Raw genomic sequence first — 139,878 nt, 5'->3', positions numbered from 1 at the left:
GTCTTTCATCTCCACTTTTTATTATATTATGGTATCTCTAAACAGTATTATAACCTGTTAGCACTATAGAAATGCAATAGAACCATTTGGTGTTGATTGTTGCAAGTGTTATAAAATACACATTACACACACAAAAAAAACAGGAATAGGTCCGTTGCTATATCTCATGACATGTTCATTTTACATAATACCTTTCATGCAGCAAACCTTAAGTCTTCACAAAAGTAGTATGCAATCGTACCTATATTACATACGAATGTATGTAATATTTTTCTTGTTTACAGTCTTTCTAGTATCAGCACTGTTGTCTGCTAAAATTTGCACAGTCCTTCTAGTACCAACGCTGTCGGCTGCTCAAGTGTACAATTTTTCAAGTGGCAACACTTTCGGCTGCTCAAGTTTGTACAGTCTTTGCAGTGCCAGAACTGTCGGCTGCTCAAGTGTACAGTATTTCCAGTGCAAGCACTGTCGGCTGCTCAAGTTAAATCTGTTTTGTCTTGCGAGTTGGACAAATCGAGTATACAATGTCGGTTATGAAATTAAATGCAAAATTTTACAAAAACGCCATAGGTAATTTGCAAATATAGCGTGAAATGTATCATCCACATTCAATGCATATAAAACGATTTTGGAACGTTCGTGTTTTGAAGAAAAAATATAATTCAATTGCATAAAAAATGAAGAGTAGGAAAAATAGCAAACTCAAAATTTTCCTAGGAATTATATCATGATAATATAAAAATTTCATAGCATAAATAAAAGGACGAAACAATTATTAAAGTCTGTCCTTTGAAAAAGGGCGGACAGTTCTTTGGGGTTTTTTGTATTAGACGGGTAATCCTGTGATGCGTGTATGTGGTCGTACTGTCACTTTCTTCCTTCTTAGCATGTCCTCGATGCGTGAATATGGTCGCACGGTCGAAAATCTCTAAAACATTAATCAAGAAATAACATCTTCCTGAGAGGTGTATATCGGCTATTTAACACCGGTTTGGAGTTTTGATATACACCTCTCAGGCCGATGTTATTTCGATTCTAACACGATTAAATAAGGAAAATCACTAATGTTATTTTTCAAGCGGAAATCACTTCCGGTGCCGATTTTCGTATAACGCTGTTCGATTTTCGCACCCTACTGTTGCGAAGATATAGAAATTATTTAACAAAAGAAATAATAAGAAAAAAACGTTATTTTATCAAGTTTTCAACAATAAAAACTTACTTACTTATTGTGTTTACATCAGTGCCCCATTTATCATTCTTGTATGTATGAAATAACGTCAGCTTGTTTATGAATGAGTTGTTTACTTAGGATGACGTCATTACGCTGCTTACGGATTGGCGCCGTTTTGGCAAAATATTTATTAACTGATATGGATCTAATATGTGGCGTTAGTGTATGTGAGCTATTATTTCGGTATTGTATGAAAAGAAAACATTATACGAACTGAAAATATAAATAAAAATGCTTTTTATTGTTGCTTTAAAAGGCTTTGTAAACTATATAATCGAGGGTGAAAACATAACAGCGCATATACAAGTAGTCCCTAACCGGTGTTTATTGGCAGTTTAACACCAGTTTTTTCCTTCTTTGTCTATAGTGACAAAATCACGTGAGTGTTAGAATGCCGTTTACAAAGCAATTCGACATGGAGGCGTGAGTTATAAAAGCCAAATAAGGGCTATGCAACTTTTAATGACACTTTATCCTCTAAAATAGGAGAAATGAAAAAAACGATTGCTTCGAACTTTGTAAATCCCTGATACAAATATCCTTTCCACTTAGAAATTTTACTCTTAACCATGACAAGTACGTCTAAAATATGTCTTTTACACACTTAATAAGGATGTTCAAAAGCCATTATAAGAATAAGGATAATTAAATTATAATCATGGCTTTGTATGTCCTAATTAGGAGTTTAGAAATGAAATCTTGATAATGTCTTTTTTTAAATTAAGAGTTACAAAGTTCAAATTGATATTTTATTTCTCCTTAGTAAGCTTCTTCAGCTCCTAGGAATTACGATTTTGAAACTTCTTATGGAAGGTTACAGAGTTCTTATTAGGGTATTTTTATTTCGTTATTAGTAGTCACGAAATACTAATTGGGCTATTATAACTGCTAATTAGGAGTTTATTTTAAAAGGACAAATTAAATGTTCTACAACGAAAGTAACTCATTAGGAGGATTCAATGTTATAGAACAGTCACTGAGGACCTTTTATGTGCAAAAAAGGTCCAAGGATAAATGGTCTACATATTTGAAGTTCACAAAAAAATTTGGATAAAGCTATACATGTTAAATCTAGGTACGTTTTGTGAAATCGAGATGGCTGCCAAATTATTGAAAAATGGCTCTTTTATCTGAACAATGTGTTCTTTTTAGTATTATTTTAGTAGAAGTGCTGTAAGAATTCCTCATCCAATTTAATTAATTTGCCAAATGCCAAATTTGGACATTCTGATTGGTCGAAAAAGCAGCAAGCGGGGGATAATATGAAAGATCACACTGATACTTATATTTAATCATTGATATATAGTTTGAGTATTAGATGAAATTCACGATGAATCATTCTTTTTATTGAATTATACATTTAACCCAGCATATAAACTGATTTTTATTATGTACAAAAAATCTTAGGACCCGCTTTTTAAAAGAGAAACTAAACAAATATTTTTCGTATAAATTTGAATTTTAAAAACAACCATCAATTCCAATAACAACACACGTCATCCCCATGTATGATTGATATCCACAATCTCACGCAGTGCGGGTCATCGTGGATACCAAACATGGTTGAGATACATTAACAACAAAAACATACAACACTAAAACACATATCACTCTTATGCATGTTTGATGTTCACACTCATAAGCAACGCGAATTCTTGCAAACAATCATACTTACATGGGAGATCTTAAACAATCAACAAAATAAACATGTAACAAAATATAAGAAATATAAACACTTTGCTTTTTATAAAGTTCTATAACACTGTATTATATTAATATTGTTTTGATTAACTGTATAATAAAAACTTTTTTCAATTAAACAAAATATATTTGAAATTTAATCAATGAGACGTGTGTATTTTTATAGATACAAATGAGAGGAACCGGGTTTACAATACATGTTAGTAACAAATTTAATGAAAGATAAAATTGTGTGTGTTTCTGTATTAAACAAATTGTATGATAAATTTTAATCACGTTTTATCTATAAATGTTTTTATACGAAACAGGTATGTTATTCACCTAAGTTACATTTAAAAAAATAAAAGTAATGACACATAGATAAAATGGAATGTTACGGGGAAAACCCGTATGAGACAGACCTAGCAAACGAAATAAATGAAAATACATAAAGTAAGAAAGTAATATTAAAGGCATGATACAAATACAAACTCGGCCTATTCGTCTCACACAGTTCAAAAAGACAAGGAAAACGTTACGCCGACGTTTAAATATCTATTCCATCAATCACGACAAAATGCGTAGCGAAGATTCCTTTTATACCAAGAAATAGAAAGAAAAAACAACAAAGGGAAGCTACTTATATGTATAAAAAACAGACATCATTGAATAGTTTTTCTCCCTTTCCAGAAGATGAGGTGAACGGCACATCACGACGATAACGGCCATCATTATGGAACGAAAAAGAAAACAACAAACAGCATCAAAATTATAATTTCAAATTAAGTTTTATCAGATAGAAGTCAATGAAACACATTCTATTGAAAGCCATTTCATTTTCGTTTAAACACACGAAACCAAATATTGAAAAAGTGAAGAGAATTAAAACGTTTTTCATCAAAGTATATTCTCTATCTTAGACAGGAATTTTTCAATGACAGTTCGGGCGTTTGAAAATAAAAAGTTTCGAAAAAAGAAATTCAAAAATGAAATCATTCATTTGGGCGTAGATCATTAACATATTCGTAGCTGCTAATTGATTTTACAGGTATGCTTAGGATGTTACCTTATTCGAATATGCGTTTCCTTTTATGCACAATCAAAACTTCAATTATAAAGAAAGGGAGTAAAAATATGATATAAACAATTTCTTTGGAATTTTCTCTTTTTTCAGCGTAATAATGCTAATAAACCTCGTCAAAATCCAAAAAGGATTAGAAATTGTCCAATATATTACAATCATTTTTTCCAGAAGAATCAAATCAGTGAAAAGTTAACATTTATTGCATTTTTTATATCTATATCTATATGCAAAATAAAGATCTTGTTTGCAACTTAGCGTTTGCAGCACAATGGAAGGGGGTGAGTGAGCTGTATGGAATATCATTTTATATTTTACCTTGTAACTATAAATCAGTGTATTATTTTTTTAAGTTTAACTTAGTAATATTCATTCAATTTATATTCATTTCAAATTATGTAGAATAGTTTTGACACTGTGAATCAGATCTTTGCGGTGAACTATTGCCAACTACTATCGTCACAAACCTAATTCAACTTTTGTTTATTTGACCGTAAAAAGAATACCAGTATTTACAAAATATATCACTACATTATATAAATATATAATACACGAGAACAATGTATAACCATGTAGGAGACATTATGTCTAAATTCTTTTATTTTCGCCGACTTTAGATAACAAATTGGCGAGTCTGTTTATACCAACATGCTTTATGTGCGTGAGGCATTTAACTTGAATGAAATAACTTAAATATTTCGAATGAAAATTGAAAGACTAGAGTTGAGAACAAAACTGTTAAAGACAATATTTATTGTCTACAACATCATTAAAAATAATATAAGGAAGCTAAATGATCATGCGATACTACATTTTAGCTGTGAATAAGATAACTTTTTTAACACTAAACATTTAAGCTGTTGTGTTAGTATTACAGTGATACAGATCTTTTTTAAAGCATATTTTCCTTGATTATATCTCACATTAAGTTATCACGAAACAAAAGAAAAATAACATAGAAAAAACTAAACTTGTTACAAAAGGAAATAAAACCGATCTTTTTTACAAGAGAGACACCTGGCTATGTTTTGTTTTTCTAAAAGCAAATAACTTTTGAACTATTCAAAACAGTGTACAAGTTAGACTTCGTGCTTCTTCTCTTACATTCAATATATGCACTTGATGTTATTTTCATAACTATAGTAAAGACAATAGTAGTACAATTAGCTTAAATATACCCTAAATCCTTAGTTTTAGCACAAAGCTATATTTGATATATAAGTCTTTGGCGATCTTTAAGCTGAGGTACGCCCCTAAGTTTTAAATATATAATTGTTTTTATTTTAAATGCTTTAAAGTATTTGTAGGACAATTAATCATATAAGTATTTTTTAAAAGAACATACATGCATATGGTGATCTAGAACACATTAATCTAAATATAAAATATTATTACCCTTCCAGATTTTTTCCGCCTTTTTGATTGGATATTGATCACCCGAAAGAAATTGATATAACCGAGCCAGACGGGTAATATACACACTAAATTTCCCCGTCGGGTACCCAACGTTGTAAACAACATGCGCGGAGGTGATGCGCGTACGGTTCGATTTTACGCGATGTAAATCCCGATTTAAAACCACTTTTTAACTGTCAAATGATAAATATTTACCAAAGTAGAGTAATGATACATATTACCATCAGTATCGAAAACAAATATGACCTTGTGAAAGCTTGATATTAATTACAAAAAAGTGCGTTCAATAGACTACTCCTTTTCTCTTGTTTACATTCGTTAGGTACGGGAAAAATACGTCATGTATTTATGTGACCTCATGTTGTGACGAAGAGGTACCCTAAAGGGAATCTTATTTCGACGTTTCATTTGAAACAGCAATGATTTTTTAAAAAATCGTCTAAACTCGGCAGGGGAAGGGTAATAAAATTATTATTTTGGTTTTGGAGTGATATATGTGGATATATTACCTGCCAAGATAAAATATCACCCTCGCCTAACGGCTCGGGTGATATAAAATCTTAACAGGTAATATATCCACATATATCACTCCAGAACCAAAATAACATATACTGTTTAAAATATATATCTGATTCAGTGTTCAATCTATGTGCATCTGTCAGAATTGCATTTTTCCGTGTACAAGATATAATAGTTAATGTAATTGTATTGTTTCATCTAATTGCAGATGCTGGTGTTATCTTCCATCATTATTTCTATGGCCTTTTCTGCATTGACAACAGGAGAACGTATTGTGAATAAAGAAGCGATGATGGATTTGATAGTTCAGTATTTCTCGGTGGGATGTAAATACTTAATACAAAGAGATATTTATAGATATTATAAGTGGCGGCATGGCCGAGTGGTTAACGCGTCGGACTAGTAATGTAATGATCGCTAGCCGCATGGGTTCAAACCCTGACAGGGGCAAGTCGTTGTTTCCTTGAGCAAGAAACTTTACACTCATTGCTCAGTACTGGTTGGTTCCAGGAACGGATTCGAAAGTGTGTTTATAAGCTAATAGCTTCCTACACAATCGAACTAAAATAAATTCTGTATAAACCAAAGAGATATTTGCAAGTCTTCTGTTGATTCATGGAATGAAAGTTAGTTATCGTCACTTAAATATCGTAAAGAGACTGAATTTACATAGGCGAACTGTAGAATCGAATAATGAAGATATTTTTCGTGCAATTCTTAGAGAACTATCTGGAATTGGTACATATTTAGGTTATAAAGAAATGTGGATAAGACTTAAACTTAAATATGGCCTGAATGCACATCAGTCAACAGTGATAAGATACAGGTAAAAAGCAGATCAAAATGGCATGGAAAGAAGAAAAAGCAAGCGTTCGGATACAAACTTCGTTTGGCACATCGATGGATACGATAAACTAAAACCTTTTTGTGTTTGCAATTCATGGGGCCGGATACAGTGGTAAAATTCGGTGGTTTGAAGTTGAAACCAGTAATAATGACAGGTTATTGCAAAGTAACTACTTGGACACCATAACCAGCTTAGGAGACTAGAATATACGGACGGCCATGCAGCGGACTGAAATAGAGAAATACAGAATCCCCAAAGAAAGCCCAAAGCCCAACACGACAAAATTGAAAATGTTGCAGGCTCGGTTTGATTTAGCCTGTTCATGGACGGTACTGGAAAGTGCAAGTTACCGTCCACGCCCCCTAGCACCGGCTTAAGCAGAATTCAACATTTAAACACGAAAAATGGTGAAAATTTGAATTTAGAGACATCCGCAGTTTTATCGTTCGAAAAAGCACGTCTAATCAACGGATCGAATCATTGTGGAGTATGCTTCGACGTCAATGCGTAGACTTCTTTTGTTCAAAGATATAATAGATACAGACTTATACAATGATGGAAATATTTTTCAAAGACAGTGTTTGCTTTATTGTATTCAATAATTGGAACAAACAGGGTTGCATTCCAGAGTTCATGAATTTGTTTGATCTGATTACTTCAAGCGAAGAGAAGTTTGGAGTTCAGAGGATGCTTTTAATCAGTATATGTATATTTCATCTGTAATAGAATAATTGTTCGTTACGTTGCTTGCATTGAACTTTTTTATTATTTATTAATTTCGGTTCATATTACATAATTAATTTTATTTTAACATTATAGGAAATTTGACTTCTGCGTCTTGCAAATTTATCTTTTTAATTAAGAAGCATAAAATGGTAGACGTAATTATTACCTGGTTTATTAGTTGTTATTTTCTTTAAAGTTGATTGGTCTACAATAGGCAAATTTTCCAGTAAGTCTTTCAATGTTGATATAGACAGCAAAATTAAAAAATGCAAGGGCCTGTTCTTGAACCGTAAAAGAAAATGCAAGTGTTTATGCCCCCGAAGGGCGACTTATTAAAATCGCATCGTCCCCGTCCGTCCGTCTGTGCGCTCCGCCTACATTCCTGTCCGGTCTGTAACTTTGTCTTACATTGAGGGATTTTGAAATAACTTGGCACAAATGTCTTCCACATCAAGACGATGTGTCGCGTCTAAGAATCACGGCCCTACCTTAAAGGTTAAGGTCACACTAACATTTTGAAATTTCGCATTATCACAATTAAAGTTAATAGGTACACACATTCGTGTCCGGACTGTAACTTTGCCATGCATAGAAGGATTTTAAAATAACTAGGCATGAATGTCTACCACATCAAGACGATGTTTGGCGTCCAAGAATAACACCCCTTTCTCAACGGTTAAAGTCACATTATGTAGTTTCACATTATCACAGTTAAAGTTAATTAGTACACACCCAATCGTGTCCGGAATGTAACTTTGTCATGCATCGAAGGATTTAAGAATGTCTACCGCATCAAGACGATGGGTCGCGTCCAAGAATCACGGCCCTACCTGTAAGGTCAATGTCACACTAACATTTTGAAGTTTCACTTTACCACAATTAATGTTTTAAGGTACACATATTAGTGTCTGGACTGTAAATTTGCAATGCATCTAAGGATTTTAAAATAAGTTAACCATAAATGTCTACGACATCAAGACGACATGTCGCGCCTAAGACCCATGTCCCTACCTTAAAGGTCAAGGTCACACTTATAGTATAATAGTTTGAAGGTACCCATTTTCTCGAGAAGAGTTTGCAGATAAACATTAAGTCCGACTGTAACTTTGCCATGCATGATGGGATTTTAAAATAACTTGGCACAAATGTCCACCACATCAGGAGGATATGATATTACTAAGGCTCATGTACGTTCTTGCGTCCCGTCCACACTTTCACAACAATCATGTTCAGACTGTAACTTTGTCATGTTTTGAGGGATTTTGACATAACTTGGGCACAAATGTCTATCACAAACGATGTGACGCGTCAAAGAACCAGATACCTTATTCAAAGGTCAAGGTCACACTTAAGTTTTGAAGGTCTGTGCTATCACAATTAGAGATTATAGGTAGAAAAAATTCGTATCCGGACAATAAGTTTGTCATGCATTGAAGAGTTTAAAAAATCTTGGCACAAATGTCTATCACATCAAGATGGCGTGTTGTGTGTAAGACAAATTTTCCTACCTCCAAGGTCAATGTCACTCTAATAGTTTGAAGGTACTTGTGCTCATAAGAAGATATTGAGCGTACACATTAGTTTCCAAACTGTATATTTCTCTTAATTACACAAATGGTTCAATTTTATTAGTCATGATAAAAACAACTTGTACAAGAGCCAGTGAAATATATTTTCCCCTTAATTCAACTGAAATTCATATATTTGCAAGCGATTTGTTTTTAAAGAATAAAAACATGTCTGTTAAGTCATCAGAATATGATATTTCTAATTGATATTTTTTCATATGATTTAATATTGACTGTGATTTTACTATAATTGTACGAACAATGATTGATAAGAACGAGTTGTACAAGTGTCAGTCTTCTTACAAAAGTAAGACAGTTTGCTAGGATAAACAACAAATTGTTCGAGGCGAAGCCGTAAAAAATTGTTTGTCTTAGTAAACCACCTTCCTCATGTCTGCAAACAGAGACTTTTGAAGAAAAAGAACCGACTTATAAGACGATTAAGTGTAAAGAAGAGATAAATTAATAAATACATTAACTGATAACTATATTTCAATCGGACAAAATGGACTTTCATTCATTAACAAACAATATTAAATGGATGCATTCAAAAGAGAGTCATATTTACTAAAATTGATTATGTCGATCAACATGTATTGCGTGAATCTTATATGGATAAATTTTGTGGACCTCTAAGTTGTTAAGTTTTCTTATTTACATTCTTAACACAATGGCCGTTGACGATTTCTATCTATTTTTCAGTGGTGGGGCCGGGGAACGACATTAAATGTCATATCATTGTTTTTTATCCTGATAGAATAACAGACGGTATACTAGTGTCAGCATCATCCAACGAACAATTGTTTCGTCTATAGTCAACAGTAGCTTTGTTCCTGGAAATGACCATCAAACTTATTATTCTATTTTCGATAAACTAAAACTCCTGAATTACGCTATCAAGCTCGCTACAAATTTCAATCCATTTCTATGGTGTCCTATGTTTGAGGCACCTATAATATCGCCTATCAAGTTTTTAGATTGACTAAATCTCTTGTAATTTGTCGACTAGAAGACTAGGTAGCGCTTTTTTAATGACCCAGGCGTCGGTGTAGACGTCACACTTTGGTAAAGTATTTGAGTGCAAGTTGGTATCTCTAAAACTACTAAGAGGAAGGATTGAAACGTATTTGGAAGCATAATTTGCTATATCCAAGACCCGTTACTCTAATATGGATCTTGAAAGAACTATGGCCCTATTTGACCTTAGAAAATTCCACATTATCCAGACTCTTGTTTTCCTACTAAGCACTAAGAATAGTCGAGTGCACTGCTCTTGTTAATAGATAAGTAGCTGTATAATACATTCTCTTAAAAAAACATTTATTGTAGTCACTGGTGCTGTAAACAGGAAACATGCGAGAATTAATGTTTATCATCGTGAATGTTTTTACATTTTGATTCTCACAAGGATTTAGTTAAGCATGCGACAAATTAAACGTTGAATGGCGCCAAAACTTTCATTTCATAAAGCAAAACTCTCGCTATTTTTATCTATAAAATACAGACGGGCGACACAAGACTTCCAGAGAAAACAATCTCAATAGATGTCATATAACTGACACAAAACAGGACACCATATAATACAGCTGCACTAAATCTACATGAAGGTAATAATTATTTACAGATGTAAGAAGACAATTTTTGAATAGTTCTGTTGAGGGTACTCGTAATTATATCTATTGTTAAACAAAATCTTGCTGGATGTAGATAAACAATATAAACAATTTTCGTGAAATTTACTTTAATTTGAACAAATCCTGAAAATAAAAACAAACATAACAAATTAAGGAACTAAAGAAGAAATACGGCTTGATGGTATAATCTCTCAAAATCTGTCATTTATTTTAATGCATGGTGATGAATAAATTAAGATTGTATGATCAAGTGTTTAAATCTATATTAGTTCAGGTTACATAGTACAGTTACCATGACCAAAATGACCCATCAAAAGTAAGACAAAACTAGAAATGTGTCTATAGGACACAGATGCCCTCATTGATCCAATGCTTCTAGATACAATTATATGCCTAGATACTACATTTCTCAAGTGCTGAATTTTCTCCAATGTATCTCTTTTATTTTGCTATAAAAATGACAAACCCAGTGATAAATGAACACTTCAATAGTTCAATTGTACAGGCATGAGCTAAAAGAAAGGATAAAAACAAAATGAACCAATAGAGAAAGGTAAAAGTTAATCAAAGACGCAAGTTTGTAAAAAGGAATTATTAAATATTAAGATAATGATTTCAGAAAATATAATTTGTAATAACAGAGTGAAGATAAAAATAGAAATACAGAATGGTTGATAAAAATCTGATGTATTACCTAGGTGCACGTGTTATCAACATTCCTGTACAGTTTTTTACTAGATCCAGGGCTTTTTGAGTTACATGCGGCACAGTTATCAAATTGGAAAATTTGACATAATTTAAGGACAATAACTCTAACAATTCTATATAAATCTACACGTGAAAGCTCAGTTGATTAGCTTAACGTGCTGATCAACATTCATGTGAAGTTTTTTATTTACTCTAACTCCACGCAATTACTCTAATAATTCCAAATTAATCCACATTTAAAACCCCGCATGCACAACAGTACACGCTGATCAACATTCCTGTGAAGTGTCTTGACTTAAGCTTTAGTACTTCAGATACCGGCGACACAAAAATTTTGGACGGACGGGCAGACAGCTGGACGAACAAGTGCAAATATAAATGCCCCCACTCTGAGAGGCATAATTAAAGGATGATCAACGAGGTATATATACAATGTTTGATTTACATCAACATTAAATAGAATCTTTGAACAAAATTGAAAAAAAAATCCATTTATTACAAGGGGTGTGTAAACAATTTGAAAAATTAAACAAAGCAGAGATATGGTTCTTGGTTACTGCAATTCCTCTGAGTGATCTTTACATCTTTTTTAGTTAAATTAAATTATTTCCACTCGGAATATGAGATGAATGGACAAGATGACAAGTATGTACACCCTATCTCTATAAGGAGTATAATATACATGTCTAAAACAAGTGTCTTTTGTCCTTTTCTAAATTCTAACTTTGTAAGTAATCAATAATTTTTAAAAGATAAGTATCTTGTACAATAGGATGTACTTTTGTACATGCGTCTATAATAAAGTATAATTTCTTTCATATTAAATCATTCATGTGACGTAATTAATATAAATCATATTAAAAATTTCCACTGAAGGTGAATCATACTCTCACACACCACTTTAACTATTTGAAAATGGAGTTTTCTGATGTCAAAATTTATCTAAATCTATATTTTATTGTGTTTTATCAGTGAGCCAATAATAATTACAATTAATTGCCTTGATAAAAAAGAGTATAATAACATGCCAAAAATAATTTTGGTAAAAACAAAAGGGCAGATAACTAAAAAAACAACAATCTTCTGACGCCAAATTGAATAAAAAGACCAAATAGACTTAAACTACCTATCAGGATTATAAAACTTAAAAAAACACAGTGCATCGTTACATTGCATTGATATTTCAAGTTCATGTTAATTTATCTACCGGTTCCTGAGACGGAATGATATTGGATAGGACATACAATAATAAACTTGTAGCAAGTCACATCAAATTTTTGAGAAAAAAAGATGACTGGACCTGAAAAAAGTCATTTATGAAGCAGGATCAACTTGAAAGTTATTCCTCAAAGAATGTTGTGTCCATGTGTATAGATAAATTCATTTATAGATAACTTAGCTATAGCCACTTACGTACAGCTTTTGTGATCTTTTCTACTCTATAAAATTCATAAAATTTTCTAACTAACTTTAACTGTCAGAGTTATGAAACTTTAAACGCATACGCACACACGCATACGCACGCACACACACATATGCATTGTAATTTTATATTGAAATGTCATTTTTGTCCAGGTTTTTTTTATAATTTCCATATACTAATTTCAAAGTTTATTGTCGATCACAGCAAAAAAGTGAGAGAATGTCAAGTCAAAGTTGGTTTGATCTTCATAAATGTTTTGTCCTAAAAGATGTTGAGTCTAAATATGAAGACAGTCCATTTATAAACTAGTGCTGCCACAGGAGTGACGAATACCCCACATGATCTCTTTGACACAGCCTATTTGGTAGTATAATTTAAAAATATTTTTAAATGAAAACATTTACTTCAAAGGTGACCTTTATTTTGCACAGAAATGGCATGGGTTCTGCACATTGCTTTATTAATGTAAACATTAAAATCAAGTTTAAAAAAATCTTCAGAATAAAAGGATTTCTACAGTAATTTTCTGATAATTGAACTTTGCGTTTACATTGAGCCTGGAAGGCCGTGACATAGCTTCTACCCATTGCAATGCATAGGTGTGATCCAAATTTTATGGAAACCCATGAAGGGGTAAAAGACTTTCAGAGCAAACACAAAATTGGGTGATATTTGACCTTTGACCTTTAAGGGTGACCTTGTACCAAAGTCAGCACAAAGTGGTATGAGTTTTGTATAGCACCTTATCAATTTGAGCATTTATGTGAAGGTTGAAGAAAATATTCTAATTGTAAAAGAAGTACTGAAGAGCATTAAACTTGTTTGATCTCAAATTGTTAACTTGACTTTGAACCAGCAGAATGGTGACATAAGTTCTCTCCGCTGCATGGACGTCGACATGTCCTTATCTGAAAAATATTTGTAGATTGCGTACATTGACATTTTCAGTTCCTCGATCACTCATTATTGTTGGATATGGTGTCCAAGTAGCATTTTGTAATAACCTGTGGATCATTATTACTTGTTGCAACTTCAAGACACAGAGTTTTGAGGCTTTATAACCAAACCATTTACCACTCCCAGACAGTTCTGCAAGAATGGCACGAAAAAATATCTTCATATTTCGATTCTACTGTTCGACTATGAAAAAATAGTTTCTTTATGATTACTTTTAAGTGACGATAACTAACTTTTATTCCATGAATCAACAGAAGACTTATAGCTTATATCTCTTTGTATTTATATCCCATCGAGAAATAATGAACTTCAAATCCATCATCGTTTCTTTATATACAATACGTTCTCCTATTGCCAATGCAGTCAACGCCATAGAAATAATGATGAAAGATAACACCAGCATCTGCAATTAGATGAAAAATTACAATTACCTACTATATTATATCTTGTACACGCAAATGCAATTCTGACAAACAGATGCGCAAATCGAACCCTGATGTATATTTTAAGAGTATTTTAAAATAAAAACGTTTTGTTTAGACCCCGGTGTACAATTCAGGATATAGCCAGATTTATGTTTTCTAGACCCCCATATATTTTCTTTTTAAACCAGCTAATATGAATAGTTTTCATACTAATACTTTTAACCGATTTATAATGAAAATAATAATATATTTTAAACTTATATATTAAGTAAAAGATCACTAACCATTTTTTCCACGCAACTTCTAAGCTATCCAATATGGCAACATCTGACGTCACGATCACGTGGATTATACCTTGAAGTTGAAATCGTGAAATCATGAAGCTGAAATCGTGAATTCGTGAAGTTGAAATCGTGAATTCATGAAGTTGAAATCGTGAATTCATGAAATTGAAGTCGTGAAGTTGAAATCATGAATTCATGAAGTTGAAATCGTGAATTCATGAAGTTGAAATCGTGAATTCACGAAGATGAATGCGTGAAGTTGAAATCGTAAATTCATGAAGTTGAAATCGTGAATTCTTGAAGTTGAAATCGTAAATTCGTGAAGTTGAAATCGTGAATTCATGAAGTTGAAATCGTAAATTCATGAAGTTGAAATCATAAATTCATGAAGCTGAAATCGTGAATTCATGAATTCCTTATGACGAAAACGTGAATTCACGAAGTTCAATATGTGAATTCATGAAAATGAAATCGGGAATTCATGAAGTCGAAATGACCCTACCGTCTTTCTTAAATAAGTAAGAAACTGTTCCGGGGCTATTACAAAAATAATATGAGTTTTTCTAGTTTACAATACAAATAGTAATCAACATAAATATCGTCATGTAGTAGTTTAAAACAAATATTTTTGAGAGCAGGATAAAAACGTTTTTAAAATTTAGTTGTAGGAATAGAATTTTACATTAAATCTTATAGTCTGTGTCTTCGATGTATATATAAAACATTTTAGGCGGGTAACTATTAAATACGGTGGCACAAAGGTGACATGTGTGTGTTTTTATCTATCTCGTGGCCACGAGATACTATGTCGCGGCCACGAGTTACTAGTCGTGGCCACGAGATACAGTACGCTCAGCGCGGCTTTTGCAAAACCCGCGTGTCCCCGCGGATGTGACTCATGGCGGACGAAAATTTGCTCAAATATTGTCGTGACCTCGCGGACAGAAAATTTTCACCACCGCGGACATAAATCTACAGCCGTAAGCGTTTCCCCAGCGGAACACAGTGGTTTATTGCGGGGTAGCGCAGTGGTCAATCTCCGTGGACCGCGGTGGTATTCATCGTGAAAACGATTGAATTTTACAAGTATTTTATGGAACTTGTAAATTTTATGAAAAACATTTAATAGTACAGTTAAGAATTTAAATTAGAGTCTACTAAAATAATTTATTTGCCTTTATTTTCCATTTCAGAATGTTTTTGGACGTCAATTTCAGAAATTGCAACAGCTAGCGTCCGGGGCTAGTCAAAAGTGATTGCAACCTGTATTTTTTCCCTGACCCCGATTATTTAAGTTAACGTAATAATGCATTTATTTCCGTGTGAATAGACATAAGTTTTGAAATGACAAGTTGTTCGGGCCCGTTTTGCTACCAAAAAAAAGTTATTTCACCAGGTATTTCGGTATTTTTCCAGTAAATCCGATCGTTCAATCAGTTACTGGTGTAAACATATTTTTTATACAAATGAGTATCCTTATTTACCGACAAGAACCGTCATATATTATGTCGTGGCCACGAGTTACTATGTCGTGGCCACGAGTTACTTAATCGTGGCCACGAGATTGCTAAGTCGTGGCCACGAGATACTATGTTGTGGCCACGAGTTACTATGCCGTGGCCTCGAGTTACTAAGTCGTGGCCACGAGTTACTAAGTCGTGGCCACTATATAGCTAAGTTGTGGCCACGAATTACTATGTCGTGGCCACGAGATAGCTAAGTCGTGGCCACGAGATACTATGTCGTGGCCACGAGTTACTAAGTCGTGGCCACGAGATAGCTTAGTCGTGGCCACGAGATAAATAACCAATCAGATTACACCATTTATGTGAATTTCCCTAATTTACTAGACATGTCCTATAGAACAAATATGCCCCTTCTTCACCAGCCTGTAAAAGTGCCATTTATACAACTTATTGACTTGTCAATAATTTTACATTTAGCGTCACTGTGACCCTGATTTTTGACCCAATGACCTCGAAATTATTAGATGTCATCTACTGATTAGGTGCAATGATCTGTCTGGGTTACATTAACCATGGCTTATCCTTTCTAAATTATTCATCAAATAAGGATTTTACCTTATAGGCCATTTACTGTCCATGGGCAATGTCCCTAACAAATAAAATAAACCAGGACTTATTCCTTCTCATGTTATCGTATTTAAACAAGGTTAAAAGGCCGTAGTACGTACAAACTGACCAATTTCGATCAGAAACTTGCCCAACAAAGAGCTATAGTCAAAATTAATGTCTGATTGGCATTGGAAGCTGACTTTTTAATATGATCTTAAAGACAAGTTCAAAGTGAATATCTTCCGTATTTTCAAAGATTATTGTTGCATGTAAAAGTAAGTTGTTAAGTTTAAAAAATTCATAATATATATAGTGTATTCTGATTGGTTAATTATCTCGTGGCCACGACATAGTATTTCGTGGCCACGACTTAGTATCTCGTGGCCACGACTAAGCTAATTCGCGGCCACGACTTAGTAACTCGCGGCCACGACATAGTATCTGTGGCCACGAGATAAATAAAAACACACACATGACACCTTTGTGCCACCATAAACTCAAAATCGTGAATCTTTTCAGCAAAAATCGTTTTAACACATGGTATAAAAAGGAAGGCAAGATTCACTATGCGGAAAATTATTTTCATGTTAAGATTAGTTAAATTTTCTTAATTGTAACCCAATCCAGTATTTTACAAAATGAAACCAAGGGGAAGATTTACAATGAACTATATATTGTATATGCTTTAAAATGAGAGAAAACTATTTCAATATTATATTAGTCACATTTCAGCCGCCGTCTTCGAAATGTAAATGTAATGTTTTTTTTTCTAGAAATAAGTACAAAAGAGGAATTCTAAATAAATTTAATAGAGGCTCTTTGAAATAAAATTACATTATGTTCAGGTATTATGTCTGATGTCATATAATAGTTTATTACAGTACTTTTACCTTTGAAAGAATAACTATTAGATGAAATATAATTAAGTTTCCTTGTAAATTTTGAAAACCTTTCAAGCCAAATAATATCTGTATCGATATTACAGCCAGAATGATAACCTAATAATTTACAGGTACGGACCCAAGAAATGCCAAAAGGATGATTAAATCGATTTTTCCATTTACCTAGGTATAACCGTTTCGATTTTCTATAGTAAATCTTTGACCCTCATATTTTTTTAAACAAGTTCACCTCGTGAAAGCAATTTTTCATAGATAAATTATCTGACAAAATGGTTGTGTTATCATCTGCAAATAAGGACATTTTAACTTCAAAACTACCACCGTGAAAGGGAGAAGGGATCAGATATATGGCTCTTCTGCGTGAAAATTATGTTCTTTTTGTACTTATTTTCGTAAAGTTGATTAAGAATTACACATCCAATTGAATTAATGGTTAAATAAACTCTATTGAGGGCGTTCATATCAAATTTGGATTGGTCAAAAAAGCAGCAAGAGGGGGATAATATGAAAAATCACACTGCGTGCTCATAGTACTTATCATCATATAAATAAAATGTATTGAATTTTAGTTACTCTTTTACGAAAAGGGAAGTAAATTAATATGATTCATTATAGTGTTATTTGTTTTGCAATTTTCTATTATGTGTTACACAAATACAATTTTGGTACATGTTTTGTTAGTCAAATAACCGATCCCTTCATCTGTAAAGATGAGATGTGATAACATGTAAAGTTAAGAATATTTTCAATTCTCAAAACATTTTATAAAGAATAGTTAAGGAGGTGTTTGAATTTTTTAGTACTGGTACAACGCATATAAAGTACTTCTCTTTAAACACTTAATGTAAGATACAAACAAATATAATTGGTTCCTTAACGTCATGTTTTGATAGAATAGTGTACATACGGGATAATTATTTGTTCTAAAAAATTAAGGATTGGGGTGTTTTATGTTGTTTTGAAATTGAATTGACGGAGGAAAATCGTTCATGCTAGCTTTAAGAACGTTTGATAACAAATAGGACATCTTTACTTCTTTTCCATAGTAACACATGATCATGCAGCTGTTTGGAATAGTAAAAGTTCTTCTTTTCAGTGTACATGTAATTCATTTGACGAGTTCAACAAAGGAATTTGATCGTTTAAAGTCAATGGTCAAACATTTAGAAAATAGACTTAATACCGAAGGTGAGTTCAGAGACGAAGATATTGCTGAAATTACAATTCGACTGGATGGCATCGATAAAGTGTTAAATGCGACCGTCGGGAAAAGACAGCCCGTTCCATCAGTGGCGGCGACAAAAGCTGGTGAGATTGATTTTAAAACAGTGGAAACATTGGAAGAGGATCTCACGAGACTCAGGACTGCGTTCGCCGAGGAAAAGTCTGAGGCTTTAAGGTTCCGACGGGAAATTCCAAAGATTGAAAAGAATTTGATATCTCTTAACGAAGATGTTGAAAATTATTGCAAAGTCGCTGTTAATAATACTGATCAACTATTAACAAACTTTGAGACGGTCAAACATGTGTCTGAAGAAAATTTAATAACGTTTGGAAATGACCGTAAAATGTTACAAAGTATGTCTGAACAGATTCAGCTAAACACCAAACAAATTAAAAACATTGAAACTCTAATAAATGATTTATATTCTAAAATGGAATACTTATTCTATCCTACCTCCTGTCGTTCGTTAACAGCTATGGGCAATGCAGGTAATGGAGTAAAACAATTACGACAAGGTTTTGAAGTTTACTGTGACCAACTTACAGACGGCGGGGGCTGGATAGTATTTCAAAGAAGACTGAATGGTAAAACAGATTTTTATCGTACCTGGGCTGAATATAAAAACGGCTTTGGTGATCTAAATGGTGAGTTCTGGCTTGGCAATGAACATTTGAGTTTACTGACATCAGATGGAGAACACGAACTTCGAATAGAGATTGAAGATTTTGAGGGAAACAGTGCATATGCTAAGTACAGTAAGTTCAAGATATATCCGGAAGAAGACAATTACAAACTGGAGGTGAGCGGATACAGTGGAACTGCTGGAGATTCTCTAGAATATCATAATGGAATGATTTTCTCAACGTATGATAGAGACCAGGATAAATGGTCGTCAAATTGCGCGAAATCTTTCCATGGTGCGTGGTGGTATAGGAATTGCCATCATTCAAATCTCAATGGACGGTATTATAACCAGCCTGGCAAATCAGATAGTACTGGAATTAACTGGTATCATTGGAAGAATAATCGATACAGTTTGAAAAAAGTCGAAATGAAATTCCGTTAACTTGTTAAACTAGGATATTGATTATCATCGTTATAAAACTGATAAAATAATAATTGTTGTTTTGCGTTATGTAAACTTTACAGAAACTTGGACGACGATAGCTGATGAAGGAATAGACACTGAACTATCCCAGACGAATCACTATCAGGTTGATTTATTCCTTAGTTCCGTTGATGCGAATGTTACCCGACATAAGATAGTGCCCTGTACTATGATTAATATTATATGTTATTTTTATTTTCATTCAAAATGATAATAAGGAAGACAAACTGTGACTTTTGAATAAATATTCTTATAAAATGTCTACAGCATTCTCTTTAAATTTGTAAAATGTTTACAATGTTCTGTACATATATCACTCGGTTAACATTGAACGCAATTACATTGACAGTACATGGAATGAATCAAACTCAAAGAATTGTCCAAAACAGAATTGAATAAATGCCGAAATATCCGATAAATGAAAAATGTTTGGCGGTCATTTAGTACAATAAAAATTTATGGGTCATAACGTTTATTAAATATTAAAGAAAAGAACTTCTATACATACAGATCAAAATGTCGCAATGTAAAATCAATGTTTACCGTTGATATCAATAACCAGATTCTATCTGACTAGAATTTTAGTATATTTACCGCATTATCAAATGCAAAATATCATTGATTACACTGGAACGCAATGTATTCGGTGCAAAGGATTTTTTTCATAATAGTTATTTAAAAGTATCTAAACATATTGAAAAGAAAAAAAGGCGTAAGATGTCGTTTACCTTTATAATTATTATTTGACATGTGTCTATGTACAGTAAAATAGTAATATATGATAACATCCACAAATGAGACCATCCAGCGATTAAGACCAGGAGAATAAGTGATAAAAATCTTTGTGCGCCTAACAATTCCAGACATTTTTCCAAAAGATATTATCGGGGCTATATTATGACATTATTCATTAAGTTAACTTACAAAAAGGTAAATAAAGAATAGTTATAAGTATATCCGCCCAATATGTTAATCCTTTAGCCATTTTAACTGCACTACTTTATGCTGACACGACCACGTGGTTAACACCGAAATATCTGCTCTATACGATTTGAGTATACATATAAAGTATATTTAGTTATTTATTTTAATGACTGAAATTACATTATGCAATCAGTCTTCCGTGTTTTGGTTGGGCGGGATTTAAAAGATTCAATCGCTAACTGACTGTTGGCCTTTTATTGGATACGCAATCTAGATAACATTTACGTGCTCGATAAATGTTACATACATGACATCTGTTGTTTTTTTTTACTGTGTTCTTAGATTTCATTTATTTAAGATGAGCGGTGGCCTAGTGTTTAACGACTGCTTATATTTGTACAGTCTTAACAGTGCAAACACTGCCGGCTACTCAAGTCTGTAATACTTTCCAGTGCAAGCATCGTCGGCTGCTCGAGTCTGTACAGTATTTCAAGTGTCAGCACTGTCGGCTGCACGAATCAGTACAGTAATTCAAGTGTCAGCACTGTCGGCTGCTCAAGTCTGTACAGTCTTTCTAGTGTCAGCACTGTCGGCTGCACAATTCTGTACAGTATTTCCAGTGCCAGCACTGTCGGCTGCCGAGTCTGTACAGTCTTTCCAGTGTCAGCATCGTCGGCTGTACAAATGAGTACATTATTTCCAGTGTCAGCACTGTCGGATGTACAAATCAGTACAGAAATTCCAGTGTCAGCACTTTCGGCTGCTCAACTCTGTACAGTCTTTCCAGTGTCAGCACTGTCGGCTGCTCAAAGTCTGTACAGTCTTTCTAGTGTAAGCACTGTCGGCTGCACAAGTCTGTACAGTCTTTCTAGTGCCAGCAATGTCGGCTGCATAAGTCAGTACAGTATTTCCAGTGTCAGCACTGTCGGCTGCATAAGTCTGTACAGTCTTTCTTGTGTTAGCACTGTCGGCTGCTCAAGTCTGTACAGTTTTTCCAGTGTCAGAATCGAACCGCGTATGCAATCTGCATGTTATTTTGTTTTGATTAATGCTTCCGAGGGATCACACTTTTTCCAGATTTGAACGAACTATTCCAAGATTGTTCATTACTCAAAATAAATAGTAAAATATAAACGAACAAAGTCTTTGAATGGATAACTATGATACATATCGGTTAACTGAAATGTTTTACAGTATGTACTACAGAAAAAGAGTGATAATGAATTTGGTTTTTGTACATATATGCATAAAATCACAACAAAAATTAAGCAGAGTCAAACGAAAAATCCCTGATGGTGAAGTAAATTATTTTGAGGATTAATGATATTACAATGTTAAAGTTAAAATTTGTCACTAAGAATGTAGTGAACAATGCAAATGTTTACTAAAAAAAACAAAAAATCAATTTCATTGATAAACTTTCATTTATGTGGCGATGTTTCTGTAGGATATACATGAAAGATCTGACGAAACATTCCCAAGGAATCAATTTCCATAAATCTTAAATCTAAGAAATTGAAAATGTTACGCAAAGTTGTTTTGAAAGACATTGGTTTACATACATATATAATTTGAGCCGCGTCACGACAAAACCAACATAATGGATTTGCAACCAGTATTGATCCAGACCAGTCTGCGCATCCAAGCAGTCTGATCAGAATCCATGCTGTTCGCTATCAGGTTCTCTACTTCTAATAGAGTTGGTAAGCGAACAGAATGGATCCTGATCAGACTGCCCGGATGCGAAGGCTGGTCTGGATCCATGTTGGTCGCAAACCCATTATGTTGGTTTTGTCGTGGCTCATTTCGATTTCTAAATTGTTTAATTCAAATTGTGTAGTACTAAAGTCACATCTCACAGAATAGAGGCGCCTTTGCTGTATTATTATATACTATGTAAAAACAGTCAATACTATAATACCAACATACCATCATGCCCTCCTCAGTAAATACAAATATATATACTTACAATGCAGATAAATATTTGGCTCTGGGTAATTTTTTCTCAAGGCTTTATACATGTAGTTATAAAGAGCCTTAACTCAAAACTAAACAAATAGTATTTGATGAAATTTATTATGAATCATTTTTATTTTGACTTATACATTTTACAAAGTACATCAACTGTTTTCCTTTTAAATATCTATTTTAAAGTACTCATTCATGCGTACTTGGAAATGATCATCATTCGTGCTGTATTTCATAATAATCTAATCAAATAATTGCTTAAGTTTTAAAAAGATGAAAAATTTTCCTTTATGATACCTTTTTTATAAAAAGAAAAAATTTTGATAACTCAAAAAATCTGGATGACATATGGCGAGAAAAAACATAAAAGATAAATCAAGCCGGACGTTGAATTTAGCCCTTCTGGCGAAATAATTTTTGTTTTCTACTAGTCCGATATATATGATTTTGTAATAACGTTCACTGTGAATAGTTGAAAATTATTTCTTATGTGCATCTATAGCATTAATATAGTTTTCAACTTAAGAAAATGTTACAAATGTTAAAAGTCTTACAAAGGCATACAGCAGGTTAAAAATTGTACAAGAGATTTAGTTTAAACTTTGAATTGTTTAGAATAGAACCGAAACATTTTAAGCTTAAGTTGGGAAATACGATGTCCGTACCCGAGTCTACCACTTGCATCATAAAAAGGCTTGAAGCTTTAAAAGTCAATTTGAGCCTTTAAAAGCTTTAAAAGTCAGTTTGCGACCAGCATGGATTCAGACCAGCCTGCGCATTCGCGCAGTCTGATCAGGATCCATGCTGTTCGCTTACCAACCCTATAACGCATAGAGAAACTGATAGCGAACAGAAGGGATCCTGATCAGACTGCGCGGATGCGCAGGCTGGTCTGGATCCATGCTGGTCGCAAATCCATTATGTTGGTTTTGTCATGACGCGGCTCATTTCACAAACTCAGACGGTTAAGGATTAGGCTTGCAAATATGTACAGTCTTTCCAGTGTCAGCATTGGCTGCTCAAGTTTCATCTATTTTTTTCTTTCACATACATACAAGTAGGACAAGTCGTTTATACAAAGTCAAGTAAGTGATTTAACGAAAAACTAAGTTACATTTAAAAATTAAAGTAATGGCCGAGAAGAAAATGGAATGTTACGGGAAAACCCGTATGAGACAGACCAAGCATAAGTGTGCAAACTCTCAAGCAAACGAAATAAATTTAAATACATAAAGTAAGAAAGTAATAATTATGAAAGACATGAGACAAACCGACAATAGCATACAATCTCGGCTTATTCGGCTCACACAATTCAAAAAGACAAGGAAAACGTTACGCCGACATTTGAATATCTCTTCCATCAATCACGACGAATGCGTAGCGAAGATTCCTTGTATTATACTAAGAAAGAGAAAGAAAAAACAAAAAGGGAAGTAACTTATATGTATAAAAACAGACATCATTGTATAGTTTTTCTCCCTTTCAAGAAGATGGGGTTCAATAGATGGGGTTAAAGGCACATCAAGACGATGACTACCATTATCCTGGAAAGAGAAAGAAAACAACAAACAGCAGCAAAATTATAATTTCAAATTAAGTATTCTCAGATAGAAGTCAATGAAACACGTTCTATTAAAAGAAATATCATTTTCGTTTAAAAACACGAAACCAAAAGTGTAGAGAATTTAAACGTTTTTCATCTGAGTATATTCTATATCTTAAATTAGACAGGAATTTGTCAATGACAGTCCTTTCGGAAACTTTCTAATTGTGATATTCAAGATTATTGCGAGCTGACCAAATTAGATATCTAGAAATTGATGAAATGACTAAACATGTGTATAATATCGTTATTTAATTTAGGTAAATCAAAAAATCTAAAAACTTTTTCACTGAATTTGATTTTATTTTCTCTAAGTGTTTAGTAAATATATAGTTATAGTATTAAGGGGTTTAAAGAAGGGTCATTCAATTTATATGTGAGAAAATGTATCTTTTCAGTAAGAAGTAAAATAGCTTTTAAACACATGTTATAAAGAGGAGGGCAAAATTCACTATGCGGAAAATTATTTTTATGTAAAGATTGGTTAAATTTTTCTTAATTGTAACCCAATCTAGTATTTTACAAAATGAAACTAAGGAGAAGATCTACAATGAACTGTATCTTGTATATATTTTAAAAGGAGTGAAAATCATTTTAATTTTATATTAGGCACATTTAAGCCGCCGTCTTCGAAAGGTAAATGTAATGTTTTTTCCAGAAATAGGAAACAGGAATTCCAAATAAACTTAAAAGAGGCTCTTTGAAATGAAATTGAATAATGTAATCTTTGACCCTGATTTAAAGAAATTCTTCAAAAATGACTGCCAAGATAGAGAGAAATAAAGAATCCCTAAAGCTTGAAAATATAAAATGTTTCTTTTTTCCCCAATTCAAAACCATGTTGTCATGCGGCGTTATACATTTTTCTTGTTATTTTCATCATTTTTTTGTTTTTATAAGCTTTAGTTACTTTAAGGCACTTCTTAGTAATTAATGGTGCTTTCGGTGTTCTACAGAACACATCTCCGGCTTCATTCGAAAATCCTTGACCAACTTGAAAAAAGAAAAATGGACCGTAAATCCCAAAACGTCTTATTAAAGAAAAGGGAAACCTGTATTTTACACATCCAGTGTTTATATCTTTGAAAATGATAGTCTTATCTATTATAGATAGTGTCATCTCCCCTTCCATAGCACACATCTTTTTTTCAGTTTGAAGGTTAGTTACGAAAGTAAGATGTGTTTATTTAATGAATTTTAATTATTTTATTTACTATTTCTTGTTATATTTCTTTGAAGATAATATAAAAATAAATACATGTGCTCATGTGGTAAAAGGTTAAAGCACGCGACTAGTCTTACAGAGTGGTGTATTATGAGATTTTCTGGCACCGGTACACAATAAAATCTCCTGTCTGATATGCAAGAAATATTTGCATTCATATCCCGCGAGCAGATGTTGAACAAATGCCAATTTGATGTTGTTTAAGATAGAAATAATTATTGTTTAGCTTAATATTGAATCAGTTTTTCCCTTTTTTAAAATATTGTTTTTCCCAAATAACACATAGTTACGAGTCATATAACAGATATAATGACGGCTCATTTTGTTTCTTTTCTATTTTCTTTTCCATTTCCCCCCTTTTAAGAAATTCTTTTAAAAAATTTTTGCAAATTTTTAAAAAAATTTTTTTAAAAGTTTTCCCATATCAAAAAAAGTGTCAAAATTTTTTTTCAAAAATATAACTTTTCATTTTCAAAATTTTTTTACATTTTTGTATAAAAGGTATACAAAGGTATATCAATATTTTATATACAACATACTCTTATTCACATAAAGAATAACGTAATTATAACATCTCATTGTAAACAAAAGAGGTCATGTGATACACAATTTATAGTTAAACTTTACAAATGTCAATTGAATGTTTTATAATATCTAATTATATATACACATGGAATCATATAATAAGTCTAGTATCATGATATTATAATATAACGTACTTCTCCCTTAAAACACATGATGTAAGATACAAAAAATTGAATTGGCTCCTTCTCAAATTTGTAGTTTTATCTTTATATTCAAGAACTTTTGAATAAGAATTTCCAGGTGTTGGTTTTGTTCTAAGAAAATATCAGCAATATACATTCTTCACAGAGAAACTTAACGTCATGTTTTGATATTAGGTGTACAAGCAGGATAATCATTTGTTCTAAAAGATTTAGTATAGGTGAATTTTGTATGGTTTGAAATTGAATTGACGAAGGAAAATCGTTCATGTATGTCAGCTTTAAGAATGTTTGATAATAAATAGGACATCTTTAATTCTTTTTCATAGTTACACATAATCATGCTGCTGTTTGGAATAGTAAAAGTTCTTCTTTTTAGTGTATATGTAATTCACCTGACGAGTTCAACTAAGGAATTTGATCGTCTAAAATCAATGGTCAAACATTTAGAAAATAGACTTAATACCGAAGGTGAGTTCAGAGACGAAGATATTGCTGAAATAACAATTCGACTGGATGGCATCGATAAAGTGTTAAATGCGACTAACAAAAAAAGACATCCCGTTCCATCAGCGGCGACAACAGCTGGTCAGATTGATTTTAAAACATTGGATACATTGGAAGAGGATTTCATGAGACTCAGAGTTGCGTTCACCGAGGAAAAGTCTGAGGCTGTAAGGGTCCGACGGGAAATTCCAAAGATTGAAAAGAAATTGTTTTTCCTTAACGAAGATGTTGAAAGTTATTGCAAAGTCGCTGTTAATAATACTGATCAATTATTAACCAACTTTGAGACGGTAAAACATGTGTCTGAAGACAATTTAATAACGTCTGAAAATGGCCTTAAAATTTTACAAAGTATGGCTGAACAGGTTCAACAAAACACCAAACAAAATGAAAACATCGCAACTTTCATAACATATTTACATTCGCATATGGAAGTTTTATTATATCCTACCTCATGTAAATCGTTAAGAGATATGAACATAATTGGAAATGGAATATACGAATTACGACAGGTGTCTCACGTGTACTGTGACCAAACAACAGACGGCGGGGGCTGGATAGTATTTCAAAGAAGACTGAATGGTAAAACAGATTTTTATCGAAACTGGACTGCGTATAAAAACGGCTTTGGTGACCTAGATGGTGAGTTCTGGATCGGAAATGATCATTTGAGTCTATTGACATCAGATGGAGAACACGAACTTCGAATAGAGATTGAAGATTTTGAGGGAAACAGTGCATATGCTAAGTATAGTAAGTTCAAGATATATCCGGAAGAAGACAATTACAAATTGAAGGTGAGTGGATACAGTGGAACTGCTGGAGATTCTCTTGAGTGGCATTATGGAATGATGTTCTCAACGTATGACAGAGACAATGACAGTGACTGGAGCAATTGTGCGGAAATTAATCATGGTGCGTGGTGGTATAAGGGTTGCCAATATTCTAATCTCAATGGGAAGTATTACAACCAGCCTGGCATAACAAATACTTCTGGAATCAACTGGTATCATTGGAAGAAAAAATACTACTGTTTAAAAGAAGTAGAAATGAAATTCCGTTAAATTATCACCTTAACGGTTATAAAAGTGATCAAATAATATATAGTTTTTCGATATGTAAACTTTAAAGGAACCTTCATGCAATTGCTAATGAAGGAATAGACACAGAAAAGTCGAATCACAATCAGGTCGATGTATTCCATAGATCTGTTGATGCGGATGTTACCCGACATAACATAGTGTCCTATATGTTTTGTTTCAAAGTAGTACAATTTGTGTGTGAAGATCTCACAGACTTTGATGCTAATATTATATGTTATTTCTATTTTCATTTCAGAATGATAATAAGGAAGACAAACTGTGACTTTTGAATAAATATCCTTATGAAATATCTACAGTACTTGCTTTAAACTTATAAAAATGTTACATTCTTCTGTTCATATATCACTCGGTAAACATTTTTTGTTTTGTGTTCTTGTGATAGCTCTGAAGATGTCCTAAAATTCTTATGATAACTTTTGTTACTGCCAGTGTGTTTCTTGCGCTAAATTACAGCAGTCGTAGGAAAAACGCCATTTTGTGGTGTTATTTTTTGTCCTCCTGATCCTTTTGGATAAATATTTCCAAAGATATTAGATTAGAAGACGTAAACCGGTGCCAGGGTGCATTCGAAATGTTGCTCTTTGTATAGATTTTGATAGACAGGCTCAAGCAAACTGTGTTTGCGATTTTAAATAAGGCAAAAATACATTACTTCATCAAGTTAAAGTTCTGTCAAATGTAAAAGAATAAAAAAGAGGCCATTATTGTTTGTTTGTTTGTTTGTTTGTTTCATTTTACGCCTTTTTCAACAGTATTTCAGTCATATAGGCGGGTAGTTTCCTAACCATCGTTCCTGGAGAGTTACACCAGTACTAGACTACCTTCCTCCGCGCTAAACTACCAAAGCATCTCCCGGGGATCGAACCCACGCCAGAGAGGTAACTGGATTAGAAGTCATCGACTCTAACCCCTCGACCACGGAGGCGGTAGGTCATTATACAATGTTGGGAACAATGCTGATTCTTTTGAAATCGTACACAGCTGCAATATTATATCAGACATGTCAAGCGCCATATTTCCATTTAGGTACATGGCCCTTAGTGAATAAAAACTCTTGAAGATTATTATTTATTTTGCGAGCCGATTATTCTGGCCCAGCATTGCCGTGTATTAATATCTTCATATTGAACGACATAAATAAGTGTGCATTTATCGTTATTATTAATTAGCCTTTCAATATCGGGCACGTTTTCACTTCAAATGTAAGGCTCAAATGAACACGACATTATGATCATAAAACAAGGCCATTGTGCAAACAGTACGGACTTTATGAGAAAACTCGGCTATTACATGTATGTGATTTGAGAATTTTATTGGCGGGGCTTCTGTGGCCGAGTGGTTAAGGTTGTTAACTTCAAACCACTTGCCCCTCACCGCCGTGGGTTCGCATCCCGACAGGGACTTTGGATTTGTCCGTGTGAGGGACCTATCCGGCAGCTTACGGAATGCCAGTTGTTCTACTCGGGTGCCCGTTCGTGCCTGAAATAATGCACGGAAGGGCACCTAAGGTCTTCCTTCAACAGTTAAGCTGGAACGTCGCCAAATGCCCTATACTATATTACTTATAACTTTTAATTACACCTTGATGATCCAAAATAGGAGAAATGAAAAAAATACTTTGTTACACCCTGTTACAAATGTATTTTCTTCTTAGAATTTAACTGCTAATTTGGACAAGTACGTCTAAGTTTGTCTTTTTAACACTTAATAAGGATGTTTAAAAGGCCTAGAATAAGAAGGAATAAAATTATAATCAGGACTTTGTATGTCCTAATTAGGCCTAAAATATGATAAACAAGATCAACAAGAAAAGGCCGCGATCAATGAACGCAACCCCCATATGACCCCACATAAAATAACAGTCAGTCATTTGACATGTTCTTTAACATTTCCAGTGTTCACTTTGACACTATTGTAAAATGCTAGCGCTTTAACCTGACCCACGCGGGTCAAGTTAGGAAACCACCATTTTATTCTTTATATGAAGAACGGTTTTGTTCCTTTGACTGTCTAATATATTCGTTTTGATGGCATTTACAGAAAAATGAATGAAAAATTCAAAACTTAAGAAATGAAAAATTTGCCTGTGTCTCCCTTTAATGCTTCCGAGGGATCACTTTGTTTCCAGAATTTTGGTTTGAAATGATATTTTGGCTGGATTTTTGCTATTTGATGAAATTCTAGTTGCATATTGAAGTGATAGCTTTTTTCGACGAAGTTGAAGCGATGGTTCCCCAGCTTTCGCATATAGACTTGCAGACTTGGTTTGATTCAGTCTCAGTCACGCCCCCTAGCCGGTGCTAGGGGGCGTGAGGGATGTTGCACTTTTACATTATCCATCATGGACAGACTCAATCAAACCGAGTCTGCACTTCTTATGTTATGTTGTTGTGATTAGCGCTTCCGAGGGATCACTTTGTTTCCAGAATTTTCTACAGGTGATGTGCGAAATGCACCTAAAGCTAACCGTAAACCCTGGTGATGTATGGTATCTAACATTTGAAGATATGATTTTCTTGCAGACCCATAAACAACAGAACCATAATCTAATTTTGATTGGATAAGACTTGTTGTGATTGATGCTTCCGAGGGATCATTTTGTTTCCAGAATTTTGTACTTCACAACAGCAGCCTAGTAAATGACCTTGGCCCTTACCACGCTAATTATCTTCATTGGATTTGTGTAATGGAACATTTTAACATAAGTACTCAATGAATAATGAACTGTGCAGACCATTATCAGACGACACAAATGTGGCGACTGTTTTTTCTCTACACCGGTCGCCTGGGTAAATATTGTAAATAACCTTTTTTGAAAATGAAGCAAAGCCTTTTCGTTGACAAGTTCACATTGATTTTCTTGTGTTCATAGAAATGATTCCTTGATGCTGTTTTTTTTTTATCTTTATAGGAAATGAACATGATGAGTTTCAAGTAAACATAGAACATTCAAAACTGACAAAGATGTGTGCTATTGAAGGGGAGATGATACTATCAATAATAGATAAGACTATCATTTTCAAAGATATAAACACAGGATGTGTAAAATACAGGTTTCCCTTTTCTTTAATAAGACGTTTCGGGATTTACGGTCCATGTTTCTTTTTCCAAGTTGGTCAAGGATATCAGAATGGAGCCGGGGATGTGTTCTGTAGAACTCCGAAAGCAAAACAAATTAATAAGAAGTGTCTTAAAGTTATTAAAGCTTATAAAACAAAAAGTAATGAAAATAACATGAAAAATGTATTACGCCGCATGACAACATGGTTTTGAATTGGGGGAAAAACAAATTATATTTTCAAGTTTGAATAGTCATTTTGAGAGTAATCATATAATTCATTATATCGAATTAGTAGCAAACAAAAGTGATGTCGTCAATAGTGTTTTATTCAACGTTGGACTTCAAGTAAAGTCTTTTCTCGCCATATGTCATCAAGGTGTACCACTGAGGCTTCATGTTATGTTGGTAAAAAGGAAGAGTTTTCATCTTTTTTACAAATTTAACAATTGTTTGATAAGATTATTATTAAACATAGCATGAATTAAAGGATGCCGATCTTTTACAAATACACATAAATGAGTACTTTAAAATAGATATTGAAAAGGATAACATATGTTATGCTGGATTAAATGTACATGTATATATAATTCAATAAAGAAATGATTCATAATGAATTTCATCAAATACTCAAACTATATATCAATGATTTAATATAATTACGCAGTGTAATTTATTATATTACCCCCGCTCCCTGCTTTTTCGACCAATCAGAATGTCCAAATTCGACAAGAACACCCTCAATAGAGATTATTTAACCATTTATTCAATTAGATGTGGAATTCTTACATCACCTATACTAAAATAAATACTAAAAAGAACATATTGTTTAGATGAAATGTGTAAGGGCATTTTTCAATAATTTGGCAGCCATCTTGATCTCGCAAAACGTACCTAGCTCTAACATGTTTATCCAAAAATTTTGTGAACTTCAAACATGCAGCTTTAAATTGATATACATGGTGTGCCATTTATCCTCGGAGTTTTTTTTTGTACACAAAAGGTCCTAAGGGACTATTCTATACCAGTTAGACACTGAATCCTCCTAATTATGATTACTTTCTTAGTATAATATTAAATGTGTTACCCTAAGTAGAAATTTGTAACATTCCATAAGAAGTAGTAATTTTTCTTAATTAGGAGAAATAAAATTTCAATTTGAACTTTTTAACTTTTAATTTTAAAAAGACATTATCAAAATTTCATATCTCAAAATAGATAAATAAAGAATCCCTAAAGAAAGCCCAACACGGCAAAATTGAAAACAGTTTCCACTCAATTACTTACGTTGTAATAAAATAGAGAGAAATAAGAATCCCTTAAGAAAGCCCAACACGGCAAAATTGAAAATGTTGCAGGCTCGGTTTGAACTGGAAAATGCAAGCTACCTTACACGCCACCTATCACCGGCTTAGGCAGAATTCAACATTTATCATGAAATTTAATTTAGAAATATCCGCAGATGTGTTCATATGGCGGTTATCATGGAACCTTCAATGTGACACGTAAGTGCCATTCCATGAAAAGCGGCATATGGTCCTCAAGTAAAAAAATGCATGTGCCCTAAACGAGAAACAATCGGCGGAACTAAATAAAATGGAATTTTGAAAGGGGATCTGTGGTTATGAAGCCTGCATATCACAGATATGACGTCAAAATACAAATTTAAAAAGCAGGCCACATATCCTAAGGGTGATTCAACAGTATTCAAGTGAGGAATACTGGAACCACCCAACAAGAAGGATGCCGAAAAGAAGAACTTAAATACCACAAGCACAACAATTATATCGTGCTGAACGATCTTTAAGGATCGGAAATATAACATCCCTGATTGAATGTACGGGGCGACTTTTTACGGCCTCCACACGGCACAAACAACGCTGATGTGGCGATAAAATAAAGATAAATAAGAATCCCTAAAGAAAGCCCAACACGGCAAAATAGAAAATGTTGCAGGCTCGGTTTGATTGAGCCTGTTCATGGACGGTACTGTCAAGTGCAAACTACCGTCCACGCCCCCAGCACAGGCTGAAGCAGAATTCAACATTTAACATGAACTGGTAAAATTTAGAATTTTGAAATATCCGCAGATGTGTTCATATGGCGGTTAATACATGTAAACCTACAGCTGTAAAATGTTATAGGATGAACAGCTATGTCCAGTGTTTCCATACGTCGTAACATTTTTACTTGCAAGACAACAACTTAATGGTGGTGCTTTAGAAACAGCCACTGGATATATATGAAGGTTCTTCAGCTATAAAGGAAGATTGCATTTTGAAGGAGGTAATACTTTATTTAATTCCCATGTCTTACAAATGCTTCAAAAACACTTTCAGACATATAATGCTCCGCTTAGCGATGCTCTTGTGATTTCTTGATATGTTGATTTCTACCATTCATGAAAAATACGATGAGCTGTGTTTCATTTAAAAATCTTGACACAAAATATAATTATACAGATGAGCTTAAAATATGATCAACAAAGAAAATTCTGGAAACAAAGTGATCCCTCGGAAGCACCGGCTTGAGCGGTACTGAATTCTCAACACTTAATAGTGCTAGCATCAATGATCCCGAAGGACCAGAAAAAATATAACAAAATTCTGGAAACAAAGTGATCCCTCGGAAGCATTAATCACAACAAAATAACATAAGAATTTCAGACTCGGTTTGATTGAGTCTGAACATGAGGGATAATTAGTAAGTGCAACATCCCACACGCCCCCTAGCACCGGCTCGAGCGGTACTCAATTCTCAACACTTTATAGTGTTGTCATCAATGATCCCGAGGGACCACAAAATATAACAACACTGCAGTGAAGTACGGGGCAACTTTTTACGGCTGCCACACGGCACATCATACCTGCTGTTATGAAGTACAAGATTCTTGATACAAAGTGATCCATCGTAAGCATGAATCACAACAAAATAACATAAGAATTGCAGACTCGAGCAGTACTCAATTCTCAACACTTTATAGTGTTGGCATCAATGATCCCGAAGGACCAGAAAATATAACAACACTGAAGTGAAGTACGAGGCAACTTTTTACGGCTGCTACACGGCACTTGACACCTGCTCATGATTTAGATCCCACTAACTTTTCTGGTCCAATATCTCTAACCGGTATGACAAAAGTAAGGTCCTGCTGAGTATTCAAAATATAAAAAATATCCAGTAAGACAAAACCCCTTTATTTCACATGTTCACTGGTGTTTTAAAGTCAATAGGATGTAATATTTATAACTCTAGAAAAACAATTACCTCCAGATGGTATTTGTGTCATGTCTAAATCGTTAATGACACTATCTACTTCCGTACTTCCAACCTTAACGGGGTCATACTTCTCGTGTCCTTCTATCATTTCGGCTGCAGATCCAATGTTTAGATCAACGTCAAACCCAACGTTTAAATCACTGCCAGACCCAATCTTTAATTCACCGACAGACCCAATGTTTAAATCACCGCCAGAACCAATCTTTAATTCACCGACAGACCAATTGTTTGAATCACCGTGACAGTTTTGAATCACAGTAGAAGAATTTGTTTTTGTTTTCAAGTGCTGCATTTCATTATAACTTCGAGGCAAATAATCGTATTCTAACTTGAAATGCCCTGATGCAACTCCATCTAAATCAATTTTCTCATAGTTATCTTTATTTTCAGGACGTGAACTTGCCTTTTTATGCTCAGTTCGGATGTCTTGGATTAAAGCATAATCACTTTCATCTACTTCACTAGTGTCTTTGTTCGCCGTTGCTTGTTCACAAGAGCCTTCTTCCAAAGAAAAATATGTATTGTATGTGATATCTTCAACATGGCGAAATGAATATTCACCTTTTTCATTTTTGTGTATTTCAAATAATCGTTCATCTGCTATTAGAATGTTATCGTCAATTTTAACATCTTTAGCATCGTCAAGAAATACAAGACGTTTTGAAAAAGTATTTGTTTTCAGAATCCAAAATTTGCCGACGTTCTTTAGACCGAAATTCTGATCTTCTTTTAATTGTTCCGGTTCATCGTTAGACGCCATAGTTCAGTACTTAATCTGTGGGGAAAAAAATGAAAATTAGCAATTTGAACGCTTGAAAAAAGAAAGCAGAATGCGCCAATGACACGAAGCAATCCCATCTTTTCGAAATGTTTCGTCAATTTTCGGATAAGAACCTATACACAGAACAGATACAGTATTTTGGTGTAACCTACACTAAGAAACTGAACATGTAAACAAATAGTAATTTAACGCTGGGAGTTGTTGAATATGTTAATAAATTTCAATATATCTAGTAAATGTCCACCTAAGTTAAGTAAATTTATAGATATAAAAGTAAACAGAACATTATTTTTTATTATTTAATAATAATGGTTACAATTACAGAAAGTACAAAACGTCTAACTGCTGACATTATTTTTAGCTGTACGTCATCGAGCACTTTTAATTTGGTTATCATTTTTAGACATTTTTTCAATCATAAATTTAACAAAATAGACCTTATTTTGCTTTGGATATCAAATATATACATTCATTGTATCATAGTTTGGGGACCTTTCTGTTGAAAAAGTGTCAGAGTTAAATCGTATACATATACATGCACAGTGCGGTAACTGGAGTGCAGGTATCAGTTACCCGCACTCCAGATCATGCCCGTTGATTGGCTCATTTTTGCTGGGGTTTACATATTGTGACGGCAGAGAAAGGGAAAGCGGCAGAAATATCATATTCAGATGCTCGATCATTGGTTACTTTTTCCCGGGGTTTAAAATTGTGACAACAGGGAACGTGTTTTTATGTTTGACTATGATACAAAAGAGAAAGAACACCAAAACACTCGGCAATCTGATTTATACTCGGGGGCTACGCCCCCTCGTACAAATCAGATAGCCTCGTGTTTCGGTGCTCTTTCTATTACTTATACATTTTCAAAGATAACAGTCTCTGGTTTTATTTACATATAAAACCACGTGGTGGAAATGGCCGAATAGATTCGATTGTTCGTTTATCATGAAAAACATGATTACATAATTGTGTCAAAGTCAAGCAATATATAATTCGTCGTTGGGGGGGTCAAAATCTCGTATAACAGTTTTTGCTACTTTTCAGGAGGAACATTTTTTTGATTTCTTTCTTTCTAAAAGAACCTTCTGTGGAAACAATTCCTGTATAGTGGTAACATGAATAGTACGTTTTAATATATAATTGATTTTTATGAGTTGGTTTGATCAGTTTTGACATATAGAGTGTACGACAATTTGACCTTAAAAAATAGCATATACGACATTTTGACCATAAGGGATAATCAAAGAAGTGCATTTATTTAGAAGTAGAATAACAATATAATATCATTTTCATGAACATTGTTTTATTTTTAACAACTTGAAACCTTGAAGTATTGATATTTAACTTGAACAAATTAAACAGAGTTGGTTAATAAACTGTTAACTTTTGACATAACAATTGAATTAAACATCAACTTTCCTCAGTCTTTTTATGCATTCACACACACACACACACACACACACACAACACACACACACACGCACATACGCACGCACGCACGCACACGTACGCACGCACACTCGCGACGCGCACACGCACAGACGCACACGCACTCAAACTCACTCAAATCTTTAAAACTTTGAAATTCAACTTGAACAAATAAAACAAACAAAATTAATTAACTTCATTATTGACTGAAACATCAATCTTTCTCAGTCTTTAAATTCACTATTTATGAATTTAGTACTTTTTACTTCAAATGAATAAAATGGCACTTTCATATTACTGTCAAGAGAAAATTATAGTTTAACTAAGGGTCCCATAACGAAACACCTGTATACATTTCGTTTTCATGTTTTTTTAAGAATCATGTTTCAGGTGGTCATAAAACCCATGATAATCCCATTGGAAAGAACACTTTTAAGTGCCTGTAAATGGTCGAACTTCGTTTTCTTTATCTTCAAAGGACCACCGTGGCAACTTTGGTATTATCTCTGTATGTTTAACATAAGATTTTCTAGATTTTCTTGGAAGTTTCCTTAAATGAGTCTCTATAATTCAATTTATAGCGTACAGAAACCATCTGCTTCGTAGTGAAGAACTCTAATTCACTAACCACTGGGTCTCCAACCCTAGTCCCAGGTCTAATTGAAACATAGTAGCCCAACTCCGAGTATGCTTTGAAAAAATCGTAGCCAACGTATTCAAACGATATATGGGTTAGAGGGACAGGCTTCCTTGATGAAGTCGACATACTGTTGTGGCACATAAACATTCTTGTTCTTTATTTTCCTCTCCACTACGCTGTGTACTGAATCCACCTCCATTTTGAAGTATGGCCTTTTTCGAGGATCTTTTTGTGTGATTTCAAGGTCAAGAGTCATAGCCAAGTGACATAAAGTGTTTGACATTACCAAGTTCCTATTTTGATAGGTACATCCATCACTATATATAATGATGTGTTTGATTTCTTCATCTTTGGAAATCATTTTTTTCAATGTAGTCAGCCAAGCAAGAAAGCAAAGGAATTAGCCGAAAGATCCCCCATTCCTTCATGCCAAAAGTAGCAGGTCGCCTGCTTCGTTATAAGGTCATACAAAGTGAAATTATGGCATGCTAATTTGGTTTTTATAATACAATGCGCTTGCATTCATTTTTGGCGAAAAGTAGAACTGCTTGTACGTCCATTGTAAGAACTTTCACTGAGTGGTTTGTTTGACAAAATAACTTGTCACGGTTTTTTCTCCTCTCGTGAATTTATTTTTCTATTCTGATGTTCGTTGTAAAATATCAGCGGATATATTACCTGCATCAAAACCTACACAGATATCACACTGGTCCTTTTTTTGGCACAAATTAGACCAATATTTAGGCTCTCGAAAACTTCGGTAAATACTCTACGACTCGCACATACCCTTTCATTACAATGTTTCACGTATTCTTTATACAAGCAGGTCAGAGAGTTAAATACAGGTTCAAGGTAGGTCTTCGAAGTCGATGAAACGGCAATAATGAGATTCCATTCTAGGGATGCTTTCAAGAAATTTGCTTGACACTCATACGTAGCTGGCCGTGTCTTTCTTTCTTGAGCTTTCTTTCTTGTATCTGAAAAAGAAAGGCATCAAATATCTTTTATAAAGTGCTAACAACACATTTAATATTTTCAGTCAATCACTCATTCACTTAAACTGATACTCATTCATATTGTAATTCACTCACTAACACACACACCAACTCACGCACTCTTACGCACGCACGCACTAATTTATTCATTCACACTCCCACAAATTTATTCATTCACTAATTTAAAACTCACTTTTTTATATAGAGAAGAAATTGGGATTTAGAAAAATTGTATTAAACATTTAAATGGCATGTTACTACCTGACTGCTTCTGCTTTTTCTCAGCTGATCTATCTGGTACACCCGATATTGACTGTTCTATCCATTGATATACTGTCTGCTCCCCTAGTCCAAGAGTTGACAAAAAAATAGTTGTTTACATACGACAATACGCTCTTCATTAATTCTTAGATGGTATGTGAGGGTTTCGAGTTCTTCTACTTGGTTTTCCATTTTCAAGTGTAGGTTCCTCCACTGCTTTAGCATTTATAAGCGAGTTTACATATACAACGCCTTTCATCCCATGTTGTCATGTTTGTCCAAAAATTAGTAAATATCTCTCTCCTATCTGCTTCTGTTACGGTTTTGCAATTTTTTAATATTAGAGGTTTGGCAGCGTGATGAACACCTTTTTTTCAGACAACGTCCTTGCGGACTTTTCAACATGGAATCCCCACTTCCCATCCACTTTTTTCATTCTTTGTATGCATTCCCTGACATATACGCAACTGTTTATTTACGATGTCTCTGCCTTTCTCCTTTTTCCATTTTGTTTATCATTTGCCTTTACAGATTCATTTTTCTACGGTTTCTTCATGATCAATATCGTCTTCCGATGGTGACGCGTATTCACCCTCTTCACTAGGATTATAATCTGGGTCATTTGCATCTTTGTCATTATTTATATCTTCATATTCTTCATTTTCTCCTAGATCCAAACATGTTTCATTTTCAACATTTGTTGTAATATCTTTTACACTATTTTTGTCTCTATTGTTTCCAATGAAAGAACTTTCACCTATGACAGAATATGCTTGTTGAAAGTATTCGTCAATCTCAGTTTCTTTACCACCAATCGATTCATCATTAACACCTGCTACAACACTGCCATTAAATTCATCCAATATAGTAACATTTGACTCTTTGCAATTCAGAGAAATATCTAATTCACTATTTTTGATCAGTTGCTGCATTGGAACGATCATCAAACACATTTACACTGTTTATCAGCGTTTACAATTCCAACGATCTTTTCAATCTCAATGTCAGTCTCAGCATCTCCACTTTGAACAAATATTTCAAGTTCTATAAAATCTTTATATATTTCAGTGTTTGACACCGGTTCACTGTTATCTAAATTGGCGCATGACTCATTGTTTTCTGTTTTCATTGTTGATTCACTGTTTTCAGCACAGATAATCGAATCAATTTTGTTATAGATTACAGATTCACTGTTTTTCTAAAGTAGATATTTGCTCACTATTTCCACCATTTATAACTTGTTCAGTCCTTTCTGTATTAATATCTTGTGCCTTATAACACACAGATTTCACTGTCTTCCACACACGTAGACCCGACTTCCATTGATTCATTATTATATTCTGTTTCTGAAAAATTTGGTTTATTACAAATATTTGAAGGTGTCAACTCATTGTAGTTTTTTGTTGTTATTATTTATGTCATGGTTAATACTCGTATCAGTCACTTGTTCTTGTTCCATAACCTTTATGAGTTTTAAAAGAGAATTCTGAACCACCATTTTCTTAGCTAACACACGGCTTTCCTTTTTGATTGGCTTTGAGCAAAAGTTACCATTGTTTTTGCCCAGTGGTAACATATTTGAAAAATAGTTAATAATTTACAATTTTTATCCCTGGCTCACAGACTGGACAGTGTATCCCACTTTCTTTCAATGTATCTAAATGTGAATAATTTAATGCTTCATCTGGAAATGTTGGATGAATACATAATAGATGAAAATACCGTTCACAGTCAGCGAACTGACATCGAACATAAAAACTGCCCATTTCTAAGAGAAATTAGATAAGGCCCAATGTCAACTACTTTTTCAAGAATATGAATTAACTCATTAATATCCTGGTACAAACTGACAAATGTGACACTTATATTGTAAATATTCAGTTTCTCCCGTTGACTCGGTATCACTTTCTCCAGAATACTGTGACATTTCCGCTTAAAACCGTATCTGAAAATAAAATTAAATCGCCATTATGATTCTAGATGAATTAAAACACCTATTTTTAAGCTATTTTCAAAACATCGTATTTCGATATAAAACGGGAAGAAAATGAAATACCAAATAATCGTATCTCGTAAAATCTCGTATCTTGATTGCTAGTATCTGAAAAATGAAAATGACAAATTCTCGTATCTCGAAAAAATTACATCAAAACGTCAGAAATCGAACAAAAATTATCTTTAGCGAAAATTTAATATCTTTATTTACGTTTAATTATTTCAAACATTAGTAACGATTGAAAGAATTATATACAGATAAGCAATGAAAATTAATGTATTTTCTCTATCAGCCGCAATAGGACACTTCTTTGAACAGATATGACTAAGCATATTTATTAAAACCTTAAAAAGTAGGTAATTTTAGAAAGTACAAAAATAGAATCTACTTAACTTACCGATTTGAATGTAAAAAACAATTTATCCAACGTTCTCCGTCAACATATTGTGAAATTTAAAAAGATAACGAGGTTTTGACAAAAACAACAAAATCATCCAATCGACACACGAGATTTTGTCACGTGACAATTTTCGCCTTTTCCATTGGTGTAGAGCTACACTATTTTGGGAGACGGTGCGCTGGTATGTTTAAATTTTCGCGGCATCAAAAACCCATTTTGCTAAAAAACCGAGTTACGATATTTTGACCCCCCACCGACGATATAATATATGTATGTTCGTGAAGTTGGCAGCCTAGCAGCCTAGCAGCCTGAAGTTGGCAGCCTAGCAGCCTAGCAGCCTAGCAGCCTGGCAGCCTAGCAGCCTAAAGAAAACTAAGAATAGTACATACATGAAAACCGTCTGAAATACATTAGTAGCACTTCTTTAGATCATTCCACGCCTTTTTGAATATCGTGATCTTATTTTATTACATGTTAAACTTTATTTATTTTTTTATTCTGACGCTTCGAAATTTGAAGTTAGCAGCCTAGCAGCCTAGCAGCCTGGCAGCCTAGCAGCCTAGCAGCCTGGCAGCCTGGCAGCCTAACAGCCTAAAGAAAACTACGGATAATACAAATATGAAAACCGACGGAAATGAGTCGGTAGCACATACTTAGACTATTCCACGTCTTTTTTCAGTATCTCCAACTTAATTTTTTTAAATATTGAACTTTGCTTTTTTTTTTTTTTTTCCTCTTCGAAATTTGAGCAGCCTAGCAGCCTAGGCTGCCTGGCAGCCTAAATAAAACTAAGAATAGTACAAACATGAAAACCGTCGGAAATACATTAGCAGCACTTCTTTAGATCATTCCACGCCTTTTTCAATATCGTGATCTTTATTTTTTAAGATGTTGAACTTTATCGTAACATATTTTTTTCATTCTGACGCTTCGAAATTTGAAGTTAGCAGCCTAGCAGCCTGGCAGCCTAGCAGCCTAGCAGCCTAGCAGCCTGGCAGCCTAACAGCCTAAAGAAAAAGTACGGATAATTCAAACATGAAAACCGACGGAAATGAGTCGGTAGCACATACTTAGACTATTCCACGTCTTTTTTTCAGTATCGCCAACTTATCTTTTTTAAATATTGAAACTTTGCTTTTTTTCTTTACTCTTCGAAATTTGTGAAGCTATCAGCCTAACAACCTGGCAGCCTAGCAGCCTGGCAGCCTAGCAGCCTGGCAGCCTAGCAGCCTAGCAGCCTAGCAGCCTGGCAGCCTGGCAGCCTAAAGAAAACTACGGATAATACAAACATGAAAACCGACGGAAATGAGTCGGTAGCACATACTTAGACTATTCCACGTCTTTTTTCAGTATCGCCAACTTAATTTTTTTAAATATTGAACTTTGCTTTTTTTTTATTTTACTCTTCAAAATTTGAGCAGCCTAGCAGCCTAGCAGCCTGGCAGCCTAAATAAAACTAAGAATAGTACAAACATGAAAACCGTCGGAAATACATTAGCAGCACTTCTTTAGATCATTCCACGCCTTTTCAATATCGTGATCTTTATTTTTTAAGATGTTGAACTTTATCGTAACATATTTTTTTCATTCTGACGCTTCGAAATTTGAAGTTAGCAGCCTAGCAGCCTGACAGCCTAGCAGCCTAGCAGCCTGGCAGCCTAACAGCCTAAAGAAAAGTACGGATAATTCAAACATGAAAACCGACGGAAATGAGTCGGTAGCACATACTTAGACTATTCCACGTCTTTTTTCAGTATCGCCAACTTATCTTTTTTAAATATTGAACTTTGCTTTTTTTCTTTACTCTTCGAAATTTGTGAAGCTATCAGCCTAACAACCTGGCAGCCTAGCAGCCTGGCAGCCTAGCAGCCTGGCAGCCTAGCAGCCTAGCAGCCTGGCAGCCTGGCAGCCTAAAGAAAACTACGGATAATACAAACATGAAAACCGACGGAAATGAGTCGGTAGCACATACTTAAACTATTCCACGTCTTTTTTCAGTATCGCCAACTTAATTTTTTAAATATTGAACTTTGCTTATTTTTTATTTACTCTTCGAAATTTGAGCAGCCTAGCAGCCTAGCAGCCTGGCAGCCTAAATAAAACTAAGAATAGTACATACATGAAAACCGTCTGAAATACATTAGTAGCACTTCTTTAGATCATTCCACGCCTTTTTCAATATCGTGATCTTTATTTTTTAAGATGTTGAACTTTATCGTAACATATTTTTTTCATTCTGACGCTTCGAAATTTGAAGTTATTGAAAAAGGCGTGGAATGATCTAAAGAAGTGCTGCTAATGTATTTCCGACGGTTTTCATGTTTGTACTATTCTTAGTTTTATTTAGGCTGCCAGGCTGCTAGGCTGCTAGGCTGCTCAAATTTCGAAGAGTAAAAAAAAAAAAAAGCAAAGTTCAATATTTAAAAAAATTAAGTTGGCGATACTGAAAAAAGACGTGGAATAGTCTAAGTATGTGCTACCGACTCATTTCCGTCGGTTTTCATGTTTGTATTATCCGTAGTTTTCTTTAGGCTGCCAGGCTGCCAGGCTGCTAGGCTGCCAGGCTGCTAGGCTGCTAGGCTGCCAGGCTGCTAGGCTGTCAGGTTGTTAGGCTGATAGCTTCACAAATTTCGAAAGAGTAAAGAAAAAAAAGCAAAGTTCAATATTTAGAAAAGATAAGTTGGCGATACTGAAAAAAGACGTGGAATAGTCTAAGTATGTGCTACCGACTCATTTCCGTCGGTTTTCATGTTTGAATTATCCTTACTTTTCTTTAGGCTGTTAGGCTGCCTGGCTGCTAGGCTGCTAGGCTGCTAGGCTGCCAGGCTGCTAGGCTGCTAGGCTGCTAACTTCAAATTTCGAAGCGCAGAATGAAAAAATATGTTACGATAAAGTTCAACATCTTAAAAAATAAAGATCACGATATTGAAAAAGGCGTGGAATGATCTAAAGAAGTGCTGCTAATGTATTTCCGACGGTTTTTCATGTTTGTACTATTTGTTAGTTTTATTTAGGCTGCCAGGCAGCCTAGGCTGTTAGGCTGCTCAAATTTCGAAGAGGAAAAAAAAAAAAAAAGCAAAGTTCAATATTTTAAAAAAAATTAAGTTGGAGATACTGAAAAAAGACGTGGAATAGTCTAAGTATGTGCTACCCGACTCATTTCCGTCGGTTTTCATGTTTGTATTATCCGTAGTTTTCTTTAGGCTGCCAGGCTGCTAGGCTGCTAGGCTGCCAGGCTGCTAGGCTGCTAGGCTGCCAGGCTGCTAGCTGCCAGGTTGTTAGGCTGATAGCTTCACAAATTTCGAAGAGTAAAGAAAAAAAGCAAAGTTCAATATTTAAAAAAGATAAGTTGGCGATACTGAAAAAAGACGTGGAATAGTCTAAGTATGTGCTACCGACTCATTTCCGTCGGTTTTCATGTTTGAATTATCTTTACTTTTCTTTAGGCTGTTAGGCTGCCTGGCTGCTAGGCTGTTAGGCTGCTAGGCTGCCAGGCTGCTAGGCTGCTAACTTCAAATTTCGAAGCGTCAGAATGAAAAAAATATGTTACGATAAAGTTCAACATCTTAAAAAATAAAGATCACGATATTGAAAAAGGCGTGGAATGATCTAAAGAAGTGCTGCTAATGTATTTCCGATGGTTTTCATGTTTGTACTATTCTTAGTTTTATTTAGGCTGCCAGGCAGCCTAGGCTGCTAGGCTGCTCAAATTTCGAAGAGGAAAAAAAAAAAAAGCAAAGTTCAATATTTAAAAAAATCAAGTTGGCGATACTGAACAAAGACGTGGAATAGTCTAAGTATGTGCTACCGACTCATTTCCGTCGGTTTTCATATTTGTATTATCCGTAGTTTTCTTTAGGCTGTTAGGCTGCCAGGCTGCTAGACTGCCAGGCTGCTAGGCTGCTAGGCTGCTAACTTCAAATTTCGAAGCGTCAGAATGAAAAAAATATGTAACGATAAAGTTCAACATCTTAAAAAATAAAGATCACGATATTGAAAAAGGCGTGGAATGATCTAAAGAAGTGCTACTAATGTATTTCAGACGGTTTTCATGTATGTACTATTCTTAGTTTTCTTTAGGCTGCTAGGCTGCTAGGCTGCTAGGCTGCCAGGCTGCTAGGCTGCTAGGCTGCCAACTTCAGGCTGCTAGGCTGCTAGGCTGCCAACTTCACGAACATAATATATGTACATTTATATACATTGTTTGAAATGAAAAAAAAAAGCAATTGTACATACGATATATACATGTATATCATTCAAAATATAAGAAAAATGATCGGAAACTTCTGAATACATTTTTGATTCTGGTACATTATATTATATAGGATATGTTTTGAAGGTTGCCGGTTCTAGCTGCACACACGGGTCGAAATAAGGGACCCTGAGGGACAGTACTCAAACACTTTGATTTTTGGAAGTTAGAACATCACGGCGCGTATCCATATCGGTACCGTCTTTGCGAAATCTACTGAAACTGAAACGGTCCCCTCTGAAAACAAATCGGCGACAGGCACCAATCAAATGTTCAATCTACTGATAAAATGTGGTATGTCGAGTGAAAAAAGTATAGTTTTAACTTAGTCTTTCTCAGGAATGTGTCCGTTTTTCTATTAATGCAACTACACAAGAAGCTACCCAATATCGCGATGTTTTGCCACGCCCACCGCCTGAAGCTCGGTCTAAACATGAACCGATTGTTTGATTATGTACACATCAAACATTTTAAATGTATTCATTTTTATATTATCTTCAGACAAATAACAATAAATAGTAAATAAAGTCTTTAAGAATCACAAGAAACACCTTACTTTCGGTTTCTCAGCGGCTTTGCTATTGAGTTTTCCTATCGCAGGTAACCTTTTTCTGATCTTTTTAAAAGCACTGACCGGTACCCTCCGGGCACTTTTTTTAAAAAAATGACATTATGCCATCCAAGAAATTGGTGAGAATGAAGTTAAATTTAAAATAACTTTACATTTTATCATATTTGTTTTCAGTTATGTAATAAAGGATACTTGAGTAATCAATTACCCGCGTGACCCGCATAAGTATCTATAAATATTCGTCGGAAAACAATCTGATAAAAGTAATGTTCAGTTTATTAAATAAAGCACTAATCAATTTTTCTTCATATGTTCTTGCATGGTATGTGCTCGTTGTTTGATAATTAAGTTGCATATTTTTGTGAAAAAGTATAACCTAATGCATAAATTCACATATAAGACGCCTTGCAGAATGTAAGGTCAATTTCAGGTCACTCATGTTTTATTTAGTGGAGGCAGAAAGCTGTTTACTGATAAGCCTCCAGAACAAGTTTAAAGAGAAGTTATTTATCAATAATCATACTTTATAATTGTTAAAATAAGCAATTTTTATTAGCAAAATATATCTAACATGTTTCAGACATTTGTGAATTATTTGATGTTTTTGTTTGTTGGTATATTTAAGGTTTGTTTAATGTAAACAATAAGGATATTACTTAATGGTGAATAAAATAGTTAAAGGTTAAAAAAACTAATGAAATATCAAAAATGAAATATTCTAATGAAATAATTTTCATAAAATTCGAAAATGGTAACATTATGATATTTACATCCTACGGTCGGCTCTTAACATAGAATATTTCTTTTATTGAAAAACACATGAAAACTGCATATTAAACAGAATACATTATGTTGCGGAACAAAATATTATGCTACTACTTTAAATACGTTTTTAACACAACAAAACATATTCATTTCATAAAGGCATTCTTATTCAAATTTATGGATGCTCAAATAGGCAAAACACAGAAAACACAATGTCATAACTTAGATTCCTAAATACTTATTGTGGAGAAGGGATGCATGGACAAAGGCTATAAAAAGATTGGAACAAGAAAATTAAAGCCGTGGCAACGACACAAATAATTCTTTGTATTCATTTTACGTTTTATAATGTGACCAATTGTTTTGCTTCATGATTTTTTAATGCTTCATAACATAATAAGTAACTGATGGGCCTAATAATTTCTTCATTTCACACAGTAAATTAATTGTTAGCAAAAATTGAAGTTTAGACTTTATTTTTTAACAGGCTTTTCTGCAGAAATCGAACTATTTAAATGTCTAGGTTATGCATTTCCTGTATAATTTAGATAGATGTTATACAAATATATGTATTTAAGCCAGTCTGTTGTTTTCATTTTTTCTGTATTCTGATATTTTTATTTAATATTGGTAGTTTTTAATTATAGTTTTGAAACTGAGTTTATGCCTGAGGTTAAAAATAAATTAAAGATGATTTAAAATAAATCAATGACAGTTTAGGAAAATTTGATTTGATTAATTTTTTTCTTTATCAGGTAAGCATTGTAAGGTATGTTCTTTGTACACTGTCTCTTGCTTGCCAACACTTGTAAGTTTCTCATTATAGAACTGGCTGCACATGTCCAAACACTAGTACATAATTATAATATGATGATGATGATGACTTTATTTAAAGAGGCAACATAATTTGACACATTCAGGATTTCTTTTCAGTTTCTATCAAAATGTACATATAGTATACAGTTTCAATCAAATGATTTATGTAAAGATACATATTGTTTATCTGGTACATGTATTAAAAAGATTTTTCATATATTCAGGGAGAAGAGTGTTTAGGGTCAGTTAAATACTTAAATGGCCTTTTTATAACTTACTCTCAGAGAATTTTTTAAATACAGTTTAATCAGTTTAATTCAGAAAATAACTTATCAGTGGGCCCATTGAATGCCAGTATCTGTAGCTTACTAGCCAAGATTTTTATTGTCCAATAATAATGGATCAGAAGTGTTTTGTCTGCAGAAAAGGATAGTTTATCAAAGTAAAAAACTAAATTTACAGACATAAAATATTAAGAGTAAAACCCAAAGACAAGGTCATTTTTGAGCATGTGTAGACTCTTTTCCATGAATTTAGGCTATTAGCAGACAGCTTTCTGCCTCCAGAGATAACCTGTGGTCAGTAATGATATGCAGCGTTCTATTTTTAGTAATTTTGAAAGGGGTCTATAAAATAAATTATTTTATATGGCGGACAATTTAAAAATGATTGAAGTGTAAATGAATTTCGTAAGCATGAGGTTCATCAGAAAGTACCATTATTATTTTTTTTTTATAAGAACACAATTTTTTATTCTTTCCTATAGTTACAACATCACAAAAGCCTTAAAAGTGTTTTGTTGAACGGTTTTCAACGTTATTCATACTTGCTGATGAGTGGATGTCGATGTTATCATTAAATAGAGGCGAGCGGTTGATGACGTAACTCAAATTTTGAAGACATTCAAACTTAGATACCCTTTATCTTTGAAAGAAGAGCATTTTTGAAGCTGCGATGACAAAATGTTTTTTTGTTTTTTTTTACGAATCGTATTTTTTACGAATATTTAAAAGAAATGTCGCATCTCGTCGGAAAGTGAGGTTATTCTTAATCAAAATTCACTTTAAGCTTGCAAAGGGCCAGAAATTTCTTAGCAGGCTCCTGTAGATGATTACTTTGAATCCATAACATTGATTTATTCGGATATGTTAAAAACAGATAAATAATTACCGTATGTTTTTATACCGTCATGTATATACTAGTACTTCAGTCGACGCGTTGAACGGTTATCTACAAATTTGATTGTACGGCGTGGTGTGGATCTACGTGTAAGTTACATTGTGGTAAAGTTGTAGATCTAGATTGCAATAGTTGTAGTATGTTTAAGTGCTCCTCTAAGCGAATGGGAAAGAAATGTGACAAGCTTTGTAGCTCTGTTTAAATAATACAGTAAACTCCCTTGACATTTTAAAACAGTACAGTTGAAAATGGTAAAATCCACGCTTAAAGATCCTGTAACTCATCTCTTTTTTCTTCTTTTTTTTTTGTTTTATATCATAAATATATGATCAAATGAAGATTTATCAATAATTTAAGTTCCAAAAAATCTATATTTCAACATATTTTACATTTCTTCGATGTTTGAAAATTGTTTTAGACGCATAATTAGAATCTATATACAGAAATAAAATTTCACTTAAGTGTGGGAACAACTTAAATATTACAACATAGGATCTGTCCTGCACCTGGAGATGGAAGCGTTCTTTTATATTTTGGCGCCAAAATAAAAATACCCGCTGATTTTTTTCCGCCTGCACGTGCGTGTGTCCGGCGCGGCGAGGGTGTGTGTGTGGTGGGCGGGGGGAGCAGATAATCGCTGTAAAAGGACATACATGGATACAGCTTTATCTTTAATTTTAAACGATAGTAAATCTAGACCGTTAACTGTACTGTAGACAGTCTAGATAAGATGTTAAGATATAGGCCTATTAATTAGTAAATAAAAATAACATCTTAAATAGATCTACTTGTTACTTATTTTAAATTCAATTTTATAATTATATTCCGCTTGATCTTAGAATTAAGACGTATCATTGACGTCTCTACATTTAAATAAATGTAGGGCCATGTATCCTGCAGTTACGCAAGTTGCTGAAGGTCACGCTCCGTCACGATTGTTGACGATCATTCGCGGAATGTAACCGGCAAAAATCTGATTGGTTGCTTTCACTTCGGTACAAACCGGATATAGTTCACGTCACGACAAACATGGCGGACGGTGGTGACTTTTCAGGACACGACTGCTGATATTTTATGCTAGGAGTGCAATTAATTGATTTTCTTCTATGACAGTCAGTGATTTAAGATAAGAATTCTTATTAAGATTGATTTGGATCAGAAATATTGATACTTTACGGTTTGAACATGAACGAAGAAGATGATTTGTACGAAAGTTTACCACCAACATCAACGATCAGCACGCACATGTTCGCTGGTGCATTGGCCGGGGTCGGGGAACATTGCGTTATGTACCCATTTGATTGCGTGAAGGTAAAATATTTTCTTTGAAATAAATTTAATTAGTATATCGAACTATACATCTGACCGCAAAGGTCAAACTGGAACATGTAAACGTTGATCATGTTGACTTCACATGTTCAGAAATGTTGTCAGTAAGTGAGAAACATTGGTGTGTCTATATTTTTCCATTTTCTCTTTTCAGTTATAGAGACCGGCTTTTCCTAAATTGTTTAATGACCTCGATTTTTTGTGTGATTTATTCTCTGAAACCTCAGTATTTACTAGAACCAATAGTCCAACTAATTGTAGGGGCCTACAGTTTGACAAGAAATTGTGCTATTTTCGTGTCTGGGCAATATCTCGAAACAAGATTCTGCCCCAGAACAAAAATATCTCAGAATCAAGCTTTGGCACATCAATATATTTTGACTTCTATAACGAAAAAGTTATTTTAAGTGATCACCTGGTACAACAATAACCCCAACAGTGTAACTAAACCTCACATTGTGGGACAGTGGATGAGCCATCATGAGGTAGTCCAATATATCAGACTTTACAGGCTTGTTATAGTTTATGTCAGCCAAGCCTGATAGTTATTGCTCATAAACGCATACCATCATAAAAAAATCAAAAGTGTCTTTTGTCTTGCCTTTCAAGCCTTATTCAAAAGCTTATCTTCTTTTCTTTCAATTTCATGCTCAATCATAAACCAAAACTCTCAAAAAATGTACTTACCAATTTAAATAAAATATAAACAACAATCTATTTTTGTTGATCAGCCATACTGGTTAAGTAAGGCACTTTACATATTGATTCCAAATTTTTAAACAAAAAAATATATTCGAAGACGCTGACGGTGCATGGGCAATTATTTTGTTAAAAAAATCCGTTAGAATCTTCCGATTCAGTTAAACGCTTGCATTTGAATTAGCCAATCAGATTTCGCTCACTGTACTGTATGGCGGCCATTTGTTTATCGGCTGTTTAGGATTTTAATTACAAGAGAGGATTTAATCATGATTTTTCGGATGTGACAGTTTAATTATTTTGTCAAAAGGTATTTATTTTTTAGTTTTGTTCATAAATAGGTCAAAATTAATGTAAATACACGCTGTCTTAATTGTTTTTTGGTTCAGTCTAATTTTCTGTCGGAACATGCTATGGGTTTTTGAGCAATTTCGATATGACGTTGCTTTGCCCAGAAGCAAAAATATCTCTATAAGGGACGTCATATTTATGGGACTAGGGATGAGGAAACCTAAAACTTCTGTTTTTTAACTCTTTCGTAAGTTCCACCACGTGAAGACGGTGAGAAAGGTAAATTCTGTTTCTTTCTGTACTCGAAGCCCCAGCACTGCAGAGTAGACATATTCCGGTCAATTTGGATGACCATGAGTGAAATTCTTAACATTTTTTACTGTATAAGTGTATACATTTTTTTTCTACTTTTTCAAACCACTATAATGACGAAATTTGCTAATCTGTAACCTTTACTAGGCTGTTTAAATAGTTTCGATTATACTCTCACACTACTGACATCTCACAAGACTGGGATATAAACAAAAAATGGTGTCAAATCGAGGACAGGACAGGGGCAAATCTAGAACCTGACATTTGTAGGTTGTATTAATTAGTCTATTAAATGAATTTGGAGTTGCCTTAATCTTTTCCTGCTTAATATAATTCATTTTTACTTGCAGTTCCCAGAATAATTATGCAGTGTTTTGACACTGTTTTCTTTCCTTAAATATAAATTATACTGAAAAAAAATGGCACATTCCCAAAATAAAAATCCAGAAGATTGCAGAAGTTTGTATAATCATCATGTCAGTGTTCTTGTAATTTGTTCAATGTTTGAATGACAGGACATTATAAGTCTTGACATGAATTATAATAAGGCACCCATATTGGTAAATTATCATGGAACTTCGCAACTCTACTTTTGCATTAAAAATTCCATCGCCGAAGATGAAGTATTTGTATTGTATACTGCAGTTATAATATTTTTATGCATTGTTTCGGGTACAAACATTTCATACATGTCATCTACCTATATAACTGAATCCTTGAAAACTTGTTTGAAATTTCTATGGTTGGGAATCAAACCTAAAATTTTAACTTGGTGCTTCTTTGATTAATTATTACGATAAGAGAATTATTACATATATAAAGTTAAAGTACTATTGATTCATTTGACATAAATGATAAAAATTGTCAACAAATTGAAATGTAATGACAATGCCCTGAGGCATAGCATAAAAAAACGACAACTTAAAATTGCATCCTGTCATATTAGAATTAATACAAGTGACATTCTTCAGGCTTATGTGTTAAGTTATCAATCATATTTACTGAAAGAGGTATTAGAAATTAACTCTTGACTCCAATCAAGTGTTGTATCATATTTGCTGGAAGAGGTTACAAATCATGCTCCAATAAAGCGTTGTTATTTTTTTCACCATTTAGAAAAAGGTTTGTGTCTGCCCAATTCAATGGAGAAAATACTAGTGGCTGAATTTATAATTAAGGGAGATAAATGTGGAAATAAATAACTTGCAACAACAGTGAAATTGTGCATTTTGGGAAACATAATATTTAATTAATAGGAAAAACCAGCCAAACAAAAATAAGAAAAAACACTTAGTATGAATTAAATTTTGATACATTTTACTTGGTGGAAAAGGGGCCACAGATAATTTGGATATATTATATATAGCACTTTTTCATCATAGCAGAATGTAGTTTATTGGTGTATTTAAAAAATACATTTGTACAAATACAGCCTTTGATTTAATAAAGATATAAATAATGATTAAATTTGACATAAAGGTATACCTCATTGGCTGAAAAAAATGTTGTTTTTTTTCACTATCTTATTTCTACTGAATATTTGCAAGTCTATAACTAAACAAATTACACATGCCATCTTATCTGTAAAATTTTGATCTTGATGACATTGTAAAAGTCTCATGTCGAATCCATGTGATTTGATTTATATTATCATTGTAAATTTGTTAAATATACAAATGTACTTAATGTAGTACAAAGGTCATAAAAAGGAACAAATACATCATCGCTATTGTTAACAACTAAATGTAAAGTTGTTTTTAAGATTTCAATTTTTTTGGAAAGAAAATATGATTACTTTAATAGTAGATCGGTGTATGTCCATTGGCAGATGTAAGACAATTATTATACCCCCACACAACAAAGTTGTAAGGTGGGTATACTGGAATCAGCTTGTCCGTCCGGCCGGCCGTCCGGCTGTCCGTCGGTTTTTTCTTGTCCGCCCAATAACTTAAGATTCCTTTGACCCTTAGTCTTCATATTTGGCATGGAGGTTAGTCATGATTAGTAGATGACCCCTATTGATTTTGAGGTCACTAGGTCAAAGGTCAAGGTCACAGGGGCCTTGACTTCAAAAAGCTTGTCCGCCCAATAACTTAAGATTCCTTTGACCTACAGTCGTCATATTTGGCATGGAGGTTAGTCATGATTAGTAGATGACCCCTATTGATTTTGAGGTCACTGGGTCAAAGGTCAAGGTCACAGGGGCCTTGACTTCAAAAAGTTTGTCCGCCCTATAACTTAAGATTCCTTTGACCTACAGTCGTCATATTTGGAATGGAGGTTAGTCATGATTAGTAGATGACCCCTATTGATTTTGAGGTCACCAGGTCAAAGGTCAAGGTCACAGGGGCCTTGACTTCAAAAACGCTTGTCCGCCCAATAACTTAAGATTCCTTTGACCCACAGTCTTCATATTTGACATGGAGGTTAGTCATGATCAGTAGATGACCCCTTTTGATTTTGAGGTCACCAGGTCAAAGGTCAAGGTCACAGGGGCCTTGACTTCAAAAACCTTGTCCGCCCTATAACTTAAGATTCCTTTGACCCATAGTCTTGATATTTGGCATGGAAGTTAGTCATGATTAGTAGATGACCCCTATTGATTTTGAGGTCACCAGGTCAAAGGTCAAGGTCACAGGGGCCTTGACTTCAAAAAGCTTGTCCGCCCAATAACTTAAGATTCCTTTGACCCACAGTCTTCATATTTGGCATGGAGGTTAGTCATGATTAGTAGATGACCCCTATTGATTTTGAGGTCACCAGGTCAAAGGTCAAGGTCACAGGGGCCTTGACTTCAAAAAGCTTGTCCGCCCAATAACTTAAGATTTCTTTGACCCACAGTCTTCATATTTGGAATGGAGGTTTAGTCATGATTAGTAGATGACCCCTATTGATTTTTGAGGTCAAAGGTCAAGGTCACAGGGACTTTGACTTCAAAAAGTTTGTCTGCCCAATAACTTTAGATTCCTTTGACCCACAGTCTTCATATTTGGCATGGATGTTGATCATGATAAGTAGATGACCCCTTTTGATTTTGAGGTCACTGGGTCAAAGGTCAAGGTCATAGGGACTTGGACTTCAAAAAGTTTGTCCACCCATTAACTTAAGATTCCTTTGACCCACAGTCTTCATATTTGGCATGGATGTTGATCATGACTATATATATGATCATGACCCCTATTGATTTTGAGGTCACTGGGTCAAAGGTCAAGGTCACAGGGACCTTGACAAAAAAAGCTTTTCTTCTCTATTGTTAAAGAATGTCCTGTCCGCAATGTATTGATTTTGACATTTTCACATTTGAAGCATGTAGAATACATAACTTAGCAATGCACTGGCTTAGTAACCTCAGATTTGGCAGGGAGGTTGTCCTTGAGCTCTAAATGGCCACTGTTGATTCTGACAAAGTGGTATGCGGGGGTATTCACGCCATGATAGTGGCAGTTCTAGTTTCTTTGAGCATTTGAGCAACTCCTACAGTTCTCAAGGGCTCTTAACCAAACACTCAGAGCTATTATCAAAAAGTGCCCAGTGCATATTGTCAGGTTTTTGGAATTTTGATCACTTTTTGGCAGAACCTTTGGTTTTTTCCCCTCAATTATAATATAAGTAGAAACCTTGTTTTGTGACAATGTTCTTTCATTTGATATTGAATTACTGTAATCTATTAATTTATACTTGTCAGGGTTTCCATTAGTGGAAGTTTCATTTACTCCTGATCTTGACTTCCAAAATTTAATGCTTTTCCTTCTGTACCTGTACAATGTGACTTTCAATGTCAGGAATTTTCAGTTTCTGATTTCCAAATTTTAAAACTTAGTGGAAGCCCTGACTTGTTAGAAAGTTTATGAAAATATCGAGGTATTTTCACTTTTCAAAAAAAACCTACAACATGTATAAATCTGTAGTCCCCTGGCATCGATTGAAACTATCAGTGAGCACAGAGCAGACATAGAGCAGCTGGCGCATTTGTACTTTCTGATCATACTCACATAGTCTGTATTGTTAGTAAGTCAGTCAGTAAATGTTTCAAAATTTTACCTTTAAAGTGGTGAGTAGTTCTGTCGAAATTGAAAAAAAAGGCATGTCCATTCAAGATAGTTAGCATAGTAAGGGTAAAACAGTTGCACTAAATATACCTAATTTTCAAATATCATTTTATGTTTTCTGATAAAGTAAACAATTGATATCTTGACTTAACTAGCATATTAAACATATTTTGCAGACACGTATGCAGAGCCTCGTTCCTGACCCAAAAGCCAACTATCGAGGAGTAGCTGATGCACTAGTTACAATATTTCGTCATGAAGGTATTGGAAACACGGTGCGAGGAATCGGTGCAGTGGTCGGCGGTGCTGGACCTGCACATGCCTTGTATTTTGCCTGCTATGAACATTTAAAGAAAAAATTTAGTGGTGGCGAACAAGGAAACCATCTTGCTCATGGTATTAAACTTATTCTATTCTCAGTCGCAGACTTGGTTTTAAGTAATTACAATGTATTTAAACAATGATTCATCTGTTGTGATTGACTTAAAGGAGGATGTTAGTGTTAAGGGAAGTGGTTGCCATGTAACTGTTTCTGCACCAAAACAACTGTTTACTCACACCAAAGAAATCCTTAAAAATTACTAAAAAAGGTCTTAACTGCTGGCTACTTAAGATTTTCATTGGCAGGGAACACTGCTAGTCTGATAAGGAGCTGTTCTTTATTAAAGACCAGACATGTCCTTGTTACAAATTTTTCACTGGGTAAGGCTCCAGCTTTATCTTTCTGAGATGACAGTGATTAACCTTTGCCAACAGTATTGAGCCAGGCCATCTGTATACAGTTGGCTGTCTTAAACTTCAAATTTTCTTCTTGATACCCTAAATTTGATAGTGGACCAGTGGTTTTTCTCACTTAATTGGGAAAAGGCCTTAGCCTCTTAATTTTAGGGGGAAAACTATCGCTTAAACAGGCCTTTTATATGGTAGGCCACTGTTATGTTAGGAGGAAAATCATTGTTGACAATTCCAAATATGGAAGCTGAAAAAGTAATTTGTAATTATTTAGCAGGGTTGATTAATAAAAATGAAACTGTATTACAGGTGCAGCTGGTTGTGTGGCCACAGTATTACATGATTTATTTATGAATCCAGCTGATGGTGAGTATATTCTCTATACCATAAATGTATACATCCAATCGTTGCTTTTGCATTGTATCACATGATTGTCAAAATTTATTTTCCGTATTGTACACTATAGTATCCAGTATATTTTATATTGGACAGTTCAATTTGTATGACCTTTAATGGGTACCATCAAGGATTAAGGCAGTAAGTGACAAATTATTAGAACGATACCGTAAACAGGCATTAGTGTTTCTTCAGGAAGCAAAATCAAGTGATTGTTTCTGATTAGACTACTATGTAGACACATTTAGCATTTCCTCAGTATAATTTGGTTATCAGATAACAAGGTGCTAAATATGAGCTATTATGACCGGGCTGTGATCCTGTGTTGTACGCCATCAACTTTTGTTTAAACATCTCAACTACTTGACCAGTGTTGATAAAACTAAACAGGATTGTTCTTGGCATAAAGGTTTTTCAAAATTATTAAAAAAATTCCATGCTGAACTCTGCTTGCAATTGCAGAGCAACAGATAATGCGCGTATTTGTGTATTTACGCAATAAATTTTATAAAATACGCAATTGATTTTTTAAGAATGCGTATCAAAACCCATTAAAAAAATTAAAATACGCAATTGTCTTAAAAACCCGTGCGTATTGTCATTTTCATCACCGCAAAATTAATCTGTCGTACACTCGTAGTTTTTGACAAATTATATCGATATGCATGATATCCGAATATTCCCGAATCAATGCCAACTAATTAACGGCTCCGGTCTTCGACGGTCCCCGGTCTCCAAAGACCGACTAAGCATGAGACCGTCGATTTGTCTACTCAGGTTGACGGTCTTTACAGAACGGCAGAGACCGTTGATTTTGCGGAGACCGTCAAAAAATAGGTCCCAGCTGTAACAATAGATGCTTTGAAAAGCAATATGGCGTCGTACAAAAGGGAAAATGATTTGAAACAAAACAGTCGCAAATAATTAAAAATCAGTCAGGCAACGAACTTGTGAAAAATATTATGAAAGATAACAGGAGCATTTTATATAAAAATAAAACAATTGTGAAAAGTTCTAGTAAATTGTTCATCCTATTTTCTTTTTAAAACAGTTAAGATATCAAAATTTAATTTTATTGATATTGAAACCATAAAATACATATCTTCATAATTGAATACCCAATTGATCTTGAAATCATAGGGTATCGAGTTTTTGAATACCCAATTAAATGGAGCCAATACCCAATTCCAAAGGAAATGATGGAGTAATACCCAATTCACCTTTAAAGCTTATCTGTTGCTCTGAATTGACAAACCTAAAAATCTTCTTTTCATAAATTGCAAAGGCTAGAGCTTAGATATTTAGTATATTACACTGTCTAGTGGTTCTCTATGTTTCTGCAGAAGATTACTGGAAAGAATAGATCTGTAATAAAATCAAACAGTTAATACTTTTATACATAAAAAACCCTTATTATTAATAATTTTAACAACTTGACCCAAAAATATGGTTTACAAGACAAAAACCCACTAACATTTTACTTTATTTCATGTATTTGTTTATTTTACTTTTCATATGTTCCCGTTCCATGATGTTAACTTGGATGCTGACTTCATATTGCAATTTTCTCACTTTTCGCCGCATTTCACTCTGGATTGAATTGCGTGACAATGTTCACGGAAATCAGTGATAAAACAACGTATGCAAATGTATGGGAGCCCATATAGAACTTGTAAAGAATGTGGTGTATCCATACTAAAGACAGAAGGACCTATTGCATTTTATAGGAGCTTCACGACGCAACTAAGCATGAACGTACCTTTCCAAGCTGTTCATTTTATGACTTACGAGATAACACAAGACTTCCTTAACCCAACTCGGAAGTATGATCCTTTGACACACGGTGTGTCTGGTGCCGTGGCGGGTGCCGGCGCCGCAGTTGCTACTATGCCTTTAGATGTTTGTAAAACCTTACTGAACACGCAAGAGCACTGTTCAAGAACTAACAGTATATCTTATGTGAACGGCATGCGGGCAGCCTTTCGAACAGTTTACGAATTCCAAGGTGTACGTGGATACTTTCGGGGCATTACTGCGCGTATTTTCTTCCAAATGCCAGCCACAGCTATCTCATGGTCGATATACGAGTTCTTTAAGTTCTTTTTACATAAAAATGATGACGACAATTCGCATTACCTCAAAGTATCGTCCTTGCAGGCCTCTTCATCCAAATGATAAAATAAATCCTAGCATAATGAATGAGGCATTTTAATACTAGTTCCAAAGGCATTTAAGTGTTCTAATACTTCTAATAGCAATGTGAGATGGTAAAGATCTATCTAAAAGCAATGTGGCATGAATAAAAATGGAAAAGTCTTAAAAATGGCCAAGTTATATCACTAAGAAATGTTTCGTTTTCTTTAGAAATTATTTTGCTATAGTTAATATGGTATTAGTTCAATTATTCAATTTATTTATTTTTTTCAAGGAAAATAAATTAAGTATGTGAAGGTTGTTTATTGCACTTCCCTAGTCCATTTATAAATTATTTTATACATAGAGTTGAAAAAAGGAAGATAAAAATATTAAGTACATATCTATCTTAAATTCAAGAAGTTATTATCAAAGAAGGAATTAATTCAAGAAGGATTGAAGTGCTTTTGAAGAAGTTAAAGTATGTATAAATTGTTTGTCGGCCAGAGGACTGCTACAAACAATGCCATAGATCTGTGTCTCCAGTATGCATGAAATGTGTGAAATCCGTGTCAGTAGAGGACTGCTGCATGGTCTATTTATAGCTCAAGTGTTGCTTGTGATGGCTAAATGTGTGCTTGAATGTGAGCAAGTTTTAAATTTCAGTACAAATGTCAAAGTTCTGTGATATAGTGATATGAAAAATGTAAAAAAGTATGTGGTAAAAAAAGTAAACTTACGATTTAGAAGAAAAAAAGAAGCAAAAGTAAAAAAAAAAAAAATTTTAATCAGTTAATTCTTGATAAAATATGAAACCTCTAAAATCAGTGTGCCAACCGTTGATGAAAATTGAAAAGTTCACCAAGTTCCTGACTTGGGTAAAATGTGGTTAATGATTACTGGTAAATATTTCGGAATTCCTTCCATTATATTGTAGAAAGATAATGCATGAAAAAGGAAATGAAAAAAATAAAACAAAAAAAGCATCAGAAAACAAAACCAGTCGAGGGACGTACAGAAGAAAAGTCAACAGAAATTCCAAATATCAGAATGTGTTAACAAAAATTTAAATCAAATATGTGTGCGTGTTTTAAAAGCTAAGCTTTTTAGGAAATTCAAGAGGAAATGTGAATGTGTTGAGTTATAACCCTTGTTTTTCTGTGTTCAAAGTTTTATTCATGTAGTGAAGTTTTTTACTACATGGTTTACCACTTTATTTTTTAATATTGAAATATATATACATGTATAAATATCTGCCGTTATGTCAGATAGAAGACTTCTACATTGCGGTAACATTTAAATGTTGAATTCATACTTAATACGTTATTGAAAGCCAGAATGGTTTATCAGCATTATTTTAGTTGTTAACCCTGATAAGCCATTGTGGCTTGCAGTAATTTAATTAATCATGTATGTAAGTTGTAGTGATTGCTAAACATCAGTAGCTTCATCACTTATCACTTTGTTGTTATTTTTTTTTTTAATTTCTTTTTTTTAATGCTTGGCTTATGTAAATCGACCCTTACCATGCTTAATTTGCGTATAAAATGGACTTGTCTGACTTGAACTTGGACCATTCTACTGTTCATGTGAGGGATCACCGATGCCAAACTGCCAAATATCGGAATGCTTGATTTAAGTCAAACTGCTACACAATGTATCTGTATAATAGTTTGACAAACTGCCCCTGTTTCAATGCTGCCCAAGTTTTTTTGTGTTTTTTTTGGCAGGTGGGGGAAGGCCATTCATTTTCTTTAGGGAAAAATTATGAGATATTTTTGTGATAGGGGGAGAAAAAAAAATGTATATCGAATATTAAAGTTTAGAAGAAAACTGTAGGATTTTAAATTTATAATTTCCTTGTCAACAGTACACATTCTGGTCATATTGCACGGAAGTTTAAGCATAGTCTTGTCTGGTTCTATATTTGTTGCGTAGGTCTTGTTGTAACTGGAAATTACATATATGTCATAATATGCATTTACTTAATAAAACTTAGTAAACAAGGTAACACATTAGCAGTGTTCCATTACGTAACTTTTTCTGGTCATTTAAGTTATTTTCCCCAAGAAAAAGGCTGAGAACCCTTCCCGAAAAATGGTGTTTTGGCCCTGGAATTACATACATGTATATATAGGTAATCAATATAATTATGTCAAGATAAATAAACATGGAAATCTTTTTATGTCGTCTTTTAGGCATTAATTATAATACTACGGCATTATCTTGTCACTGCCGATTTAATGTTTTAATGTCAATTTGAGACATTTATAGCTACAACTTCTATGACATTTTTTAATCCACAACTTTCTTTGAGTGTAAAACGTCAATATTTTAAGGAAGGCATTATTTTGGTAGGAAATCAAATAGTCCATGTAGGTTTTATGTCCTATATATAATTATATTACATATACATACATCATTTACATACATCACATGTTAGTCACTCTGTGTGATTTGAACTAAATTTCTCGCAAAGGTTATAGAAATACAAATATTGACCCTCGATAAAAAAAGTAATGTTAAAATATTCTTGATATATCTGAGTATTTATTTAATAAGAGATAAAATTTGCATAATTTTACTGTCAAATACAATGTATATTGTGGATATATGATAAATATATTTGATCATTTGTGATCATTGATTTAGTTTGTGGTCAGGTTAAACTAACATCTAGTAAAGTTTTATCTCTCTATTTCTTGTAATTAAATAAGTTTATCTCCTTGATTGAACTTGATTATATATATGCTGATAATTTTAATGTTATCGTGTACATAAATACTAGCTAAAAATTCTATCATTATTGATATTGAAAACTTAATTTTACCTATCGAAAACTTAATTTTTCCTCCAGTGTAATTTCTCACTTAATTAGGAAGAAGCCTTATTAATAAGAGCCTTTTGAATTTGGGAAAAATTATTGCTAAAATTTACAATTTGGGAAGTAAAAAAGTTGGTGTAAGTTCAGATTTTTTGGAAAAACTGAATAATTTCAAAGAAAAATTTAATTGGGCAGAGGCACTTTATAGGCCTCAGTTATATAAGGTGAAAAATCCCTGACCTCATATTAGTTTATTTCGCATAATATATAATACATCAATGTGATTTTTGAGCTTGTCTGTGTACAGAAAATACACAATAAACAGTCACCTTCCAGATAATTTTAGGAAAAAACCTTGAATTCCTTTAAAGAGCCAGGCCTGTCATGCACAGCCTAGTCGTGCAGTTATACCAATCTCTATAACAGTAGGCTACTTAACTCGGGAACCCCTCACCCCACCCCTAAATGTTCCACAAACAGAAGTTGAACAAGTCTATATACTGGAAATTCAGCAGGTCAAGGGTTGATAAGAAAGCAAGTTTTTTGTGTTTTTTTTTTTTTGTTTTTTTTTTGAAGCCTGGAGAATGTACCATGCTGTCTTGAAAAAACCCTCTTTACATTATATGTTTGATACTATATTGCCGTCATTTTGTCACCTTAGGGCAGTAACAAGTTGACTCCTTATATAATTTAATAGGAGTTAACTTGTTAAATACTGTACTAAGGTGATGACTTTTGATTACTTTTGATGGCATTAATTGAAATACTAAGACAGAATATTAAAAATTTTATTGCAAGTAACTTGTATTCTTTTTGTCTGGAGAAAAACAACTGAACTGTATCATAATAATGTAACCACTTTTGAAATATATGCATCACAATTTAGAAAAAAAATAATTTTTTCCGGCTTTTGGAATGTCGCCTAGTCCATATGTAACCCCTAAGTAACTTTCTGTCATATTTTTACACATCAGTTCAAAAACGAATACCACGATAATATTATCAACTAAATTTAATCAAAATATATATTTGTACTCTTTGATTTAGTTTTGAGGAAAAGTTATTTTGTTTTCTTTAAATTAGTCTGTCATTTTACATTTCGTCGCCTGTGTTTTTCTTTATGATTGTCTTGACGCATGTGTCTCATGGTTTGATGGGAAATTATTATTATTCATATATTTTACCATCTGTCGATTAATCTATGTAGATACAGAAGTATTTCATGGATTTCTAGACTTTTTATCTATTTTTTCTTTTCCATGCAATACGATATACAGTATAGTGCAATATATATTCGGACAAAATGGCGGCGCGCTGAAAAAATAACGGAGGCGAAGGAAAATTTTACGATAAATATTACGGTTAATTTTTACTATATATTATTGTAACTTACCTAGTACTTGGATAGATGACCTTTCAGTCGAATTACACTCAATAATCGTCTAGGGATTGACCGGTAGAGGGTTTGAATGTATGCCGGAGTAATATCTGTCCATATACACTAATTTCCCGGAAAAGATCTTCTCTACTTTCTATTCGGCCTACTCGTCCCTGGAGTTTTCTTTTTATCAGAAGCCACAGATTCTCTATAATATTGATATCTGGGCTCTGTGCTGGCCAACTCATTCTTGGTATTCCATTCCTATGAAGGAATTCCTGGGTTGAACGGGCGCTGTGGACTGGGGCATTATCGTCTTGAAAAATAAAGCCCCCAGTTGAAAAATGACGTGCGATAACTGGCCACAAGTTGTCGTCGAGGATAGACTGATATTTTTCAGCATTTATATTGCCATCTACGGCTGTTAAAGTTCCAACCCCGTACCAAGTAATGCACCCCCATATCATTAGTTCGAAGCATGGCTTGACGCGTCGAGAACCGGCCAGGTCTGGTCTCCACCCCTCGCCTCTTTTTCTCCAGATATATATCCGAGAATCTTTCCCAACAACAATTTTTGACTCATCAGAGAATATTACTTTCTTCCAATGACCTTCAACAGTAAGTTTCCTCTTTTCTCGACACCATGACAACCGTTTACTGCGATTTACCTCCCGGATAGTCAGTTTCTTCCTTGCTACTCGTCGCCTAAATCCATGCTTATGTAAATGAAATTGTAATGTCCTTTTAGCTAGTGGCCTGTCTCTGTTTTCATTAAATTTAGTCGTTATATCTTGTAAACTGTCTCCTATTACTTTTTACTAACCTTTCCAACCTCCTATACTCCCTTGCTGTCACAGTTGGTTTTCTACCACTTCTTGGAATATTTTCTATAGAATCTCTCTGCTCAGTTCGCTTCTTTAAACTTCCAACCGTCGATCTAGGCACATTTAAAGTATTTGATACAAAATCAATTGTTTTACCTTCTTCAAATAATTTTTTAGCAATTTTTTTTACCTCCGGCGTTAATTCTTTTCCCTTTCGCCCCATGTTTAATTTTCGTTCTTTAGATTTACTTAAACGCAGCAGACGAATCAAATTACATGATGTAAGAAACGTCACATTTCTTAGTATTCTAAAAATAACCTACAAAAACCCCGTTTCTATTTATAACTCGATTTACCGAGTACACATTTGACCCATTTGATGACAACGCTGTGACGCGACGCCATTTTGTCCGAATATATATTGCACTATACTGTAAACAGGTTTCTATTAACTTGATAATTTAAAGTCATTTTTGGTGTTAGTTGAAGTTTTTTCTACTGGGGTTTACAAGAGTATGCCAGAGTACTGACGGATTTTTTTAATCTTTAGATATTGAATTTCAAGAATATTGTAATTTGATAATATTTTAATTGTCTGAAAATAATTTGTGTAAAAGGAACAACATAAGTATGTAGATCTATGTATATAGAAATGTTTATACCATCAGCATTACAGTAAAACTAAGGGCAAAATTATTTAGTCAATAACATTCATGGCTCCTAGTTTATTATATGATAGTTAACTTTTTAGCATCCTTTGTCATACAGCAGGATTTTTTATACTTACGGCTTGTTATTTAAAACTACAGTCAAACCTGCATTTAAAGACCATCATTTTGTTTTTGACAAACCTCCATTAAAATGATCTGTCATTTGTCAGAACCTGGTCCCACTGTACCTCATTGTTAAGTGTCGAAGAAATTTTAATACATAATTGAATACATTAAAGCTGCATGCCTCAAGATGAGCCAAAATATTTCAAGAAAATCAAACTTGAGAAAACAGTACTGAGATTTTAAGACCAAAAAAAAAGATTCAAGACAAAAGTAATAATTGCCATGTAATTTTTGATAAATGACCGATTTTGCAGTATTTTCACAATAATTCTAGTACGTTGTATAATATTCTCATTTTTGCATGAAAATAAGCAGGAATTTGGAGACGTGCTGCTTTAAGATAATTGCTGAATACGAAATGGACTTTGTTCCAGGCAGGTAGCTTTGTACAAGTTTTTGCTTACATTCAAAAATTGGTGCGGGGATGTCACATCATTGTATTTATAAAATCATCATTAAGTGCATCATGTCGAGAAAAAAAAATTGCATTAATGTAATATAATTATTAACATAAAATATTTGATGATAAACAGATATATTTGAATGAAGAAAATTTAAATTATTATAAAGATTTCTATGCTATGAGAAGTGATTTTAGCTTGACAGATAGGATTGGTTTATTGATATTTTGTTTTGTTCATGAATAAGTGTAATAATCCCAAACGACATATTTAGCAGGGGTGGCAAAATTGATTATCAGTATTGCCCAGGTTGTCCCACAGCTGGTAAAATACTGACAAGTAAAGAAATAAATCAAAAGATAAAAATAGACAAGCAAGTCAAAACTAGATTTAGCCACCTGATTTAGAAATAAAGCTGAGTTACTTAGGTCCAGAAGATTAGATAAATCTCTATAAATCACTAGTTGCATTAACTATGTGTATGATTATTATAGATAAAAGCCACTCAGGCTGGTTTGTAAAGACTTGACCTACAAACGTCCACTGAGTATGTAAATTATATTAGTTACTTCAAACTGAAAACATATTTTTTTTATTTTTCTCAAAAATTAAGGCTTGATCTGTTTTGTCACATATTTTAAAAGATAATATTATAAAGCTGTATCTAAAGAAAAATTTTTTTTTGGAAAATTATGTTGTTTCCAGAAGCTTCTGGTGGATTCATGAAAGATTTGTACCACAGAATGTCAAACATGAATATTGTATGTTAACATAATAAAATGTTAGAATAAAATACAACCGCCTCTGTGGTCGAGGGGTAACTTAAGAGTCGATGACTTCTAATCCAGTTACCTCTCTGGCGTGGGTTTGATCCCCGAAGGATGCTTTGGTAGTTTAGCGTGAAGGAAGGTAGTCTAGTACAGGTGTTACTCTCCAGGAACGATGGTTAGGAAAATACCAGTCCATGACTGAAATACTGTTGGGAAAAGGCGTAAAATGAAACAAACAAACAAAGGAACAAAATACTCTGCTGATAATTTATTTTAAGTACGGTTTTAACCATTTTGCAATAATTTCATGAATGAACCACTTACTCTGCAGGAAATATACAAACATATTTATTCATACTGGTATTTTTATGGAATAACTTTATTTTCAAAATTCAAACACATGTAAACTATAGGTATCAGGTTTAAATATCTTTAACGCTATCATACAAATACATGTTTCTGTGTCTTGATGTTAAATTGCCATTAGTAATGAAATGATGTAATTTTTGCGTATCCTAGGCTATTTAAATAGATGCAAAAAATGTGTGCACATAAATACAGGAAATGAAATTTGCACACATTTAAAGAAGGATGTATCATACAAATGTCAACATAGCATATCTGACTGTCAAATTTTTTTGTGCATTAATTTACTATGACTCATTGAATGACAGAAGTTTGTTGTAGCCTTTATTAATGTGACTGTACTAAAATCCTGTTGTATGACATTGAAAACATTTCGAAATAGTTCAAAACTTCTCGTTATATAAACAAAGCCTCAGGGCTATTTATTATTAGCTGATTGAGATTGTCAAGAATTTATTATACTTTTAACGGTTGTTAATTTATATTGACATTGCAAAAGACAGCAGAGATTTTATATTTATCGGCATTTCTGTAAATGTATGTTTGTTTGAAAGGAAGAAAAGGCAAAGAATATTGATTGTATGGTAGATTGTACATGTATTTATCTTTTTCATATTTTTGGAAGAGATTCTTATGTATATCAGTGAGATAAAAGTCATATCACACACACACTATTAAAATGGGAGTGAAATATAGAATTTCAGGTGCCTATCTAGTTATCAAAAGAAATAGTAGAGTAGGTTACATAACAATGGATCTGGAATGTCATGTGTCATGACATTACTGGATCAAAATAAATTTTGTTCGTTTTCAGTAAATATTAACCAATTATCTGACCCTGTAGTGAAAATATTGAATATATCTGACCCTGTAGTGAAAATATTGAATATATCTCACCCTGTTGTGAAAATATTGAATATATCTGAACCTGTAGTGAAAATATTGAATATACTGGCCCTGTAGTGAGAATATTGAATATATCTGACCCTGTAGTGATAATTATGCCCCCATTTCGAAGAAAAGGGGGTATATTGCTTTGCACTTGTCGGTCCGTAGACCAAATGGTTTCCGAGTGATAACTAAAGAACCCTTAGGCCTAGGAACTTCAAACTTGGTATGGTGATTGGTCATGACCAGTAGATGACCCCTATTGATTTTGGGGTCAAAGGGTCAAAGGTCAAGGTCACATTGACCTTGTAAGCAAAAACAGTTTCCGATCAATAACTAAAGAACCTTAAGGCCTAGGAACTTCAAATTTTGTATGGTGATTGGTCATGATCAGTAGATGATCCCTATTGATTTTGGGGTCAAGGGGTCAAAGGTCAAGGTCACATTGACCTTGTAAGCAAAAACGGTTTCCAATCAATAACTAAAGAACTTTAGGGCCTAGGAACTTCAAATTTGGTATGGTGATTGGTCATGATCAGTAGATGATCCCTATTGATTTTGGGGTCAAAGGTCAAGGTCACATTGACCTTGTAAGCAATAACGGTTTCTGATCAATAACTAAAGAACTTTAAGGCCTAGGAACTTCAAACTTGGTATGGTGATTGGTCATGATCAGTAGATGACCCCTATTGATTTTGGGGTCAAGGGGTCAAAGGTCAAGGTCACATTGACCTCTTGGGTAAAAACAGTTTCTGATCAATAACAAAAGAACCCTTAGGTCTAGGAACTTCAAACTTGGTATGGTGATTGGTCATGACCAGCAAATGACCCCTATTGATTTTGGGGTTAAGGGGTCAAAGGTCAAGGTCACATTGACTTTGTAGGTAAAAACGGTTTCCGATCAATAACGAAAGAACCCTTAGGCCTAGGAACTTCAAACTTGGTATGGTGATTGGTCATGACCAGCAGATGACCCCTATTGATTTTGGGGTTAAGGGGTCAAAGGTCAAGGTCACATTGACTTTGTAGGTAAAAACGGTTTCCGATCAATAACGAAAGAACCCTTAGGCCTAGGAACTTCAAACTTGGTATGGTGATTGGTCATGACCAGCAGATGACCCCTATTGATTTTGGGGTTAAGGGGTCAAAGGTCAAGGTCACATTGACTTTGTAGGTAAAAACGGTTTCCGATCAATAACGAAAGAACCCTTAGGCCTAGGGACTTCAAACTTGATATGGTGATTGGTCATGATCAGTAGATGACCCCTATTGATTTTGGGGTCAAGGGGTCAAAGGTCAAGGTCACATTTACCTCTTAGGTAAAAACGGTTTCCGATCAATAACTAAAGAACCCTTAGGCCTAGGAACTTCAAACTTGGTATGGTGATTGGTCATGACCAGTAGATGACCCCTATTGATATTGGGGTTAAGGGGTCAAAGGGCAAGGTCACATTGACGTTGTAGGTAAAATGCTTTCAAATCAATAACTTAAGAACCCTTTGGCCTAGGAACTTCAAACATGGTATGGTGATTGGGCATGACCAGCAGATGACCTATTGATTTTGGGGTCAAGGGGTCAAAGGTCAAGGTCACATTGACCTTGTATGTTAAAACGGTTTCCGATCAATTAACTAAAAACGCTTAGGCCTAGGAACTTCAAACTTTGTATGATGATTGGTCGTGACCAGCAGATGACCCCTATTGAGTTTTGGGTCAAGGGGTCAAAGGTTAAGGTCATGACCAGTAGATACTTAATAACCCTTATTAATTGTTTGATCACTGGGTCAGAAGTCATGCATAATAACCTTATCACATGACTAATTGGCTGCTGATAGGGGGCATACATGTTTTACAAACATATCTTGTTTTGTTTAATTTTCATTCGCTCTTCCTGTTATTTTGAAAGTATTGAAAAATCCCAAATCTTAGTGAAGGTATATTTTATGTCGACTAAAAACAAATTTTGTTTCTTTAGGTAAGATTAAGTATTATTATTCTGATGAGATATCATCTGTATGTTTCATTGTATGTCATTCACTGTTAAAACTCTATTGTTTATATTTTATTTTATAACAAATCTCACATAATATTAAATGAAAAAAAAAACACTATTTTTTACTGTAAAATTGAGTACCAATATATACCTTGTGAAATATATATTAGTACATGTACCGTCAATTGTAAACTGACATGCAAAATCTACCTTCCAAAATACATGCTTAGTGAAGATTTGAAAATTTCATATAGGCTCAGTCTGTCATTGAATCGGATGATTTTATGTTTAATCAGCATGTAAATCAATGAAAATGAGGTCTATACAGTTAATAATAAGTTACCCTCATTCAGAGATATAAGAGTGTATATAAGTACACAAACCTTTAGTAGGAACACTTAAATTAAATTTGAGCCGCGCCATGACAAAACCAACATGATGGGTTTGCGACCAGCATAGATCCAGACCAATTTGCGCATCCGTGCAGTCTGATCAAGATCCATGTTGTTCGCTGTCAGTTTCTCTACTTGTAATAGGGTTTTTAAGCGAACAGCATGGATCCTGATCAGACTGCGCGGATGCGCAGGCTGGTCTGGATTCATGCTGGTCGCAAACGCATAATGTTGGTTTTGTCATGGCGTGGCTAATATGTTTTATCTAGTACTTTTATTTTGACTTGGATAGTTTTATATTGTATATCAATGTTTGCTACGTGTTTGTGAAAATTTACAAGATTTCCTGTACATGGCTAGTATGTATTTCATGTGTTCTTACAGCCATAAAAATATCCTCAGTCTTAAATATTATGTCCAACAAAGATTTGGTATATACATATGTGAAAAAAAACCTTGTAACAACTTAAAGCAGCACACCTTCAGCTTCATGCCAATTTTCTTGAAAATTTTGAAATTTTCAGTAAAATTTATTAAAAAGTGAAATATTGTGAGATGAACAAAGAAAGTAATCGACACATTGCAATTGGCACTTACAGTCCACACAAATTACCAAAAAGGGGTCAAAATATGCAAAATTAGCCCTTCCTGTGTTTGTCTTGCAGTAGAAATACGGTGATAAATACTGTAAAATCAGTTTCACACAGTCATAACATGTTAATTAAATTATTACTTGAATCTTGAATTATTTTACCTTTCTAAACATCTCAGTAAAATCTCACTAAATTTTTCTCAAGTTTGATTTTCTGGAAATATTTTGGCTCATCTGGAGGTATGCAGCTTTAACACATAACCTTAAAAACCATACTTGTCTTTTGTTATCATAATTGCAACTCTGTAATCCTTTACAATTGATTTTGGTTGAAAGATTTATGAAAGGAGATTGATGATTAAATTTTATAAATTTATTGATTTATTGATTCATAACTGAATTGATTTTAATACATATATATTCATGTTCATGATTGCACTGATCTAAGTTATGTTCATGCAATTTTTTTTATTGAAACACGTTTATTAGCTTGAAGGGGGTGGGGGGCTATTGTATTCGCCAAGGCATTGGCATCACACTTTGGTTAAGTTTTTTGGGTGCAAAATAACAGCATTTTAGGAAGTCATTGTACAAGGGCCATAATTATATCATGGATTTGTACAGAATTATGGCCCTTTGTGAACTTGGAAAATTCTTCATTATTCAGGCTCTAATTTAATTATCAAGCACTGAGAATAGTCGAACACGCTGTCCTGCTGACAGTTCTTGCTATATGCACTGATGCACTTGGTGAGAAAGGTCTTTTAATATACAATTTTCAGAAGTAATACATCTTTTGTGGCTGGTTGCTTCATTTGTAGGTGTTAAAACTTTAAATGAGACAATTTCAGTGTACTTTAATCTTAAACAATACAAAAATAGATCTTGTGTACTGGTAAATCGTGGGACTTATTTTTCAAAACAGTGTTAAACCCTTTATATTCAATATTTTGAAACTAGTTTTTATGAAAATTTTATTTTTTATGCATCAAAAACAGATTTAAGAATAACTATTACATAAGTCTGAAACTGAAATTGGAAGATAGTTTGAAATACAATGTAATTCAGACTTTTTGCTTTTTATTTTTAAGCGTTCTACGTTTCCTTCTAATAAATACCCGTGCACTATTGATTTAATAAGAAGATTATTGAATAGTAATAAATCTCCTATTTTTTTCCCCTTGAATAAGGTTTGTCAATTATTTAAATTACGTTTTTAGTTACATAGTTGATTTTGAAACTTAAATTAGAATTATATTATAATTATGTATGTGTTAAAATTGTTTTGAATGAAACATTTATTGTTACCTATATATGTCAGAAGAAGACTTCTACATGATAAACAGATAAAAATCATAATTCTACATGTGTTATAGAGTTGTTACTTACATCCCATCCCCTTTCCTCCCCCCCCCCCCTCCCTCACCGGGAAAAGAATAGGATACTTCTTTACTTCATGTGTTTTCTGTTAAGTTTTAATTAATACAAATTTGTTTGAGTTCAAAGGAATAAAGTTTGAAGTATGACAGAAAATCTGATAATTTAATAGTCGGCTATTTTGGATAGGAAATAAAACAAGTCAGAGAAGCAGACTGTTGTCCACTGTAGATTCCTTTATAGACCAGGTACCATACATAATGTGCCTAGAAAAGTTTCTAACATTGTGACCAAGTTTTGCCAAATTCTTTGTTACATTTTCAGTGGCATATTTTGGACAATTTGATCTGAAGATTCTTAAAATTCTTGTTGCCACGGAAAATACATATAAGCCCAAGCTAATGAACATTTGTGCAGTATTAATCATTAATTTGTTTCCCTAGCTGCTGGAAAAGAACCATGTGGGCGAATAATAAGTCGCAACTAGGCCTATATATAGAATACAAGTACTAATGTACTTCTTTGATGAGTGACCTCCCTTCACATATCCAGTAACTTGGTAGAAAAAGAGAAATTATTTTCTGTTGCGTTAGTTGTTCTAAAAGTTGACAATTAGAAGAATTTGCATGATGTAAGCTAATATTATACAAGTAAACTCATTCTCATCGTGATCACTATTTTTATCTATCATGATAATGACACAGATTTTAATCACTCTGAAACGTGACGTGACTTGACGTCCCATTATCTTGACCATCATTCTCCTTATCTTTATGTCAAGTTAAAATTATATCTGCACTCTATTTACAGGTCATTTATAAGAGGTCTTAGTTATTGTCATAGGCAATAATTCAAACCTAACCATAACCCTAAATTAGTGCAATGGATTTGCCCTGATTTCAATTTGGAACAGTCCTATGTGAACATGAGGGATTTTTGGTAACAAAACAGTATAGCAGCCAACAGAATAGAGTCTGATGAGTCAAAAATATCAGACGTGTATGTTATAAACTCCTTGGAGTGAGACTAAAAAAAGTGATGGAGCACCACACTAAATGCCGTATTCCAGTATATACTGGACAAGGCCCTTGAATGATTAAAATCCTGCCTTTTCACCAGCTGAAAAACACTTCAAGATCTTATTCATTTGTTTACTCTGAACTATGTACGATCGTGAATGAAAATGTAAAAAGGGATATTTTTTTATTTGTGATCATTATTTCTGCAAGCATCTGGAGGTACTGCTCCAACACTGTATTGGGTTAAATCCATAGTTTTTTTGGTCATAAGCCTAACCAGCTGTCGTGTATAAATAACCAATAATTACCAATACCTACTTGACTGACTAATCCCACCTGATTTCTGAATCAGCAGTGGGAGACAAATGACCATTAAGACTCGATGTCCGAGATCAACTGTCACCGAGAAATTACGCCTGACCAGAGGATTGAACCAGTGACTCCTGGTTTACTAATCCATTGCTCTCCCTATTGAGCTAAGCAGACCAGGCATAAAAAAAGCACAAGGCAACTATGTATTAATAAGACTCGAGTATGGGCAGCCTGAATTCTGGTCCAAACTGGCCTGACTGTATTATTGGCATATACATTTGACCAGTTATTGTTACATTATAAACAGTCATAAAGATAAGCCAATTGTGAATTCTGTTTATTATTGAAGATCAATTCCATCAAATTTTATCAAAGATAACATTTAAATCCTTTCAGAAAATATAAACAAAATGTTATTACAAAAATTATTATTTCACAAGAAAATGTTAGTGTATAAAACGAAAATTCTCAAATTTACCATTTATGATGTTTGTCATACTGACTACAAAAGTCGAACATATGTTTTGATATTTGTTTTGTTCGTCAGGAGTACAACTGTACAAGTCCTAAAGTTTTACTGCTTAACCTTCCTCTGGCCAAGTTGCAATCTATTCTAGCAAATCGATTTATAATCTGATCCTTTTTTTCATAGATTATTGTATTGGATAAAAGGAAACAAAGCTTTAATCTGTTTTATTTGATTTATTCATGACAACTCATTATGCAAAAAAGATGTGTATTCATAACAAAGACTATACATGATTATACCATTTAAAGCAGTGACGTCAAAGTGGATTATTAATTTTTTATTAAAAAGAGATGCTTTGACCTTGAAAAACATTTTTTTTTTAAATTTGGTCTGTTGAGGTTAAAGTTACTGTAACACTTTAAATATTGTATGAGGCAACATCCCAGCTAAAATTACTAGTGGAGGGAACATCTTAGGTGCCCTTCAATGTATAATCATTAATATGTGGGTGCTAGAGTTAAACCACAAACCTTCCTTAAGCTAGTTGGGTAACTACCTCACATGAAAGAATGATCCAAGGTACCTACCGGGTTTAAAACCTGAAACAATTGCAAGTTTGAAAAAAAAAAAGAAAAAGATTTTACCCTTTAAATGTTACATGTATAAAATGAACTTGCCCTGGTATGAATCAAAATCAACTTGCCAGTGTATTTGCCCTTTTTTTTGCCATAGCCTTTATATTTCTTTAAATTAAGACAAATTTTGTGGTAGTAAAAATATTTTTTTCATCAAAAGTTAGTTAAATCCTACAAATACAATGTACTCTGAAACTACATCTTACAGTCCAGCGTGTCATTCTTTAGGCTTCATATCAACAATATTATACATGTATATTTAATAAAAATCTTTATTATATTAAGCCATTGCTGAAAATACCTTTTCAATAATGTACATGTAGAAGATACTTAGGCATGGAGTAAAGGGCGGACCCTGCCATTTTTTCTGCTTGTATTGTATCAAGAGACAAAAATTTATACAACAAACAAGTAAAATACCAAAATTCTGCTGCTGTACAACCAATCTCATTAAAATTAGATCATTGTTTTCGCTCCTTTACTCTTTGCTACCTTCAGCGAAGGGTAGTGGAGCGACAGCTAGAATATGATTTTAATGAGATTGCTGTACAACTGAGTTGAACATATGATAAATCTACCATAATTATACCAGTAGATATAAAATGAGCAGACCTTCCTAAGATACCTTTACCAGGGACTTTTTATATTTACCTCTAATGGGTTTTACTAGGCTAGAGCAAAGTTGGTTCTTCAGACCCTTGTGAGGCCCTGGTCTAGTAAAGGCCACTTGCAAAACTTTCATATTAACTTCAATAAAGAAAATGTTCCATTACATTAACAGCGAATAAATAAAATGATATAAAGTATAAAAAAAGTTGACTGACAAAAAACTATAAGTTTTGTGATTCACTGCATTTAGGGAATAATTTAAGACAAGAGGGCCATGATGGCCCTGAGGTCGCTCACCTGTATATAGCCCCCGTCCCCCGCCCCCCGGCCCAATTTTTACCCAAGGGCTTTTATTTGTTTATTTGAACAGACTTGGTAGACACCCATAAGAAGATGTTTCATGCAAAACATCTAAGTTCTAGCTCATTGGGTTTTTTAAAAGAAGATTTTTTAAGTTTTTACTATACACATATAGTTAAAAACAATGACACCCCTCGGGCAGGGCCAGTTTTGACCCCTGGGCTTTTATTTGAACAAACTTTGTAGATATTTACTTAAAGATGTTTCATGCTTAATATCTAAACTCTAGTTATTTGGGTTTTTTCAAAGAAGATTTTTAAGTTTTTGCTATGTATATAAGGAAAATCAATGACCCCCGGGGCGGGGCCAGTTTTGACCCCAGGGCTTTTATTTGAACATACTTGGTAGACACCCATTAGAACATGTCTCATGCTAAATATCTTAGCTCTAGCTCTTTGGGTTCTTTAAAAGTAGATTTTTTAAGTTTTTACTATATGCATATAGGGAAAATCAATGACCCCCTGGGGCGGGGCCAATTTTGACCCCAGGGCTTTTATTTGAACAAACTTGGTAGACATTCACTAGAAGATGTTTCATGCCAAATATCTAAGCTCTAGCTCTTATGGTTCTTTAAAAGAAGATTTTTTAAGTTTTTACTATATGCATATAGGGAAAATCAATGACCCCCCGGGGCGGGGCCAATTTTGACCCCAGGGCTTTTATTTGAACAAACTTGGTAGACATTCACTAGAAGATGTTTCATGCCAAATATCTAAGCTCTAGCTCTTCTGGTTCTTTAAAAGAAGATTTTTTTAAGTTTTTACTATATGCATATAGGGAAAATCAATTACCCCCCAGGGCGGGGCCAATTTTGACCCCAGGGCTTTTATTTGAACAAACTTGGTAGACATTCACTAGAAGATGTTTCATGCCAAATATCTTAGCTCTAGCTTTTTGGGTTCTTTAAAAGAAGATTTTTAAGTTTTTACTATATGCATATAGGGAAAATCAATGACCCCCTGGGGCGGGGCCAATTTTGACCCCAGGGCTTTTATTTGAACAAACTTGGTAGACATTCACTAGAAGATGTTTCATGCCAAATATCTAAGCTCTAGCTCTTACAGTTCTTTAAAAGAAGATTTTTTAAGTTTTTACTATATGCATATAGGGAAAATCAATGACCCCCCGGGGCGGGGCCAATTTTGACCCCAGGGCTTTTATTTGAACAAACTTGGTAGACACTCACTAGAAGATGTTCCATGCCAAATATCTTAGCTCTAGCTCTTACAGTTCTTTAAAAGAAAATTTTTTAAGTTTTTACTATATGCATATAGGGAAAATCAATGACCCCCCGGGGCGGGGCCAATTTTGACCCCAGGGCTTTTATTTGAACAAACTTGGTAGACACTCATTAGAAGATGTTTCATGCCAAATATCTAAGCTCTAGCTCTTAGGGTTGTTTAAAAGAAGATATTTAAAGATTTTTCTTTCGGTTGCCATGGCAACCAGAGTTCTGCATGGAATTAAATTCTTTGAACAATTTTTAAAGGTGACCACCAAAGGAACATTCCTGTGAAGTTTGGATGAAATTGGCTCAGTGGTTTATGAGGAGATGTCATTTAAAGCAAAAGTTTACGGACGGACGACGGACGACGGACGGACGGACGGACGGACGGACGCCGGACGAAAAGCGATCACAAAAGCTCACCCTGTCACTTTGTGACAGGTGAGCTAAAAACAGAAACACTTGAATAAAAGTGTTCAAGTTAAGGCTATCAAATGCAGCTCATTTATAATTCTACAAAAAATATACTAGATTAACAATGTGAAAATAGTCTGGTTTGCAAACACAGTGAATTAAATATCAAGAATATATTATTTTCAAACTATCAATCATTATATACACTCACACATAGACATATTAAAATGAGACAACAAAACATATTTGTAAAACACAAATGCCCCCTTGTATAAAATCTGTTATTGAGGTCAAATTTCCAAAATTTTGAAACATTGACCCTGAAGGTCAGTCATTTTTATGGGGTAAGGTCACAAATGCCCCAACATAAAATCTGTAATTAAATATCTAAGTTGCCAACAAATTTCCTAAATTTTGAAAATTTGACCTTGAAGGTCAGTATTTTAGGGGTTAAGATAACAAATGCCTCCATTTAAAATCTTACATTTAACCTTGAAGGTCAAAGTCATTTAGTGGTTCAAGTCATTGACTCACTATTTAAAATCTGCAACTGAATTATAAAGTTACAGAAAATTTCCTTAATTTGGAAAATTTGACCATAAAGGTCAAGGTCATTTAGAGGCTTAAGTCACATTTAAATTGTAAACTGAAGGCTAAGTTGTCCATGGACAGACAGAATTACAACATGCCTGCAGATGTATCAATACAGAGGCATAAAAAACCACAAAGCATTCCTAATGTGAGCTGTGAAGCTATCTCCTAGCATTTTCAATTTCTTTGTGACGAGTCTATGGAGTCACATTCAAAACCATCTTATGTGAAAAAATCAAATCTTACTCTGAAGTAACATAAATCTTTAAGTACTAGAAGCTGTATTTTAGTTTTAAATGTTTGGTGTTTTCTTGTGAAAGGCGCAGATATTTGACCAGGTGATTATATTTATTTTGCAATTTTCATGCAAAACTGTTGATCTTGACCATGTGAGTCTTAAATTTCTGGGATTTTCTATGAAACTACAGATCTAAACGATGTGAGCCATTCATTTCTTGGGTTTGTATGTGCAATTGCAGATCCTGCTGCTTAAGCATAGAAAAAAATTCATTAAGAAATAATGGAAATAAAATTAAAATGACAATACAAGTTAATATACAAACAAAATAATTACAGATAATACAGGGAAAACAATATGTATGGATGTACGAGAAAGCAGCAAAGAAAATGGGCGGGAAAAAAATAATCTTTCAGTATAATCAAGAAAAAACTGTCAGAAATTATATATGTTAAATTAACAGAAAAATATCCCTAACATACATGTAAGCCTTTGTATAAATTGAACACATCTTCATTTAAATGTACAAAGTATATTTATTAACATACTGATTATTATAAATAAATTGAAATTAGTTTTCAAGAATTTGAAAGAAAAATAAATATTTTAAAGGCAAAATAATATATATCAAAGTATAAATTGAGAAGAAAAAAAATTACTGAGCAGCTGTTTTCATTCATTCTTTATAAGCATGATAATTATTGTATTACCCTAAAATAGCATTTCCCAAAACCTCATTCATTCAAGACATGTATGCAATTCAATCATTCATAAGAAAATACAATCACTGACCATAAGGAAATATACATATATGTACTCACTGGGCCTTAAAAATATATGATTGAGATTCAAAAATTAATTTCAGCTAAAAAACAAAAGAACAAAATTATAGTAATTTTAAATATTTTGAATATAAGGACTTGACAGGTGTACCAACTTTTGTCTTGCAGCGTGGGCTTCTTATACTCCCTTCCAGTAAACAATCATAAAAATCAACGTCAATAATATTTGACCCAAAAATTAGCCAAATAACAAAGGCAATACTCTATCAATTAAGTATAATACCCTTGTAGACTATTTAGAAATGTATGACAAAATGATAGCTTAACAACTATGGTACAGAAAGGAGATGTGTCTCGTAGACTAAAATGACAAGATCTCAAACCTGCCAATCAATAACAAAATTATGGCAAAAAATTCTAGAATTTTGAAAATCTGACCCTAAAATGTCAAGGTCATTTTACAGTCAAGGTCAAAATAAGCTTTCATCCAGAGAGCTGTGTTCAAGGAGAAAGGCTTTAATTAACTAATGGAATAAAAATGTGAAGATCAAGATTCTTAAATGTCAAGGTCATTTCACAGTCAAGGTCAAAATAAAGCTTTCATCCGGAGATATGTTGTGTCCAAGTAGAAAGGCTTAACTAATGGAATAAAAATGTTTTATGGTCAAGATTAAAGTTGTCTACAGACAATCACGACAAACAGTACCCCTTGCACCTCTTTACCTTCCTAGGGGTCAAAAGGTCAGTCAATAAATGCAATTAACCAGATTCTTATTATAAAAAAATATAGTAACTTGACAACAATACAATTATCACAATCTGCTCAAGCGATATGTGTATGTATAAATACATGAAATTTTTAATCATGTTGACTGGTAATTTTTGCTTTGTACCAAATAATGGAGGTTAATTCTCTGTAGAACACAAATTCAAAGGCTTATTCTTAGTAACCCAGGCATATGTTGTTTTTTTAGATAATTAAGGTTAAGTATCATCCCAGCCATAAGTCAACTTCAAATATAGTTATGCATGCTTTATATTAATTACTTTACTAATTACTGTATATATTATAATATTACCACCAGAAACAATCATCTAATGAAATAACCACAAAGCAAATATTATCCAATCAACATGGTAAAATCAGACATTCTAAGCCAATAATTACCCCCGACTTATGGCCGAGGTTGTCTTATGGCTGAGTAATTACATAAATTTAACATTTTTAATATCAAATACATATACAATGGGAAACAAAACAACAATAGCACAATCATAAACATGTATACAAAACAATTCACTTCTTAACAATTAAAAATATACATGTACTCTCAAACAAACAATATAATATGAATACAACGTAACCCTCTGTGTGATCATTTGAAAGCCTGTCCTCCTTATTGCAATAGTGTCCACTTAAGATACATTTTACTTTTTTTCGTGAGTGACAACTCCATGGAGGAAAATACCAATTTACTATTAAAATATTAAGAAAAACAAGATGGACTACAATACTTGTTGGCACAACTACTTCGTCAAAAGTGCGAGTTAAGTGACGTCGGAAAAATCATGGATTAAAACAATTAAATTACTTTGTATTTTAGTTTTATTACATAAAAATAAATAGAACACGAAAGAGATCATGATGTTAATTACACAATACTCAGAAAATATCATAGAAAATTTTAGATTTCACTTAATAAACTTGTTTAAATTAAGCTTCTTCACATTTGTGCCGGCAGCACTTGTTTTTTAACATTATTCCATGGTTTTCCAGTCCTACGCAGCTCTAATTAAACCAGGTTCCCAATTATACTATTTATAAATAAAAACATTTCCAACATTCTTTTGAAAACAGAGGTGAAATATTTATTAACTTATTATGTTATTATTCTAATTATTTCATCCCAACAGTTCAATAATTGGTAGTCACTTAAATATCAAATTTTGTCATAAGTAAACAATCTTAATGTTGTTATATTTTGAAATTCCAACTTTTTTTCCGTTCATTGTGATATTCCACTATTTTTATTTAAATAAATTATTTCTGTGTCTAGACTAAACTTTAATTTTTTATGGTTATATTTGAAGATTTCCCTCCTTTTACAAACTTAAAATAAATATTCACCTTTTCTTATCCTTAGTTCAAAAATAGAAAGACAACTGTATCTTATTATAATACTAAATAACTTAACAATTTACACATATCTTCATCGTTGAGTTGAAAAAAATGCCTATTAAAAACAAACCAACCAAGCTCAAATCTTTGCTTGCGACATGGCGGAATTCTTTCAATGCACTTTTGGTATTAAATTATATAAAAACTTGGCCAGCGTATCCCCCATCATCTAATTACAGTCACAACCGTGTTATCGATCACTATTGCAGGACGCAGAATGAGCTTTTTGTCGAACTTTGAGGTATAGATCGCGCAGCAATCTCCTCCTGTTTACTGTAATTTACTATTTCCGCCTTTACCACTCGGTGATGTTGCTCCACATCAGGTTTCGTTAGCTTTATACCCAATATTTCCGCTGCGATTTTTTGAAAACACAATGAAACCTGAAAGTTGAAACAAAATAATGTCTTATACCTGACCATGATGGAAAAGCTTAGCCAATATGGAAACGAAGTAGATCAGATTCTTGGTGATATGAAAAATTAATGCATCGTTTTTTATAAAAGCACCATGAAGGCGGGGCAATATATAGCCAAATGCTGTTTCATGTAAAGAAATTTTTATCTTTCAAGTAAAAGAGAGGCCATTCATAAAAGTTTTCCGAAACAAGTTTCATTTAAATTATACTTAAATTTAAAATCTCCAGTGATAAGAAATTGCATATTAAGGTTTCTATGAATCAAGTTGTTGAGATACCTAATTCTCTTATTTTCAAATAAATTGATTCCTTTATATCCTGAATAAATTTCTGAATCAAGAACAATCCAAAGAGATTAAAGAAAATCATAATGACATTTATGTAGCTAACAGTGACCAAAATGAAATAGGGGCCATTTCTTTTGTTTACTAGAGATCTATTGGACCCTTATTCTATTAAGGAATGAACTTTTTTTTGTTTGATTTTGTTTTGTGTAGGGATCACTAGTTTCATGGGTTCAAATCCCATCGGGGGCAAGCTGTTATTTCCCAGAGCAAAAAACTTTACACTCATTGCTCAGTACTGGTTTGTTACAGGGACGGATTTGAAAGTGTAAGAACTTATAGCTTCCTACACAATCAAACTAAAATAAGTATTTCCTCTTTTCAAGAGTGTGTCTATTACCTTATAACTTCTTACACAATCAAACTAACATAAATTCTGTATAAACTAAATATTTCCCCCTCTTATACATACAGAGTCTCCAGTCTTTGCTGATACAAAATGACTAGACATGCCATGTTCCTGTGCAAACTTTTGATGTTTGTCTATTTTAACTGTTCTCATATGTTCAAGGTCAACTGAAAAATAAAAAGATATTTGACTGAATATTGTGCACCAGTAGAAGAGAATTAGAAAAATTTATTGAATTACTTAAACTTCCTTTTATCCATAGATTCTTTATCATCTTTCATCTTTTATTTTAAATCTAATCCCCTATGAGTACCAATCTTGCATATATAAAGGACGGTATAACATAAAGGAAAGTGTTACATCAATCCCTAAGACAAAAACAGTTGTCACACTAAAGTGGACTCAACCATTCTTAATGCTTGATAATTAAACAAGTCATGTAGGATTTTTTTAGTTCACAAAGGGGAATATTTCAATAAATATTATGTAAAAGTTCTTGGACTTGTTTAGAGATTTAAAGTTATGGCCTGTAAAAGACATGAATGAAGTAAAAAAGAATATGTTAAGTGGATTACGAAATACAGTAAATAGTTGCATTGAAAACCTACTTGGGTACATGTAGCATTGTTATACTAAAATGACATTTATATTAGTGTATAGCTCCGTAATTCTTAAAGTTGCATGCCTCCAGATGTGCCAAAATATTTCAAGAAAATCAAACTTGAGAAAAATGTTCAAAGACTTTAACAAAAGAAAAAAGATACAAGTAATTATGAATAATTTACATGTTAAGAGCAATCAATGACTGATTTTGCAACTTACGAAACATCATATTTCTACTGAGTAACTACAGTTATGGCTATTTATGCAATATTTTGACCTTTTTTTGGTAATTCACATGGATTGTAAGAGCTGTTTGCAATGTGTAAATTACTTTCTTTGTTCACTTCACAATTATTTTACTTTCAAATACATTATCAAAATTTTAATGAAAATTAGCATGAATCTGGAGCCATGCTACTTTGAAACACCCAAGCTGAAAAGAAAACAACCTACAACAATGACTGTTGCAAATTCTTACTTTTATTTCCAACAAGAGCCATATGTGGCAGCCTTTCTTTACCAAGCACTTTTCGTATAGTACCGTACCAATCTTCTAAATTGTCAAAACTATTGTGATTTGTTATATCATACACCATCAGAGCACCCTAAAAAGATAATAAAAAAACCAAATATGAGCCGCGTCATGACAAAACCAACATAATGGGTTTGCGACCAGCATGGATCCAGACCAGCCTGCGCATCTGCGCAGTCTAATCAGGATCCATGCTGTTCGCTATCAGTTTCTCTACTTGTTAAAGGGTTTGTAAGCGAACAGCATGGATCCTGATCAGACTGCACGGATGCGCAGGCTGGTCTGGATCCATGCTCATCGCAAACCCATTATGTTGGTTTTGTCGTGACGCGGCTCAAATCCTCTAAACAAGCATCAATTAACAAAATTCTTACCCTAGACCTCAGCATATTTTTGGTTATCTACATTTCTATGCATCTTTTTGTATCAAATGATTAATTTTGTGTTATAAAAAAAATAATGAAGGCTTCCTTAATTGTAGACACAGTCCTATGTAACCCATATAGGGCTCATATTACCTTGCATGTGCAATAAATTCTCATAATTCCTGTATTCTTTGCACACTTTCATAAAGAATATTTCATAAAATCTCAAAGATTAAGAAAATTTCATTATTATGAAAATCAATTCATAACACAAATTCAATAGGGAGATACTTCACCTTTACCCTGCTGATTAGTCTTTGTCACCAGTATAGAGCCAGGCCATCCTGCACATCCGTGCAGCCTGACCAGGCTCTATATTGTTGGCTGCCCTTAAACTCCAAATTCTCACCTTAATATACCTAAAATTGAGAATGGACTGTTCCAAAATGGAAATTGGAAGAGTCCATTTAAGAAATTCAGCAGGCTAAAAGTTAAAACTTAATTTCAAAACAAGATATGTTTGTAAAACATGTATGCCCCCTATCAGCAGCCAATTAGTCATGTGAAAAGGTTATTATGCATGACTTCTGACCCAGTGATCAAACAATTAATAAGGGTTATCAAGTATCTACTGGTCATGACCTTAACCTTTGACCCCTTGACCCAAAACTCAATAGGGGTCATCTGCTGGTCACGACCAATCATCATACAAAGTTTGAAGTTCCTAGGCCTAAGTGTTTTTTCGTTATTGATCGGAAACCATTTTAACATACAAGGTCAATGTGACCTTTGACCCCTTGACCCCAAAATCAATAGGTCATCTGCTGGTCATGACCAATCGCCATACCATGTTTGAAGTTCCTAGGCCAAAGGGTTCTTAAGTTATTGATTTGAAAGCATTTTTACCTACAAGGTCAATGTGACCTTGCCCTTTGACCCCTTAACCCCAATATCAATAGGGGTCATCTACTGGTCATGACCAATCACCATACCAAGTTTGAAGTTCCTAGGCCTAAGGGTTCTTTAGCTATTGATCGGAAACCGTTTTTACCTAAGAGGTAAATGTGACCTTGACCTTTAACCCCTTGACCCCAAAATCAATAGGGGTCATCTACTGATCATGACCAATCACCATATCAAGTTTGAAGTCCCTAGGCCTAAGGGTTCTTTCGTTATTGATCGGAAACCGTTTTTACCTACAAAGTCAATGTGACCTTGACCTTTGACCCCTTAACCCCAAAATCAATAGGGGTCATCTGCTGGTCATGACCAATCACCATACCAAGTTTGAAGTTCCTAGGCCTAAGGGTTCTTTAGTTATTGATCGGAAACCGTTTTTACCTACAAGGTCAATGTGACCTTGACCTTTGACCCCTTAACCCCAAAATCAATAGGGGTCATCTGCTGGTCATAACAAATCACCATACCAAGTTTGAAGTTCCTAGGCCTTAAGGTTCTTTAGTTATTGATCGGAAACCGTTTTTGCTTACAAAGTCAATGTGACCTTGACCTTTGACCCCTTGACCCCAAAATCAATAGGGGTCATCTACTGGTCATGACCAATCACCATACCAAGTTTGAAGTTCCTAGGCCTTAAGGTTCTTTAGTTATTGATCGGAAACCGTTTTTGCTTACAAGGTCAATGTGACCTTGACCTTTGACCCCTTGACCCCAAAATCAATAGGGGTCATCTACTGGTCATGACCAATCACCATACCAAGTTTGAAGTTCCTAGGCCTAAGGGTTCTTTAGTTATCACTCGGAAACCATTTGGTCTACGGACCGACGGACCGACGGACCGACAAGTGCAAAGCAATATACCCCCTTTTCTTCGAAATGGGGGCATAATTATGTTTCTAAATCAATTAAACTGACACATTATGATTATGTTTTTTCTATGATTCCTTGACACTGTGATTCCAAAAGCTGCAATATCTGTCATCAAATGATATAAAACTCCTTTTCCAATTTAGATTAATACTAAAATTTCATTCATAATGAAAACTGCCAATAATCCTATTGTAAATACATAAGCAAAGGTGTCAAAAATGTTCACCTATCTATCTTAATGCCATATATAGAAAAAGACTTACATGAACACCATAAATATAGTTTTCCAGCATAGTACCTCCTAGAGTTTGTCCACCAATATCCCATACCTGCAGTGCTACATTTACATTCCCTGAATAAAATTTTAAAAAAATTTAATTTAATCATATTTTACAATAAGTTTAAGTGAAATTACACCCAATATTTATAACTTCATTGAATAGTACATAAAAGAAGAAATATTGATATGGTAAACCTCCGATTGTTGAAGATTATCAGGTACTTTTATATTTCTGTAACTTGAAACTGATACTGTACCTTTCACCTTATCTTAACCCTTAAATTGTAGATTCAATCTAGACAAAAACATTAATGAGCCGCACCATGACAAATCAACATAGTGTGTTTGTGACCAGCATGTATCTGCTCAGTCTGATCAGGATCTATGCTATTTGCTAGTTTCTCTACTTGTAATAGGGTTTGTAAGCGAACAGAATGGACCTGATCAGACTGCGTGGTTGCAAAGGCTAGTGTGGATCGATGCTGGTCGCAAACAAAATGTTGGTTTTGTTATGGTGCGCTCAATTTTGTCTCTTTATGTAAAATTTAAAAATATGTACTGACTGAATAGTGAAAAATGCAAACCCTGTTCAGACGGCACAGGTGTGCTGGCTTATCTTTGCCGACACTCACCAGGTAACATGGGTATAAACATTTGCCACCAGCAGTCAAAGGGTTTATACAATGTATGCATAAAATGGTTTAACCTAGCAAAAATATGAAGAACAAAAATATTGAAAGTTCTGCATATTTCATCTCATACAAAATCGGTTACAACTGAAGAATCAATTATAACTGGAAGGAGCTAACAGGAAAAAAGTAAGTACATGTGACTGAATACAGACAATATTAAAGAAGCCAAAAAGTATGACTCATCAAATTTTTAAGAATCTAAACTCGATCAATTCTACTGATATTAAATATTAAAATTAGACCTGGTAGTACAATCCTTTTCAGGAAGAAGTCAAGACCAACAGTCTGTTTATATTGCTTTCCAAACTGTTCTTGAGAATATCTTGTAGCTATAGATGTCTGAAAAAAAACACAAATAAAACTGTGTATGTAAAATAAAACTTAGGCATTTCTTAGAAGGTTTTTACCTAACTTTAATTTGACACACCTCATGTCATATGAAAAAACTAGGCTAACATTAAATATTAAAATGCCTTCAGATGAGCAGACAAAGCTAAGGTTTAGTACATCTGACTCCTAATCCATCAGTGATGTGATTCTCTTATGACTTCCACAATCTACACTGGTGTGATTACTGGTTACAAAATTCAGAAAGCAGTCAAATGGTGAGACTTAATAAAGCAATGTTAAGGTCCCAAAATGGGGTTTGACATCAGTAGGAAATAAACAAAACATTACCACAGTAGGTCTGACTAGGTAAGCAATATAGTCATAAAAATTTTTCTGAGACGGTTTATTTTGAATAAGAACTTGAGGAGGTCATGTATACATTTATCCCATATACAAAATTTTTCTAAGCTTTCAGGTGGCCAAAAATGCATTTGGGACAGTCATTTTCGCCTATAGATGCCTCCAAATGATATCCCCGGGTAAGGGCTGTTTTTAGCATACTTTAAAATATCTATAGAAAATGCAGAAAGTAAATGCTAAATTAATTTAGAAATGTAAATATATCATTTGCTCAACTGACTAGTTTTCCAAAATTCAAAACATTTTCTACATTCATTTAAAAGTTAACTTCAATTTGGAGCTGTGCTACTATTAAATTAGTCAAAATATATCTATCTACATATCTATCTTCTGTAAATGTCAAACCCCTCGCGGGGACGTGGACATACTCTTTTTTTCAAGGTTGATCTCATGTATTTCAATGTTGATTGTACAAGAATAAAATCAACTTGTGTTATTATTTAATCTCTTATTGATGTACATGTATTGTATTTTATAAATTGTTTGTACATTGTTGAGGCTCACAGGGAAGACTGGGCTTGCCCAACTGTGTTGCCTCATTAAATAAAGTTGTTTCTTACTTACTGACATGTCTGCGCGTCAAAAATCGCCAGGAAATTAAAAAGACTTGTTTAAAAAGAGGATAAAAGAATATAAAAATTGTTAAAAATAGGGGGCTGAAAATTGGGGTGAGATATGTTCAATGCAAGCTTTGGCTGCACTGAACTACTCCGGGGTAGGGAGTTGGGCAACTGCAGGGGGTAAATGGTTCCAGTAGTTTACCGTCCTAGGAAAGAAAGAGAATTCATAATAGTCTGAAGTTGCTGTGAGTAACCTATAACATAAGGGATGACCATGGCGTGATGTTCGGGAGAGGGGTGTCATATATTCTTCTATGAGGATAGCAACCAGACCATGGTGAATCTTATAGAAAAGGGATAACCTAGCAACTATACGTCTGAGTTCCAGTTTTTGAAGCTTAAGGGAGTGAAGCATGTCAGTGGCGCTAGAGGTCTGACCATAATCTAGCTTGATCCATCGGCTGCTCTTCTTTGGACATTTTCAATTTGATGTATTTGTGTTTTGGTGTGGGGAGACCATAATTTGGAACCATATTCAAGCTGGGGTCTGACTAATGTCTGGTAAGCCATGGACTTACTTAAGTTTGGTTAGCTTTCTTTGATGTCCTGTTTATGTAAGGTTTTCTGATATATCCATACTTAGGTATTTAGCTGAGGAGTGAGGTAACTGATTCTTTTTGGACTCCATGAAGGTAGTATTGTGTTGAGATAGGATACTTCCTTTTAGCGATGTGGATAACTTGACATTTGGAGGGGTTAAATTCAATATCCCACTCCAATATATTGGCGTGCCAAAGCTAGATTCTGAGATGTTTTTGTTTGGGTCAGATTATCTCATCGCCATAGATCTATGTTATATCCTTTGTAAAAGTGGGAGGTCTTGCAGTCAAAACATTAAGGCTAGTGAGTCTATAGCCTAGGCACTAACAAGAGACATAGATAACATATGTTATCTATGTCTCTGCATTAACAAATTTTAGAAGTTTATGTTCAATGTTAAAATCTTCAATGTACTTTAGCCATGTGGGATTTAAACACAGTTAACAGACATAACTGTAAGAAGGAACAACACAAAAAAATGAATGACAACATGTAGACACAGTTGTCATTGTATTTACAAGGGGTGGATTGACTTATCAATTTTGGGGGATGAACTGTCTGGAGGGGTGAGTTGTCTTGGCTTTTTGGGGATGAATCATCTGGGGGGTGAGTTGTCTTGTTTCCATTTACAACATAGTACTTTTGTGATTTGTCTTATATTTTTTTACAGTGTTTTAGGTTCTATCATATTTTTTTACAGTGTTTTAGGTTCTATCACTGTCTATTTCATACCCACCTTTCCTGATGCTCCATCACCCATTATAACAATTTTCAATTGTTTGTCTGGAGTCTCTTCCTCTGAATCAGACATTTTCAGAGACTCACTTGTGGCAATATAAATAGAAAAAATAAAGGAATTTTGAAAATTAGGTCAAAATGTCCTCCATATTGGATTATTTACTTCCTCTGTTGCTGTGCAACGAAGTAAATTGGTCTTTAGTGACAATATATCGAATCTTTGAATAGAAAACTATGATTGATATTAAAAAATATATTGACTTGAATGTATTAACATTGTTAAAATTGGACAAGAAATCATGAAAATTATCATATTTTCACACTAGTTTGGAGGCTATAATTTGAAAAATCTACACGTCATGAAAATAGAAAAATTTATCCAACAGGTGCTCTCAACTGAACCTGATTGTCAATTGTTATCAGTTACACGGATTTATAAATCCGTGACAGTAATAAGATAATAGTTAACAGAATAAATATTTCAACTTTGTAATTTGTACCAATTCAAACACATAAACAGTCTTTATCTATTCTTTTCACTCTAACGTTTATCACGATCGTGCAGAAATTACGATGCACAATCAATGTTTACAAATGGAGGACAGAACAAATTTGTAGACTTTTATTGTGTATCTCCTCCGTAATCTTGATCTGCACGGTTATTTAAGGCTTGAAATGGATGTCACATATGGGTTGTTGTCAAGCCTGGTAAAAACTCGTTCAATCCAAAGAGTGCTATCACCTATTGCATCCCAGGTACGTCTGATTATTGAGTCACAGGACAAACAGGTAGCAGGACACTAATAGTATGCCAAAGTAATTCATGATATTGTGAATAGAATCTAGTTGTTTATCCAAAGAAATATTGATGTATTTGATTTTGATCTAGCTTCAGATGATGAATTGACTTCCCTGTATGAAAAAGCCTATAGCAAGGGGAAGTTAGACAAACAAACTAAAAATCAATGGATTGTCTTGAACATTTTTAGGTTTAGCCCATTTCCTGATCTAGACTGTGTGATTACTGGAGGTTACGTATCATTTTTGGAGGTTACGTACCACATATATATTTTTAAGTATATATGTACCATTGACATATTCAGATATTTTCATCTAATTTCTATGAAATATATACAGACTAAATATTTATGGCTTAATAAATATAATAAAAAAATTAATGAATGAATTATTACATTTGTATCACTTATTGACCTTTTCGAAAACCTAGCTAAACACCGTTTTCCGGTACGTTGCGGATTTAGCTCTGGGGAATTACACCAAATGAAGTACATAACACAGTTACATGATATTTCTATTTTTCTATCATTATTTTACCGTTTAAGGTGAAAAAAATTGATGTTTTTGAAAATTATCAATATTCCTTGCAAATTGCAAGTTTTTGTAAAAAATAAATTGTTTATAATGAAAATCAATAAAATTTAAACAGACATAGTGGAATCAATAAGGTTATTTTCAGCGTAAACTTGTGTATTTACTTTATTTTTTTGTATGGAATTATTCATACAATGATATTCAATTATTTTCTTATAAAGAAATAACTGTTTTATTCCATTTAATTTTAAAAAAGGCCGAAAACATTGAGTTCGCTATTACACTCCATTAGGTGAATTCCCCAGAGCTATGTACAGAAAGTACCGGAAAACGGCGTTTAGCTAGGTTTTCGAATTCGTGAATTTCTTTAAATACATATCATATCAAAGCGATCTTAAATGGCAATATATGTAGTAGTTTACCTGAATCTATGAATGATTATTAAATAGTCAGAAATGAGTAATTAATGATTAATCAAACAATTAAGGTAATATTATAACAAACAAATAACAAACTATGAAATATTATCATTGTTATTATGTTATAATTGTAATTTCATTATAAAAATACAATAGACCGATTAATGCACAAATTTAAAGAAAATTTATAATGATTGTTTTATGATATATCCCTTTATCAACTATTTCTGTATATGTGGTACATAACCTCCAAAAATGGTACATTTATGCAGTGGTACATTTCCTCCATGCTACGAAACCTTCAAATTCCGACAACATCTTAGCAACTGGAAGATAACCAAGTACAGTTGAATGATATAGAACTAATCATTTTTAATAATGATGACATAATTCTAGTCAACATTTCAGACAAAACAAATTGGTATCATATTTCTTAATTTTAATGACTATGTTTCTGTAGAAAATAAATTAAATTACAAAATGACTGTTGCTAGAATGCGTTATTCTGAGATGTTATAGGCCTCATAATACAGTATACATGTACAGTGTTTATGTAAGTAGGTAAGTTTTAAGACATGATTGTATCTTACACACTGTCAAAGAAAACACATCATTATTTACATTTTGTGATCATATTACATTGCTAGAATGCGTTATTCTGAGATGTGCTTAAAGGACATTAACCTCTTAACACCTTAACAGGATTAATTTTAAATATGTACATGTATGAAGGAATGCTGATAAAAACTTGATCAATAAATAAATGATTGATGTGATTATTGACAATTCTAAAAAAAATTAGATTTGTGTCAATGTTTCTTGTGTATTTTAAATTGTCCAAAGACAATCATCCCAGTAAAATAGTTGATACTTTTAAGTTTTCTGACTGAGTATTAGGTATTTTTACTTTTTTATTTATGTAGAAATATTATTATAATTTTCTTTTTTTTGGTGGGTAAAACATCACATCTCATGATCTTGTGTTCATTCATTGAGTTTATTTTGATTTTACAATTAACTAAAAAGTTATATCTTAAGTTTTTAGAACATATTTTTTGTGTTGATAAATTATTCAACCATAAGTTTTATGGACATGTCTGTCATGAATATCATTTTGCAGATATCCTTGTTGATCATTTTGAATGAATCTGAAGATGGTACCCAGCAGATGCTGCATGGAGAGATGGTTCCCTGTGCTAAGACAGTGATGCTGGCATCACATAAACTTGCTACAGTGGCTAAACAACATGCTGAGACTTCTAGTGATCAGGTACAGTCATATATTATGATTTATTATGATGTGCCAATATGGTTTAATTTATATTATGGGTGTGAAATATGGGGAACAAAAGAGATGTAAAATGTTTATGAATATATAACACCTTGTATAAGTTATATGCTCTGTTCCTGCTTTACTGGTCTTATATGTAAATGTGAAACATGTAACTGAAATCTGAAAGTTTTCAGTATCTTTTTCATGTAATAGAATTTATTTCCCATACCATTTTGTTCTAGTAAAGTTTGGTATTAATCATGATATAGAAATTTATAGTATACAGCACTTCTGCTATTAAAGCATTAAAGTGAACATACATGTATCAATGCCAAACATAAAAATGGATCTCCTTAGTGTGTGGATTGATTGTTTCTTAATAATGTTTATGCAGATTTTGATTAATTTATGAATGGAAGTTTTTCTTTTAAATTTCTAAGGAGTTTAAAGCACAGACTATCAGTGCATGTGAAGTGCTGGAACTGTCCAGTTCAAATCTGTACATAGCATCAGAGAGATTGGAGGCCTCCAACTCTAGCAGAGAAGCCAGGAGTAAACTTGTACAAGCCAGCAAAGATGTTCTACAGGGAACAATGAAGGTGATTTTACATAATGCTTATTTTATTTGAAGTATTTATATTACGTTACATTTCTCTTGTCCCTTACACTTACAGAAATGGGTCCAAATCTCGCATATGATTCCTTTACCATACTTGTAAGAAAATTAACCACCTAGATTAACCCATACCACATTAAAGGCAAATAACACCCCAAATACTAATACATTTTTACTTCATTGGAAAGGCAAACATGAATTTTATAATATTTTAATAATGGATTTAGAGTATGTTAGATGCTTGTTACCTGAAGAAAGTATTGAAATAATCTGTCATTAAAATAGCAAAATGAAAACAAAGTAGTATTCTGACTCCCATATATTTACTTATTCACTATAACTATACTAATTGCCAAAAAGACAACAGATGAAAGAGATGGTTCAGGTAATTGGCAATGAGTAACTTATTGAATACTATAAAAGTACACCAAAATTGAAAGCTTTTGAGAAATATTAAAAAAACATTCCTGAGATGTAATAGGCCTCATGATACAGAGTACATGTTTAAGATTAATATTGACTAGTTTTATAGGTAAGTTTTAGGAAATGATTGTATCTTACACACTGTCAAAGAAAACACATCATTATTTACATTTTGTGATCATATTACGATAATGAAACTACTACTTGTTTACATAAGAACTGTTTGTTTGTAGGTTTTGTTAGTGGCAGATGACGCGGAGATTCGTAGGTTGATTACAGCAGTCCATATTGTCACCGAGAAACTGAGTGCCCTTGACATTTGTGGCAATATGAAAGAGCTGGTACACAAATTTAAGGTAAGTATTGTAACTTTGTAAGAAATGAATTCACTTTACTGTATCTTCTTATGCCTGAATTGTAGGGAATAGACAATGTATTTATATTGACATGGATAGTGTTTTGGGTGTGAATGTTTGCAAAATAGTTGGACTATCCTACTCAAGTTAACATATAGAAATAGCCAGTTTTCAAGAATGAAAAAAATGACCTGCCTTGTTAGTATTTCATCAAAATTGATATTAGTGTATAATGATCAATGCATTGTGAGTCTTAAATACCATTATAATCTGTGTGTTGCTCAGTTATGGTTTTCTCTTACTGTAGGATAGACTGTTTTTAAATTATAATTTTCTGTCCAGAGTCATATCCTAGTATAGAGGTATGCAGGAGTTACTTCCCTTTTATAAGATCTGCCATTTGTTCTGCCCATTATCTTTTTAGCTCACCTGTCACAAAGTGACAGGGTGAGCTTTTGTGATCGCTTTTCGTCTGGCGTCCGTCCGTCGTCCGTCCGTCCATCGTCCGTAAACTTTTACTTTAAATGACATCTCCTCATAAACCACTAGGCCAATTTCATCCAAACTTCACAGGAATGTTCCTTTGGTGGTCACCTTTAAAAGTTGTTCAAAGAATTTAATTCCATGCAGAACTCTGGTTGCCATGGCAACCGAAAGAAAAAACTTTAAATATCTTCTTTTAAAAAACCCTTTTAAAAAAGAGCTAGAGCTTAGAAATTTGGCATGAAACATCTTCTAGTGAGTGTCTACCAAGTTTGTTCAAATAAAAGCCCTGGGGTCAAAATTGGCCCCGCCCCAGGGGGTCATTGATTTTCCCTATATGCATATAGTAAAAACTTAAAAAATCTTCTTTTAAAGAACTCAAAGAGCTAGAGCTAAGATATTTAGCATCAAACATGTTCTAATAGGTGTCTACCAAGTTTGTTCAAATAAAAGCCCTGGGGTCAAAATTGGCCCCGCCCTGGGGGTCATTGATTTTCCTTATATGTGTATAGCAAAAACTTAAAAAATCTTCTTTGAAAAAACCCAAATAGCTAGAGTTTAGATATTAAGCATGAAACATCTTCTAGTAAGTGTCTACAAAGTTTGTTCAAATAAAAGCCCTGGGGTCAAAACTGGCCCCGCCCCAGGGGTGTCATTGTTTTTAACTATATGTGTATAGTAAAAACTTAAAAAAATCTTCTTTTAAAAAGCCCAATGAGCTAGAGCTTAGATGTTTAGCATGAAACATCTTCTTATGGGTGTGGGGGGGGGGGCTATATACAGGTGAGCGACCTCAGGGCCATCATGGCCCTCTTGTTTTAAAATGTATCTGTAACTTCATGCATATATTCCATAATTTTTATTGACTTAATTTATACATCATAGTATAGAGGTATTCAGAACTTACTTCCATTTTATTAGAACTGCCATTTTGTATTACACAGTTATCTTTTTTCTAAATGTATATGTGACTTCATGTACAATTTTTCTTGTGAGATCTTTACCTAATTTATACATCTTTATTTCAAAATTAACTACCAGAGTTAATATGTGAATGAATTGTTTCCTGGTTTAATTTCATTTAATGAATTTGATGATCTGAGTATGTTATAACATGCGTTCACCACATTTGAATCCTTAAATGAGCCGCGCCATGACAAAACCAACATAATGGGTTTGCTACCAGCATGGATCCAGACCAGCCTGCGCATCCACGCAGTCTGATCAGGATCCATGCTGTTCGCTATCAGTTCGGGTTTGTAAGCGAACAGCATGGATCCTGATCAGACTGCACGGATGCGCAGGCTGGTCTGGATCCATGCTGGTGGCAAACCCCATTATGTTTGTTTTGTCATGGCGCGGCTCAAATTGTGATTCTTATAGTAACATCATTAGGTAATTTTATGATAATATTTTAATGTAATTATATTTCAAAAGGATGTCCTTTACTATATGAGCCATTTCGATGAACTCTTGTCAGTTTTGTGGATTTTACATCAAGAAAATTCAAGATACCAAATTTATTATCACTTGTATTCCAAGATAAATATTTCTTAAGCTTTACTTAAATAATTTGTGGGGGAACATTGTTCAATGAAATGGCTTGTTTTGAACATTATTTAGACATGAATATGAATTGATCTCAAGTTATTGAATCTTGAAAATTTTGTATTCTATAGGACTTTACTAACGCACTGGCAGTAATGACTGGTATATGTGACAAGCGACAAAGGGACCTAATCCATTCCAGACAAAGGGAGAGAATCATTACAGCAATGAATATTTTAAAGAAAAGTATATCATCACTGAGTATAGCAATGCAAAACTCTGTAAAATACAGTCATAACCCACAAGCACAGGTAACTTAACCCTAACTACACTAAATATCTTAAATGGACTTGTCCATCTTTCAATTAGGACAAAACCATTCATCATTTTTAGGTAAAATTTCAACAGAAATACTGACTGAATAGTGAACAGTACAAACCATGATCAGAAGGCACATAATTATGTGCCAGCTAATCTTGGTCTGCACTGGTACATGGGTAGAATCAGTTGCCATTAAAGGTTAAGAAGTACCTACATATGACATGAAACTTAGAATTGGTAATAAACCGTTGTTTAATATTGATTTTTTTAATATACTATTCTTTTGTATGCTAACTTTGAATAATTGTCATCAAATTCAGGTGAAAGTCTTGAATCGAAATTTTGACTGGTTCACTTATTTATATGCCATTGTTTGTTTTTCACACTGTTTACTTTGTTTGTATTGAAAACTAGTTTACTTCCAGTAGTATTTCAGACTGATTAACTACGTACAACATGTTTGTATTTGAAACTAGATTATTTATTTTATATTTCAGACTGATTTACTTTGTATTTTTGAACTGAATAACTTTGCTTTAGACTGATTAACTTGGTTTATATTTGAGATTTGAGACTGGTTTACTCTATTTATATTTCAGATGGGTAAATCTTACATTGTAAATGAAATACAGTCTGCACTGGGAGATATAATAGATGCTGCACAGAACAGAGATACTGATGAGGAAGATATTGATCTGGAACAACCTGGAAAATTTGTCTCCAGTATTGATATGGTATGTTTTCAAAAATATTATGTAGTACATGAACTGAACTGTTCAGCTGAGCAAAAAGTGCTCAAGGTGAGCTATTGTGATACCCCGACATCTGGCGTCAGTCATCCAATTGTTAACATTTATACGTAATCAACATCTCTTCTTAAACTGCTTCGACAACAGTGATTTAACTCTACAAGAATGATCCTTGTGTGGTCCTCTATAAAATTTGCTTATGTAGTTGGCCAGTCAACAAGTTGGTCACCAGAACTAAAGATAGAGAATTTTCTTCTGAGCTTCACATTTTGCATTGTGTTTTCTACAGGCACTTGAGGCACTCGGTGAAGAGAAGCGTTGTGACCTCCATGTTGACCTTGAGATGTGGACGGAGGAAGCAGTTAGACACAGTATGACTGTTGCACATTTGTGTTATGATAATCACCGAGATCTTATCATCAAAACCTGTCAAAGGGTAATATACGTATTTATTATACCTCATGTAAACTTTTTACTTTATAGCCTAATGTGAAGTCACATTTTGTTATTTCGATCTATCATCTGGGAATGAATATCACCTGGTCAATAATTATTTTTGCAATATTCCCCAGGGGAAGTGATCTTATTTAAGCAAATGTAATGTTCTAGTTCTCTCCCCTAGCTGCAGTCGGTGATGAATGGCTCTCGAAGTAAAAAATTCATAGCAGTGAAAAATTGGGTGTTATTTATCGGGTTGCTTATATGTACTATTACCCTGAGAGACATGTGTAATTTTTATTATATTCAAGGTCTAAGATGAAAGAGAATCCGATGAAAGAGGTACCATTCTACAAAATAAAAAAGTAACTTCAAAATATTGGTACCGTCTGAAGATAAAAATCTTTACATAACTGCTCAGTTAAAAAAAAGAACGGTTTCAAATTTTCAGTCTGAATTAATTTCTTCAGTGATATTCTTTATATTTTATATCCTAGGTAAAGGTTCACTTGAAATGTTTGCCAGACTTGTAATATATCTATGGATGTCAGTGTAGTAGATTAGAAGAATAGCATTATTAGTTAGGATTTATGTAAAAAAAAATACATTTTTTTTCTGTCAAATGTTCCATAATGCTGCAAACTGTTAACTTTTAGCCTGCTATGGTAACAGAATCTACCCATGTGACAAGTGCAGACCAAGATCAGCCTTATAGTTCATGCTTTCTGATCATGGTCTGTACTGGTCGCTCTTCAGTCAGTATGTATCTTGAAATTTTACATAAAAAAATGAATATTTTTTGTCCAGATTAAAAGGTGGAGAAATCCATGCAAGATATTGAGTATGGTATGGGTAAATATGTATATGACAAAGTCTTAAGCAGGCATATAGATATCCTATCCATTCAACAATAGCTTGTATAAATTTAATCCATTAGACGACTTCTCAGGGTAAATGGGTCAAAGATCGCAAAAGAGTTATTTATTTTCCGATAATAAGACATTCAAAAAAGTTAGAAAAAATAGAAATATTTATTGGATTTGACAGTAGTAGTCAGAAATGGTATAAAAATATGGTAAACAATTGGAAGATGGTCAGTATTAAACGTTTCACTGTAAATTACACATATTTCAGGTAATACAAGTAAAGAGTAGAGTCATACAGCAGTTTAGAACAATGAAAAGTGATGGGAACCAGTCACAGGTCAGCGATGATTATGACGATGTTTGTGAACTGTTGACGGATGAATTCTGCGAACTAGAGAAGAATGTGAACATATCGCTGTTACATCTTGTCGTGGAATTCTTCAAAGAGACCACAGAACCCCTTGAGAGGCTTGTCAAAAAAGCAGTGTATTCTGACATGGTAATACATACAACTACATGGTTCACATAAATGGTTTATTTTATCATGTTTATCTCTTTTTCACTGCTGTGGAATTGAATCCGGCCAAGTATTTTAGATTCCTTTGTATGAGAAAGCTATTCACCTTGCTTACATTTTGTCTGTAACTCTACTTGCATGCTCATAAATGCCTAAAATTATGAAAAAAAAGGCTGAAGAAGAAGATGATGATGGGGATGTTGATGGTGATGTTGATTTAGGTGATGTTGATAATGTTGATGATGATGATGATGATGATGTTGATGTAGGTGATGATGGTGGTTATGATGAAAATGATGAATTGTTGTCATTGAAAATGATAATGATTATATGTTGTCAAGGATAATGATAAAAAATTATCAGTGATGTCGATGATGATAATGAAAATAAGCTAATTTATTTCTGTCCCTATAAATAAGAAAAATGTTAATATTTGACAACAATATTATCTTTTCCATCAAAATAAATAATGTTTAATGAGATGCTTCAGGTCTTTTACAATCATGAAACTATTTGGTTTTCGCAGTTATTTTATTATGTGGTTTTATTTGCCTGAATTGAACACAATTAGAGATGAATGAGATTCATAAAAACTGTTTTACTCTACAGGATGGTATTTTAGAACAGAGTGACCCTAGTGTGTCAGACTTTGAGGATCACGCTGAGAAAATCTGTCAGATAGCAACCCTTGCTGCAGCTAGTTCTACTGATTCCAGGCGTAAGTTGACACAGTGTTTCATGATAAATCTGTTTCTGTTTTTACAGACTTGCCCACTTAAACTCAATCCTTAACTTGTCAGATATCATAAAAACTTTGTGTAGGTTTTGTGATCATTTATGTAAATGATTTGTTTAAGTCTGTACATGTTCATAGAAATAATATTTCCAAATAATGCAGAGAAGGGCACCTGAGGTCTTTCTCCACCAGTACAGCTGGAAGGCTGCCTTATGACCTAAATCTATCACAAACGCAAAGATTTTTTGGTTTACGGTTTGCAAATGACTACTAGTCACTAGTATATTATTAGCTTAGCTACATGTACTATCCAATGTTGAGAAAATTGTCAAGTACACTTACGAACAGACATGCATTACTGGTACTGGTATTGATTCTTAAAGGGTCTCCACCGAGGTTTCGTGACATGACAGTACTTAAGATAATTTTCAAGATTAATGTACCATTAGATGTAGGTCTGGTCTAGACAATTATGTGCATGCAAAATTTCAGGTCATTCACCCAGACACAAATTGAAAAGCACAAATCAGACAAAGAGTAGCGAAAAAAAATAAAATTTTAAATTTATTTCCAAGTATATTTCTTAATTATTATTGGCACATATATCTGTTTAAAATGCCACAGCTGGTCTATATAAAAAATTGAAATTTTATGTTTTTATTGCCTTTGGACCTCAGTAGAGTTCCTTTAAGAACAATGTTCATAGTAATGATGCATGTCTGCTTATGTATAAATATTTTTCAAAATTTCTCATGAGTAAGTCTAATGCTGCAACACTATTTTATACAGGAGTTCACTCTATAAGGACCAGTGTGCACAGACTTGAAAATCTTGACCCAGAAATAATATCGTCTGTAATATCGATCTCGAGGTCCCGACATGAGAAAAATGTGATGAGGCATCTGAAATTATTGATGAAAGAGTGGACGTTTGAGTTGACCAATCTCATTAAAGTCATGGACGAAATGACGGACCCTAAAATGTTTATGTTAGTGTCAGGTAAGAATGTTTGTTTAATTTTTTTGTGATATTTATATTGTTCTGTATAGATTTATAGAGGCGTCATTGGCTGAGTGGTTAACATTGTAAACTTCGAACCACTTACTGCTGTCACTTCTAATTGCACCAGGGACATTGGATTATTTCATGTGAGGGAACTACATGTATCTAGCTAGATTATGGAACATCAGTGGTCCTACTCTGGTGCCTGCTTGTGGCTGTGAAAGAGTGGCACCTGAGGTTTTCCTTCTCCAATAATGTCAGAAAATCATCAAACAATTCTTTGTAGTGTTGTGGTGACTGAAAGCTTCTTCCCCCCCCCCCATGACAGATTAAAATATAATTTTAGCAAGAGTTCTAGGAATTATTGTTACAAAGTTGTGAACTACAATGGAAAGCCAGTCATTATTGCAGCCAGCATTTTAACAAAATGTAATCTCGACAAATGTGGGTTTTTCCCATCTAATTTCCAGATAACAAACAAACATTTACAATAACAATTTGGTTTATATTGTGAAAATAAATGCAATGCATTGATAATTCATTTGTGAATATTAGTGCACGGTAGAGCTGGAAAGCAGTAAAAGTTTTTTGTACAAAGGGATTAGATTAGATAAAAAAAAACATTTACCTGGATTCTGGATAACATTTATTACTATTTGTTTATAGAACGTAAGGTAGAAGATGATATCAACACATGTAATGGGTGTCTACTGATCTCAGATGAGGCGGGATTTTCTGTGATGTTACAAGCTGTGATTGGTCGAAGCAGACGGGTCGTGCAGGTTGCTGAAAGAATCGTTGATTCTCATTTAGATCCCATGTTCCGCAATGGCTTGATGGTATTTATTCTAGAACTGAAAAAGGGTAGGTACAGCAGAAATAATTCTTACTTTTTACTAAGTTTTTCAACTTTTGTCCCCACTGTTGATATTTATAGTTTGCAGAGATTGGTGGTCATTGTTGTAAATTGTCTATTCTTTATATATATTAGATTCATTAAATAATTATGTTTTTACATGAATTAGATCTAAGTATATTAGTACATTAATAAATTAGTACATTTATAATAGTAAACAGTTTCTATCTACAATTTAAGATTAAACAAATATTCTTACAATGCTACTATTTTCAAAACAGATTTTTCTTATTTCTTCTTCAGTTATAAAAATTGTAAATAAATTAATGTTCCAAGTAACTAAGTAAATATCTCAAAGGAATTTCACTGAGAACAAGAGAGCCTTAAAACATAAACCTTGAAATTAAAATAAAAGAGCCATAAATTTGTTTATTATTTGTTCAAATGTAATAGGAATATCAAATGCATGTACTAGGAGATCAAAAGATTTGTTTATTCTGATCTAGTAATAACTGGAGTACGAACTGCCGGAGGTCATATATCCGCAGAGTTTACAAACAAATTACACCAAGACACATTAAGAAGAAGGTTTGATCACCTACAAGACTCTCTAGCGAAGGTAAAGGCTGGCCTTAGTGAGTCAAATCATCCACATGTACTAAGTCACCTCAGACGAAATGTCAGGGGGTCTGAAAGTAAGTACTTTTTAGCCTACTTGTGTCTGAAATTATGCATGGAGGGGCACCTGAGGTTTTCTTCTACCAGTGATTCCTCTTAAAAGGTTTTTATATGACTATTGTTGTGTTGGTATGTAATTTTACTTATTGATAAACTTATAAAATTATTTACATTGTCTTAGAAATTGTGTTTTTTTTTTTCATTGTAATACACATGTCAATTGATAAAGTATTTTTCTTCTTAAAAAAAGAAACAATCACAATTTTTATTTCATTTACAGAAGTCAGTGTAAAAACAAATCCTGACCAGTTTCACACACATTTATCAAAGTTGAAACATTCGTCAACAGACCGTATCATAGCAACATCGGTACCAAAGTTAAATCTTGCCTCAGTTACCCGCGAGGACAAAATATCGCCTACTTCAGCAGCCACTCAGAGGTCCGACACTGAACGAATTACACCGCACTTGGCTTCACTGCAGAAAACAGAGATTGGCAAAAGTATGAGTGTTTCGCAGATAAGTAAAGGTAATTATATGTATATGGAATTTTTTACCTTGTACGAACACAATGTCCATTGTCATGAACAGACTCGGTAAAAACTGCTGTGTGGCAGATTTAAAATTTGGACCATGCTTCATCTTAATGTTGTTGAATATTTTTTGTCCTTCTGAATCATTGAATCCAATGCTGTTAAGGTTTCAATACTACTTAAGCCTGTGCTATGTAATTCATCTATCCAGAGAGCTTACGGAACGTCGGTGGTTCTACTCAGGTGCCCATTTGTGCCTAAAATATGCACGGAAGGGCACCTGAGGTCTTCCTCCACCAGTTAAGCTGGAACATCGCGATATGACCTATACTGTGTCGATGTGACGTTAAACCCATAACAAAAGCTATGTAATTCAAAAAATATTGCAATTTACATTTTCTCTTATGAGTAGACTTGCTAAAACAGAGCCGAGGAATTTCAGCTACAGTATTTGTTTTCATTGCCTTCAAGTGATATGGAGATAAAATCTTTATGTGTAGTTACTTTGCAGCTCTCAGCCAACTTGAAAGCATAAAAATATTGATTTGACATATTTCCTTAATACAGAAAATATACAGTCAAACTTGTGTTACAGATCACCTTAGAATAAAGATCACCCTGTAAATAAAAGGCTACCCTTAGACAACTTTTTATCGAATGAAAAAATTGAAAAGAACAAATTAACCTCCAAATGAAGACCACTTGTATATAAAGCCTGTGTTTAGTCTTTCTCTCTGGAATGACTTTCATTTACAGGTTTTACTATATGCCTATATATTTTGCTAAACCTCAAGGCCAAGTTTGTACGCTTTATGGTGTATTCTTATTTTCAGTTTTCCCTCAGACATATGCCAGGAAACTTGCCACTGAACTTGTATCGTGGTCAACAAAAGGTGACAGGGACAAAGTGAACCTTCTTTCTGGAGATCTGTTGGGCTGGACCAATCATATTATAGATGTTTCACACATTGTTGTAGTGCATTGCACAGATCTAAAAAAGAAAAAGTTAGTTTCATTGACTTCCTGTTTTGCATAAAAATGTGGGTTTTTTTTTGCTAGCTAAGATTTAGATCTTTATTTACAAATATGAAATATGGAAAAACGTTACTTCTATTGACTTCCTGTTTTACTTAAAAATGTTGTTGCTTTTTTACAACTTAGCTAAGATTTTAGATCTTTGTTTACAAATATGAAACAGGAAAATCAGGAAAATTAATTATAGGGCCCAATGCTCCAGATAGTTTAAGTTATTTACCTAAATAATCACTATAGTGAACAGTTTATAATACAGAAATTTATGAAATTTTACGCCTTCATCTTATGTAAAGACTGAAATAGAGTATCATGTTGGGGTGTCTGTGGCTAAGTGGTAAAGTACATTGACTTCAAACCTCTTGCCACTCGCTACTGTAGGTTTGAATCCTGCCAGGAGTCTTTCCTGTGATGAAGCTGTCCAGCCAGCTTGCTGAACTTCAGTGGTTCTATTCAGATGCCTGTTTGTGGCTTAAATTATTCACAGAGGGGCACCTTACGTCTGCCTCCACCAGTAAAGCTGGAAAGCCACAATATGAACTTTACAGTATGTGACATAAAACCCAACAAAAAATAGAATTAAAAATGAAGTAGCATATACTGTAAAGTTAGGTATAAAGGTTTATACTTGGTCAAATTTTGAGTCAAGTTCTTAATTTGATTGAAATTTTAAAATAAATTGTCCATTAAAACTGTGAAATTTAATGAGTTTTCAAAATTAATAAATTATATGGCCAGGCCACATGAGGGTTAGCAAACTTTAATTGTGATCTAAGCAAAAAATAAACTCTGCTTGTAAATATTTTCAATCAATTATTTTTGTCTTTTTTAGGGAGATGGAGAGTTTATGTTACAGTGTTGATCAGTCAGCCCCTGAGTTGTTAGAGAAAGCTAAATACGTGCTGCACGGGGATTTTAGTCAGATTACTGATATGAAGTCCCAGGCCGAAGAATGGGCAACTAACGTATGTAACTCCTTTAATACTAGACTTGCTAGAACCTAGAGTGGTCAGCCTTTGCCATTAGTAAGGAGCCAGGCCAGCTTGCATTTCCATGCAGCCTAATCAGGCTCTATACTGTTGACCGCAGTGTTTATTCTAGGATTCAAAAAACAGGTGGGATTTTTATTGAAAGTGAGAATTTATTACATTTGTTGATTTTTTTCCTTCTTTCTCTATGTAAAATTTTCCCCCTGCCTCTGAAAAAAAAGGGGGGAATTCTCAAAATATGGGTGAATCCCCCAATCGCCCCTCCTAGAATAGACACTGGACCGACCAACTTCCAAATTTTCAGCTTGATATCCCCATAATTGAAAATGTATAGTTCCAGAAATGAGAGCTGAACAAGTCCATTAAAGAAATTCAACATGTATAAGTTTAATACCTTAGTTATGTATATTATAGAGTATCTCCATAGTTTATGGGTTTTAGTTGCTGACTTTGAAACACTCGTTCCTCACTGTTGTGGGTTTGATCCTCACAAGGGTCTCCTGGATTTGTTTCATGTGAGTAAGCTATCCAGCTACCTTACAAAAGGCCGGTGTTTCTACTTCCTCACCTACACGTCCCCATGGGACACTTATAGTTTTAAACAGCCTGTAATGCCTGACTGTTGCCATAATTATTAATACAGCATCTGTGTGATTTCAAACCCAGCCTCAAACATTAAATTATACATTGCCTTCATGACTGTCGCCCTCCGTTTATGGTACAAAATACAGTTAATTAAGTAATCTGTTCATTCAAAAATCATTTCTGTGATCACACTTGATTTATAGGCACAGTACATCATTTCATGCAACTTTAGTTGTCAGTTTTGTCTCTTCAAAGTTTAAAGGATTAGACAGGTCTTTTTTTGTTTTGATTTTAGATTTAGAAAAACGATAGAAAACTTCTCACAGAATCTATGCCTTTTTTAAAGACTCATAGGCACAGATTCAGTGATGCAACATTAAACTGACTTTTAAATCACAAAAACAAATGCCATGAACTTTGATTAAAAAGAATATGTTTTTTAGCTCACCTTAGCTCATTGTGAGGTAATTGCCTGGTTTCTGGGCTTTCTTGTTTCAATGTTTAATGGTTTGGTATATATGAATTTGTTGTCATGGTTCAGAACTGTTCACTTTTTTAGGGAAGAACATGTGTAAGTGGTCGAATACGGTAGTGCCCTGGAACAGTATTTCTGAGGGTCCCAGGTTTGAGTTCTGGTCAGGCCAATTTACTATTTTTTCTCGCCCTGTGACATTATGCTAATAAAAACCATCTTTAAGTCAAAGACTTCATTCTTTTATTACTACTTCTGTGATTATGAAAAAAAAAATATTTTTTAAAATTCCAGCATTTTACGTGATTATTTGCAGATTGAAAAAGTCAGGGTGTACGTGGATATTACAGTAGAGTCGTGGAAATCCATTACAGACAAAGTGTGTGATGCTGCCAGACTTTTTAAAGCAGATCTAGTCAAACATCAGGTTACCATAGCAACCTTTTTACAAAATATCAAATTCATTTTCAGATTAACTTTTTATATTTTATGATTTTACATGAAATATGAAAACTGACTTGAAATGCTGTAGGATATTTAAAAGGATAAATTGCTCTGCAAAAAATATTGTTAGTTTTATATTAAATATAATATGATTTTTTTTGACAATTGTTGAAGGTGTTCTTTTCTGAATATATTATTTTTAAGCTTATATATATTATGTTGGTTAAATGATTTAATTTGTAGTTTTATATTATGAACCCTTCAAAAATGTGAAATTTGTTCCACTGTCTGTATTCTACTTTCAGTTAAATATAGTTCAAGGTCATATTGATGCATTAAATGACCTTGTCTCCATTGCTGGGAAACTGAGATGGGAAAACCAGGTCAAAGGTCAGGATAAAATTGATTCTTTATGTGAGGACAAAAATGAAGTTGAAAATGTAGGTGTGACCTTCAAAACTACCGCAGCTATGATTGCCGAACAAGGTAAATAAAGGTTCTGCATGTTTCGATGTTGCGTCACATGTTGTCACCTAAGTGCAGTAACAGAATAACTCCTATTAAATGATATTAGGGATTAACCCTTTACTGCACTGAGGTGAAGATGTGTCATTATTCAATATTTTATTTCTTAGAGGCTTACATATTTGGGTTATATAGGTAGAGGATATTTTTTTGGCTGAAAATGGACTTTATCCCATCAAAAGGTGTGAATATTTTATGTTTTACGGGTGCAAAGCATGAGTGAAATATACGAAAATTCTCACTTCTAAATAAGATTAAGTCTATATTCATTAAAAGAAACCATGCAGACAATAATTAAAAGATTACTGGTCTGGCGCGTTAACCACTTGGCGACGCTGCCACTCATTATGAGTTTGTCTTTGTTTTTTTCTTCTGCGAACATATAGAACAGGAACCAAAGTCTGTTAGTTTGTTTTGTTGGGTTTTAATTCACACCAACATTTAAAGAATCAAATGGCAACTTTCCAGCTATACTGATGGAGGAATGCCTCATGTGCCCCTCTGTGCCTTATTTTAGACATCAGCGGACAATTATGTAGAACCATGGACATTCCATAAGCTAGCTAGATAGCTCCCTCATATGAATGAATCCAAAGTTCCAAGAGGGTTTTGAACCAACAGTGGTGAGGGAAATTGGTTCAAAGTCACTGGTCTAAACCTCTTAGCCAAAGACGTCCCTTTGTGAATTTTATTAGTGTGATGTTATATTTTAACATCATTTCTCTGCTCCTTCAGGTTTAAAGGACCAAAATATTGAACTGGAACAGTTAGGTAGGGAGTGGTGTGTTAAAGTCTACAGTATGACGTCAGATATAGAATCTCTCTGTAGTGAACTCCTTGACCTTGGGATGTCAAAAAAGATATGGCCGACTATACATGTGCAAGAAAATCTTCCAGATACTCTTCAAAAGGAAAACAAAAAGCTCAAGGATCTTTTGAAGAGTGCTTGTTATGGGTATGTTAATTTTGTTTAACTATTTTAACTATGTAAAATATCTGAATGTATTTTAATTTTGCATTATTCATGTATTAAATTTTGGTTACTGAATTGGTGGTTACTGAATGAGTACCATTTACTAAAACAATGATTTCCATCTAAAAGAGAATAGAATCATTAATTATTAAAATTTTGTAGTATATTTTCCATGTGAGGTTGCTCTCCATATATTGTGACATACTCTTGTTATGCTCCCTGAAAAATTTCGGGGGAGCATATAGTTGCCGGGTTGTCGGTCCGACCATCCGTCAGTCCTTCTGTACGTATGTACGTCTGGAATTCGTGGGTTGTTTTTACACATTGAACTTTATCTGTGACATATTTCTGACACTACAAGAGGTATACCTTACTGTGTCCAAAACCTATTTGGGGAGCATCACCAGGTTCAACCAGCTCTTGTTATTTTGAAGTTTGCCGTTCAATTTCTTTTGAGTATAAAAGTTGTTTCTCTGCAAAGGTTGTACTATGATGGTTGTACTGTCATATATAAAGCATTTTGTCCTAAAGGGTGTTGCATTGCAGGGATTGTACTTTAATATATAAAGCTTTGTGTCCTAAAGGGTGTTTCTCTGCAAAGATTTTACTTTAATATATAAAGCTTTGTGTCCTAAAGGGTGTATTTCTGTAAGGGTTGTACTGTAATGGTTTGTACTGTAATATATAAAGCTTTGTGTCCTAAAGGGTGTTTGTCTGCAGGGATTGTACTTTAATATATAAAGCTTTGTGTCCTAAAGGGTGTATTTCTGTAAGGGTTGTACTGTAATGGTTTGTACTGTAATATATAAAGCTTTGTGTCCTAAAGGGTGTTTGTCTGCAGGGGTTGTACTGTAATAAATAAAGCTTTGTGTCTAAAGGGTGTTTATTTGCAGGGGTTGTACTGTTATATATAAAGCTTTGTGTCGTGAAGGGATGTTTCTCTGCAAGGGTTGAACTGTAATGGGTTGTACTGTAATATATAAAACTTTGTGTCCTAAAGGGTGTTTCTCTGCAGGGGTTGTACTGTAATATATAAAGCTTTGTGTCCTAAAGGGTGTTGCTCTGCAGGGGTTGTACTGTAATATATAAAGCTTTGTGTCCTAAAGGGTGTTGCTCTGCATGGGTTGTACTGTAATATATAAAATCTTTGTGTCCTAAAGGGTGATGCTCTGCAGGGGTTGTACTGTAATATATAAAGCTACTGTTATGATTGCAGTGATGAGAGTAAAAAGGAGTTATACAAGGAGTTTTTAGCAGATATGTCGGACTGCGTGGAGGACCTGAAGTCAGCCTCATTACAGAGAAGATCTGGCCCTGGTTCTACTCTAGCTGCTCCAAGATATTCTAGCCTCAACATCGGACTACATAGAGCTTTCTGGATATTAAAGGTAGTGACAAAAACAAGCACTTGCATGCCACTTGACGATAATTTCTTTTGTGATTTTTAGCTCGACTATTCGATAAGAATAAGTAGAGCTATTGTAGTCACCCGAGCGTCGGCGTCAGCGTCGGCGTCGGCGTAACCACTTATGTTAAAGTTTTTGTAATAGTTTAAATATTTTCAAAGTCCATTGACATATGGCTTTGAAACTTTGCACACTTGTTCACCATCATGACCCCAACCTGTAGACAGGAGGAGGTAACTGTATCAAGCATTTTGACAGAATTATGCCCCTTTTTCGACTTAGAATTTACGTTAAAGTTTTTGTAATAGTTCAAATATTTTCAAAGTCCATTGACATATGGCTTTGAAACTTTGCACACTTCTTCACCATCATGACCCTGACCTGTAGACAGGAGGAGGTAACTGTATCAAGCATTTTGACAGAATTATGCCCCTTTTTCGACTTAGAATTTGGGTTAAAGTTTTTGTAATAGTTCAAATATTTTCAAAGTCCATTGACATATGGCTTTGAAACTTTGCACACTTGTTCACCATCATGACCCCAACCTGTAGACAGGAGGAGGTAACTGTATCAAGCATTTTGACAGAATTATGCCCCTTTTTCGACTTAGAATTTACGTTAAAGTTTTTGTAATAGTTCAAATATTTTCAAAGTCCATTGACATATGGCTTTGAAACTTTGCACACTTGTTCACCATCATGACCCCAACCTGTAAACAGGAGGAGGTAACTGTATCAAGCATTTTTTTATTATCAAGCACTAAGAATAGTCGAGCGTTGCTGTCCTACCGACAGCTCTTGTTGTTTGTTAAATAGAGGACCAAAGTTCCTTATTCAGTTGAAACAGGATGAAGACTTTTTTTGTTTGTTTCATATTGTTTTGCATTATATGGCCCAAAATGATAATTCCATTGTGCTGACTACTTGACCACAATGTATTATTCGTGACTCAAACTTTCCCAGCTTTGACTTTGAAAGTTCCAATATCTGTATAGTAAAAAATTGATTCCACATCTTGAGTTGCTAAGACTTTCTCCTCAGTTCTGTCTCAAAACTCAGAATTTTCATCGGTCAGTGATCATTCTTTGGCAATTTCTGACCAATCAAATTACTGGGATGTAGGTTTGAGCTTAGAGAAATTCTTTAGAACCTCAGAACCTGATGGTTAGAATATTTTTTGTATACACACATATCACCATTTCAATTTATACATGTCTATGGTATATAGTTACTTGCAAGTATTTCTCTGTGATAATTGACCTCAATCATTGAGTCTAATGGTCATTTGTCTCTCACTGCCAATAAAATAATTATATGGGATTGATAAACGGTCACTTGCAGAGATATTGGTATTTTACTGGTTAGTTATCCAGCAAAGCTGGTTAGTTGGATTGACTACTGAGATATGACAAAAATATGATAAAATTGGTATAAAAACCAGGAAAACATACAAGTTCTTAAAGAATAACTGATATGATTTCAGGCTGTACAATGTGTGGACTTGGCTAGACAGCAGACTTGTATGTATAGTGGAGGTGTAGATATAATCATAGAGAAAGCTTTTATACTCAAAGCTGCAACTGGTAAGTTTATTAGCTCACCTTGCACAAAGTGCAGGTGAGCTTTTAGGATGGCCAACCAAATGGCGTCCGTCGTCCGTCCACATTTTAAATATTCTAAGGACATCTTCTATGATACCGCAAGGCCAATGTTAATGAAACTTGGCAGGAATACTCTTTGTATGAAGCTCTATCAAGATTGTTCAAAGAATTCCATTTCATGCAGAACTCTGGTTGCCATGGCAACCGAAAGAAAAATCTTTAAATATCTTCTTTTAAACAACCCTAAGAGCTAGAGCTTAGATATTTGGCATGAAACATCTTCTAATGAGTGTCTACCAAGTTTGTTCAAATAAAAGCCCTAGGGTCAAAATTGGCCCCGCCCCAGGGGGTCATTGATTTTCCCTATATGCATGTAGTAAAAACTTAAAAAATCTTCTTTTAAAGAACCCAAAGAGCTAGAGCTAAGATATTTGGCATGAAACATCCTCTAGTGAGTGTCTACCAAGTTTGTTCAAATAAAAGCCCTAGGGTCAAAATTGGCCCCGCCCCAGGGGGTCATTGATTTTCCCTATATGCATATAGTAAAAACTTTAAAAAATCTTCTTTTAAAGAACTGTAAAAGCTAGAGCTTAGATATTTGGCATGAAACATCTTCTAGTGAATGTCTACCAAGTTTGTTCAAATAAAAGCCCTGGGGTCAAAATTGGCCCCGCCCCAGGGGGTCATTGATTTTCCCTATATGCATATAGTAAAAACTTAAAAAATCTTCTTTTAAAGAACCATATGAGCTAGAGCTAAGATATTTAGCATGAAACATCTTCTAATGAGTGTCTACCAAGTTTGTTCAAATAAAAGCCCTGAGGTCAAAATTGGCCCTGCCCCAGGGGGTCATAGATTTTCCCTATATGCATATAGTAAAAACTTAAAAAACTTCTTTTAAAGAACCCAAAGAGCTAGAGCTAAGATATTTGACATGAAATATCTTCTAGTGAGTGTCTACCAAGTTTGTTCAAATAAAAGCCCTGGGGTCAAAATTGGCCCCGCCCGGGGGGGTCATAGATTTTCCCTATATGCATATAGTAAAAACTTAAAAAATCTTCTTTTAAAGAACCGTAAGAGCTAGAGCTTAGATATTTGGCATGAAACATCTTCTAGTGAATGTCTACCAAGTTTGTTCAAATAAAAGCCCTGGGGTCAAAATTGGCCCCGTCCCAGGGGGTCATAGATTTTCCCTATATGCATATAGTAAAAACTTAAAAAATCTTCTTTTAAAGAACCCAAAGAGCTAGAGCTAAGATATTTAGCATGAAACATCTTCTAATGAGTGTCTACCAAGTTTGTTCAAATAAAAGCCCTGGGGTCAAAATTGGCCCCGCCCCAGGGGGTCATTGATTTTCCCTATATGCATATAGTAAAAACTTAAAAAATCTTCTTTTAAAGAACTCAAAGAGCTAGAGCTAAGATATTTAGCATGAAACATGTTCTAATGGGTGTCTACCAAGTATGTTCAAATAAAAGCCCTGGGGTCAAAACTGGCCCCGCCCCGGGGTCATTGATTTTCCTTATATGTGTATAGCAAAAACTTAAAAATCTTCTTTGAAAAAAACCCAAATAGCTTGAGTTTAGATATTATACATGAAACATCTTTAAGTAAATATCTACAAAGTTTGTTCAAATAAAAGCCCTGGGGTCAAAACTGGCCCTGCCCCAGGGGTGTCATTGTTTTTAACTATATGTGTATAGTAAAAACTTAAAAAATCTTCTTTTAAAAAACCAATGAGCTAGAACTTAGATGTTTAGCATGAAACATCTTCTTATGGGTGTCTACTAAGTCTGTTCAAATAAAAGCCCTTGGGTTAAAATTGGCCCCGGGGGGGGGGGGGGGGGGCTATATACAGGTGAGCGACCTCAGGGCCATCATGGCCCTCTTGTATATATCCTTTTCCCAAAATTTTCCATTTAGAATAATTTACTACAAAACAGGTAAGAGACTTTGGATTATTTTCAAGTCAAGAAGCTATCCAGCTAGCTAACAAAATGTTGGTTGTTCTACTCGGATGCTTGCTTGTGCCTGAAAAAATGAACAGAAGGGCACCTGAGGTCTTCCTCTACCAGTAAAGCTGGTTAATCGCCATATGACCTTTTTTGCAATGTAAAACCCAACCAAAACAAAAAGAAAACACAATGTCAATACTAGTAAGCTTGTTGATCAAATTCTTTGAATAAGAGAACTCAAACTCACAATGGCCCATGGATTAGATGTCAGTGCTTGTAACTACACAATCTTAATGCCCACTTTATCACCTGTCAAATAAATTGGAAATTTTAACTTTAGACGTTTGCATCGGAAAGTGCTGATGACAATTTTGAGTTATCATGTTTTCCATACCTTATTTTTCGATAAACATTGATAAATATAGAGAACAGTGTATTGAACAATAAAGTTCATATTTAATTTACTTTAGGCAGTGACAGGGCAGAGCAAGAGACAGAGTTTAATCAGATGTTGACCCAGTTTACAGACAACATGGCGACAGTTCGTAGGCGAGCGTTACAGGGTATCCAGCTGTCAGCGGAACTTGGGAAGAGATCTGTAGTGAGGCAATGTCTAGATTCGTTGACTACATTACTACCGGATGTTGTCTCCGTGCTTAAGACATTAGCAGGTCGGTTAACTTTTAACCATGCTGATTTTCACGACCTTAGTGCAGTAATGGGTTAAGTCCTCCTAAATTTAGTAGGAGTTAACCAGTTATTGCACTAAGGTGACATTTTGCATAATGGACTTGTCTTACTTCGAATTTGGAACAGTCCATTTTTAGTTTAATGGATCTTGATATTAGAATAAAAAAAAGTACATAGTTTACTGGAGGTTGGTCTCTCTTCTCAAGTGCCTGCTTAAACCTGAAATAATACATAGACAGGATACCGTATCTGAAGTCTTTTTGTACCCAGTTTAGATAGACAGTCACCATGTAAACTGTCCAGTACCTGTGTGACTTAAAACCCATAAAAAAATTCTCATTTTAAAATATGCATAGTTTAAAATAGAGTACTCCCTATGGTTAAGCATCCTGTGTGATATTGTGGTAATCCAAACATGTGTGGACATGTATACTGAAGAGAAAAGGTACAACAGATAATACTAGTAAAGTAAGTCAGTGAAAAGTCGTTTTCAATAACAAAAATTTATGGAAATATTAAATACTCTGGTACTCAAACGGCACCACCCTACTCATGTGGTGACATGGCCAAGTGGTTAACGCGTCAGACTAGTAATCTAAGACCTGCTGGTCACATGGGTTCAAACCCAATCGGGGAAATGCCGTTTTTTTCTGTAATAAAAAAACATAACACCCTCTGCCTAGTACTGGTTTGTTCCAGGATTGTATTCGAGAGAATTTCAATAAGCTTATAGCTTCCAACGCAATCAAACTTAAATAAATTGGTATAAATAAAATGACACTGCTTTAATCATAGCTGTAAACATATGGATCAAAGAAATGCAACAAACTCACTGATAATCACTTTACTTTTCATTTACTAGATGAAAACAGTTGCAGTAACCATGGTGACGTATTATGGCACAGGTTGCTATGGTGTGCTAAAGTGTATCACTTAATCACGTGTCTACATCAGATGAGTGACGTAAGAACTACAGTAATTGATGGTAAGATACTTGCCTTTCTCTATGTAGGATAAGGTATTGTAAGGAAATATTCGTATTGCAATATTTTGTAATATTTCAGTAAAAATCGTTGTAATGTACAGTGCTCCTCACATGTAGCAAACTCTTATGTATTGCACACGTTTTTGAAGAAGAAAATAAAACATGTCTGGAAGTCTCGATTGTCCTCCTTCATTAACATATGTAAAAAAAATTCAGTTTATGTTATTGTAAATTATGTACAGTTTAAATTATGATAAATTATATTGTTATAAGACCTACTTATACTAGTTGATAATAAGCATGTACACTGTAAACAAAATGTTAATAGCAAATTGTGTGTAAATTGATTCCATTTTCAAGTTTTCTGTACAGCAGCATAAAAGTTTTAACAGAAAACTTCATTTTTTAGCTCGACTATTCGATAAGAATAAGTAGAGCTATTGTAGTCACCCGAGCGTCGGCGTAACCACTTATGTTAAAGTTTTTGTAATACCTCAAATATTTTCAAAGTCTATTGACATATGGCTTTTCTGACAAAGTTTGCATACCACCTGAGATATTTTCATATACTATTGATATCTGGCTTTGAAACAAGCTGAAATTTTATACTCTCTGAGAGCATAATACTACACTCTTCAAGGCCTATAACAGTAACATGGATTTAAATTTTGTTAACTTAGAAAATTTTACATTATCAAGGCTCTTTTAGTATCAAGCACTAAGAATAATCCTACCGACAGCTATTGTTTATGTTGTATTGTAGTTGTTTTCATAGCACTATGTAATAAAAGAATATGTTTTCAGAAATAGAGAAAGTCCTGAAACCACAAGAGATTATCACAGACTTTGATGATATTAGTGAGAAACTCATATCCCAGGATGATGCTACAACAGTTGCTAAGCAACAGCCCAATGAACCTATAAATAGATCACTATTCTCAGGAAATGCTGATTCTGTGAAGGTTTGATTTGTTTTATTTTTAGCTCACCTGTCACAAAGTGACAGGGTGAGCTTTTGTGATCGCTTTTCGTCCGGCGTCCGTCCGTCCGTCCGGCGTCCGTCGTCCGTCCGTAAACTTTTGCTTTAAATGACATCTCCTCATAAACCACTGAGCCAATTTCATCCAAACTTCACAGGAATGTTCCTTTGGTGGTCACCTTTAAAAATTGTTCAAAGAATTTAATTCCATGCAGAACTCTGGTTGCCATGGCAACCGAAAGAAAAATCTTTAAATATCTTCTTTTAAACAACCCTAAGAGCTAGAGCTTAGATATTTGGCATGAAACATCTTCTAATGAGTGTCTACCAAGTTTGTTCAAATAAAAGCCCTGGGGTCAAAATTGGCCCCGCCCCGGGGGGTCATTGATTTTCCCTATATGCATATAGTAAAAACTTAAAAAATCTTCTTTTAAAGAACCCAAAGAGCTAGAGCTTAGATATTTGGCATGAAACATCTTCTAGTGAATGTCTACCAAGTTTGTTCAAATAAAAGCCCTGGGGTCAAAATTGGCCCCGCCCTGGGGGGTAATTGATTTTCCCTATATGCATATAGTAAAAACTTAAAAAAATCTTCTTTTAAAGAACCGTAAGAGCTAGAGCTTAGATATTTGGCATAAAACATCTTCTAGTAAATGTCTACCAAGTTTGTTCAAATAAAAGCCCTGGGGTCCAAATTGGCCCCGCCCCGGGGGTCATTGATTTTCCCTATATGCATATAGTAAAAACTTATAAAATCTTCTTTTAAAGAACCCAAAGAGCTAGAGCTAAGATATTTAGCATGAGACATGTTCTAATGGGTGTCTACCAAGTATGTTCAAATAACAGCCCTGGGGTCAAAACTGGCCCCGCCCCGGGGGTCATTGATTTTCCTTATATACATAGCAAAAACTTAAAAATCTTCTTTGAAAAAACCCAAATAACTAGAGTTTAGATATTAAGCATGAAACATCTTTAAGTAAATATCTACAAAGTTTGTTCAAATAAGTTTGTCATTGTTTTTAACTATATGTGTATAGTAAAAACTTAAAAAATCTTCTTTAAAAAAACCCAATGAGCTAGAACTTAGATGTTTTGCATGAAACATCTTCTTATGGGTGTCTACCAAGTCTGTTCAAATAAACAAATAAAAGCCCTTGGGTAAAAATTGGGCCGGGGGGGGGGGATATACAGGTGAGCGACCTCAGGGCCATCATGGCCCTCTTGTTTGGTGATACTTTTTTTATCACCAGATATGATTTTTCTTGTTAAATCTCTCCAGTTTTGTAGAGTCATTGACCTTTTCCTTTGTTATTGTTTACTTCTCTTAAATATATTTGTTACAGGTTATATGACCAAGAATAAATGGTTGTAATAACCCTAACTGTTTGATGTATATTATTAGTAATAAAGACTTTTACAGCTTTTTTAAATGTAAATTTTGAGAAGATGTTACGTTCTAAACTCTACACTCTACATAGTGTCATTGAAAAATGGCTGTTTTTCTTTTTTTTTATGAAAGGACTAAATAATCATGACCAGTAAACAGGAATGCAGCTTCCCAAACATAGTTTGTGCATGAAAAAAAATTTACCTAAAGATGCATATATCTTAATGTGGATTTATGACACACTAGCATAACTTTTTCACTGTGTGTTTATTTTGTAGGGTAATGGAACAGCTGATAAGCCAATGACTGGCAATGTTCACAGGTCGCCCTTGTCGCAGAATTCAAATTTTGGCAATATTCCAAAATCCATGCAGCAGACGACAAGGAAGTCAGGGTCAAAGTTGAATGATAGCTTACATAATCAGCTGAACTTTACGAAATACATTCCAGACCAGGGACCAAATATCGAGAACTTTGATCCTGTGGTGGTAGATCTACAAGCTGTGGAAGAACAGATCATGCTTAATGCAAGGTGAGTTTACCCATAGTGCTTTAGGTTTGAAACTTCCCAGGAAATGTAAATTCTTTCCTTAAGGAAGCTATCCAGAAAATACCTATGATAGGAAAATGGTTTTGTCTTCTGAAATAAATGCATGAGTCTAAAATAATTTATAGGTTAATAAACATTAAATTCTATTTAATCATATTGATAATACCCAAAAATCATCATAATTTGTGAGAGTTTAAATTTTCATGGTTTTAGAGGACAGAGCAAACCAGCAATTTAAGTTCCAACAAATTATTATTTTGTCTACTAAACGATTATTTTTATTATTCGAATTTTACTTTTTTTGCAAAAACAGACAATTCACAATTTTAGGAACCCACGAAAATGTAATTTTTGACAAAACCATGAAATTTCATGTCCAAGAAATTAAGTGGATTTACAATAGTGAGGTAGACACCTTAACCAGTAGGCCACCTGTCCCCTTTGATTTGACCCAGTTTAATGTCATTTGATTTAATCTCAACATATATGCTGGTGTTCAAGTTTTTAAAAATCAACTTTGCAAGATGCCTTTATAACAGGCTTGATGTGGAAATATTAAGTAGTCCGGCCAGCTTTCATATTGGTGCTGCCAGATAAGACTATATACATGTACTGTCGTCTGCTGAATTGTTTAACCTTTCATAGTTCATACAACATTGTAAACATCTTGAAACCCGACTATGCTATATATCTTAAATGGACTTTTCCATCATGCAATCTAGGCAAAACCATTTCTCATTTTTTAGAGAAAATTTAAAATAAGTACTGACTGAATGTCAAACAGTCCAGACCATGATCAGATGGCTGGGCAATGCTGGCTGATCTTGGTCTGCACTGGTCACATGGGTTGAATCTGTTGGCAAAGCAGGCAAAAGGGTTAAACCATTGCTGGCCAGGGGCCATAATGACTTGTGCATATCTGTACAGCAGTTAGGCCAGATTCTAAACTTTACTGGTTTCAACATTATGATTACCAGAACCCCTTTAACATTTCAAATGGACAGTTCTCAATTCAAAGTAGGACAAGTCTATTGAACAAATTAAGCAGAATAAAGATTAAATTTGAAAAGAGGAAAATTTTAAAATAAGCAAAATATCAAAAAATTATGGGCAAAAAAATTAATATTAATTTTGTAAAGATATTGTATAATTATGGATAATGAATTTAATTTAAATCTTATTATTTGTTTGTCTGTAATTGTAAGAATAATTTTTCATCTTGATAAATATCTGACTGAAGAATCATTTTTTTAAAGAAAAAAGGTTTTGCTTAAAGATACAATGTACATTGGTTTATTTTCCCAAATTATGTTCATGTTACAGAAGAGTCTATTTCCCCGCTCCACCTCAGGACACACAATTTAAAAAAAACATGTATTTTTAATACTTTTAACCATTCAAAATTAATTTTCATATCAAAATATTACTTTCCTGGTATTTTATAAGATATTTTTGTTTGATTTTTTTTGAGATATTGTAATTCAAAACATTGTATTTTCTTTTTAATATTTCCAATTGAAATGAAATTATGTATGTATTGGTATAATAAATATATAGACAAAATTATGCAATAATAATACATTTTAGAGTACAGAAATACAAAAATGATGGAAATTGTTATTTGTGATAAGAAATGTATTAGTTATAGAAAAATGATGTATGCACACAGGTAATTACTATAAGACTTACTTTAAAAGTACTTCTGCATGTAATTCAGTCAAATAAAATGCAGTTCAATATAGTATAATATTTGTAAGGAGCATTTATAATTTATTTTTTGTTTAAAAATATAAGAATATTTTATATCAGTATTAAAGATAAAAATACAATAGAATGTTCAAGGAATTTTTATTCAATTTTTGCTGAAAATATTTATAATTTAATATCATTTTAAAAGATTTTAAAAGGAAATATTATACAAAAATAATATCTTGTTTTTGTATTTTGTTTTAGGAATCTTAAATGTTTGATGATAATAATAATAATGATGATAATAAAAAAATAGAATTATATTTAAGAATATGAATAAAATTCATTTATAATAATTTTAATTTATGGTAAGATTCCTTAAACAAAATACAAAAACAACAAGATATTATTTTGTATGATATTTTCTTATAGATTTTTTTGAAATGATATTAAATTATAAATATGTTCAGCAAAAATTTAAATAAAAATCTTAACCTATTCTCTTTTTATTGAAAAACTGCTTTTAAAAATATCAGTTATATTATATTTAATGCAGAGTTACAAATGTGATATATAAGTCACCTAAAAATAATAAAACTCTGTCATATACTTTCAAGTTAACAAGATTTAAATGTATAAGGAAATGGTTTGAAATATTAATGAATTTTGTCACCTGTATTTCCTGGTTTCTTTCACATTAATAATATTACTTTATCACCCTCTATTGAAACCTGTCTACCACTTACCTGTATAATTAAGATTGAATTAGGCCCATCAATTTTCACAAGTGATGTAAAGAAATTAAAAAGTAGACCTTTTTTGCTGGACAATTAAAGTGGTCAATTATCACAATGCAGTGACATACCACAAAAGATAATTGCTTTATGGTCAGAATTATCAATTAGATCTTTAATGATGAGAAAAATTGATAAAATGAGAGTATAATTGAGAATAAAATAGATAATTATTTGAAAATTTGATTGTAGTTCTTTCAGAACTGTCCATTGTTTTCTTTAATTTTCTAGAGGATGTGCTTGATTAATAAACAGGAGTAAAAGTTTTAAGTTCATTAAGTTAACCAACTCAGTGTCAGATCTGCTTGATTAGTTATGACCAATGAAGTGAAACAATTAGGATATTTCTAGTATAAAATCAAATTGGCCACTGGCAATTTCAAACAGTTGTGTTTATGAAGTTTTACTAGATACATTGCAGTGAAATAGCCTTAAGTATTTGCAAGTGTTTTGGAATAGCCTTAAGTCTTGGAGGTTTTGTGATTAAGTTGTGACTTAGTGTATTTGAAAGTGACTTAATTTGTTAATGAACTTAGAAAAGTATTCCTGCAAGCCATTTTGCTTGAGGTACTTATTTTGAACATTGTGATTTGATAAAAATAAAAGTGAGGAAAATGGCAACAGAGATGACATCACTGGCAAATAATAATAATAACATAGGAATGCCTGGAGAATTAAAATCAAATTTACAGTTTACTGATCTTGGAAGAGCTTCCCCTACATACTACAAACAGGAAAATGTTCCGTCTGCTTTTGAACGTGTAGAGAATGGTCATCTTGGACATGGACATGAGGAGAGACGGGATATATTCAGCAACCAGTCAGGATTTCTCCCTGCACCGGTCACATCAGTCGGGTCGTCACACTTTACATCGTTTCCACCACAGATTTCCGACTACCAGACCCCTTACTTTCCGCCACCTTTTAACCCAATTCCACACCAGCCTCCACAGTTTCAGACGCATTTCAACCCAGATCCTTACTCGCATTTCCAAACAGCGCAGCATGCTTACCAACCTATAACATCAGTGGCGGATAGAAGTTTGCAGCAGCACAGAGATGACTTGCAGAATTTACCGGCTGCCCAGATTCATAATGATTATACATCTATGCCAAAAGTAGAATATCAGATGCATCCAGGGATGCAGCCTATGGTTTATAATGACCATGATCAAGACATTATGCACATGAATGGTGGCGATTTTATGAATGGAGAAAGTGACGAGGAAGATAGTGGACATGGCGGGAATAAAACATCGGTTATCAAACGAGTTGTTCACCCAAAATCAGACTTTGCGAAGCCAATCATGGTTAATGGTATGACACAGGGAGCTCAAATGGATGTATTCTGTGCTGTCCCAGGACGTCTTGCCTTGCTCAGTTCTACATCAAAGTATAAGGTGACATTAGCCGAAGTTCAGCGAAGATTAAATCCACCAGAGTGCATTAATGCTTCGTTGTTGGGAGGAATCTTGAGAAGAGCAAAAGCTAAAAATGGCGGACGATGCTTACGTGAGAAATTGGACAAGCTTGGTATGACTCTACCATCAGGCAGGAGGAAGGCGGCAAATGTTACGTTGTTTACGTCCCTAGTAGAAGGTGAATCTATAAGACTAGCTCGGGATTATGGGTATCTTTGTGAGACAGAGTTTCCATCAAAGGCTTGTGCGGAATACAATTCAAGGCAGTACACTGACCCTAATGATCAACACACCAGGAAAAACATGGTTCTTGCTACAAAGTAAGTCATCTTCACTAAATTTTCTCTCTTTCTTTTATTCTATATTGCTATACTTAATCATGAGAAATACTGTATATATTTTTCTTGTCAATGTCAATGTTTGGTACTTTTAAAACACAAGGTTTTTTTTATCAGATTATAGAATGTTCTTTTGTTTCTTTAAGATCATTCGACAATATGCATTAAATGTGCATCAATAGTTTCTTTTTCATTTATTTATAATGCACTGTGAATTATTTTTCTAATTATTTGCGTAAGCAAGTTTTTAATGAGAAATCACAATTTTTTAAATGAAAAAATTTTGTGCATTGTCAAATATTCTTGTGACTATCTAACAAATCTTATTTTTTTTTTTGAAAGGTCATTAATAAGTGTGTCTTTCTATATATATTTTATATGTTTTTTTTTGTTATTTTACAGACAAATTTTGAAGGAACTGATGGACCTTCTCAACCAGGATAGATCTCCGTTAGGCAACACAAGGCCTCAAGTTATACTGGAGCCGAACATGCAGCACCACCTGTCACATTTCAGCCTCATCACCCACGGGTTCGGTTCCCCGGCTGTTGTTGCATCCCTCACCGCTGTACAGTCTTACCTCAATGAAATGTTGAAAATAATGGACCCAAGTATGAAAAATACAGACAAGAAAGGAAAGTAGAGGAAAGACATTACTGTGTGTGTAAAAGCATTCCAATAAAGTCTAAACTTGTTCAGGCTTCACTGAACTAAGGGTAAAAATCACAAATAACAGGTGAAAGCAAGTAGCCTTGAATGGTAAGCTTGCAGGAATAAAGCAACTAATTAAGTTGAAAATGTAGAAGTACTCTTGTATTTACAAATAAGGAGTGCTATATGCTTAAACAATGTCTTGCCCTGTTTGTTTTTATTATTTTGCATTCAACTTGCTTTTCAAGGCACATATGCCAGAATTTCTCTATTGGGGGAAAAGTTTTTGTTCACATTTCAATATATTTGACTTTCTTTTCAAACTTTGAATTCGAAAAAATTAAAAGATATACATTTATACATGTATGTTATTTAAAATGGTTATATGCAAACAATTTCTACATCTTAATATATTGTTTGATAACAAATCATTTGCATTCTTTATTTGTTAATTTTTGTTTTTAAAAATGTTCTTTTTAAACATAATGAGTAATAAAAGTGACTTAAGATACAAACCTAAAGATAACCTTTTATGGGAAAGGCATTGAACGGCCCGGAGCAATATTTTTAATTTTATGTAAACATGTGGATATTACAAATATTGACATTTTCCCAATAATGTTGAGTGTAAAATCGACCATATCTCAAAGATCTGTTTTATTTTAAAACTGGACATTTTGATCAAGAAGATAGTTCAATAGTATATTTATGTCCGAATCATTGCATAATATCAAAGTAACTGATGTTTGACTATCTTAGATTTCAACGATGATAATTTGCACATGGTATTTTGTTTTTCCGCGACGGAAAATGTTATCAGCTGTCCAGGCATGTGTTTGTTTGGACGTCAGTGACTGTTTAAATCTTCCGTTGCTTTTTGAAATCCAAATTTGACATTTTTTGATGGATCAGATTTTTGATATTTGTGCATCTGAAATTTAATCATGAAAAAAAATCAGCGAAATTAGTTTAACTGTACAGTGTTATTATGTACATCACTTTGAAAACATTCCACACACATTTGTTTTGTCCAGTTTATAGTTTTGTAGATGAAATCCAGATGTATAAAAAAACATTTATTTAACATTTAATATTTTTTTCATTTATTACATGATATTGATGTTTAAAAATACATATATGTATGTGTATATATATGTCAACTTGAAAATAGTATTAATTTATTGTGTACATGAAATAGTAAAGATAATACATGCTGAGGTATCATTTGATATAGGTATTATGTACATGTATGATATTGTGAAAGAAATTGTGTAAAGAAATCCTTGAGAAATCCAATATGAAAATATTGATTTGGAATATCTCTCATATTATCCATTTCTGTGACATATGTGTAAAAAAAACTTGTCTGTGTAATGAATTGTTAATGTGTACTATGAAATTGTATATTCAAGTCCCTTCAAAAGGCTGCCTTTGCCACAAAGGCACATATTATGTATTTTGTAAAATACTAATTCCATGTGGAATATAAATCAGTGCTTTTAATTGATATGATTATGTTTTTAACAATGTTATAATTGTAAAATAAATATCTTTTGTTAATATTGCTTTGTGTGTTTTTTTTGTGCTTAATCCATGAATTAATTTTCAAATTTTAAATCTTTTATGAATACCCACAACCCATGCCACATCTCTCATAGCTTGTCCTTGCTGCCACAGATGCTTTGAGTGTAAATGAAACTTAAGACCTAATCTGGAACAAGTACAAACCACGTCCCTCCCCCCTGGAGTTGGTTTAAAAAAATCATAATTCAACATTACTATAGTGAAATGGAATTTATTTTGTGTAAAAGGTATGGAAATGGGAATCACAAGTGTCATCCACATCCCCAAAGCTTCCATTGCTTATAGCTTCCAAAGCTTATAGCTTCTAATGCTTATAGCTTCCATTGCTTATAGGTTGCATAGCTTATAGCTTCCAAAGCTCATAGCTTCCATTGCTTATAGTTTCCAATGCTTATAGCTTCCATTGCTTATAGCTTCCATAATTTATAGCTTATAGCTGCCATAACTAAAAGTTCCAGAGCTTATAGCTTGCATAGCTTATAGCTTACATTGCCTATAGCTTCCAATGTTTATAGCTTCCATTGCTTATAGCTTTCATAATTTATAGCTTCCATAGCTTATAGCTCCATTGCTTATAACTTCCATAGCCCATTTTTTATATGCCTGGTCTTAGTACTAGATATGTCACATCCCAAGTTTTTGCTACACTTTTAAACAAAATAAATGTAAATTATAAAATTGCCAAGGTATAACCATCTGTCCCTTAATGCTTTGAGTATTATGTTTGGAAAAGGACAAATTCTGTTATAAAGCAGCCAGGTAGCAACAATTTTGTTTTTAATGTAGCATAATTGGGGACCAATAAGGCTCACTTCCACCTGTAATGTTGGAAAGGTGCTAAGCTTATTTCAATATTTATTTAAGTTCTTTAAACTTGAAGAATAAATTAGGTCAACATAAGAAGCAAAGGGACATTGTGAATATTTTAATTCCACCCTTTATGTCATTAGATTGACTTGCCTATCTTTCAATTGTTCATAGTTGTCTGTCCTTCAATTTGCACAAAACCGTTCATCGTTGTTTTAAGGAACATATAAAAATAAGTAATAAGTGCAGATCATGATATATCTGTGCCCTCTGATCTTGGTCTGCACTGGTCACTTGGATATATTCAGCTGCCACAATAGTTAATTATCTGGACTGCCTGCAGCAAAGATGTGTTATCATTTAACCCAGACTGTCCTGCTGAGTCTTTTTCTGCCTCCTCTGAAAGAAGCAGAATTTTAGTTGGAGTAGGGTGGCATTGAACTTGTTTCTCCTGAATTTGTTGTTACGGTTACTTTTGAACCAATGTACAATGCAACTTCTTACATTTTGATATTGTCATCCATTATATAAATAGTTAATAAAAAATAAACAGTTCCTATTTCAAGGTAGGGAAAAGTCATTATACAAATTCTGCATTTTTGATATTGATATCCCTGATGTTAACGATGGGCAGTTCCGAATTAAAAAATAGGATGAGTCCATTATACAAATGCAGGAGGGTTGAGTTGCATTAAGTTTAAACTTCAACAGTTAAACTTCTGAATTTATGTAATGGTTTACTCAGCTTTATATTTTGAACAGTTTTTTTTTAAGTTTAAGGGATTTAAATAGTGCTGTAGGTTCAAGCCACGCTTTAAACATCTGTTGATTCTTCATGTGAGAAAGCTATCAGGTTAGCTTACAGAATGGTAGTGATTCTACTCAGGGGCCTGTTTGTGCCTGAAATAATGTAAAAAAGGACACCAGAGGCACAGGCCACCATAAAGCTTAAAAAATCACCATATATCACCTATACCATGATGATGCTACAGTAAAAGGCATTAGAAAAAAAAAATCTATACTGTGTCGATGTGAAGTAAAACCCAAAACAAACAAACAAACAAACAATAGAAAAATTAAAAATACATTAGAAAAAAAAAATCTATACTGTGTTGATGTGACGTAAAACCCAAAACAAACAAACAATAGAAAAAAGAAAAATACAAAAAAGTACAGATATTTAGCAGCCAACAATGGAGAGCCTGGTTTATAAACTGTACAGATGTGTAGGCTGGCCTGGCTCTTTACTGGTGACAAAGGCTGAATACTTTCAGTTCTACCAGGTTAAAGGAGCACCACAGAGGTCAAAGAGTCTAAAAATTTAAAATTTGAAATTCTTACATGGATCATGACTGTGAAGCATGTTAATGAAAAAAATTTGAAAATGAAAATAAAAGAATTTTTATTCAGAATTAAATCGAATAACGATTTTTTGTGCAATTCTTAGCCTATTTGAGTGAAAAGCAATGCAATGTTTTTCATTTTTGAAGCATTTTGCACACAAATGATTATTCTGGAAAAAACAGGGTGAGAGTTAATGCACACAAGTTATTGGTCCAGATTTACATCAAATGCTACACAAATCTTTGAAAAATATTTCCAGTCCCGTCATGTCAAACAACCTCAGTGAAGTTCCTTTAATGGTTAAGATAGAAATTGTATTAATATTTGTGGGATGGTGATCAATTTTGAGTTGTCAGTTACAGTTAAAGTGTCAGTTTATATCAAGCCTAACTAACTATATTCAGTGACAGTTACTGCACTTTTCCTCATAACTGATCAACTAATTGATGTATTATAGATTTTTGTACATTCATTAGACCTATGTAAAGATTTTAACCATTACCATACTATGTTTGAATAATGGACTTTCATTTGCTCATTCTTGAGTGAGTTTATTACACATTTTGAGCACCAGCTTAATGGAAGACCACATACATGACATAGACATTTTATTACTTTATTTAAATTCGGAACCACTTGGCTTATAAAAGCCCATGCTGCAAAGTTAACATATACAAAAGTTTATGACAAACAATCTATAAAGGACTGAAACAATAATTTTATTATAGAAATATTTTTATCTTACAAACGCAATTTGTTACTTTGGAGAAGGTGTTTTTAACCTTATTCACCCTTAGCAATTGTGACATATTTCGAACTTATGATATTTCATGTTACGTCATTCCAGTTACATCATTCTCACATAAAGAAAATCTCATGGTTATCTAGTTTCCATTTTAGACAAGTTGTATATTTTAGATATATTACAACAGTTTTATGTTGCATCATTTCAGCCAAGCTCTAGAACAATCAAGCAATCAAGGCCCTTCTACAGTAAAGAAAGCAGACGGACAGATGGGAACCAGACATCACAGTGAGAACCATAGCACAGCATCTACGTCAAGACCAGTTATAGATCTCCTGGTATAATTATCTCTTTTTATGTTAACAATATGGAATAATTCTGACGCCCAATGTTCCTGTTTTTTATTTATTAAACCCTCGGCCTTGCAGCCCAGACTTGATCTACCCTTGCGTCCAGTGCAGACCATGAACAGTCATCTGTATATATAGCCGTCAAATCATGGTCTGCACTGTTGGCTATTCAGTAAATACTTATCTTGAAATATTCCCTAAAATTCATGAATGGTTTTGTCCAGATTGAAAGATGAACAAGTCCATTTAAGATATTTAGGGTGGTAAGGGTTAAAGAAAGCAGCATGCCTCCAAATTCAAGATACATTTCATGAAAATTAAGAAAGTTTTAAAATGACTACATCTATTTTCAAGAGAATGAATTAAAGTGACTTATGATAGGCTAATGCACTTACATGTATCTCTGATATAGATAATATAGTTATGATATGTCAAAAGATGCAAAAATAGCTGGATCTGTGTTAATGAATAGAAGTAAATGTAAAATTCAGTGAAATTTTACATGAAACCTCACATTTATAAAAAGAAACTTCTACATTTCTTAGACCATTCATTTATTTTATTAAATGATTATTTTGGATATAATGTTATCACATATAGAGTTTGTAGTTTTAAAATAGGTTAAAATAAAGGGAATGAATCTTCTTTATATCTTAAAGGGACTCCACTGAGGTTTTTGTGCCCCCACGTTAGTGGCGGGCATTTAGATTTACCCTTGTCCGTCCGTCTGTCCTTCCGTCCGTCCTTCCGTCCGTTCACTTTTGTGTCGCACGTAACTCAAAAAGTATTTGACTTAGAGTCATGAAACTTTACAGGAATGTTGATCAGCATGTGTAGTTGTGCACCTGGGTATTTTCGTCTGGATATTTTTAGTATTTTCAGAGTTATTGCCCTTGACTTAGTAAAATTTTGCAATTTTCAACTTGTGTCGCACGTAACTCAAAAAGTATTTGACCTAGAGTCATGAAACTTTACAGGAATGTTGATCAGCATGTGTAGTTGTGCACCTGGGTATTTTCGTCTGGATATTTTTAGTATTTTCAAAGTTATTGCCCTTGAGATAGTAAAATTTTGCAATTTTCAACTTGTGTCGCATGGAACTCAAAAAGTATTTGACCTAGAGTCATGAAACTTTACAGGAATGTTGATAAGCATGTGTAGTTGTGCACCTGGGTATTTTCGTCTGGATATTTTTAGTATTTTCAGAGTTATTGCCCTTGACTTAGTAAAATTTTGCAATTTTCAACTTGTGTTGCAAGTAACTCAAAAAGTATTTGACCTAGAGTCATGAAACTTTACAGGAATGTTGATCAGCATGTGTAGTTGTGCACCTGGGTATTTTCGTCTGGATATTTTTAGTATTTATAGAGTAATTGCCCTTGACTTAGTAAAATTTTGCAATTTTCAACTTGTGTCGCACGTAACTCAAAAAGTATTTGACCTAGAGTCATGAAACTTTACAGGAATGTTGATCAGCATGTGTAGTTGTGCACCTGGGTATTTTAGTGTGGATATTCTTAGTATTTTCAGAGTTATTGCCCTTGACTTAGTAAATTTTGCAATTTTCAACTTGTGTTGCAAGTAACTCAAAAAGTATTTCACCTAGAGTCAAACTTTACAGGAATGTTGATCAGCATGTGTAGTTGTGCACCTGGGTATTTTCTTCAGGATATCGTTAGTATTTTCAGAGTTATTGCCCTTGAGTTAGTAAAATTTGGCAATTTTCAACATGTGTCGCATGTAACTCAAAAGTATTTGACCTAGAGTCATTTAACTTTACAGGAATATTGATCAGCATGTGCAGTTGTGCACCAGGTATTTTCGTCTGGATTTATTTAGTATTTTTAGAGAGCCCTTCACTTAAATTTTTGCAATTTTCAACTTGTGTCGCAAGTTTCTCAAAAAGGATTTGACATAGTCCTTAAACCTTATGGGCAGGTTGCTCAGCATATTTTAGATTTGCACCTGGGGTTTTGCTTGTGGATTTATCCAGTATTTGTAGAGTTATTTCCCTTGAATTAGTAAAAAGATTGACAGAACAGTGGCGCGGTGGGGGCACCCGTGTCCTATGGACACATTTCTAGTTTTTATATCACTTGACTGGAATTAATTTTTCGAGATTAATGTCCCATTTGATATATGTCTAGACTAATAGCTTGTGTGAAAAATTTCAGATTTTTCTGTCATTTGTTTTTCCAGAATAATTATTATACAAATGTAATTGTGAAAATTATGACCTAAAATGGGGCCAGAAATAGCACAAAAGTAAAATTTACAATTTATTTCTGACTATATATCTTCTTTATCTTTTACAGATCTTTCTGTGTTAAGTGCCCCAGGGGATCTATGTAAGAAATTCAAGAAAAATTTTGAGTCTGTTGAACCTCCTTTAACCTTTTATGTGCTAAACCTTTACTGCCAGTTTTAGAGTCACGTCATGATGCACATTAATGCATTCTAGCCAGACTTTGTACTCTTGACATTTTTTTTTTACTTTTCATCAAGGCTTAGTCATTGACCATCCTTGAAAGTGTTTTTTACTACATGACATCATTGAGCTGAATGTAAAATTTCATGTTCATAAGGCTTGTCTCATTACATTTTTGTGTGCAACTGTGAATCATATAAATTATCATCTTGAATAAGTCATACTCTTTGGTATAAACTTTATAGTTTACAAATTGTTAAACTTTGTGTTTATTTGAAAAGCTGAGAAAAAAAACCCTTAGTTTTTGATTTCATAGTGTTTAAAACTTATTACATCAACTCTATGAACTGTATGTGACAGCCTAGGAAAAACACACCTGTTTTTTTTATTTCATTAAGTGTTTAAAAATTTAAACATAAACTCTAAGAATGATGTCATTGGTTTACCAGCGCCAAAGACATCATTTAACCATGCAGTGTCATTATGTTTTCTTGAATGTTTAATATTTTGGTACGGATTTATTTTTGAATTAAAACAAAATGGCAGTTCCAAACAACTGACTGTTCAAAATTATTAAACTTAAGCAGTTGACAATTCCAAGCTTAACTAAAACATTTTAACAATTTCAAGTTCAGTGGAAACTTGAAAGTAATGTATAAAGATTTTTTATGATGAGGCCATTTTAGCATTATCAATTACTCAAACTATTGTCTCGACAAAGGTGTTGGGGGCAGGGGGCTTGTTGCCATTTGGGGGCAGGGGCCTGTGGCCATTTGAGGGCAGGGGGCCTGTGGCCATTTGAGGGCAGGGGGCTTGTTGCCATTTGGGGGCAGGGGCCTGTGGCCATTTAAGGGCAGGGGGCCTGTGGCCATTTGAGGGCAGGGGGCTTGTTGCCATTTGAGGGCAGGGGGCTTGTCGCCATTTGAGGGCAAGGGGGCTTGTTGCCATTTGAGGGCAGGGGCTTGTTGCCATTTGGAGGGAGGGGGCTTATTGCCATTTGGTACCTTGTTCATCTCACAAGTACTGTATAGTCTAAGCTGTCATCTAAAGTCAGTTTTTATCAAAATCAAACTAAAATAGGTAGTTAAATTTAAGGGAAAACTTCATGCTTTATTCATCAGAAACCAATTCCGTAGATGATTTATTACCTGTACTACATTTTTGTCTTAGTAGCACATCATTCTGTCTTGAAGAAAAAGTCAAGCTATTATGGTTGCTGTGGGTTTTTTTGGCAGTTATTCTTGTTATGCATGCAAAAACTTAAATGTAGTCCATTATTTAAACAATTTAATAGGTATCCACATCAAACTTGGAATACTTGCTTATCATGACAAGGTACAGTTGTAAGACATTAGGGGGGTTATTCGGAAAGCTTTATTTTTGAACTAATGCCCCTTTTAAACCTAGCTCCTTTTTTTGTTGTCAAAATTGGTAATTGGTAGTCAGCAATGTTATGTATATTTTTTATTTTTCTAGAATAATGCGCGCTATATTGAGACACAGACAGACAGATGGGAGGATGACAGTAACCCTATTGTCAAAGTTGCCAAAACCATGGCAACCCAGATCAAACATATGACTCAATATGTGAGACGTGAAGGTCCGATAAATGTAAGTATAAAATAAATTCCCAGATTAGAAGTTTTAATTTTTTTTTTTATAATTTCCTCTGGAAACATGTTTTTGGGAGTCGAGAGAATTTGTAGTCTTTCAACTTTTATAGAATGGAGTGTATTCCCCCTTCCCGCAGGGACTTGGATTTTTCATATGACGAAGCTTTCCTTTTGGCTATCCAGCTAGCAACTTGAAACATAACAAAAATAAACAAACAAACAAAAAACCAGAATGAAGTGACAGGTGTGTACATACATAACTGTAGAAACCACTGGTTTTTAAACAATGAAAGAAAGGTGTAAAGGGTGTGTAATTAATAATAGGAAGAAAGTAAATGTCATGTAAAATAAAAACTATGTCAAAGATATTGTTTATTTGATACAGTCTTGTAATTTCCAAACAATCTTTCTTTTATTTTAATCTGGAGAAATGGAAGATTTCTTGAGACTACTGAAAACAAAGGCAAAAAGTTGAAAATTGCAGAAAATTGGTCAAGTTTGATTAATTTATAATATGCTCATTAAGATAATAAAAGTTGCAATATCTGAGAAAAGTTGCAATATCTCTCACACAGCCCAGCCACTGGCTCAACCTGTGTAGTCTTGAATACTATGTATTGTCCAACAATATTGACTTGGCACATTAATTTCCGTAAAGGTCAGGTGATAAACAGTAGTATCTAACAAATATATCGATATCTTTGTTAACTTCACAAGTCAATGAGTTGTGGTGTATTGGTATAGATGCCTGACTACTGATCTGAAGTTCTCTGGTTTGATACCTTACCAACACCACGTTATGAGGACATGCATTTTTTTATTTTATTTTAGATTTACTTGTAAGAATTAATTTGAAATCCTTTTACTACATCTGGTTTTTAGGATACCTTTTAAGTAGTTGTTTTTAAACCATTTTACTTTTTATTTCATTACATTATCTTAAATATATAAAAAGGACAGCGTGTTCATAATGCAAATTAAAAATATTACACAGATAGAATTCAGACTAAAAAATCAAAATGTTTTGCACGAGTTAAGAGAGAAATGGCAATTTTAAGATAAGAAAAGAAAAAATATAATGAAAGTTGCTGAACCTACGAGTTTACATCTATATTCTTGAAGTGAAAGCCCTGCAATGAATGTGCTAAGAGGGATTAATAATTTAGACCATTTAACAACTGGTTATATACATTCATATCAATTTACAAGTAGATAGTAACGTTTACGGAATTTACCGACTATGGGGTCAAATGCAAGAGTGCCAGGTCAATGCTATTGGACAATATCACAATAAATGATATCGAGGAACGAGAAAAAAATAAAAACACTGGAGTGAAGTATAGAAGGACACACATAACAGAAAATTTTGTTATTTAGAGGAGAATTAGTTGTATGGTTTGGTTAATGATGCACTTTTGGATGTAAACAAGCAAAGGTACATGATGTGTATACAATTTAAATCTAAATAATGATTTGTTTCAGAATCACCTTGCATTGGTAGAGACAGCAAAAGCTCTGGCTGAGAATAGCGACAAGGTTCTGCACTTTGCCCACATTTTAATCAACCATTGTATTGATAAGAGGTAAGAGAAAGTAACTTTATTTGGAAAACTTTATAAAAAAAGTTTTTTCTTTACCCTTTTAACCTGCTGAAGTTTTCAATTGGACTTGCCCAGCTTCTATTTTCGGAACTGTCCATAATCAAATTTGGGTATATCAAGATAAAAGTTTGAATTTGGTTATGAGTAGTGTAATGCCTGGTCAGAAAGCACCAATATCCTAGGAAATACCCTGATGTCTCTTTTCAAAGCTTGGCCTTGGACTGTATCATTTGCTAAAATTTTCTCCATTTTAATCCCTTTCTCATTTTCATGCCAGTAAACTAGACATTGTGTATAAAGGTCAAGGTCATATAGTCAGGTATTTCAAGGTTGGGTGGGTATGCACCTCTGATGAACATTTATATTCTATATTGTCACCGTAGTGCAGTAATTGGTTAATTCCTAGGACTTAACCCGTTACAGCACTAAGGTGACAATTAAATTACTACCTAAGTCAATCTAAGGTAATACATGATTGTACTGATTTTTATCATGTTTTGTCTTACAGGAATGTATATACTGTATTTGCTATATTTTCAGCTTTTGTGAGGATTTACAGGCCTATTGTTTACAAGTGCCTACAGTAAAACAACAGTTACTTATCCTGTCAAATCTTCAACTAGGCACAGCCAAAACTGATACAGTAAGTTACCTCCCTTGTTTTGTTATTTCCCCCATTAATCTTTTCTCTCCCTCTTATCATCATTGTATCTCATAAATTGAATGGTTTTAGCAATATATATGCATATATGCATTGCTTTAGATATATTGTATAGTTAAAAGTTGAAGTTGTAAATACATATTCCTTAGATGAATCAGTCAGTTAAATGTTGAAAATGTTAAACTCCAAAAACAGGCAATTAGACAGAATTTGTCTGTGTCAGTTCTATGTGTCTGTTTGTATGCACGGAGCTTATCCCTTTTTCTGCTGGGACCGTAAGTGATCGACCTTTGCCACTCTTACAGTGTCAGTGTGAGGGTGAAGCCAAGGACAACAACAAAAATTTACCCCCATAAGGCCATATCTCTGTTGAGAGCTTCGTTAATAATTTATTGAGATAATTATTATGATATTCACCCGTGTGCAACAAGGTTTGTGAGGTGAACAGGGGCATTGTGTTTTATGAACTTCTGTACTGGTATATTTGATAATGTTTACTTTGATTTTCATAAAAATAACTTCTCAAAAAGAAGATACTTTTTTGACAAAGCTTGGATTTAAAACCTATGTCACTCACATTTTAGTAGATTTCGTTGTATATTGTTTTTCTTAAAGAAAACAGCATTCCTCAAGATTACATTACACACAAAATAAGACAAATTGAGTATAATTTTTGACTAAGAAGGGGCAAAGGATAGGAAAAAAATAGATTTAGAACATAAAAATGGTTGCATGTACATGTATAATATATGTGTAACGGTGTGAATACTACATGTGTAACGGTGTGAATATTGTAATATATGTGTAATGGTGTGTGAAGTGTAAACTTTTGGTGATATGAAACAAGTATCATTATGATATTATTCCATTCAGATATTAAGAATATATGAAAATTGTGAGGTAAGAATGTTTGAAATAACCATGTATTATATAACCTACAAGGCTCCAACTTATGATAACAAATTCCAGTCACAATTTTTTTCTTAGATTTAAGGATCATTAATGAAATTTAAGTTGTTTGGTCTCCTTTCTTTTATTTTTCTTTTAAGACTGTCAATAATTATTTAATAAATATTAGGAAGAAATGAGGTTTTTGGTCTTTTTCCTTTCATTTATTTTTCAAACTGGCATTTAACATTAAGGAGAACGGTCCTAATAGGGAAGTTCTTGCATGTGATTGGATACTAGCTGAGATGATAAGAGACGTATGTCACCAATAGAGCATCAGATTGGTTATTTAGTGATCGCAGGTTTGATCCTTAGGCAAGGTATAATTTCTGCATGACAATTTATCTCAGATATTGACTCTAATGGTCATTTGTCTCTCAATGCTGCTTCAGAAATCATGTGGAAATTGTACTCGGACACTTGCCGAGAAATTTCTAAAAACTGGTTAGTTATCCAGGAAACCAGTTTGGTGGTTTGGCTGCTGAAATATGACTAAAAAGTGTTAAAAGCATTATTTAATTTAGCTGGTTAGTTATCCAGGAAAGCTGGTTTGGTGGTTTCGACTGCTGAAATATGACCAAAATGTGTGTTAAAATCAGCTTTAAAATCTAAAGTACAAACAAACAAACAAAGTCACCTAGCTATAATGAGTCAGGTTAGTTCGGACATCTATGATTGGCCAGACCTCAGTGTTCTGGGTAAAAAAAAACAAAAAAAACTTTTACATGCATATACATTGTGTGCATATTGCATGATGAAATGTTGTTTTTTTTTGTTTTGTTTTTTTTAACTAGTATTAGTATGTAGATATTAAAATATTCCTTAAATTATTATTGACAGTTTAAAGATCAAGGTACATGTCTATATTACACAACAGATTAATGATGGGAGTTAAAGAAATTGTTCTTCTAAGTTGGAGCCATGGCCTGTATTCTATAACCGTCCTGAAATATTTTCAATTAATTTATGAAAGTTTAATTATTTAACTACAAATGAATATTCATTTATGCACCAGTCAGTTGTACCCCGCCTCGTGCACATATGGAAGGCATGTCCCTGGGATAGCTGGTAAAACTAGGTTTGTTTTGTATCAACCATCTGACCTGACACCGATTGTTTGATGCAATGGTGTTGTTGAGGGGGGTTTTTTTTTGGGCATTAGGAATTATGTCCAGTTTGTAGTGAGTCTACATTTAGAACATAATTGACCTTAAATCTGTTTTTATCCCTATGAAGAAGGGGGGAGAGTGGTTTACCTTGAATTAGATAATTGTTAAATACTGGTTATTTCTCAGAGAGTGGGGTGTTGGGTCACCACTGACTGATGCTTTACTAAAGGGAGGGATCCCGTTTTTTGTTATATTGAAGTTTCGTAATTTAAAACAGGATCTAAATTTAGAATACAGGCTATATGATATATATATTATTTTTTTTAAAAGAATTATTTATCTAATAAGCACATTAAAAGGTAATTTAGTTGCTATGATAATTATGCTATAATATTTATTATTATTTTAATTTTATTTCACATGTATATTATGTTTTTTGTAAAGAGCAAAATAGGTTGTGGTTAGGAAAAAAAGAACCTTTTTTATTGAAGGACACCTCAATTTTTTAATATAGGTGATAGATTTGTATTTTTATATTTTTTCCCTTTTTGCTTTTAAAAATGATACAGCCCGCAGATTGGTATCATGAATTTTTGATAGAATCAAACTGAGGAAAATTGATAAATATGTTAATAAATCAAAAAAAGGAATACATATTCATGATCTTGGTAACCAGCCCCTGACACTGGCTTTGAACCCTCACAGCCAGCAATTTGTATATTATTTAATTTAGTCTAAGATGTTAACCACTTGGTTTCACGGCCACTTAAAATTGACAATTAGTTACGTGCAAAAAAATTGTGAAGACTTATAGATACTCATGAACAAACTCAATCAAACTGAGTCCGAAGTTTTCAATTCTAAACTTTAATTTCATTGCTCTAAAAGGATAACATGTTTTCAAGATTTAAAGTAGCATATAATGGTACAACACAAGTCAATTCTTAAAGTTGGGGTCTTTTTGATTTATTATACAAGTTTGGTAATACTTATAGTTTTTACTTGTAGTTTTTCATTGGGTTTATATTTCAGGTAAATCTGATTATTTTAGAATTTTGAGTAGAAAATTTTTAGATGATGAAAATTTTCATCTGTGTAAATTTATCATTGTTATTTATCTTAAGATATTATTGGTTGCAATTTTAGGAATTGCAGAATTTCTTGATTTATTTTCAAAATTTTTGGAAAGTTGGTCGTTACATTGCCGTATAGTAGTCATCAGGTTTACAAGGCAGTTTAAAAAAGTAAACTGGATGTTTATAAATATTCAAGAAGAATTTTCTAATGAGTGGAGATTAAATTTTGGATTTGTTTTCTTAATTAACAAAGTTTGAAATAAATTTTTGTTTTTAGTTTGCAGTTATGGAATTGACTTTATTGCTTTTTACTTTGGAAATGATGAAAATGATATTTGCTAGTGGAGAATATTTTGTATCTTTTATTTTACTCTTACCCTTCTGGTTGCAACCACAATCAACTGACTGACAGTCATCTGTGCTGCCTAATCATGGTCTGCCTCAGATTTTTTCACTCTTCAGAAATGCAAAAGTAAATTTCATAACATTTAAATGATAGTTTAAGAGCTTGTCAGATGCTGACATCTCCTGCAGAAAGAAGCACTGAAGGTGACATAATTTGTCAAAGAAAGTACTAAAATGTAAACAAAGTAGTGTTCTGTCAGCCATACAAAATACTAAATCACTATAGGTGTACTTATTGCCAAGTAGCAAAAGAAGATTCAGATATTTAGCCAAAAAGTATCTATTTGGAAACTAGAATAGAAAAGCAAAAAGGATTTTTTGAAAATTAAGAATAAAAGCATTTTGGTGGGTATAAAGGGCGTTTAAGTTAGGTTTAAAAAAAAATAAAAAAAATTGTATGTCAAAGTAAACATAGGTTGTTGTTGACCATTGTTCTATTCATTGAAAATCTTTAACATGTTTACAGGCTGACCGAATTCTAGTCCAGAATGCACAAAACTTGATGAAGCGTATCCTGCAGACTATATCAGCTTGTGAGGCAGTCTGTGTCAAGGTATGTAACTCTCAACATTATATCTGTTTCAAGAAAGATAACTCTTTTTCAAAAATCTAATTTCAAGAATTGGTAACATTATTCCTGTGTCAAGTTAGGTAAAGCATCACTTGATGAATCAAAAAAGGCAACAGCTTCTGTTTCTTCACATGGTTCCTTTGTCAAAGCCAGTATTAGTCCAGTGTATAGTAAATGTCACTTTTTTGTGTGATTGAAGATTAAAGATTTTCTTATTTATTTAAATATAAAAATGATTTTTCTAATGTATTTCAGGGATTATCACCCACTGTAACTGAGAACTCAGAAAGTTCAATACTGCTGGCAACAAGATGGCGACAGAAACACGCAGCACATCGTCAACAGGAAGTTCTAGACTGGGACACAGATGATTTGGGTCTCAGGATTGTTGAAGGCAACGACCTTCCACCTGCTCTTACACAAATATTTCAACCCTGAACACATTACAGTCAAACTTGTGAACAATGGTCACCCAAGATAGAGAGACAAATAATGGTCTTAAAGCAGCATGCCTCCACATTCATGTTAATTTTCATAAAAATTTTGGAAATGTATTTAAAAGTAAAATATTGTGAGGATAGCAAATAAAGCAATCGGCACTTACAATAAAAGAAAATTACAAAAAAAATGGTTAAGATATGCAAAAACACCTCTTACTGCATTAGTAACACAGTAGAAATATGGTGATGAAATACTGCAAAATCAGTCTTAAACCCCACAAAACATGCAAAATATAACTTGGATCTTGAATGTTTTCACCTTTCTTAACATTATTGTACATTTTTCTCAATATTGATTTCCTTGAAAAATTTTAGTGCTTATGGAGGCGTGTAGCTTTAATAGATAAGTGGTCTTAATTTTGAGGTTATTATATTCCATTTAAACAATGAAGTAGCCTTTATAGGCAGGGTTATCTTTATTAAGAGGTGGTCTTTGACACTGGTTTGACTGTACAGGTTTCTGAAATTTTTATCTTGACGGAATACTGACCAATATGATGATATTAAAAAAATGATCAAGTATTAATAATGCATAATGAGTGTTTAAATTCTTTCATTTTTGAAAAAGAAAGTAGAGATTTTTGAAGAAGGATTTAAGGAGGGCAATGCTCAAACTTTAGTGATATCTTCTTGAGCATTGTTACATAATGAAACTGTCCTACGTGTTATTGACATGGTATTAAACTGAGGCACATAGAACAGAAACAAATGAAAAAGATAATTAAGAAATATACTCCGAAATATATTGAAAATTGTATTTTTGTTTTTTATGCTCCCCGAAAAATTTCGGGGGAGCATATAGTCGGCGCCTTGTCCGTCTGTCCGTCCGTTGTCTTGTCCGGAGCATAACTTGAAAACCCTTGGAGATAATTTGTTGAAACTTCATACAGTGGTAGAGGGCATCGAGGGGGAGTGCAGTGTCAAAGAACCATAACTCTATTTTGCCCGGTTTTTGAATTATCTCCCCTTATAGAAAAATCTTGTCCGGGGCATAACTCTAAAACTATAAGAGATATCAACATGAAACTTTGTAGGTGAACAGATCTCAATGGGTAGATGTGCAGTGCATAAGAACAATAACTCTTTTCATCCTAATTTTGGAGTTATTGCCCTTTGTTAATTTTAATACTTTGAACTTGAACTTTGTCCGGAGCATAACTTGAAAACCCTTGGAGATAATTTGTTGAAACTTCATACAGTGGTAGAGGGCATTGAGGGGGAGTGCAGTGTCAAAGAACCATAACTCTATTTTGCCTGGTTTTTGAATTATCTCCCCTTATAGAAAAATCTTGTCCGGGGCATAACTCTAAAACTATAAGAGATATCAACATGAAACATTGTAGGTAGATAGATCTCATTGAGTAGAGGTGCAGTGCAAAAGAACCATAACTCTGTTAAGCCTTATTTTTGAATAATCTCCCCTTTTAGAAAAATCTTATCCAGGACATAGCTGTAAAACTATAAGAGATATCAACATGAAACTTTGTAGGTAGATAAATCTCAATGGGTAGATGTGCAGTGCACAAGAATCATAACTCTACCTTGCCTAATTCTGGAGTTATTGCCCTTTGTTTATTTTTACTTTTTGAATTGTCCAGGACATAACTCGGAAATCATAAGAGATATCATCAAGAAACTTTGTAGGTTGATAGATCACATTGATTAGAAGTGCAGTGCAAAGAACTGTAACTCTGCCTTGCCTAATTTTAGAATTATTGCACTTTGAAGTTTTTCCACGGACATAACTCTGAATCTACAAGAGGTGTACTTTCCTGTGTCCAAAACCTATTCGGGGAGCATCACCCGGCTCAAACCGGGCTCTTGTTTCTTTTTTTTTGCCTGACTAGATGAAATTTTTTTTAATGTTTAGAGGTACTTTTCTTTAAATACAGTTGTCATTTAGAGATACTTTTTAACCAGGTTTTCAATTTTGAAAATCCTGGTTATTAGATTGGGGTATGGCGGGCGGATGGGCGGATGGGCGGGCGTCAAACGAAATTGTGTCCGCTCTGTAACTCTTCAACCCTTTGAAGAATTTTGATGAAACTTCAGACAAATGTTTACCACATCAAGATGACGTGCAGAACGCATGTTCCGCATGGCTGGCTCCAAGGTCAAGGTCACAGTGACATTAACATTGAAAATCCTGTCCGCTCTGTAACTCTTCAACCCTTTGAAGAATTTTGATGAAACTTCAGACAAATGTTTACCACATCAAGATGACGTGCAGAACGCATGTTCCGCATGGCTGGCTCAAAGGTCAAGGTCACAGTGACATTAACATTGAAAATCGGCGGGCGTCAAACGAAATTGTGTCCGCTCTGTAACTCTTCAACCCTTTGAAGAATTTTGATGAAACTTCAGACAAATGTTTACCACATCAAGATGACGTGCAGAACGCATGTTCCGCATGGCTGGCTCCAAGGTCAAGGTCACAGTGACATTAACATTGAAAATCCTGTCCGCTCTGTAACTCTTCAACCCTTTGAAGAATTTTGATGAAACTTCAGACAAATGTTTACCACATCAAGATGACGTGCAGAATGATGTTCTGCATGGCTGGCTCCAAGGTCAAGGTCACAGTGACATTAACATTGAAAATCCTGTCCGCTCTGTAACTCTTCAACCCTTTGAAGAATTTTGATGAAACTTCAGACAAATGTTTACCACATCAAGATGACGTGCAGAACGCATGTTCCGCATGGCTGGCTCCAAGGTCAAGGTCACAGTGACATTAACATTGAAAATCCTGTTTACATGATTTTAACTTGATTTGGCAGTCAAAGGTCATATCATCTTTGGAGGTAATTTAAAAAAGATATGATATATTATTTCATGTCTACTTTGTAACTTGTTTTTCATTATACAGAATTATCAATATAATTATAGTGAACAAATTCTTCTGTGCTGAACTCGTCCTACATTTCTCAACAGATTTTGTTCAAACTTTCACAGAAGCTTTGTCATCAAGCACCCTGGCACATATTGTCGGGGTTTTGTGATTGGATAGTTTTTGACCTAATTATGGCCCTTTGTTTTTTTCCTTATACATAATATTATAGTGAACACTTCTTCAGTGGCAATTCCTCCTACATTATTCATGTTTTACATTGCACATAGTTACATTGTTTGTTGCTTGTATTTGTATTTCAAATACAACATATTTATCTACAATGGTGATAATTGAAAACCTGGTTTCATGGCATTGCCATGTTTCTTGTCTCTTAATATTTTGCACAATGAGGACCAAACTATTCAAGAAATGCTTGTGTCCCACTTATGACCAATATAATTAATGTTGTTTTTTTTTAAGTTTATTGCATTTATATATTCGGGAAGGTGCTGATATTTTTTTTTTTTTTTTTTATTTTTCAATTTACATATATGAACTATATCATTATCATTTTTTGTTGTCACATTATAATAGCATAATACATAATTATATAAAAATGTAACATATCATGAAAAATGTTAACATGGTATTTTTTCAGGATATTATATTTTGCTGCCATGGAGAAATCCTATTATACTCATTTTGATCAACTTTACCATCCTGTATTTTGTATAGTGGACTTGTCTTTGCTTTGAATTTAGAACAGTCCATTGTTTTGGGTGTTTCAGTATGGAAATGCTAAAATTTATCAACCAACTAATAACAAACTAGAGTTAGTTTACTTGATTGTGCATAATGGTCTGAAAAAAAGTTGAGATTGTGTATTTTATGCCCCATTGGCATAAAGTATAGTTATTAAACCGT

General features: G+C 33.7%; 7 protein-coding genes across 7 annotated transcripts; 5 read left to right on the top strand and 2 right to left on the bottom strand.

Annotated features, from left to right (window-relative positions):
• The first annotated feature begins 18,265 nt into the window (after positions 1–18,265).
• LOC132757356 (techylectin-5B-like) lies at positions 18,266–20,074 on the top strand. The gene has a single exon (XM_060748613.1). It carries the CDS (start codon positions 18,532–18,534, stop codon positions 19,768–19,770), a length of 1,239 nt encoding a protein of 412 aa, XP_060604596.1. The 5' UTR covers positions 18,266–18,531; the 3' UTR covers positions 19,771–20,074.
• Positions 20,075–26,376: 6,302 nt separating this feature from the next.
• Positions 26,377–28,801, top strand: LOC132757354 (microfibril-associated glycoprotein 4-like). Its single transcript, XM_060748612.1, has one exon. It carries the CDS (start codon positions 26,599–26,601, stop codon positions 27,826–27,828), a length of 1,230 nt encoding a protein of 409 aa, XP_060604595.1. The 5' UTR covers positions 26,377–26,598; the 3' UTR covers positions 27,829–28,801.
• Positions 28,802–34,071: 5,270 nt separating this feature from the next.
• Positions 34,072–45,805, bottom strand: LOC132757373 (uncharacterized). The gene is made up of 2 exons (XM_060748639.1): positions 45,517–45,805; positions 34,072–34,979 (listed from the first exon to the last, which is right to left on the bottom strand). The coding sequence occupies exon 2, from the start codon at positions 34,962–34,964 to the stop codon at positions 34,152–34,154; it is 813 nt and encodes a 270-aa protein (XP_060604622.1). The 5' UTR covers positions 34,965–34,979; positions 45,517–45,805; the 3' UTR covers positions 34,072–34,151.
• A 3,489-nt stretch (positions 45,806–49,294) lies between these two features.
• On the top strand, positions 49,295–58,998 carry LOC132757353 (mitoferrin-2-like). The gene is made up of 4 exons (XM_060748611.1): positions 49,295–49,602; positions 55,148–55,367; positions 56,013–56,069; positions 57,727–58,998. Exons 1-4 carry the CDS (start codon positions 49,477–49,479, stop codon positions 58,272–58,274), a joined length of 951 nt encoding a protein of 316 aa, XP_060604594.1. The 5' UTR covers positions 49,295–49,476; the 3' UTR covers positions 58,275–58,998.
• A 16,965-nt stretch (positions 58,999–75,963) lies between these two features.
• LOC132757351 (ras-related protein Rab-28-like) lies at positions 75,964–87,907 on the bottom strand. Its single transcript, XM_060748609.1, has 6 exons — positions 87,766–87,907; positions 85,362–85,458; positions 84,411–84,499; positions 81,899–82,025; positions 80,881–80,984; positions 75,964–80,089 (listed from the first exon to the last, which is right to left on the bottom strand). Exons 1-6 carry the CDS (start codon positions 87,838–87,840, stop codon positions 79,907–79,909), a joined length of 675 nt encoding a protein of 224 aa, XP_060604592.1. The 5' UTR covers positions 87,841–87,907; the 3' UTR covers positions 75,964–79,906.
• A 483-nt stretch (positions 87,908–88,390) lies between these two features.
• Positions 88,391–137,546, top strand: LOC132757352 (uncharacterized). The gene is made up of 31 exons (XM_060748610.1): positions 88,391–88,523; positions 90,639–90,788; positions 91,232–91,390; positions 92,064–92,186; positions 94,349–94,528; positions 95,138–95,272; positions 95,577–95,723; positions 96,860–97,090; positions 97,718–97,826; positions 98,634–98,843; positions 99,513–99,710; positions 100,209–100,397; positions 100,661–100,909; positions 101,747–101,918; positions 102,778–102,910; positions 104,308–104,418; positions 104,741–104,921; positions 105,696–105,915; positions 107,150–107,321; positions 108,822–108,921; positions 111,366–111,566; positions 112,448–112,570; positions 113,375–113,532; positions 115,215–115,468; positions 125,068–125,197; positions 129,114–129,248; positions 130,733–130,833; positions 131,392–131,494; positions 132,386–132,412; positions 135,517–135,603; positions 135,877–137,546. The coding sequence occupies exons 1-31, from the start codon at positions 88,443–88,445 to the stop codon at positions 136,057–136,059; spliced, it is 4,752 nt and encodes a 1,583-aa protein (XP_060604593.1). The 5' UTR covers positions 88,391–88,442; the 3' UTR covers positions 136,060–137,546.
• Positions 117,932–121,927, top strand: LOC132757350 (transcription factor AP-2-beta-like). Its single transcript, XM_060748608.1, has 2 exons — positions 117,932–119,710; positions 120,131–121,927. The coding sequence occupies exons 1-2, from the start codon at positions 118,584–118,586 to the stop codon at positions 120,369–120,371; spliced, it is 1,368 nt and encodes a 455-aa protein (XP_060604591.1). The 5' UTR covers positions 117,932–118,583; the 3' UTR covers positions 120,372–121,927.
• Positions 137,547–139,878: the final 2,332 nt, after the last annotated feature.

Source organism: Ruditapes philippinarum, unplaced genomic scaffold (genome assembly GCF_026571515.1).
Source record: "Ruditapes philippinarum isolate M1 unplaced genomic scaffold, ASM2657151v2 ctg617_1_1_1_1, whole genome shotgun sequence".
NCBI lineage: Eukaryota > Metazoa > Mollusca > Bivalvia > Venerida > Veneridae > Ruditapes > Ruditapes philippinarum.
Note: the sequence above shows the minus strand (reverse complement) of the source record. Positions and strands in the feature narration are given on the sequence as shown.

Coding starts and splice junctions, on each gene's coding strand:
- LOC132757350 (XM_060748608.1), top strand. CDS start 118,584: ATGGCAACAGAGATGACATCACTGGCAAATAATAATAATAACATAGGA. Junction 119,711..120,130: donor AACATGGTTCTTGCTACAAA/GTAAGTCATCTT, acceptor GTTATTTTACAG/ACAAATTTTGAAGGAACTGA.
- LOC132757351 (XM_060748609.1), bottom strand. CDS start 87,840: ATGTCTGATTCAGAGGAAGAGACTCCAGACAAACAATTGAAAATTGTT. Junction 84,500..85,361: donor GAAAAGGATTGTACTACCAG/GTCTAATTTTAA, acceptor AATTTTATTCAG/GGAATGTAAATGTAGCACTG. Junction 80,090..80,880: donor CAGCAAAGACTGGAGACTCT/GTATGTATAAGA, acceptor TTCAACTTTCAG/GTTTCATTGTGTTTTCAAAA.
- LOC132757356 (XM_060748613.1), top strand. CDS start 18,532: ATGATCATGCAGCTGTTTGGAATAGTAAAAGTTCTTCTTTTCAGTGTA.
- LOC132757373 (XM_060748639.1), bottom strand. CDS start 34,964: ATGGCGTCTAACGATGAACCGGAACAATTAAAAGAAGATCAGAATTTC.
- LOC132757354 (XM_060748612.1), top strand. CDS start 26,599: ATGCTGCTGTTTGGAATAGTAAAAGTTCTTCTTTTTAGTGTATATGTA.
- LOC132757353 (XM_060748611.1), top strand. CDS start 49,477: ATGAACGAAGAAGATGATTTGTACGAAAGTTTACCACCAACATCAACG. Junction 55,368..56,012: donor AGGAAACCATCTTGCTCATG/GTATTAAACTTA, acceptor ACTGTATTACAG/GTGCAGCTGGTTGTGTGGCC. Junction 56,070..57,726: donor ATTTATGAATCCAGCTGATG/GTGAGTATATTC, acceptor CACGGAAATCAG/TGATAAAACAACGTATGCAA.
- LOC132757352 (XM_060748610.1), top strand. CDS start 88,443: ATGGATGTCACATATGGGTTGTTGTCAAGCCTGGTAAAAACTCGTTCA. Junction 115,469..125,067: donor CAGATCATGCTTAATGCAAG/GTGAGTTTACCC, acceptor GCATCATTTCAG/CCAAGCTCTAGAACAATCAA. Junction 125,198..129,113: donor GACCAGTTATAGATCTCCTG/GTATAATTATCT, acceptor TTATTTTTCTAG/AATAATGCGCGCTATATTGA.